Raw genomic sequence first — 112,637 nt, 5'->3', positions numbered from 1 at the left:
GAGACATGGCTGATGCCGGGAGTGGTTACAAAGACGCGATTTAATGGGAAGCTCAGTGACAATCCTCCATGAATTGCAGGATGAAAATGAACAACTGTTTTGCAGTTACATGAGAATGAACATAAGCAGCTTTTCTTTTCTCCTTTCGAAAGTGGAGCCATATATATAAAGGCAAGAGACAAATATGAGGAAAAGCATAGCACCAATAGCACATCTTGTCGAGACCAGTACACACTAGTACTAGGTGCGGACATGGTAGTAAGGTAACTTCGGTCTGTAATGAGCGGGTTTGCTAACTTTGCTCGCACCTCACCTCATGTGTTTGGCAGCAATGTCAGCCCTCCATCCACTGCCCGCAAATGGCACCAGGAACGGACAGTTTGATGGTTTGTCCGTTGTCGAGCAAAGCCCTCGTGCCCAGCGGACAGTGCTCGACCGTGTGGACGTGGCATAAGGTTGGATAGAATGAGACAAGGGTGGAAAAGGAGATGGCAGATAGGACTGATGAAAGAGTATTGGGTTGGTTTGAACATGTGGAAAAATGGAGGGGGTGAAAGGAAGGCAGGAAATAGGGCTAAGTGGGACTGTGTCAAGATGATATTGTGATGCAAGGAGGGGGTGGTTGAGAGTAGTTATCCATGAATGTTATTTCAACTCTGTCCAGAGGGATTTCTCCGTGTCTTATCTATTTTCTGCATGGGGGATTGCTGATAAGTGAAGCAGCCTTGTTGTGGATATAGTGTCTGCATATCTTCTGACCCATAGTGGGTGGGTGGGAGATGGGGATGACCATTCTCAAGGAGCTAAAATGAGTGTGCAGGGTGGAAGTTAGTACATGCCTTTGGCTTGTGTACCGCCCTTATGAGGGGGGAAAAACCCTTAGAATATTCCTACCATACATGATTATAAATCAGTTTATATGTACATATACCAAGATGAGGAGGGATAACTGATGAGATGACCACACCATCAAAGGTCTGGACACAACCTACCTTCAAGGCATTGCTCTACATCTCCACAAGGTGTGGCCCTAAGGGAATAGTAACTGGTCTCAAAATTGTTCCCAGAAATTGTCCATTCTCCCACTTCCTATCAATGTAACTCCTCTGATCAGTTTTTTCACATGGGTAAGTTCACATTGTCTATTCCCACAAACCAACCCAAACCTATACATATCTTGCATGTACACACAATTCTCATTCACACATACCAAGTATGACTTGTGTATCTTTTACATGACCTAATTGCAATCCAAGCTACCTTGTGATACACTACTGGATTTCACTGCATATTCCATGTATCTATGGACACTCCAATTGGCAGTGGGTTGTGTGAGTGTGTGCAAGTTGATCTTTGTCGTGTCTTTAATGCAAGACTTAATTGATATAGATGACTATGAAGAGAATGTCCTCTACATTGACACTATTGAATGTGAGTACTGATGAAGAAGATGCAAGTCAGTCATGGATATTGAACTATTCAACAAGATGATATACATTCCAGGAGGCTGTACAAGAAATAAAACCTCAACAACTTCCCACCAACAAAAATAAAATGAAAAAGTAAACAAAACCTACCAATAAGAAAAAACTGACAATTAAACAGACATAACAAAAAAGAAAACATACAGTACAAGATGGGAAAACCAATGTGGACAGCCATAAAAATTTGAAGTTGAACCTATGCCCTACACATGAAGCAGCTGAAGCAACTCCAGGCAAAGGGTTGTGGTACTTGCCCGGGTAGCTGAAGCTGCTCCCTGGAATTGGTGCCACCTGTGTAGAGCCCGTGGCAGGGGATTTTTTGTGGATGGTTGGCTGTGCCCACTTTTAATACAATTATATAAAACACAGGCAAGAAATACATCCTCAGAGGCAACAGGATATCAAACAACCTCAACTTCACAAAGGAAATCCAAGGCCTCATCAGACAGTGCGACACATTTAAACAGAAAACACAAAATTGGCCAAATTTTGTTGACACAATCAAGAAACAAACACCAGTAAACTGTACAAAACACTTGACAGTATTACACTATCCAACAGTAACACAATATGCTCTCGCACAGCAGTAACCACAACAACAATCAATTTACCCTCAAACAGACAAGCAAATATAAATCATTTGGCATAGACAAGCCGTCTCACTATGATGACTGATCATTTGCCAAAAGAATGATTTCCACACAGAATACAGTATACACCCTTCACAGACAGCCATATGAAATACACAATCCATAACCTCAAGCACTTATCCACCTGTGGCCCTGTCAATATAAATAACATCCACCTAGAATACATTGGACCACATGGCATACATGCATTCACCAACATTGCAAACTACAACACTATACCAGACATCTGGAAGCAGGGGAAAATCATCACCATCCTCAAATCCAACAAAGACCCAACAGTTCCAACATCACACCGCCCAGTCATACTTCTCTGCACCTCCTCCAAAGTCATAGAATGCCTCATACTACAACTCATCACACCACATAGCCCCCTTGCAGAATCACAATACAATTTTAGACCATTACACTCCACAAACACTTCTGATAATCCTCATGCAAAGTTTTAGATGGTATCAGTGCTAGATATTAGCAAAGGTCTTGATGCCTTTCCCCGTCATAACCTTGCAAACAAAATATCTAACACAAACATGCACAATAATACCAAAAGATGGCTGGCCAATTATCTAACAGGTAGAAATGCCTATGTGTCATATAATGGCCAATCATTGCACAACAAATCTCTTTCCATGCAGATGCCATAACAATTACATGTACACATTGTAGCTGCAGAAATACTACAACCATACATAAACACTCGACACCAGGTTCACTACAAATAGACTCAAAATTTACAACCGCACTTTTCAACACTGGACAACAGAACACAAATACATACCACACCCTTATATCAACAATACTCATACCACACCCACCCAAGATTCTTGGTATAATATATGATAATCCATGTGCTGTTTGAAACAACACATCACAAACATAGAGACTAAATGCACACCTAGACTTAATGCAATGAAATCAGTTACAGGTACAACATTTGGAAAAAATATATATATACAGTATATATATATGTTATATATGTTACATCCTATCCAAGAGTTGACACCTTGACATTGAGAATCTTAATGATTACAAAAGCTATATCAATAGAGAGGAAATATCTGCAGGGTCACCCATATTGATGGGTTTTGTAAAAAAGATCAAAGAGCAGCTCACACAGTCGTAGGACCCACTGGTAACTGGCACATCCCTCCTGGCGAACAGGGAAATTCCTCATAGATAAATGGGGTATCGTTATAATGACAGCATGGACCATTGGGCACCCTATAGATATGGGGCTTCACTGAATATGATAAGGTGACACCAGAGAAATATCTCGCCAGAAACCAGTTGGCAGGGAAGTGAGATTACTACCAAAAACTGCTTCATAGTAACCATGAATAGTGCAACCAAAACAAAACTGGGTATTCTTTTTGGATCATCATCTAAAGGTTCAACCGTATTGCCTCGTGTGCTTATGGGCAGTGTGTCACCAAATGTGAGTAAGCACTATCCAAACAGATCCAAGTCTTGGACATTAAACAACATGAAGAAAACGAAAATATATATTTACAATGTAAGAACTCTCAGAAGACCACAGGCTGTAGAGTTTAATGGAAGAACTAGACAAGATCAAGTGGGACATCGTAGGACTGAGCGAAGTCCGAAAAGCTGATACAATTACAAAATAGAGGTAATGACAAAGAAAGATCTAGTGGAGTAGGATTCTTGATAAACTGAGAGGTTGCTGGTAATGTAGTCAAGTTCAGTAGTTTATCAGACAGGGTAGCTTGGATTGTGATTAGGCTGTATAAAAGGCACAGTAAAATTAGTTCAGGTTTATGCACCAACTTCACAGAGTTCAGATGATGAAATTGAGTCCTATGATTTAAGTCAAAAAAGAAGTAAGTACACGTTGGTAATAGGCGACTTTAATACTAAAGTGGGGAAGAAGATGGGAGATGAGTTGTGCATTGGAAAGTTTGGAGTAGGTGAAAGAAATGACAGAGATGAAATGTTGGTCAGTTTTGTGGAGAACTACAATATGAGGATAATGAACACTTTCTTCCAAAAGGGTGTGGGTCAAAAAAGGACCTGGAGAAATCCAAATGGAATAACAAAGAATGAAGTAGACTTCATATTAGGAAATGAGAGCAAGAGCGTTAGCAGTGTTATGGTCATAAATAAAGTCAACATAGGTAGTGACCATAAAATGGGAGGTTCCACAGTTGAATTCAGTTTCAGAGCAGAGAGGAATAAACTAGTTTTAAGAAAGATCAACCTTGCAAAGGTTAAGGATAATAAAAAAATTCAGTTAGAAATTAAAAATAGATTCGAAGCTCTAAAAACTAATGAGAGCACCATCGAAGATATGAATTTGAATTTAGTGAATATCATTAGGGAATCAGCAGAGAAAGTAGGAAGTACAAAAAGTATTAGAGAAAACAAATACTCCAAAGTTACAAATGACCTAATTAAAAAAAGAACCATGCAGATTAAAAGCTGGAGAGATGAAATAGAGTAGATCTAAGCAAGCTTGTCAACAAAAGGCTGAAATCAGAGAAAAGAAAGAGAAACATGGATGAAATAGAGGAAATTATTCAGAAAGGTAAAATTACTAAAGCGACCGAGCACAGACATGCTTTAGGAAGACGGCAAATGATATGTTTGAAGGATAGAAATGGAGAAATCATTAAATGCAGAGACAGAATGGTAAAAAGAGTAGAAGAATTTTACCAAGAGTTTTACTCGCAGGTAAATTCATCTGTAGATGTTAGTAGTGTACCAAAGATTACAAAGGAAAAAGTAGAATTTGCTCTAAAAATATGAAATGAGGAAAAGCACTTGGGGAAGATGATATATATATCGATAGATCTCTTGAAAGACACAGGGAAAAAAGTTGATATTAAGTTAGCTCAGTTGTACACCCAGTGCTTATGTCAAAAAAGCATTCCTGAATCATGGTGGTGCAATGCTATAGTGATTTTGCTTCATAAAAAAAGGAGACCAGAAGGACCTTAGTAACTATCGACTGATTAGCTTGCTATCAAATGTATATGAAGTATTCTCCAAGATCCTTACAAATAGACTAAGTCAAGTTTTAGATGGAAACCAACCAAGAGAACAAGCAGGCTTTAGAAGCAGATATTTGACTCTAGACCATTTGCAGGTGATGAACCAACTAAATGATAAAACAACAGAATACAATATACCTTTCTGTTTAGCTTTTGTAGATTATGAGGAGCCCTTTGACTTGGTAGAACAAATAGCAATACTGAACTCGCTACGCAACCAGGGTACAGACAAACAGATCATAAGGGTTTTAGAAAAGATTATGGCAAAGGTGCTGCTATAACTCGACTACATAAAGATACAGAAAAGATCAAGATGGAGAAAGGAGTATGGCAAGGCAATACAATTTCACCCAAATTATTTACAGCTTGCTCAGAAGAGATTTTCAGAAGACTGAGTTGGGAAGAGAAAGGTTTGAAGATCAATGGCGAATATTTGAACCACCTATAAGATTTGCGGATGACATTATTCTTCTTTCAGAAAGAGAAGACTTGCAAGATGTGCTGAGTGGTCTGAACAAGGAAAGTCTCAAAGTAGGTTTAAAAATGAATAAGAGTAAAACCAAAGTAATGTTCAACATGAAGGTTCTAAGTAGAAAGATTATAATTGATGGTGAGGGTCTTGAAGAAGTTGAAGAGTATAATTATTTATGCCAGATAGTGAAAGTGACAAAAGATCATGATAACGAAATAAAAAGGCGTATTACAATTGGTAAGTGTTTGGTAAGCATAATAAATCCTTAGAGGCTCTCTACTTTTATGTTTGAAATGTAAAGTTTACAATCAATGCATTCTGCCAGCAATAATATATGGGTGTAAGACTTGGAAACTGACAAAGGCGATGGAAACAAAGCTAAGGACTGCACAGAGGAGAATGGAGAGATCAGTGATGGGAATAACGCTGAGAGACCGAAAGAGAGTAAGTTGCGTGAGAGAGCAGACTAGAGTGAAAGATATTGTGGAGGCGGTGAAAGAGAGGAAGTGGAATTGAGCAGGAAAATTAGTGCGAACGACTGATGAGCGATGGAGCAAGTGTGTTACTGAGTGGACGACACGAGATGGGAAGCATAGAAGATGGAGACCAAACAGGAGGTGGAGAGACGAGATTGAGAAGTTTGCAGGAGTGACATGGCAGAGGTTGGCGCGGTCGTGTGAATCATGGAATGCTATGAAAGACTGGACCATAACATTGCTAACGCTCTTGCTCTTGTAGTGACGTGATGCATCCTACGACCCGTCACACACTCATCAAAGAAATCTTAGGAGCTAGCCTTTCGAAGTTCCCGTAGTTCGCAAGGGTGTTCCTGCCAGCCAGCGGTCAGCCAATCAGGGACTTGGAAAACTCCTCACGTTCCCGCCAGCCTCCTTTAAAAGGTCGGCGTTTCGCCGAGATGGGCAGAACAGTACCGACCAGCGCACAAACTACATCTCGTCCAGTCTTCTAGCCGCCCCATCGAGCCTCGCCGTCATCTGCTACCGCCTCGCTGACGTTAGGTTCCACGTCCAGCTACAACCATAAGCTCCACTAAGCTGTGGCCTTAGTCTGAGCTTCACCTATATTTCTCATGTGACACTTCTAGTGTTGCACCTTGTGGCTAATTACCAAAAGAAAGAGATTAGATATTTTGTGTTGATTTTCAGTTGTCCTGCCGTTGTTCCGAACTAAAACTACTACAAAGTGGTGACCCCGGTGAAGGACAACCAGGATTATGGAAAACACACAAGTGAAACTTCCCAGTTTCTCCCGTGACTTGGAAAGCTGGCTAGTTCACACAGAGGCCTATTTAGCCACTCAAGGTAACGTGCCGGACCTCCAAGCCTTCGGCGCGTACATCGCCGCTCTACCAACGGACGTCATCGCCCTTGTCCGTAACGTCGTCTCCTCTCCTCCGCAAGAAGGCAAGTGTTCTGCCCTCAAGACTGCCGTATGGAAGCTTTACACCAAGCCCGACGACCAGCTCTACCGAGATATCCAGCATAGTGAACTCTGCGACACCACCCCGTCACAATTATACACCCGTATGGTCGCCCTCAACACCCGGGCAAAGGTGTCATTGCCCAAAGAACTTCTCCGTTACATTCACCTCTCCAAGATGCCGGACGCCCTCCTCTTACACCTGGAAGCTCTAGCCGGCGATATGGACGACGAAAAATATTGCGAAATAGCAGATAGATTGTTCCAACGTCATATATCGGTACAAGTCCGGTCAGCCAGCAGCTTCCACCCCAGTGACAAACCAGTGCATAGTGTTCAGTGTAGTGACGACCCAGGTGTTAGTGACAATAGTGCTGTGAGTGAAAACATTCCCGTGCCATGTAGTGCCAGTGACCAAAGTGTGCAGCAGCTACGACAGGAAGTGGCCGACATGAAGACTTTGCTCAACCAGTTTTTAGCTGAGAAGGGAAGCCATCAACCACCACGTAGCCCCGCTCCAGGATAGGATACTACCTCCTGCTGGTACCATACCGCTTCGGAGCCAAGGCGCTCAGATGCACACAACCGCAGCTGGTCGCAGGGAAACGCCAAACGCGGGGGTCGGTAACCACCCCTACCCCCGCTAACCATACCCACACCCTCCTCTCAGTGCATGATCGCCATTCTGGCCTATCCTTCCTGGTAGACACAGGTTCAGCCGTCAGCATCATACCCCCGACGGAAGAACCCAACCACGATACACGTTGGCCATCCAACGACCTGCTTGCAGCCAACGTTACGCCCATCGCAACGTACGGCAGCCACCATAGCGTCCTGGAACTCCACGATGTCAAGTTGCCTTGGACATTCGTCATAGCAGCGGTACAGCAACCCATTCTTGGCTACGACTTCCAGCACTACAATATGGTAGTTAGCGCCAAGGATAACTGTTTGTACCACGGCACAACAAGCATACCAGGAACCACCACTAACGCAACTTCCCACCAGATATCGTCCGATGGCGATTATGCACGCATCCTGCAGGAGTTTCCCCAGCTAACATCGCCAGACAAGACCAACACCATTACCACCTCTCACAACATCTTGCACCACATCCAGACATCTGGACCGCCAGTATACAGCAAGCCTCGACGACTTTCCCCAGAAAAGTTGGCCGCTGCCAAACAGGAGTTCGAAGAACTCCTAGACCAGGACATCATCCAACCATCGGAGAGTGCTTGGGCATCACCACTCCACATGGTTCCCAAGCCACCCCCACCGCCCAACCAATGGCGGGCTTGCGGTGACTACCGTCAACTTAACCGCATCACGAAGCCCGACCGCTACCCCATCCCTCACGCTCAGGACTTCCACTTCAAGCTTCACGGGAAACAGGTCTTCTCCAAGATCGACCTGGTCAGGGCGTTTCATCAAATCCCTGTAGCGCCGGAAGACGTCCAGAAGACCGCCATAGCCACTCCGTTCGGCCTCTTTGAATGGAAGATGATGGCCTTTGGCCTCCGGAATGCCGCCCAGACGTTCCAGAGGTTCATAGACCATGCCCTGAGAGACTTCGACTTCATCACCGTTTACATCTACGACATCCTCGTAGCCTCCGATACTCACGACCAGCACCGCCAACGCCTCCGCCTCCTCTTCCGCCGCCTCCAAGAGTATGGCCTCCGGGTACACCAGTCCAAGTGTCTCCTCGGAGTTTCATCTCTCGACTTCCTCGGACACCGTATCTCAACGGCAGGCCTGTATCCTCTCCCTCAAAAAATCGACACCATAAAAGACTTCCCACAGCCAACATCCATCAAAATGCTCCGACGATTCCTAGGAATCGTCAATTATTACCATAGATTTTTCATTTGTCCTGCCGTTGTTCCGAACTAAAACTACTACACTCTCATCTCTTAATATGAAGTCTACTTCGTTCTTTGATCTTCCATTTGGACTTCCCCAGGTCCATTTACGACCTGCACGCTTTTGGAAAAATATTATCATTTTCCTCATGGTGTAGTTCTCCGCAAAATTGATTAACATCTCGCCTCTCATTTCTTTCACCTACTCCAAACTTTCCAATGCACGACTCATCTCCCATTTCCCCCCCCCCCACTTTAGCATTAAAGGCGCCTATTACCAACGTGTACTTACTTTTTTTCTTGATCTATTACTTGACTTAAATCATCTAACGACAATTTCTGATCCCTACGGGTTTCTGTCACTATGTAGGGCTCTGAAAAAAAAAATGTTTTGGCAGGTGTGGGGTTTGAGAATGGCATCTTCCTCACTGATCCCCCCGTAAGAACGGAGCGTATGAAAACGGTGGGATCAATAGTAGAAAAAGTTCGAATGATCACGGAAGCGGACGGACCTGCCCGAACAAGTGCATGGCAGGGACGGAGGAGGGAGGGGGAAATGGTAGCAGAGCGGTCAAGGTCACTGGTGGGTGAATCAGCTGTGTATTTACCTAGTTGTATTTTACGGGAGGGGGATCTATGCTCGTGGTGTCCCATCTTCATGTCTCGTTTTATCTAGACTGTTTATAAATTCGTGTATGTGTGACAATGTACGTGAACTATAGCAGTGTCAGCCGTGCTCGAAGTGGGTGAAGCAGTGACGTCAGTCATGGGAGGTGGAGGTATGTTCTTTTGTGATGACAGCGAAAGAACATAACATATGAGCGCCAGTAAGTGCGGTAAATGAGGGAAAATTTAGTGACGTGAGGCGTCAAGCGGTAACCAAGGGGGACTATGAGTAAGGAATAGAACCAGTTACCCTGTCTAGCGCGAAGGGCAGATTTCAGAGAGCGATGATAACGTTCAATTATTCCGTTAGCTTGGGTGTGATGGCTAGTAGTACGCATATGGTGGAAACCAACGATAGACGGAAGCTCAGAAAAAAGTTCACTTTCGAATTGATGACGTGTAGTGGAATACTGAAACGGCATATCAAGCTACTCACGAAAGAGATTGCGACTGAAGTGGCAGTGGTATCAATGAGGGGAATCGCTTCAGCCCAACGAGTCGCTCGGTCGATGCAAGTCAACAAGTAATTGTTTGGAAGAGGATAACGATAGTTAGGAAGGGTAGCAGGTGGCAATGGTCCAATGATATCATTGTGCACTGGTTGGAAACGGTCAGTAGGAGTAGATATAGGGGAAACAGGTGAGGAGGTGTGGCGCGTAGTCTTAGCCTGTTGACGTTTAAGGCATTCTCTGACAAAGTTCTTCAAATCTTTGTCTATATATAGCCAGAAGTAGCGTAGTTTCACTAACTTAGAGGTGGACTGAACACCAGGATGGGAAAGGTTATCCAAAGAAGAGACTATGTTATCACGTAAGGATAACGGAACAAAGGTCGAGGAGTCTTAGTAGAGTTATCACACCAAAGTTTCAAGTTAGCGGGTAAGGTAAACGTAGATAGTCTAGGTTTAAAGTCTCCAATTCATCATCTGTTTCCTGACTTTGAGCGCGATACCACTCAAATCGAAGACATCGAGTGATACAGCGCATGTCGGGAGTGATAAGCAATCGGCAACGACATTGTTGCCACCGCGGATATACTCAACTGAGGAAACATATTCAGAGATGACAGAGAGTTGTCGTTGTTGTCTGTCAGATTTAGCAAAACTTGGAGTGAAATGCACCAATTAGAGGTTTGTGGTCAAGAAACAGGGAAACTGTATGTCTATCAATGAGGGATTTAAAATGCAAAACTGCGATATAAGCAGCCAATAGTTCGCGGTCGTAGGTAGAGTAAATATGTTGAATGCCCGAGAGTTTCTTTGAGTAAAAACCCAGGGGCGTTGGCTCGTCGTCTATAACTTGACAAAGGGCGGCGCCAACGGCTGGGCTTGAACTGTCAGTCACGAGTGATAGTCTGTCGGTATGAGTGAAGGATAAGCTAAGGTTAGACAGTCCAGTAAGGCCTGTTTCAAATCATTGAAGGAGTCCATTGCTGCGTCTGTCCAAGTGAGACACTTTGAAAATGGATACTGTCTAAGAAGCTCAGTTAGAGCATAGGCTACAGTTGCAAAGTTAGGGATCACGGGCCGGAAGAAATTGATCATGCCCATGAAACGGCGCAAAGCCAGTGAAGTCTGGGGCAAAGTCTGAAATGGCTGTGGTAGGGTCCTTAGGCGGCTTAATCCCTTTTGAGCTGATCTCATAACCAAGAAGAGTAAGTTCTGATTTGCAGAATTCACATTTGTTGAGGGAAAGTCTCATGTTGTTCTTAGCCAATATGGAAAGAACAGTTTGAATATCGGAAATATGCTCCTCAAGGGTCTCACTAGCAGCTAGTATGTAACCAAGGTACGTAAATGTATTGCTTACATTAGCCAGTGTCGTATCAATAAAGCCCTGAAAGGTGGCCCCGGCATTCTTCAAGCCAAAGGGCATTTATAGAAATTCAAACAAACCAAAAGGGGTGAACATCGTAGTCTCAGGGATATCCTGCGCTGCTGCTGTTGTCGGTGAAGTGAGCGTGGCGACTGGCTGCTGCGTAGGGGCTGGATGCGTATGCAGGGTAATCGTTGCGTCGTTACCAGACATGGTTCTTGGATGGTTCGGTAGGCATCCAGCTGTGTATAGATCCATGTACAGAAAGGCGTCAATGATATCGCGTACTTCGAAGTCACTTAGAATATGAATTTGCTCGGGTATTTTGAAGTCACGCAGAATGTGTATTTACTCGCAGGAGTCGAAGTTACTTGGAGTGCACAGTTTACTAAAATGTATATACAATTAACCACGTCAAAATGGTCACTCTTGTCACTCCAGGGTCACCAGTGTGGTTAAGTGAAACGCTATTTGTTGAGACATTCACAGACTTTATTTCGTGGTCTACATGCTACTAGAGTTGAATGCCTAACGCCTTGAGGCGTAGGTCTGGGCATAGGGAAATGGCACACTTCTGGCACCCAATTGCCATATGGGATTTGTAGGTAAAATAACATAGGTATATACACAGTGCGTATAACATAAATGCATAATAAGATAAGGGAAGCACTTGCATATAAATGAGGAACTTGCATGCAAAAGGATTAGAGGTAACGTCATACAAAATATATGAATGCTCATGGAATATAGATATGACAATTGACAACAGCGCCACAGGTCAGTGTGTATATGAGGCACTACTAAGCTACGTAGGTCTAACGACGCACGTAGAGCGATTACGCAATGACTACGCATACTACATACATAAAACAATTACTATATAGGGATTAAGTACTACATATACAATATAGGGAATAATTCCTACTTATGCTATAAAGAGAAGAATGACTATACTATAACACGTGTACTAACTATACTACAAGTAAAGAGAAGAATTACTACATATATTTCTTGTCCTCATTCATTCTTCAACTTCCAACACCTGCCTACCTAAATGTTTTAATTAATTTTCGCAACTATACTTTCATATACCTGGTAAAGGTATATAACAGTCTAATCTCCTCTACATGATACAGTTGTCTTTCATCCATTGAGACTGGCGTACCTGCAGATTTTGTGCTATCCCATATACCTTTGTTACCTCTAATTGTCTTACTTGAGTAAACGGGGTAGTTAAACAGGTGAGTCTAGCCATATCGTCTTTCTATCATTAATGTTGCGCGTAAAAGAATTATTTCCCGTGCATGCACCACTGATCTATATAACACCTGGATAGCGTATACGGGCCGTGGGCTGCCCCAGGAGTGAGGCCGGCAGGCGGGACATGGCCGCCATAATGGAAGTACCAAAACAGCTAGTGTGAACCGCTCCGCCGGTCATTATAACACCATTTTTAGATCAGTGTCATGGGAGCTGTCGTGTTACTCTCGTGGCCTGTGATCCAAGCATGATTGGGTATATAATGGCCACACAATTCGTCGCTGCTGGGCCCTCCATATACATACATACATACATACATACGTACGTACATATATATACAAGGTGTATATCAAAATAGCATCATCACAATAAAACAATATATTGATATTTATTACCTCTAGCAGAAATAACCATTTATATACATAAACTTGTGCATGTATATGGATGAGTTGGCACTGACAAATTATAATTCCAGTATATATTATAACTTCAAGGGAATGTTACACAGACAACAAATGGGATAATGATATATAGTCAAAATATTATAGGGATAATAATAGATCTATACTAGCATTTAACGGAATAAATATCCCTATAACATTTGATTACTGTACTGCTTATCGTTATTGGTCCTTGAATAAAACAAGTTTTGATAACTCCTTCCTCACTTTGACACCGGTTACTTTTTGAGAATATAATTTGGAGATATGATGGAGCCTGATTTTGCAGAAGCACGTGACGATACACTTGATCAAATTGACGATGTGGTTAGAATCCGAGGTTGTGTCGAACATGTGGAAAGATAGAGAAATTGTCATATCTATGATCTAAATTGTTTCAAATAGTAAAATATCGCATTAAAGTGGTGAACATGTAAGGGGCCATTCAAAGAGTATGTAACGCTGGGGGGGGGTGCATGGTAGATGCGATGCGTTACGAGGATGTGGGGGTGTTTTCAACAGCGCTACGCAACGCTAATAATGGTTATTTATATTCATTTATTAATTTATGTCATAAATTATGCACTGAAATAGCATATCCTTAACAGATCGAGCAAAAAAATCCAAAAACATCATACCATGTTTCATTCTTTGATGCAATCGTAAACAATTTCACACAGGACAAATAAAAATGAGTATGTTTTGGTGAGAAGTCAATGGGGAGGGGTGTTTGGCGGATCTGGCCAACACTTGAGGGGGGTGCCGAGTTGTAATTAGTTGTAATCAGTGTTATGTAATACAGGGAGATGTAACACCCAGTGTTACGCAATGTTACATGAGGTGGGGGGTGTCGAATTTCACCAGAAAAAACGTTACATAATTTTTGAACGGGCCCCGAATAGTAATTCAGCCCATCTAATATGAATTCCTCACACTTCACAATATAGAAAAAGCCTACACATGTAATCAGGAAGAACAACTGGTTCTATACAGCTACACAGCTCTGGACAGCGTTTGAGCCTTATAAGATATTTTTAAATGATAAATATCTATCCTGCTATTGCCACGATTACATTCGTGACAAATGGGTTGCTGCTAGATCTCTATTTCTTACGATAATAAATACAAAGCATTAACATGACAACACTTAACAAAACAGTTGGTGGGCAACATTTTATGGCTCCTGATGGCCGCATCATTTGTTGATGGGTATCGGGATGTTTTGGGTAATAAAACTTTAATTTACTTACGAGTGGAAGGACTGCTCACATCCACCTTTTCTCCGGTTGGTGCAGTTGAATGCAGCACAAGTTGGCATTGTAAAATGATCGTTGAATATGTATATGGGAGCGAAAGCTGCCGAGAACTGTAATTGTATCAGATCAGTGATCGCGTGGCTCGACTTTGTTTTGGTACTAACATCATGGCTGCCGCCGACCTCATAATCTCGACAGCGATCCGTGATCCAGTTATATCTAGATCAGTGGCATGCACACGTGATGGTGAGACCATCTCGCGGGATTGTATTAGGTGTGTATGTATATGCAACACATACAGTATATGTACATATTCCTTACATGGATACACATGTAAAGACAATTCTCATTTCGTCTCCCACTCATAAATACCCCTATTTAACACAATTTACCAGTTTATTTCAAGTGGTTATAACTAAGTATTCTTATTAAAATCTGAAGTGTATCGCCAGAAATTTTCTTACCGTGAGCAGTTCTTACTGAGCACGCTGAGATGACAGAAAACCACTTTTGAGTGATCAATATGCATACAGAACGTGGTGTGCACAGGAAAAAAAAAGACCCGTACAATATTGACCTCACCAGTTTGACTATCCAATACCGAGATACTATATTGGCAAGAAGTAGGTTGAGTAAAAGAGGGGGTAACTAAAGGTAAGACAGTCCAAGTAGGTTGTTTGTCAATAGTGTGATTTGATGAACTGGTTGAAATAATACAGAAAACAAACCAATGTATATAGTAATTTATGTTTTCTAATAACCATTGGTTTTTGTAATTAATTTGAAGTAATTTTGTGTTATTTCATAAAAAACAATATTAATAAAAAGTGAAAATACCTATATATATATATCCTATAAAAATAATACCTATTAATTATATGTGTTTTATTGTTGAATAAACTACCTACAACATTCACACAACTTCGATTTCGTTGTTTCATGAATAATTAAATTGTTTCCATATATAGTTCTCCATGAGTTTTTCAGATGCGCGTCTGGCGGCAATATTTGTAAACATAAGTGTTTGAAGATAGTCTCGTCTAAAAAGTCATAAGTACCGTAAATAACCAAACAACCGTCTGTTGTGGCATAACACATATTTGGATTACGTTTATTCGTCGCAGACATTCGTATTTCATACACTGTCATGGGTAAGTGTTTCGACGATATTTTTCTTAATTAACTGTTACTGTTGCCACTGCACCTCTTTCAAATCGTAAATACAACCTGTATGATTTTATCCTTGTTTGCATAAACATTTTCAATTTAGATATTCAACATCCGCTCTTAGTGCAGCCCCTCCTTTATTATATATATGTTCAATTAGTGATTTTTCTTTCGCTGCGATGCTTTGCTATGCATGCCTATGCATAAGCCATAAGATGATAAGGGCTAGAAGAATTCAATTGGTAATAATTGAATTACATGGATGGAAGAGGCTTTCATGCCTGTGACTCCATGGATGCTATATAATCGTACTTTAATTCTTGATTAAACCAGAATTTACCAAGTTTGATCTTAAACTAAAACTGGTTAACTGATGTAGCTGTGATCACCCACTCAGACAACCGATTCTAATTATTTGTCATCCTACATGGGAAAGTGTACTTCCTTATATCTAATCATGACCTTCAACCTTGTCTTAAAAAGTTTCAGTGAATTCCCCCTATAGATGCTTTCTTCTCAAAGTTTCAATATGCCTTGACGGGTCTCACTAATTGCCGAACAAATTGAACAAGACTGATAAAAGCCGAACATACCAACAAAACCCAAACAAGGACGGTTTTTGCTCAAATGCACACTTCTATATATATATATGGTTGCATTATTTGAACTACTTACTTTAAAATGTGTGATTTCCTTGTAATATGATCAATGAGAAGTTACGTTTTTATCCTCTGCAAAATTACCGAACACAGCTACGATTCGACCCAGCCCGCCGTCTATGATCACTGGTGGTATGGATCAAACTAAACTCTTTTAAGTTTCTTACTATTGTGATATTAGTGTAATAGACTGCATATAGTTGAATTATTTAAACTATTTTCTTTAAAATGTGTTACGTCATACTGCAGAGGCTAAAACCTAACTTCTCTTTGGTCAAATTACATGAAAATCACACATCACCGGTCTCACTAATTGTCGAACAAACCGAACAAAACCGAGAAAAGCCGAACAAAACAACAAAACCCAAACAAGGACGGGTTTTGCTGAAATGCATACTTCTATATATATATGATTGCATTATTTGAACTATTTTCTTTAAAATGTGTGATTTCCATGTAATATTATCAAAGAGAACTTACGTTTTTATCCTCTGCAAAAATACCGAACACAGCTACGATTCGTCCATCCCGCCGTCTATGATCACTGGTGGTATGGATCAAACTACACTCTTAAGTTTCTTACTGTTGTGTTAAATTACATGAAAATCGCACATTTTAAAGAAAAGAGTTTACATAATTCAACTATATGCAGTCTATTACACTAATAACACAACAGTAAGAATCTTAAAAGAGTGTAGTTTGATCCATACCACCAGTGATCATAGACGGCGGGCTGGACGAATCGTAGCTGGGGTCGGTAAAATTGCAGAGGATAAAAACGTAAGTTCTCTTTGATCATATTACATGGAAATCACACATTTTAAAGAAAATAGTTCAAATAATGCAACCATATATATATAGAAGTGTGCATTTGAGCAAAACCCATCCTTGTTTGGGTTTTGTTGTTTTGTTCAGCTTTTCTCGGTTTGTTCGGTTTGTTCGGCAATTAGTGAGACCCCACATCACTAACTTTCTTAATCCCTCTGATCCTACAAGTGCAGTGTTGTCAGCAAACAACAACTGGCCTATCTCTTATTCTTCATTTTCTTTAAGTACCTCCAATCTCTGGCCCGATACCCATGCAGTTACCTCTTGCACCACCCCATCCATGTATAAATTGAACAAATATTTTCTCTCATTTTAACAAATATTTCCTCTTGGTGTTTACAAAGAAGAAGTTAGATATGGTACCTGACCGATCTTATTTTCAGTGAAGATGAAGAAAGTAGACTATCTAACATCAGCATAAGGTAGAAGTTGTCAAACATATTGAAAGACTTAAAGCTACAATATCTCCAGGTCCAGATGAAATTTTTCCAAGAGTGCTTAAGAAGTGTAAATTTGAAATCTGTGACCAGTTAACAGAAATATTTAGAAAGTCGGTAGACACTGGTTTTGTGCCTATTTCTTGGGGGGGCAGGCAAACATTATTCCTGTTTTCAAAAAGAGAGATAAAGCCTTAATATGCAACTACAGGCCAATCAGTTTGATGTCAGTTATAGGTAAAATGCTTGAATAAATAATAGCTAATAGAATCAGAGATCACATCGAGAGACATAATTTGATTCTTGACTCGTAGCATGGTTTCTTCAAGGTAACTTGTGTGACTAATCTTCTATCTTTTTAATAATAATAATAATATTTTGCTGTTTTATATTACTGAGCACCAGTTCTTCATTTGAATTTATGAGCACTCATATTACAATAAGAATGAATATTGGATCATGCTAAAAATATCATATTTTATATACCTCATTTAAAACCTTTTGTGTGGTATCATATGCTTGAGAAAATAAAAACTTGTAAGGTGGGTCTTAAAACTAGCAAGTGTTGACTGCTGCTTTACCCTAACTGGCAGGTTGTTGTAAAGGCAAGGAGCAGCGTAAGCAAAAGATCTCTTGGCAAAAGCTCTCTCATTTACTGCCCTTGGTTCATAAAGACTGTAAGTGTCTTCACTGCTTCGCAGAGACATCTGTGTTTCAGTCTCAGGTCTGGATATCATGTCAACAATATACTTGGGTTGCTTGAACATTATGGCCTTATAAACTAACAAGCAGACTTTAAACTCTACGAGAGCCGTTACAGGGAGCCAGTGCAACTCAATCAGGTAACGTGTGGTTGCAGTTCTTGGAGGAAGTGAAAATATCAATCTGGCACACCTATCTAGAATGGTCTGGATTTTCTTCAGTAAGTAGTTGGGCAGTCCCAAAAATAAAGAATTGCAATAGTCAACATGAGACATAATAAATAAGAGAATGCACAAGTCCAATGAGAGTATATTTAGATACTTCCTCACAGTGTAAAGATTCCTTATATGGTAATTACAAGTTTTAACTAGATTATTCATGTGATGTTTAGAATTCAGGCTGGTATCAGATGTTATCCCCAGGTTTTTTACTGATAGAATGGGATACAATCCTAGATCTCCAAGATCCAAGACACTGATCTCAGTCTCAGTGTCAACTCTAAAACCACCTTTGACAAGAAGAATGTCTGTCTTGCTCTCATTTAACTTGAGTTTTCTCATAAGTATCCAGACTTTTATATCATGCAGAAGGGCTACTATTTTTTCCTTAATGTCAGCTACATCATTGATCTTAATGTATATCTGTGTGTCAGATAACAGTGATAGTTACAATGTTATTTACCTTGACTTTAGCAAGGCATTTGACAAGGTGCCCCACCAGAGACTACTAAATAAACTCAAAGCCCATTACATAGAAGGAAAAGTGTTTGAATGAATTAGAGCTTGGATTAGTGACAGAAAACAGCTGGTCACTAAAAATGGTGTAAAATCCAAATGGAGGCGTGTTTCTAATTTATTTCCCCAGGGCTCGGTTTTGGGTCCCTTATTGTTCATTATGTATACAAACAACATGGACAATGGGATTAATAGTGATGTTAGTAAGTTTGTGGATGACACTAAAATAGGACACCTAATTAGGTCAGGAGAAGATGCTGAGATTCTGCAGGATGATCTTATTAAATTGTTCACACGGTCAGTGAAATATTTGCTTCATCATCCCACCACTCACTACCCTTCCTTCTATATCCTCCCATCCTTGTTCCACACACCATCTTTGCACACTGTGACTCTCTCCTTGAAACGTCCCCATTCCTCCTCCATTCCTAGTTCTACTCTATCCTTCACTCCCTCCCAATCATCTCTCAGCTTCTTCATGTACTCCTTCTCCTTTTCTTTCTTATATATGCAGTTTACTCTAAGCACCTCCCCACCTTCTGTCCTTTTCCTCTTTCTCCATCTATCCTTCATTCTAAACTTACCTCCCACCAAAAAATGATCTGATATTCCCCCACTCTGTCCCCTAAGAACACATACATCCAAAACTCTTCCTACACATCTCCTAGTTACTGCTATAGGTAAAGTTACCACTATATGTAAGGTAGTATAAGCAGTAAATATGTATAGAAATATGATTAAAAACAAATGAAATGAATAGGTAAGAAAAATACTTTAATCTTTATCAAAAAGGACACCAGCTCAGATTTAAAAGATGGTACAAATATTAACTTTCATTTCCTTTTCAGGATCTGGAAAAAACAAGTCAAAACTTAAATTAAACTCCTTAGATTGGTTCTTTTCATCAAAGCTTGATTTAGAAGATGTGCCTTTTGTCTCAGCTTTAGACATTGACAAGGTTCTCGAATGTCATGATAAAAGAACAAATAGAAAGGGAACAGCACTCAATACCCTTGTAATAAAGGAAACAATAATAGGAGAGGAAAATAAAGATGACTCTACTAAAGAGAATAGTGAATTGAGAGCAAAAGTTCTTAAAAAAGAGAAAAGAGTAACCACAGTGTCAAAAGATGTTACACACCTTAGAGCAAAAGTATTCAGAAATGTCACCGTGGCAGAGATGCATGGAAATTCTCAAAATAAAACATTAACTGGATTGAACAACAACACACAAAGTGGTAATAGCAAAGAACATAAGAAAAAGAAAGGAAGAAAACGGGCAGCAAGTGCAGAAACAATGTGCAAGAGGCAGTCTTCAGAAGGGCCATCAAGAAAATATACTTGTAAGAGGAGGACAAAATCTGCTGAAAATCAAGTGCTAAAAGAAAATCTTGATCCCAAATATTGTGATAAAACGAATAAGGGGATTATGGTTAGAAGATCCAAGAATGATATTTGTAATGATAATGCAACACCAAGAAAAAGAAGTAGGAATATACATCAATCTGATAAGGTACATTCTTGCAGTGAAACTAAAAATACATCCCAGAATGATCGGATGAATGAGACACAACCACTGGATTTAGAAAGTAAGTAATATTTGGTTTTGAAATATAGTTTAATTTATTTGTTATTTTGGAATGATGTATTGTTTATATATGTCATTAACAAGGAAATTATCATGTATCATTTCACCTTTAGAGTGACTAATAAGATTAAAATAATTCAAACGTCACTGTTAGCTCTGACAAGTTGACAATTTTCTATATAGTATCTTACCAAAAGGCTTCTTCCCCATCATAAAGGAGATAACCATCCAAGGCATGCACCCATCCCCACCCATCCTACCTTCAATGAAAACATTGTATAAGGATATATAGAGAGGAGATGGAGTGGTTTAAGTTGTCTTTGTAGAGTATTCAACCCCAGGCCATTGGACTAGAGTTTGTAGTATAGGTGTTTTAACTTCAGCCTTTGGGCACAGCTGGGTGGAACCCCAGGGGTCTGCGTTATTTGCCACCTCACAGAAGGGGGGCTTATTATGGTGGATATGTGAATGACCTGACCCTCCAACTGTGTCCAAGTCAAGGACACCTTGGGCGGCAATGTCACATTAGCCACATTGTCAGATGAAATGGAAATTTTCTGTCATTGCCCTTCCCTCAAATCCCAAGTCATTCCTAACACCATACAGTTATATTATATATATATTAAGCTGGTACATTGTGACAAGTACATATATATATATATATATATATATATATATATATATATATATATATATATATATATATATATATATATATATATATATGCTGGTCCATTGTGACAAGTACACACACACACACACATATATATATATATATATATATATATATATATATATATATATATATATATATATGTATGTATGTATGTATGTATTCCATAAATAAATAACATTTAAAATAGCAGTGAGACAGATTGCCATGTGCAGATCATCACTAGATGTGTCAATAATAGGTTTCACAGGGCCATACCAAAGGACTCAAGTTAGGTCAGATTTACTATAATGAATGTAACATTTTTGCACCATACCTAATAATTTTACTTTCCACAGCCTCATACATAACAGCCAAACCTGGGACTTTGAAATATCTAAAACAGCGACAAAATGTGCTGGAAACACTCACCAGTGAAACAAAAACAGAAGATGATTTTTTCTCAAATCCAGATGCACTTACTTCAGAAAACATGGTAAAAAATATATTACTGTCTGGGCCTAAAGTTCTATTTTTATTTAATTTCTATGTTTGTTTTGTGCATAATTGTGTGTGTGTGTGTATGTGGAGAGGTGGGGATTCTTTGTGTCTGTCCTCTCTGACAGTGTCATGTGACTTCACTTTCTCCAGCTAAAAAAGCCCTTCAAGAAAAGCCAATTAACTCAATACTCCAACAACAACTCCCAGATATCATGTGTGACTTCCAGTCACACACAGAAAACCACCACACTCCTGACAAGAACCACACTAGAGAATAAGTTTGAAAAAGAAGATAAATCTCAAGTTGCATATTTTGCAATGGAGGTGAAATTCTTACAGAGTTGGGAATATTTAGAGCCTTAATTTCCTCAAATGAAGCTAGATTACATGATCTAGAGAAAAAAAAACTTAAGCAGGAAAAGGAAACAAACCTGGCTATTAAAAAAAAAAAAGAAAAAAGAGAGAGATTAATAAATTGAGAAGGGAAAATGAAACTTTGATAAAGGAGAGAGAAAATCTTAAAACCATAGAGGAAAAAGAGGATAGGAGAAAAAGAGTAACCTTTAAAGAGATCATGGAGCAATAATAAAGAGAGCCTGAAAGAAGGAATAGTCAAGGTTATGAAAAGAGAGTGTCTCTCATCAGAGATGTTGTAGATACATCTAGATGCATCTTACACTTTGGATACCAAGAAGAATATAACACATGGTAGTTATGTCAAGAAAAAGAAATGCAAATGATTAGGGAAATTATGTCATCAACTCTACGGAAGGATTTGGATGTAACAAACCAAGTTGATAGCACATATAGGTTAGGTAAGTATAAGAGAAATAACATGTCCAATGAAAATAAAGTTCAAGTCGCAAGCCATGGCAAAAGAAGTAATCAGTAAGTCCTGGAAGTTAGCATGAGAAGAAAGGTTAAAAAATATTTGGATTAGGAAAGATGTTAATGAAGAGGAACAAGCAAAGAAATGAAAGCTCTTTGAGGAAGCCAAAGTCAATCAGGTGAGGAAATGGTTTCTAAGAAAACAAAAAAGCAGTATTGCAAAGTAAGCACTACAAGGAAATATAGAATAGCACATGCTAATGTTGATGGTTTACTATTGGCTAGGTTGGAGATAACTGACTACTTAAGTGAGCTTGATATATTGTGTCTAGTAGAGACCAAAACTCAAAAAATTCATACAGCTGGGGAACAGCAGATACACCTTCTGGAGAAGAGACAGAGAAGATGAAAAGGGTGGATGAGTAATGTTTGTGTTGAGAAGTGACATAAAGGTGGAAGAAACAAATCTGAGTGAAGGCAGGACTGAAGCAATTTGCCTAAAGATCAGTACCAAAGGGCTCAATAAAAGGTATTTCATGGTGGCATAGCCCCCCCCCCAAAAAAAAAAAAAAAAAAAAAAACTTGGGATGAAACTATCAAGAAATGTTCATTGATAAAACTTTTTTCCTAAAGAAAAATATTGAACAGAGTTCAAATCTATATATGATAATTGGAAAGCAAATACAGTGAGTCCTCCTTATATGGCAATTCTTTATCCAGTAAATTCACAGTTACGGTATTTGGTAATTACTACCCTTGATTCTATTTACGGTAAGAAAAAATCACAGATACGGTATCTGCTAGATATTTTGAAGAGGAAAGAGCAGGGAGAAGGTACATCTGCCATATCCTATTATTACATGTTGTAATGGGTTTGGTATACGGTAATTTCAATTTGTGGTAAGGTTTTCAGGAACGCATATGTACCGTAGAACGAGGACTTACTGTGTATAGATTAAGTTGGAACCAAACAAGAATTTGAGTCTAGGTATGTTAGATAATTAGAGAATAGGAAATGGTACCCAACAAGTGTTGCTCCTTTCCTGTATACTACAATTAGGTAAATACACTAGCTCACATGTGCTCAGGTCACCATCCATCATTGAGACAGTACCAATACAGAATATACCTAGCCACAGAATTAAACTGCCCTAGATGCAACCACCATACATAAGACATGCAACACCTCATACTACAATGCCCCACACTATCCCTAAACAACAATAAATTACCTCTTCTCTAATTGACTTATGGTCCTGCCCAGAGGTTGTCGCCAGTTTTTTGGAAGATGTAAGTCTTCTGCAAGAGAGACCAGGGGCATTGGATTGAGTGATTGATTGATCTCTTTCTATCAACTTTAATGAATGCCTTGTATTTTCTAACATTTTAGAATGCATGTGTGTATTTACCTATAGTATACAGGAAAAGAGCAATGCTCATTTGGTCCCATCCTACTCTTCAATTTGTCATATCTAACCTTAGATTCATGTGCAGTTCCAACTTAATCTATATCCTTGATTTCCAATTATCATACACTGCTTCTGACCCAGGGCAGTGGACAAGGTGCAGGGATGGCCCGTCATCCAGGAGGTGCTAAGATAAGAGGGAGGGTGGAGGGGTGTGGAGTGTATTCAGGGATGAAATGGGTGGGAATGATTTTATGCCTTTTCCTTTTTGGCTACCTCCCATGTAAGGGGGAAAAAGCCTTGGTATATGTATGTATGTATGTATATATATATAAATTTGAATTTATGTATTGTTCCAGCTTGGGCTATATCATGTTATTCCAAGTATTTATGCATCTATATGGAAAACTGTATTTGTGTATGTGTGTGTATGTTTGGGGTAATGGCTGTCAAGCAGGGAAGAAAGTGCGAATACAAAAGAGAGTAGTGGATAGATGAAAGGATGATCCCAACTGTTTCATATATGAATAGGTATAAAGACAGATAAGTACGTGGATAGATGAAGAGTCAGTAAAGATGCATTGGAACACTTTATTGCTTTAACCTTTTGACCAGTGGGGCCATCTTCAGAAAGCTGAAGATGACCCAATTGGCTGAAATGTTAAAGCAATAATGTGCTCCAACGCATCTTTGCCAACTCTTCCTCTACCCAGGTCCTGCTTCATATGTAATGTTAATGGATGAGGGAGGTCACCATATGATGCAATGGGGATAAACTGGCACTGACTCTTGGGCTCTGCTGTGGAAGGGCTATGCCTTACTGCATTGCTCATAACCCAGATAGTGTGATTAGGAACAGAAATAATCCTTCATTCATGAGGTACTGAATTGTGTATAGTGTAATGTAGGTTTGTGTGTGTGCTTTGATTTGGCCATCTTCCCTATTATATGGGGAAGGGCCATTGGATTTTTGGAGTTCAACTTGCATATTCAGCTCTGGTAATGAGCTAGTACAATGTTACTTGTTGGTTGATGGGTATTTCTTTAATTATTATTTTTATATATATTTTTCTTCACAACCACAAAGGCTCTATATGATGACTCTGATGATTCGCTGACTGTCAAAACTCCAGTTGGCAAAGCAAAACGACGCAACATTCCGCCAAGTATTACTCCTCGAACTGCCTTGATTGGTCAACACTGTGCAATCACTCCCACCACAAGAAAAGGGGATTCACCAAAACCTTTTAAAAAGGACAAAAAGTGAGATTTTATTTTACTTCAGATGCCACAAATTATTCTCTTCAGGTCACTTAGTACATACTCCCTGTTACCCATGTTTAACTTATCAGAAACCTATGGTCCCATGGCACCTCTGAGGGCACTCCCATGTCTCCTAGAGAAATGCTCTTCTGTCTGTTTTGTGAATGTGTGTCTGTGTCACCATTTTATGTAAAGAAAACAGTGGATAAATAGGCTAGTGGAAGATATATTTGCTAGATGTCTGTTGGGTCTTCACCTTTATCTCCAGGTGAAGGGGAGGGTTTTGATGGGCTTTGGAGATGATTAGTCAGTGTTCTTAATGATCATCTATGATGTCTGTCTTGTAGGATTACTAAGTGCAGGTGCCCAAGGTTGGCCCCTTCTTTATAGGTGCAAGGATATCACAGTGAATACTACTGATCCTATGTAATCTTCATTTATGTAGTATCAGTTAATCTGTAGCCTTGAATATCTTGCAAGAGGACTGTGCCCCTCAGAAATTTGGCCATGGTTACTGGGTTGGCCCATGGGTCAGTTAGGGTGAATAGTTTGTAGTGTTACCAAATGAATGAAATTCAAGGTAATAATTATTACTCCAGAGCCTTGCAAGTGTATGCTTATATTTCTGGATTTAATTGTGTTATGTTTCAATTGCCAGTGCATGTACAAGACTTATGGTATCCCTTAAAGGGATATATCCACCATCCCTCCCTCCCTCTTATATTTGAGTATAGAGGAAGACAAATATTTACCAGAAATATGTGCTATTTCCTCCTACAGTTGTGTTCTTCATGAGATATATCATTTACAAGAGTTGAAGAAAAAAAAAAGAAAAGGGAAAAAAGGGAAAAAGGCTGATCCAGAGGAAGTGTCCCTAAAGACCAATATTGATGTGACACCCTTAGAGGTAAGTCATTACAGCATTACAGCATTTGGTGTAGTATTAGTAGTTAGAATAAGTTATACACATTTACCGTAGAGGGGGAACCACAGATAGAGGAACATGTGCCATCCAGTATGGAAAAGGTTAAACATAATGGGCTGTAACCCAGTTGTTATCAATTCAATGCCACAAAGATGAATATAATAACTAGGTGGCAGACATTTAATCCTACACAACCTTGCACTATCTCCAGGCAATTACACAGTATTATTTCCTTGAAAGACATTGGGCATGTGTTGTAGCCATTGATTGTTACTTGGAAGCCATGGGTCTTGTGCACATTCAGATCACAAAACAAGCACTTTAAGACTGACCACCAAACACTCTTCATGAAAGTCTTTCAAACTTTAACATACATATACCAAAGGATCTTCCCCTCTTACCAGGGAGGTAGCCAAAGTCAAAAGTCATAATTCCACTCCCACCCATTTCATCCCCACCCATTCCACTCCCACCCATTTCATCCCCACCCATTCCACTCCCATCTACCATCCCTCCCTCTGTCTCATCTTGGATCCTCATGGATGATGGATCATCCCTGCATCTCGCCCATTCCCCTGGGTCAGAAGCAATGCAGCAAGACACAGCACATCCACAGTAAGGCTGCTTCATTTAAACAGCGAACCCCCTCTCCATCCCCTCATACAGAAACATTGAAGATAGGAAGAAATCCCTTCGGGCTACATCAAAATATTTCACACATAACTGCTCCCCCCTCCATCCCCCACCCACTCCCTTCCATGCATCACAGTATCATCCATACACAACCATTCTCCACTGACCCCTATCTTCTGCCTTCTCCCTTCCTTCCTCAACAGACATCCCCCTCCTGCTCTACGCCCCTTTCACCCCATTCATCCATCTCATCCTCGGTTGCCCCCTCAAGTTCACTCCATCCACCTCTGCCTTCCATACCTGTTTTACTAATCTTTCTTCACTCATTCTTTCCATGTGTCCAAACTGTTTGCTATCCATGTTGCAAGGGGGGCAACAGTGAAACAGGTTGGACGATTCACACATTATTAATCAGTGGGTTATGCATACAGAAGGGTGCATTGTGCACGTATGAAGTCTAACGGGTATCTGCTGCTGTGAACTCCAAAGGGGCACATTTTTCGCTACATGCTTAGTATAGGTATGTTTGCAACTCTACCTAACAGCTACATGCTCTGGGCGTGATCATGTTCGTGTGATATTGGTATGCTTCCGAATGTCTGCACTTCTACCTGTATTCCATCTTATTCCTAATAGGTGCCTGTTTGAGTAGTTGTTCATGTCTGTGTGGCAGCATGGTCACTCCTGGTATGTGTGTCCCTGCTTGACCCTCTCACATAGCTGGCCATATGAGAAGGGGCCTTGTTGGCCGTATGAAAAGGCTATGTACAAGAAGTGTCACTACTGGTCAGGACATCACCATGTCATGCCACAACACTATTGTACAGCACACTATACCCCCCAACTCCCAACACGTTCGTAGAACCATCGAGAGGGGGGGTATCTATTCATGAGCCGGGGTAAGCGGCGGGGAGCCATGGGGGGATTACCGCATGGGGACCACAGATCCTCTACTAAGGGATGGGATATGACGGGGGCAGCGTCTTCAGGAGGGCATGGCACTACTGGGTGGAGAAGGTGGCTGTACAGGATCTGGGCGGGGTTATGGCTGACCAGGGATGGGGTGTTGTGTAATTCTAGGAGACCTTAATCGAACTTCTCACAGTTGATGTTACCAGTGGATGCTGTCTTGAGGATGAGGTGTTTAGCTCCCTTGACCGTGACTTCAGCTTTGGCATGCCCATTGGACCGGGAATAGTATGGTTAGGTGACTATAGGGTGGATGCCCAGCGTTCCGTGAGATGGTTGAATTCTGCGCTGGTAAAAGGGGACCACCATTGGTGCAAAGGCAGAGGGGGATGCCTACCTCCTGGAAGTAGCAGCAGAGCTTCTGGATGACTGATGGACGTCGTGTCCTAGCCGCAGGGCACGATGATGGGCCAGCCTGAGAGCCTGTCTGCTATAACCAGGAATGACTTTCCTGCAACGTCAAAGAAGTCGGCAGACACAGAATCGAAGGGCCAGGTGGGGCAGTCGTCACACAGGAGGGGCTCCTACTGTTGGCTAGGGCGCAGCACTTGGCAGGGGTTGCAGGCCTCCATCGTGCTCCTGATGTCAGAGTCGATGCTGGGCCAGAAGACGGTTTGCCTAGCCCGTCACTTGGTGGCCTTCACACTGCAGTGGCTGTCATGGAAGCAGGCCAGTGTGCGCTTCCGTAGGGAGGTGGGGAAGGTGATGCTCTGGCCGTACAGCACTAGATCCCTATAAGCAGAGAGGGCGTCCCAGAATTTCCAATACGGGAGGACGGGGCTAGGTAGGGAAAAGCAGTTGGACAGGAACCCGGAGGACATGTAGGTAAGCAGGTGGCCATAGGCAGGGTCCATCCATGCTGTGGTCTGGAGTTCCTGGAGTGTTCTGTCAGCATCAGGGCAAGTGCTGGTGTTGCAGGTGACGATGATCCTGACGTGCATGGCATCCTTGTCCCAGTCAGTCTCGTCCTCCAGCATGGGGCAGGAGACCAGGGCTCATGAGAGGATATCCAGGATACAGAGTTGTTTCCCGGTGCACCACTTCACTGTGAAGACAAAGGGCGAGAGCCTCTCCTTAAGCCGCTGCTGGTGGGAGTTCTTGACGGTGTCCAGGGTGTAGGAGTTGAGGGTGTGGGTGACTGGACAATGGTCCATAATCAATGAGATGTGGGACAAACCAAACCTATAGTTTGCATTTGGATGTGGCCCAGATGGTAGTGAGCATCTGTAGTTTAATGGTGGCGTAGTGGGTTTTGGTGTCCATCAGGAACCGCGAGCTACACTGAATGAGACACAAGCGCCCCCAACTGAGGTATTGGAGGAGGGTGTACCCGACACCATAGAGGTGCGATGCATCCGACTGCAATACCACTGGCAGGGTGGGGTTGAAGGGTGCCAGTACAGGCGGTGACACAGTTGACGACGGCTTGCAGAGCCACGTTCTCCATGGAGGCAGTACTAATCACTGGTGGCCACAAAAGCCATCGGTCCACAGCAGTGCTTGTACCATCCATAAGGGGTGATGAATGTAGTGAGGTGCTGATCCTCTTCTGTGAGGTCAATCTGCCAATAACTGTGAAGGGCGTCCGCTGTTGTAAAGAACCTTGTGGAGGTGACGCTGTGGACTGTTGTAAACGGTGTGGGTGAAGTATGGGTGGGGCGTGACATCTGAGAGTTGAGTTTGGTCAGGTCCACCATGATGTGTACACCCTTATTCTTGGCAACAAGGATCATCGGGTGGCACCACTCCGAAGGTTCCTCTCTGACAGGCATGATGATACCTTGGTGCACCATTGAGTCAAGTTCTTCCTTCACTTGAATCTGAAATGCGAATGGTATCAGTCTGGGTGTGTGGATGGCGAAGGGCACCGTGTCGGCTTTCAGGGGGATTCTCATGGGGGACCCACCATCTTTCCTAGGGGGGCTGTGCAGAGGTCATCCTTGGAGGCCAGCATGTTGCTTAATTCGTGTAGAAAGTCGTAAGCAGTGGATGATGAGCTGTCAACAGATAGGTTTAGAGAAATCGGGTGGGACTATGGCCAACTCCCGACAGTGGCTGAAGGAGAGGAAGGGGGATTTGGACCCCCTCGTGAACCCATATGTTGATAGTGCAGTCCCTGTCGCTGAGCGTCAAGATAGCCCTGAAGCGTCCAACTACAAGGGCATTTGGGATCCATCATCCATGTAGGTTGGTGCCAAGTGCCTATCATTGTGAAGCCTGCAACTGTGCCAGGTAACATAAGCAAATTTGAGGGCAGGTTTCCAAAGCAGATGCAGGTGTTGACAGGTGGTGGAGAGCTATTAGAGCTGTCAGACACATGGCAGCAGATTCCAGCCTTCCTGGGAGAAGGGGTAGTGGCGCCATGACTTGACGACTTGTGGTGATTCTTGTCCCAATCCCTGGTTGACTTTGAATACTTCTCCCAGTGACCCTTTTTGTTGCAGGTGTAGCAGCGGGGGTGGGTGGGTACAAGAGCGGTGTCCTTTGTTCCTGCAGCTGTGGCAGGTGCTGTTGGCCGCCCCGCATTTCTCGGGGTTGTGCCAGTGGTTGCAGGATTGGCAGGGGTCTCTGGGTCTTGGGGAAGGTGTGGGGGTGCGTGTGCCTGGCATTGAGCCTTTTTGTATGCTGACACGACATATTGCGTGGGTCATCCAGGACATCTGAAACTGTCACCCTCGCTGCCTTATATGAGCAGCAGTTGGTCACTACCTCCTGCAGTGATTATTTGTAGTGAGGGAGCTGAGGCATTGTACGAGTTCCTTATCCCTGACACCCATGAGTATTACCATTTTCATTTGGGCTTCTGCACAAGTGATGGGGTTTCCAGTGCACAAGTCTTCCTCAGCCTTATCTTTTATGTGGCCATAGAAGTAAGTTGTTGAAGGACTTGCCCTGTGCCTGTCTGCATGGGAGCAGGTTGCGACGGTGGAGGGCCTCGACTCGCGCATCCTGGAGGTGGGCTTGCAGCTGGTCAAGCACCTTGTCAGCTGAGAGCGAGGTGTCATGGTGGATGTCTAGGGAGTTCCGTAGTATCCCTTGAACATCAAGGGACAAGCATGACCGGAGCTGTATGAACTGTATGCCATGTGGCATCCTTTTAACACTGGCCATGGTGCTACAACTGGAACAACTGAATGTGTGCATTGGCCTGCAGTGGCAGAGGACATGGGACTGAGAGATTGCCTGGTGGCGGAGAAGCTGGTGGTACCCCGGTGACAGGCGGGGCCGGGGCAGAAGGAGGAGGAAGAGACAGGGAGGTTGGTGAGAGGCTCAGTGGAGGGGACATTGCATAGGTGACAAAGGCTACAAGAGATTACAGGGTCTGCTATTTTGTCAATTTTCTCATGGTCCTCTCTTCATTCATCTTGTGTCACCGCTACACGCTGTCTGACATAACCCCCACCATCCTGCAAGAATGTCACATTTGGTGTGAGCGTAGGTGGGACGGGTAAGTCGATGTTACTTGTCTCCTAATCCCGTGAATCGTGTCTTTGTTTCATGTTCCTCGGCTAGGTGGGCATGGCCTGTGTGGGTTGTATGGTGTCAGCTTTGCTTTGTGTGTGAGTTGCGGTTGCAGCTGGTAGCGCTCAGCTGAGAGGTATCCAGGGGAGTGGGATGAAAGACCCTTTGTTCGTACCACTATGTGTCTACAAAATTGTGTCACACTGTTGCATGGCAGTGCACTCATGGTCCAACATACATGCTGTCACCTAGTTCTTTCAACACTTCATTCACATATGCACCACTGTTCTGTTCCTTTATTGGCCGTCTCTCTACACATCATCTCAGTTTTCCTTTGATTACATTCCAATCATCTATAAGATTGAAAGAAGATTGGAATGTAATGAGAGGAAAATGGAAATGAAGATGTGTAGGCAGGATGCAGGGCCCTTTATCCATGGGTGGGAGTGAATATGTGCATTTATGACATGGCTACCTCCCATATAAGGAGGAAAAAGCCCATGGTATATAGATAGACATTCCAATTAGATTTGTGACTTATGGGTCACCTGCAAGAGATTTTGGGGCTTCTGATCTTGATAAATCCATTTAAGCATTAAAAGAAATAATCAAATCTAGTATAACACTGGGAAAAAAATGGAAGACAGGGATGTGGTGACTTTGAGGAGACCAATTATGGGATGGATGGGTTGAATGAGATCTTTAGTATAAGGGGAATGTCTGTTGAGGAAAGAAGGAAGGAGGCAAGAGATAGATATGAGTGGAGATTGGTTTCAAATGATAAATTTATGTGGCCTGAAGAGATTTATTCTTGTCTGCTCTGTAAATTCTTGGGTGGATGAGGAAGGAGGGTTGCCATGTAATAAAGCAGTGGAAGTAAACTTGCTCTGTCTCTCTAACCCTATTGTGGAGGTGTTGTGTCTTGCTACATTGCTTTTGACCTGGGCATTGGGCAGGGATAGGGATGACCTTTGATCCACAGGGAGCTAAGATATATTGTATAACAAATGGGTATTGGATAGATGTGGGATGAGTAAAGGATGGGTGTATAATTTGGCTAGGCCACCCTCTTATAAGGGGGAAAAGGGCCTTCTGGTATATATATATACACACATACATATACCAAGGGCTTTTTCCCCCTTACAAGGGAGGTAGCCAAAAAACAAAGGCATAAAAATCATTCCCACCCATTCCATCCCCAATACACTCCACTCCCCTCCACCCTCTACCCTCCCTCTTATCTTGGCACCTCCTAGATGACGGGTCATCCCTGCATCTTGTCGACTGCCCTGGGTCAGAGGCAGTGTCGCAACACACAGCACATCCACAGCAAGGCCGCTTCATTAAATTGGTGATTCCCCCTCTCTGTCCCCTCATGCAGAAAAGGAGAAGACGGAGAAATCCCTTTGGGCTGTGTCAAATTTTTCTCACACATACTACCTCACCCCCCATCCCCCCATGCATCACAACATCATCCATATACAACCATTTTCCATTCACCCCTGTCCTCTGTCCTCTCCTGTCCTTCCTTGACAGACATTCCCTCTTCCCCAAAGCCCCTTTCAACCCATCCGTCCATCTCGTCCTAGGTCGCCACCTCGTGTTCACTCCCTCCACATCTGCCTTCCATACCTCTTTTACTAGTCTTTCTTCATTCATTCTTTCCATGTGTCCAAACCATCCTAATACTCTTTCATCAACCCTATCTCCCAACTCCCTTACCACCCCCGTTCTCCTCCTCACCTTATTTCTCACTCTATCCATCCTAGTAACCCCTATCATACTTCTCAGACACCTCATCTCAAACACATTCAAACTCCTTCTCTCTTCCTCTCTTATGTTCCATGTTTCTGCCCCATACAGTGCTGTTGGCACAATCACTCCTTCATACAATCTCCTCTTAGCATCCATTCCCAAATGTCTATTTCTCATTACACTTTTTAATCCACTAAGGGATTTACTCGCTTCTCTCAATCTACATTCTACCTCCACCTCCACTCCTTCCTTTCCTGCCACATTTGCACCCAAGTATCTAAAACTATCTACTTCCTCCAGTCGCTCTCCCTTAATGCTCACTTCCGGTCTGCTGCCACTTTCTCCCCTTGTACATCTCATCGTCTTTTACCCACATTTATCTTCAACTTTCTTCTATCACACACTCTCCCAAACTCTGTCACTAACTTCCTCAATCCCTCCTCTGATCCTGCTACAAGCGCATTGTCGTCTGCAAACAACAGCTGGTTCACTTTTCACCATTTTCTTTAACCATCTCCAGTCCCTGACCCACCACCCTTGCATTTACCTCTTGCACCACCCCATCCATGTATAAGTTGAACAGCCAGGGCAACATAACACATCCCAGACAAAGTCCCACTTTTACCTCGAACCACTCATTCTCTCCATTTCTAATCCTGACATATGCTCTATTACTCTCGTAAAAACTCCTGACAGCTCCTAAAAGCTTTGCTTCTATCCCATATATCTGCAAAACCTCCCACAGTGCCTTCCTGTCTACCCTGTCATAAGCCTTTTCCAGATCTATAAAAGCCCAAAAAACATCCTTCCCCTTTCCTATAGCTTTCTCACATATCTGTCTTACCACAAAGGTCTGATCTACACAACCTCTACCTGTCCTAAATCCACACTGTTCCTCACCAATTACTCCCTCTGTTCCTCTCCTAATTCTCTCAATCAAGATCCTCCCATAAGCCTTCCCAACTACACTTAACAAGCTAATCCCTCAGAAACTACTAAACTCACACTTGTCCCCTTTTCCCTTGTAGAGTGGAACTATACAGGCACTCCTCCAGTCCTCCGGCACTCTATCCTCTCTCCAACAAACATTAAATAACTTCACCAGCCAGTAATCACTGTACCTCCTTTTTTTAGACATTCTGTATGGCATCCATCCAGACCAGGTGCCTTACCTGCTCTCATCATCTTAACAACTGCCTTCACTTCATCCTTCCTTATTTCTCCTCCATTTTCCTCACTCATCACAGTTATTTTCTTAGCACTTCCCATTGCAACTATCTTTCCCTCCCTATCCTCCCTCACATTTAGCAACTCCCTAAAATACTCTGCCCATCTTCCTCTTACTGCCTCCTCTTCCATTATCATCTCGCCATCAGCACCTTTTACCTTTTCTTCTCTACTTGATTTGCCTCCTCTTCCTCTCATAATTTCTTTTCAAAACATATATATATATGTATGTATGTATGTATATATATATATGGTTACAAAGTAGGACGAGGGAGTCATATGAGACGTACAGGGAAAAGAAAAGAGAAGTAAAGAAAAAGGTAAAGGAGGCAAAGAGGAGAGCAGATGTAAAATGGGGTAAGAGTATGACAGAAAATTTTGAAAGTAATAAAAAGATGTTTTGGAAAGAAATTAAGAGAGGAAGAGGAGGCGAATCAAGTGGGGAAGAAAAGGTAAAAGGTGCAGATGGAGAGATGATAATGGAGGAGAAGGCAGTAAGGAGAAGATGGGCAGAATATTTTAGGGAGTTGCTTAATGTGAAGGAGGATAGGGAGGGAAAGATAGCTGCAGTGGGAAATGCTAAGAAAATGAGAGTGATGAGTGAGGAAAATGGAGGAGAAATAAGGAAGGATGAAGTGAAGGCAGCAGTTAAGATGATGAAAGCAGGTAAGGCACCTGGTCTGGATGGATGCCATGCAGAATGTCTTAAAAAGGAGGTATAGTGATGGTGGACTGGTTGGTGAGGTTATTTAATGTTTGCTGGAGAGAAGGTAGAGTGCCAGAGGACTGGAGGAGTGTGTGTATAGTTCCACTTTATAAGGGAAAGGGGGACAAGTGTGAATGTAGTAGTTTCAGAGGGATTAGCTTGTGAAGTGTAGTTGGGAAGGCTTATGGGAGGATCTTGATTGAGAGGATTAGGAGAGGAACAGAGGGAGTAATTGGTGAGGAACAGTGTGGGTTTAGGACAGGTAGAGGTTGTGTAGATCAGATTTTTGTGGTAAGACAGATATGTGAGAAAGCTATAGGTAAGGGGAAGGATGTTTTCTGGGCCTTTATGGATCTGGAAAAGGCTTACGACAGGGTAGACAGAAAGGCATTGTGGGAGGTTATGCGGATATACGGGATAGGAGGAAAGCTTCTGGGAGCTGTCAAGAGTTTTTATGAGAGTAGTAGAGCTTGTGTCAGGATTAGAAATGGAGAGAGTGAGTGGTTTGAGGTAAAGGTAGGACTTCATCAGGGATGTGTTATGTTGCCCTGGCTGTTCAACTTATACATGGATGGGGTGGTGCGAGAGGTGAATGCAAGGGTAGTGGGTCAGGGATTGGAGATGGTTAAGGAAAATGGAGAAAAGTGGGAGGTGAGCCAGCTGTTGTTTGCGGACGACACTGCGCTTGTGGCAGGATCGGAGGAGGGATTGAGGAAGCTGGTGACAGAGTTTGGGAGAGTGTGTGATAGAAGAAAGCTGAAGATAAATGTGGGTAAAAGTAAGGTGATGAGATGTACAAGGGGTGAAAGTGGCAGTAATCTGGAAGTGAGCATTAAGGGAGAGCAACTGGAGAAAGTGGATAGATTTAGATATTTGGGTGCAAATGTGGCAGGAAAGGGTGGAGTGAAGGTGGAGGTAGAATGTAGATTGAGAGAAGCGAGTAAATGCCTTGGTGGTTTAAAAATTGTAATGAGAAATAGACATTTGGGAATGGATGCTAAGAGGAGACTGTATGAAGGAGTGATTGTGCCAACAGCACTGTATGGGGCAGAAACATGGAACATAAGAGAGGAAGAGAGAAGGAACTTGAATGTGTTTGAGATGAAGTGTCTGAGAAGTATGATGGGGGTTACTAGGCTAGATAGAGTGAGAAATGAGGAAGTGAGGAGGAGAACAGGGATGGAAAGGGAGCTGGGAGATAGGGTGGATGAAAGAGTATTAGGATGGTTTGGACACATGGAAAGAATGAATGAAGAAAGACTAGTAAAGGAGGTATGGAAGGCAGATGTGGAGGGAGTGAACATGAGGGGACGTCCTAGGATGAGATGGATGGATGGGGTGAAGGGGGCTTTGGGGAAGAGGGGAATGTCTGTTGAGGAAGGACGGGAGAGGACAGAAGACGGGTGAATGGAGAATGGTTGTATATGGAAAATGTTGTGATGCATGAGGTGGATTGGACGGGGAAATGGGGGTGAGGTAGTGTGTGTGAGCAAAAATTTTTGACGCAGCCCGAAGGGATTTCTCCCCGTCTTCTCCTTTATATGGGGGGACGGAGAGGGGGGGTCGCCGATTTAATGAAGTGGCCTTGCTGTGGATGTGCTGTGTCCTGCGACACTGCTTCTGACCCAGGGCAGTGGACAGGGTGCAGGGATGACCCGTCATCTAGGAGGTGCTAAGATGGGAGGGAGGGTGGAGGGGTGTGGAGTGTTTTTGGTGATGAAATGGGAATGGGAATGTTTTTGTGCCTTGTCCTTTTTGGCTACCCCCCTGGTAAGGGGAAAAAAAGCCTTGGTATATGTATGTATGTATGTATGTATATATATATATATGTATATATATATATATATATATATATATGTATGTATATATGGTGAGTAACAGTGTGGATTTAGGACAGGTAGAGGTTGTGTAGATCAGATCTTTGTGGTAAGACAGATATGTGAGAAAGCTATAGGAAAGGGGAAGGATGTTTTTTGGGCTTTTATGGATCTGGAAAAGGCATATGATAGGGTAGACAGAAAGGCACTGTGGGAGGTTATGCAGATTTATGGGATAGGAGGAAAGCTTTTGGGAGCTGTCAAGAGTTTTTATGAGAGTAGTAGAGCATGTGTCAGGATTAGAAATGGAGAGAGTGAGTGGTTTGAAGTAAAGGTGGGACTTCGTCAAGGATGCGTTATGTCACCCTGGCTGGTCAACTTATACATGGATGGGGTGGTGCGAGAGGTGAATGCTAGGGTAGTGGGTCAGGGATTGGAGATGGTTAAAGAAAATGGAGAAAAGTGGGAGGTGAGCCAGCTGTTGTTTGCGGACGACACTGCGCTTGTGGCAGGGTCAGAGGAGGGATTGAGGAAGCTGGTGGCAGAGTTTGGGAGAGTATGTGATAGAAGAAAGCTAAAGATAAATGTGGGTAAAAGTAAGGTGATGAGATGTACAAGGGGTGAAAGTGGCAGTAGACTGGAAGTGAACATTAAGGGAGAGCGACTGGAGGAAGTGGATAGTTTTAGATACTTGGGTGCAAGTGTAGCAGGAAAAGGTGGAGTGAAGGTGGAGGTAGAATGTAGATTGAGAGAAGCGAGTAAATGCCTTGGTGGTTTAAAGTGTGTAATGAGGAATAGACATTTGGGAATGGATGCGAAGAGGAGACTGTATGAAGGAGTGATTGTGCCAACAGCACTGTATGGGGCAGAAACGTGAAATATAAGAGAAGAAGAGAGAAGGAGTTTGAATGTGTTTGAGATGAGGTGTCTGAGAAGTATGATGGGGGTTACTAGGATGGATAGAGTGAGAAATGAGGAGGTGAGGAGGAGAACAGGGGTGAAAAAGGATTTGGGAGATAGGGTTGATGAAAGAATATTAGGATGGTTTGGACACATGGAAAGAATGAGTGAAGAAAGACTAGTAAAAGAGGTATGGAAGGCAGATGTGGAGGGAGTGAACATGAGGGGACGTCCTAGGATGAGGTGGATGGATGGGGTGAAGGGGGCTTTGGGGAAGAGGGGAATGTCTGTTGAGGAAGGAAGGGAGAGGACGGAAGACAGAGGTGAGTGGAGAATGGTTGTATATGGATGATGTTGTGACTGCATGAGGAGGAATAGGCGGGGGGGTGGGGGCCGGGGTAGTATGTGTGAGTAAATTTTGACGCAGCCCGAAGGGATTTCTCCCCGTCCTCGCCTTATATGCAGAGGGGGACGGAGAGGGGGGGTCGCCGATTAAATGAACCGGCCTTGCTGTGGATGTACTGTGTCTTGCGACACTGCTTCTGACCCAGGGCGGTGGGCAGGGTGCAGGGATGACCCGTCATCCAGGAGGTGCTCAGATGAGAGGGAGGGTGGGAGGGGTGTGGAGTGTATTTAGGGATGAAATGGGTGGGAGTGTTTTTATGCCTTTCCCTTTTTGGCTACCTCCCTTGTAAGGGGGAAAAATCCTTGGTATATATATGTATGTATGTATGTATGTATTTACCTAGTTGTGTTTTACGGGAAGGGGAGGTATGCTCGTATTGTCCCGTCTTCATATCTCATTTTATCTAAACTATTTTTAAATTCATGTATTGTTTTTGCACACACCACTTTCTCATCTAACTTGTTCCAACTGTCTATTACTCTGTGAGGAAAGCTGTTCTTTTTCAGAACTCTTCTATAGCTGTCTTTCTTGATTTTCTTTCCGTGTCCTCTTTTATTTCTATCATCCCATTTTATTAGATTCTCTCTATCAATAATTTCTATGCCTTTCATAATTTTGTAAATAGCTATCAAATCTCCTCTCTCTCTTCTTTGCTCTAGTGTCTGTTACTCAAGTTTTGGTAGTCTGTCTTCATATGATAGTTTTGAGAGTGTTGGTGCCAATTTTGTAATTGCTCTTTGTATTCTTCCAAGTTTTTTATACATTTTTTTGTACTTGGTGACCACATCGTTGCTGTATATTCCAATCTTGGTCTTATCAGAGTGATTAGTATCTTCTTCACCATTTCTTCATCTAGGTATGTAAATGCCACTTTGATTGTTCTTATTATATTATAAGTTTCTCCAAAAATCTTATTTATATGTTTCTCAGGTGACATTATTCATAACAATGACTCCCAGGTCCTTCTCATTTTCAACTTTTTTTTATTCCTTCTTCTCCCAATTTATATGATCCTGTTATTCTGTTTTTGGTTTTTCCAAATTCCATTATACTACACTTTTTAGTGGTGAACTCCATCTCCCACTTCCAACTCCATTCCCATACTTTATTTAGATCACTCTGTAGTGACTCACAATCTTCTTCCGTGTTCACTTTCTTTTGATAGTTTTGCATCATCTGCAAAGAAGCTCATATAGCTTTCAATTTCTTCATCCATATTAATATATATAGCAAACATTATTGGGGCCAGAACTGTTCCTTGTGGAACACCACTTATTACTTCATCCCAATGAGTGTTTGTCTCTTATCACTACTCTCATTTTTCTTTCTTGCAAAAAGTCTTCCATCCAATTAAGCAGTTTGCCCTATATTCCTCCTTCATTTTCTAATTTCTTAAGCAACTTCTTATGTGGTACTTTGTCAAAAGCTTTTTTTAGGTCTAGAAATGCACAATCAGCCCATCCATCTCTTTCTTGTATTATATCTGTTAGCCTTGAATAGAAACATATTAAATTGGTGATGCATGAGCGTCCTTGTCTGAATCCAAATTGCCTTGGATTTAGCACTTTGTTTTTTTTCTAAATATTTTACCCAACTACTTTTGACAATTGTTTCACAAATTTTTGCTATTGTACTGGTCTATAGTTGGTAGTGGTCTTCTTTATTTCCCCCTTTATATATAGATACTATATTTGCTTTTTTCCAATATTTTGGAACTTTTCCTTCTTTCAAGGAACTGTTTATTATGCTATGTATTTTGTCTGCCAGTTCATTCCTGCATTCTTTCAGTATCCAGTTTGCTATTTCATCTGGTCCATGCGATTTTCTGACATCAAGATTACTCAAGTGTTTCATTATTTCATTCTTTGTTACTTCTATTTCTTTCATAGGGGGGACTTTCTCTTTCGATTCGATTTCTCCAGGTTGTATGTTCGCCCTTGTAAACACTGATTTAAAATGCTTGTTCATAATTTCTGCCATTTCCATTTCCTCTGTGTATTCAACTCCTTGTCTTAATTTCTCTAAATCTTGTTTGTTTTTCTGTTTGTTGTTTACAAATCTGTAAAATAGTTTTGGTTGATCTTTACATTTTTCAGTGACATCTTTTTCATATTTTCTCTTTTCCTCTGCACACTTGTACATATTCATTTCTATAACAAGTGTATATTTTCCATTTTTCAGGTCATTTGTCTTTCTTCCATTTGGTACAAGCTTTATCTCTTTTGTCTTTTAACTCCCTACAACTTTTGTTGTACCAGTGTAACATTACATGAATGTTACTTGTGCTTAGGTGCTGAGGGAGTGAAGGAGACTCAAGTGGGTTGTTGGACTTTATTCTGGTTAGTGCGAGTGTTGACCTAGGCTGGGTCGACGCGGTCAGGGCTTGGAGCCCTGCCCTAAACCACAAAAGTGACCGCGAGCCTTGGGTTGGGCACTGCTGGGTACAAGTTCGGAAAGGAACTGGCTGGGGACACCAAAACCTGGCATCTTTATATAGGCCTCATGCGTACGTTAAAGTAGCACACGACCCATCCTGACCAAAACATGGCTCGGCAGGGCTTAGGTTGTGCTTTCAAGAGGATACAAATGCATGTAGTACAGGCATACTATAGACTTAACCTACACACAATTAATATAAGGCCAAAGGCCAGCTACTTCTACACACTATATCCATTCCTGGTCCATCCCATTTCTGCGGCGGCGATGCTATAAGCCAAAATACAGCGTCGAAGCACAAGTGGGGGACTTGTCCACCACACCAGCACTTTACATATTCTTTTTCTTGTTTTTGTTTTGGGACATACTTTTCCACTTTTTATAACTTTTGTCAAAATATTCCATTTCTCTTCCACTGTTGTTTCCTCTCTGTGTATTCTTTCCCAGTTTTCTTTTTGAAAGAATTCCCTTATTTTATCAAAATTTGTTTTTTTCATACATCATTCTTCCTTTTCTATATTGGTCATTTCTTTTCATGTATTTCTCCTCATTTAGTTCCAGTTCAATCAATATGTAGTCACTTTTACTTATTGGTGTCTTATATTAATTTTTTTTCACAATTTTGGGTTCAGATGTGATTATTAGGTCTAGTCTTGATGGTTCTTCATTTCTATACCTAGTGTTCTCTTGTATCCATTGTGTCATTGTATGGTCAATAATCATCTCGAGTAGAACATTTCCCCATGAGTCGTCTCCACCCTTTACTGTCATCTCTTCCCAGCAGATTTCTTTGCAATTAAAGTCGCCCATTATAACTATTCTTCCTCCATCTTCCATTATCTTATTTAATGTTATCCTTGTGTCTTCTAACATACTTTTATGTTCATTCTCTTCCCACGAGGCTGTTTTTGGAGGCACATAGTTTATTACAAACTTTCTGCTCTTCTTATCTCTGTCTTCCACTTCGATCATAATCATCTCTACTGTATTCTTTCCATATGTGACACACCTCACGTTTATATCCTTCTTAGTCAGGAACATAACCCCATCCCCTTGTTTTGTCTCTCTGTTTCTAATCCAATAATTATATGCATTATGTCCTACACTGTTGGGTGGTTGTGGACCTTATAATTTTGTCTCTACAATTCCCATTATGTCCGGTTCTTTTTCCTTCAGATAATCATTCAGCTCATTCAATCCTATTATTAATCCATGTATATTTGTGTAAGACAATTAATTTTCTGATACCTCCATTGTATTTTCTGTTTCCCTTTTGTTTTTCTCTAGTATGTCCCATTTCCTTTCATATTCACTACTCTCCAATAGAACTTCTCTTTTTCTGACTCCGTTCTGTTCACGTTTTTTCCTTAGCTTCTTGTCTTTTCATTTTTTCCTCCTCTCTTTCCTCTTTATTCATTTATCTTTTTATCCATACCTTTTTATATTGTTCACTTGCTGCTAGTTTCCCTGTTTTTGCTAAGATATTCTCTGCTGTCTTTTCTGACCTGAATTTAATCTTAATTGGTTTGGTCTTATCTGTACTCTACTTTCCGAGTCTATACATCTCTTCAATTTTTTTTCATAATTTCAGGTTCATCTTCCTGAACTAATTCTAGTAAACTGCTTACTTTTTCTTTTTCCTCTTTGATTCTTGTGGTTCTATTTAGGTTATACTTCTCTTCCATTCCTAATATAATTATACATTTCTTTTTGTCTGCTAAGTCTCTTACTATATTCTCCTTCTGTCTCATCACTTTAATAACTGAGTCTTCAGTTTGTTCTTTCATTTATTGTTTCATTATGTCAGTAAATGCAACTTTACTGTTTTCTTGGATTTTTTCCAACCCTGTGCTTCTTTTGCTATGGCCTCTTTATTGTCTTTATTATTCCTCTTTAATTCCTCATTCTCATCTTTTACTTCTTTTAACTGTCTTTTTAATTCTTCTAGTTCTTTAGTTAAGTTTTTGTTCACCTTCTCTAGTTCTTCCAATTTTTCAACTCTGCGCAATCTCGCTATGTTACCAAACCTATTCTCCCAATGTTCGGTCATTTTTTCAAGTTTTTCCTCTATTCTTGCTAATCAGGGGGAGGTTGGTATCCCCCCCCCTTCATTAAATCCCAGGAAATTATTATCTTCACCTTCCATTGTGCTGTTCTTGTCTATATTTCTAATCTTTACATTTTTGTTAATCCCTTCTTCTCCAAAATCATCCTCAGTCCTCCGCTTGTTTACAAGACACCTGGCCTCCTGGACCAAGTCCTCCCCTTCCTCATTTCCTTCCATTTCCCTCAGTAATCCCTCCCCTTCTCCTTTTTTCTCACCCTCCCACTACACCACAAGTTTTCCTCTTCCCTGTAAATACAATAAGGTACTTCCTTGACGTTGAGATCCACGTAAATTTTGATTTTTCTTCGGAACTCCAATCTTCGCTGTCCATCTGACGAAAGTGTGTGTGTGTGTGTGTGTGTGTGTGTAGGGATGATACTAATGTAAAATTTGTATGTCAGTATGTTGCACAAGAAAGGAGAGAAGTTGCCAGTGATCATAATGGCCATGGCTAGTAAATCTCTTTTTATTTTTTTTTCCAGTTTCCGAGGTTTGAAGATAAACAAGTAGATGAAGAGAATGTTGATGATTATTTTGATGAATCTGTATAAGATTTGTTTTCCTCTTCAGAAGGTGGCACTTTGTTAACTTTTTTGCTATATAGGGTGTTTCCACTTGCTGAGTAAATTTGCCAGGCAGCCGCCACAATATATGTACAAGCATGCTGAGTAGTTGCTTTCATACTGCAGTTGTCATTGTATAAGAAATAATCATCAGTGATACTGGGAGCAAAATTCTTAGAAGAATATTGGGATGAGTTGGAGTAACTCAGACCCAAGATGAAGTAGGTAGAATGTATATATTTTTTCACATTAACATGTTGCAGAACAAAGGTAATTTATTAACACGGTAGTAAAATGCTGTATTCATGTCCAAATTTATTTTGTACCTATTTTAATGTGGTATGCTTTATTTTAAGTTCCTATTTAGTTATCCAAGAAAATAAAGTTTCAAGGGTGCTGTATTTATTGTTTTGTTGATATTTTACTTATGTTAACCCATTGACTACCATTTGAAAAGAGGAACTTGCTTTGTTAACAGTTTTAGGAAAGTAAAAGATTTTCCATCTGTCTGTCTTTTTATCTAACCTCACACACACTTAAAACCATTAACAATAATAATAATTGTTGCTTCAAGTTTCATTAACTGAAAACTTGCAACACCACACTAGCTGGTAATGGTCTGTGATCCCTCCTAAAGATATCTTTGGGAGCTAACTCTGGGCACTTGCCTGTGTTATATTTAGCATGAAAGAGTTTCTGTGTCACAAGGTCAGGGTAGTAGAAGGGGAGCTGTCAGCTCTCCATATGTCAAAATGTGTTGGAAATACAGTGGCATCTCCATATATGAATATAATCCATTCCAAAGTCCCATTTTTATCTGAATTGTTTGTTGTGGAATCCATTACAAGCCACACCTAAATATCATATACTCGTATGTGTACATACATCAAAAGGGAATTAAGGTTTTCCTTACCTGTTATGAATCCCATTTCTAGGTCTTGCAACCTTTTCTGTCCTATCTCCTAAGAAGAGGGCAGTGGTTCCCAAACTATCTTACCTGATGCCCCCTTTTTGCTTCCAGTAGACCCACTCGCCCCCATTCCGTCTGTTGTTCATGTGAAATGATTCTTGCATTTATTTCTTAGCATTGTTCAGGAAAACAGATTTCTGATTGTATTAAATTTTAATAATGAAAGGCACTCAAATAAATAATACAGGTTGACGTTCAAAAATCCGGCAACCTCGGGACCTGAGGGCTGCCGGATTTTTGAAAATGCCAGATTTTTGAAGTTTATAATTTTGTATGGTGTACCCCGTATATATTTAAAGAAAATTGCCACTTGTACAGTCCTGTAATGGAAAAAATAAACACTAAGTGAAAAGCAAATGTAATTTTATTTTTCACGAACTAAATAAAATACAGTAAAGATAGTTATACAGAATTTTAATTCAATTCTAATAAAACATATAAAACTGATCCTCCGAAGAATTTTAATGAAACTAAATAAAATACTCCGTACTGTACTTCTTAGGAAAGAAGCTAAATAGCAGATGGGCTTTTTACACATAATGTCGTAAGTTTCACAAATGGTTCGCACAGACACATTATTACCAAGTTTTTTTATATTTCCACTTTGCAATCGATAAAGCATGATGTTTGCGTTTTATGCCACCTTGCTTCTTTGTTGATTACATATTGGGGCTATACAACAAATAAATGCTATAATGAGGAGAATAATGAGAAAAATGAGCAGGATTACTTGTTAGCAGGTGGAAGTGGCAGCTCCAGAAAACAGTGGCGCACCAACGCGGGAAATATGAAAATCAAAATGCTGTCCCAGATTTCTGAAGGTTCCGGATTTTTGAATGTCAACCTGTAGTACATTCTAGAGACATTTTTCAAAGTAACTAAAAAGGAAACATTTGGTTCAAAGGGAGAAAAAAAAAAAGGTTGAACATTAGCAAATTGTGGTTGGTATCAGTGAAGTGTCCAAAATGTGTAAGAACTATCTTAATAGAAAACGGGTTGGAGTGACTGCTCTAATTATATTTTGCATGTATGTAATGGCAGATATTTGTTCTTGAAATGATTTTATTATTTTAATTAAACAAATATTTTTGAGCAGATAACTTCATGCCCCCCATGTATCCTCCTCACGCCTCCCTAGGGGGCTTCCCCCTAGTTTGGAAATCACTGGAAGAGGGAAACAAGATCTTGAAACAGGTTAAAGGGAAATCAACTGATACTCACTACCTCAAAGTAATGCGGCCTCACCTCATTTCTCACTCAATCCATACATGTAACCCCCCACCATACTTCTCAAACCCTTCATCTCGCATTTAAATTTCTTTCTGCCTTCCTTACATTTTTAGCCTGTGTCCTGTAAGTCTTAGGTATAATCACCCCATCTCCAGATACTTATTTCTTATGACACTTTTCATATCCCCAAGACATTTACTTGCTTCTTTCACTGTACAGTTTATTTCCACCCCTACTCCTCCATTCCCTGCTACAACCCCCCAAATACTTAAAACTATCCACTTCCTCCAGCCTCCTTTAAAGGTCAGAGTGCAATAGATGAAGTAATTTTTCAAAACCACCCACTACATTTTAGAAATGGTTTTGTAAACTATCCCAGTCGATTCCACCATCATAATAGTCATATTTTTGTTCAAATACGTGTTTTAAGAGCAGATTTTTGAGGATTTCCAAGAGGCACAACCATTTAGTGGAATGTCATGGGAGTCCACATTGTATATGTCACAAAATTTAATTAAATCTGAAGAAGGTCATTTAGTATTTGAATTATTTTTCTCACCCATCCCATGAGGAACTTGGTATATAATTTTCCAAGAAATAGGAGTTATTCAGATCTTTTCATAATGTACTAATGAAAATTAAAAGGTGAGTTTCCTCCATTTCTATTTATGTCTGATGATGGGAGATATATGGTAAGTCTAATTCATATTTTCTTTTACAATGTTGCGTTAGCATACGACTTCATTCGATTCCGAATTTCTTCCAAAAAGTCCAGTTCCTCAATGACAATTTTTTGGCAAAAATCGTCATTTTGCAAGGATTCGTAGCCCTGCAACTGAAAGAGAAAATACAGGGTTATCAACCATACTAGGCAAAGCTTGATGGTTCATGCAGGGGAGGTAGTTTAAGATCTGCAGAAAGGATATGAAAGTTGCCACAATGTTTTCTTGGTTTATAAAAATGTCTATGTAAACTTGCAACAAAGTTGTCTGGAAAACAAAAGGTTATATGGCATCATATAGCTTTTCTTTCTATTTCTTACTTGGGGTTTTCTTCACCTGTTGTTCCCAGCACGAACAAAACTACTTATGGCTGTTAAATCCATGAATTCTTGAGAGCAATTCTTACCTCAATGTTCAGATAAGAGTGATTGAAAGACCTGGGACGGATTTTGCACTTTTCTATTATCCGTTTGGTTGCCTGTCGAAGGCCTTTGAGTTCTTCCGCCATTCGATCTCTTCCGAACTGTTCAACGAGGTTGTTGAATTTCTTGAGAAAATGGGTGTATACGAGGATATCTGGTTTCAGATAGTATTTCAGTCTTGCAAGATAATTGCCATCCACTTCAATTTTTGTCTGCAACAGACGTACATGTTCTAAAGTTAACATTCTAACTTCAGTGTTTACATAGAAATATTATATTTTTGTTTCAAACCTGCTAACTTTCCTGTGAGTATTTTGGATAATGTCTGTTTTTAGAGTGGAAGGATTATGTGCCTGTTGCTGCCGCTCTTATTAGTATATCATATAATCTTTCTGGAAAGAATTGGCATGAATGTAAAATTTCAACTTGCTGGTTAGAATATATAAATATTATTTCGTTGTGGTTGTGTTTTCTGAAATATTCTCAACTATATGAAAAAAAGACTGGAGAGTGGTGGAGAAAAATTGGTACTGAAGGAGGGAATTAGAGAAAATGAAAGAAACATTTGAAAGTTGCTTCTCCTAATGTAGACTAATATTGGCCAAAGGAGAAATGATCAGATATTTGTTTCATTGAGACCAAGCTGAATGTAAACAATGATGACATAGTGGGAGAAATAAAATATAATATTTGGAGAAGGGATAGATAAGAATAATGGAATGAGTGATAACAGTAGTGAATAGAAACATAAATGTTAAGTGGGAAAAGTCAAGGCTGAAAAAATGGGATCATCTTTTAGATATTTTGCAGCGGGACACTTTTAAACATGAAACTCTGAAAGCTTCCGAGAAGTGCATTGGAGAAAGTCCAAGGTCGAGGAGTGGTGTGGCGTCGCGGGAGACACTGGAAAGTATAGAGCTAGGCCGTGCTGCCTCAGTGGTTGGTGACCTGGACCAATACAAGACTCTGAAATGGCAGACTAGAGCTCTCATGAAATGGATAAGGAGAGGTGTCAAGGGAATCACTAAAGATGTCGAGGGACATTTTAATGCAAATGACCTCAAGCCTGCTAAGCGAGCCCTGAAAAAACTTTGCCCCAAATCTGTGGCTCAGAGGAGCACAATCTGAACAGCTGATGGTGAGCTAGTATTGGGTGAGGAGGGATGTAGCCCCTTTGTCGAGTGCTTTGTGCAGTTGCTCATGGTTGCCCCTCCAAGCGGACAGCTTCCCCTCGATGCTGTTCAGTTGGCAGTCCCTGATTCATTGATAGACAAATCTCTGCCCTCTATGAGAGAGGTGAAAGAGGCTGTAAGTTGAGGGGTGGAAAGGCAGCTGGCATCTGTATTATCAGTGCAGTGTTGCTGAAAGCTGGAGGTGAGGCCATGATCCATGGGTTGTATGCAGTACTGTCTGCTGTCTGATAGTCCATAACCATTCCCTCTGACTGGAAAAAGGGTCTGATTGCCCCTATCTGGAGGGGGAAGGGGGACCGGCAAGACAGGAACAACTACCGCTACATTGCACATCTCAGTATTCCAGGTAAAGTGCTTGCCCATCTATTGCTTTGTTCACATATGGTTAAGGTTCAGTGATCTGAACAGTCTGGGTTCACGCCAGGTAAGTCAATAACTGGTCGGTTCCTTACGCCTCATATTCTTATGGAGCACGGACATGAGTGTCAACAGGGGTTTCTTGCAGCTTATATTGATCTCAAGAAGGCATTTGTCTAAGTGCATCGTGGCGTGCTCTGAAATCTTCTGCGGATCTGTAGGATTCCTGCAAGGATTATTGACTTGATGCCTGGCTTATACTGTGGAACACAGAGTGCTGTAAAACATGGAGGAGGCATATCTAGCTTCTTTCCTGTTAATTCAGGAGTGAGGCAAGGGTGTGTTCTCAGTCCAACACTTTTCAACACCTGCATTGACCTGGTGTTGGACAGAGTTGTCGATCAATGTCGTTGCGGAGCATCTATTGGCAACACCGAGGCCACTTATCTTGTATTTGCTGATGATATTGTCCTTTTGTGGAGTCACTGGAGGTCTTGGTTGCAGCCCTCGAATAACTGCACAGGGAGACGAGACCGCATGGACTTAATGTCTCCCGGACCAAGACAAAGGTTCAGGAGTTTAAGGTCTTAATGGATGACACAATTCAGTCTGCCAGTGCATGTGGTATGGACATTGATGTTTTGGAAAGCTTTAAGGGTAGTGTAGTGCATAATAGTGGTGGGTCATGTCAGAAAATACTTTGAAGGATTGGCATTGTCCATGGTGTTATGGACTCGCTTAACCAGAGTATACGACGATGTCGTTATTTTTGCAGGAGGCCTAAGATTTAAATCTTCAAGTCTCTTGTGCTCCCTGTCATGCTCTGAGACATTATAATGTTGTGAGACATGGACATTAAATGCTGACTTGAAGAGGTGTCTAGATGTCTTTAGTACTAAGAGCCTTTGGAGAATCATGGGGTATCGCCGGAATAGCTTCATATTAAACCAGAGAATGTCCTGTGAGACTCAGTACAGGCCAATTACCAGCATAAATCGTGAACGTCAACTCCGACTATATGGGCATGTGGAACGTTTCCCTGATGTTGGTCCTATTTACGAGGTTGCCTCCACAAGAGACAACCCTTGATGCAGGAGGCGAAAGGGATGACGCCCACAGAATTCATGGCTGGTACAAGTTGATCGAACCTGTTGAGAGTTGGTTGGAGTGGAAACGGTATCTACATGGGAGCTTGCTCAGAGAGACTGTGGGGACTGGTACTGGTGTGTGGGTGAAGCAACGCGCTCCCTGGCATATGCCTCCAATCAATGATGATGCTATGTCCCACTGAACGCAAGAGTGCGGAGTGAGGAGGTGAATCAATAGGGGGAGGAAAAGAAGAATCATATGGGAGGTAATGCACTGTTGAATATAACAATAAACAATTAAATTAACCCCTGGGTTAAAGAAAATCAGGTGTAGGGGTGACAGTACATCAGCAAGATTATATTTAGTATTAACAAAATGGTCCAAGTTTATTAAAGTTTATGCTTTTTTTTCAATTATTTTCTCGAAAATGGTTTCTTTGTTTCTAACTGTTCGCCATTGTGCAGGGTCTAATCTCTTTAGAATTTGTCTGTAGGTGCTCATTATCTCTGATCCAGATTTCGGCTCAACTAAGCCTTCTTCAGGGAGTGTTATTGGTATCTTTGATAGGCAGTATTTAACTACTGATTCAGTAGTAATGGAGGGGAATGCACCATTACTCTGTGTCCTCATGCTGGCTAGTGCTAATAATTCTAGTGCTTGCTCGTTCAAACTTCAATTCCAATCTTTGAGGTATACAGCTTTGAGTATTCTTAATCTTCTTGGGTCCAATGTTAATGAATTTCTAAAATACCAGATTCTTATAGGTACAAGTCCTCGAGTCCCTCATGAAAGTACAGAATACAGAACGATACACACACACGCACACATACATGATCGGCAGAGAGACGGGAACGATTGGAACTCCGGAAAAAACGAAATTTTCGTATATTTAAACTACGAGGGAGTACCTGTGTTGTATTGATAGGGAAGGGGAAAGCTCGTGGTGTAGTGGGAAGGTGAAGAAAAGGGAGAAGGGTAGGGATTACTGAGGAAAATTAAAGAAAATGAGGAAGGGGACGAACGGGCCCCAGAAGTCCGAAGGAATGGCAACAAGAGGTGCGCAGACGATAGAGGTGAAGTCGAAGAGCTTAGTAAAAATGTGGAAATTAGAAATATAGAAAAAAGCAATGCAATGGAAGTTGAAGATAATTATTTCCATGAATTTAACGAGGAAGGAGATGACAACCTCCCTTGATTAGGAAGTCTAAGAGGAAAAACTAGAGAAAATGAACGAACAGTGGGAGGTTAGGTTTAGTCAACTTACATAGATTACACAAAGAGTTGATAAATTGGAAGAACTAAAGGAGAACCAAAACCTAAATAAAGAAGAAATAAGAAGACAGTTAAAAGAAGTAAAGGATGAGAATGAGGAATTAAAGAAAAATAATAAAGAAAATAAAGAGTTCATATCAAAAGATGTACAGCGTTGGAGAAAAGTCCAAGAGAACAACAAAATTGAATTTAGAGATATAGTAAAACAACAGATGAAAGAACAAACTAAGGACACAGTTATTAAAGTGACGAGGGAGAAGGAGAATTTAGTAAGAGACCTAGCGGATAAAAAGAAATGTATAATTATATACAGTCCAAATAGGACTACAAGAGTAAAGGAGGAAAAGGAAAAAGTAAACATATTAGAAGTAGTTCAAGAAGATGAACAAGAAACGGAAAGAAATTGAAGAAATATATAGACTTGGGAAATACAATACAGGTAAGACCAGACCAATTAAGGTTAAATTCAGGTCACAAACAACAGCAGAGAATATTTTAGCAAAAACAGGGAAACTAGCAAAAAGTGATCAGTATAAACTGGTATAGATAAAAAGAGATGAATAAAGAGGATGAGAAAGCAAATAGAATAGAAGCTAAAAAAAAAAAAAAAACGAGAACAGAACAGCGTCAGGCAAAGAGAAATTCTATTGGAGAGTAGTGGATATGAAAGTGAGGAAATGGTTCATAGCAGAGAAGAACGGAAGGGAAACGGAAAACACGATGGAGGTAGAATATTAAAAGTGTCTTACACAACTATAGATGGCTTAATAACAGGCTTAAATGAACTGAATGATTACCTGAAGGAAAAAGAACCGGACATAACGAGAATTGTAGAGACAAAATTGAAAGGTCCACTACCACCCAACAGTGTTGGACATGGTGCATATAATTATTGGATGAGAAACAGAGAGGCAAACCAACGGGGTGAAGTTATGTTCCTGATTAAGAAGGATATAAACGTGAGGAATGTCACATATGGGAAGAATGGAGATGATTATGATGGAAGTTGTGCAGTAGTCGTCACTCAAGTCAAGTCAACCGGGTAGCTGCTTCAATTAGTGATATGGCGAGTGGTTGTGTTACCGTGTTCAGCGCCGATGAGGTACGATCTCTTCATAGTAGAATTGAAGCCTTGGAGGATGCAGTAAAGTGCCTTAGAGAGGAGAATCGAGTTCTCCGCTCGAAGGCCCAAAATACGGAAGACAAAATTAGCTATGAGCTTGGATGGAAAACGACGATAGATAAGATGCGGAATAGTGAAAAAAAGTCCTCACCAGCCCCACTCGTTTGCAAGAACTCGTTTCAAGTTCTAGCGAATCTGCAGGAAGAAGAAACAAATGAAATTCAAAAGAAGGGAAGGGCAGACGCTGGATCCCTGCCCACGGGTAAGATTTTGGTTGTAGGAGACAGTCAAGTGAGGTACATAGACAGGGCTTTCTGCGATAAAGATAGGAAACATAGGACGCAGGTGTGTTTCCCCGGCGCTGGGATAGAAGATGTTAGAAATAGGATTGAAGAGTGTTTAGTAGGGGAAGGTAAGAACCCTTTAGTTTGCTTAAGTGCCAGTGGCAATGATATAGGTAAGTTAGGGAGTGAGGAATTGTTTGCGCGGTTCCGGGATGTGCTAGACAAGATTAGAAATAGGGGAGGTGTTCCTGTTGTATGTGGAATCCTTCCGAGGCGTAGAGTTGGAGGCATGTGGCATTTCAGGGCTATTGCAATGAATTGCAGGCTGGCAAAACATTGTAAGGCCAATGGATGGGCATTTGCCGACAACTGGGACAGCTTTTACGGTAGGAATAATCTATATACAAGGAACGGGGTGCACTTGTCGCCCAGAGGATTTCGGCTCCTTGCTGAATCCCTTGAGAAAGAAGTAGGCACCCTACAGGGTTTTTTCGGGTAGATTACGTGGGAGTAGGGGGGGAAGTATCGGAATATAGTTTAGGCAATAGAAACAACTTAGAGAGGGACTGTGAAAAGAATCACCAAAGTAGGTGGAGGAAAGATAAATTGAAAGTTTACTATACAAATAGCAGAAGCATAATTAACAAAATTGATTTGGTGCGAGGTAAAGCATGCGTAGAAAATTTCGATATTATAGCTATTACTGAGTCCTGGATCAACATGGTTGATAAATATTTCCTTCCGGAAATCGAAATAGAAGGATATAATTTTTTTTCACAAGGATAGGGTTGGCAGGAGTGGGGGAGGTGTAGAACTTTTCGTTAAAAAAAATAAAATAAAATAAACTGTATTATCAACAATTTGATTAAGGAAGAGGACTACGGAATCCATTCGGGTAGAGATTATAGGCAAGAATAAGAAAGTTATTATTGGCGTCTTGTATAGACCTAACCTCAGCATTGAGCAGACTAACCCCCTGATTCATGAAATTCACAGCGTCCCAGTACAAAAACGTTGTGATCATGAGAGATTTTAATTATAGGAACATTGACTGGGAAACTTTAACAGATCTGGAAACAAAGAAATTCCTAGATGTGGTGCATGATAATTTCCCAAAACAAGTGATTACCGATCCTACGAGGGGAGAAAGTACTCTGGACTTAGTTTTAACTAATAATGAGCACCTCATGAGTAACGTAAAAGTGGGAGATAGTCTAGGCTCTAGCGATCATCAAGAAATAAGATTTAATGTTATTTGGAAAGAATTAAAAAGTACGAATAACATCCAAGTACCAGACTTCAGAAGAGCAAAATTTGACAATATAAAAACCTTTTTGAAATTGAATGTGAATTGTCATGCGGACGTTTTGGACATTCTCGAGTCTCGGTGCGTGACCGGGGGTCAGGTCATGGCCAGGGGTCGGGTCACCTTGGGTCAGGTCATTTGGGGACGAGGGCTCAACAGACAGGTCAGCGATTTGGATGAAATGTATAACAATCTGACTGATTTGATTATTAATGCACAAAATAGATTTATCCTCATGAAGTCAATACGGAATAATAGTAATGCTCCCAAATGGATGACGGACAGATTGAAACATGAGATCGGAATGAAAAGAGGACTTTACGTAAAAATAAAAAACGGGGAAACACACCTTAGATGAAGATATAACGAAATGGCAAAGCTGGTTAAAAAGAATACACCTACAGCGAAACGTAATTATGAAATTAAGGTTGCTAGTCAAGCAAAATCCAACCCAAAGAGTTTCTTTCATCTCTATAAAACAAAAAATAAAGAATAGGACCAATTAAAACGATGAAAATGTCATGTTAGAATCACAGGAAAAAATGAGTGGGGAGTTTAACAATTATTTTCTATCGGTGTTTACTAAAGAGAAGGTAAAGTACCTGACTGCGATCCGATTTTCAGAGGGGATGGAGAAAGTAGTCTAATATCAGCATTAGTAAAGTAGTAGTCAAGTAGATTGAAAGACTTAACAAAACACGATGATCGCCACGGAGAGAATAGGGAAACAATATACTAACATTATAAGGAGAAGACTTACGATGTTCAATTTCGGCGTTTTTTTAGTAAGCAAAGTAAATGCAAAATTGTATGCATTTTACAACACAACACAATGTATGCATATATGCTCTACCACGTAGTCTCCTTAGACTGCCTTGCACAAACGATATGACCTCATTGAATAGAACAAGATTGCGGACAGCTCAGGCATCTTTGGCACAAATTGACCCCGTAAGCCCCATAAACAGAATTAAAAAAATACTTATAACTTTTGCTGAAATAAAACATGCAGATTGTGTCACCATAACGAGTCTTTCTACGGGCTATATTAACACACACAATCGTTATTACTACATTCTGCACATCCACACTTACACCGGGAGGGCTTGAATTCAGCTTGAAAATAATGACGTCCTCGAACGACCAGCATAAAAGATTCTTCAGTAGTATAAGGGACTCCTCCATGCGCTCGGCGATCATTACGAGGTCGAACTGCTTGTCTGCTGCCTCCACCTATTTGTAAACAGACAAAACACGATTACTTTTAGTACAGTCGTTTTAACAAATCAATAACAGAGACCATATAGTTCACATTGCTTGGATGTTCACACAAGATTTAACGTACTATGTACGAATCATTCACCCTAGTACCAGCACAACTAGTAAACTCTCACTGCGCATGCGTCGACATTTCATGCATTTTTTTCAATCGTGGTCCAAATGTAGACAAAGCCACAGCGAGGATCTCAATCAGGAATTGGAGAATGGCCGTCACGCACATATTCTATCAATATCTACTTCACACAAATTAATTTACTCTATCTTCACACAATGAAAAATACTAGAACAATAATGAAACAATAATAATGTCATTGTGGTCATTAAGTAAACCTTCTCACTATTTCTTTCCTGTTTTTCCTTATGTTGAGCATTATTTTTAGGCTTCTATTTCGTATGATAGTTTCTCTAATGGTACATTTTACTCGGTGCGGTCATACCACAACCACTGGCGGCTGACGCACATCACATTTGGGTAAAAGCGTTGGTACGTTTGGTTAAAATCACCAAGCTCGTACTTTGTAGCTCAAAGCTAAACACCATTCAAAAACAAAGAATTAGTGATCATCGTTGAGCAATAATCGCACCGAGCAAAAGGTGCCTTATAAGACAGTTATTTGACATAGGATTTTACGTTTAGCAACGCACTGAAATTGTGGAATTATATACTGGCCTTCACCTAAGATCAGTTTATCCTTATTTTCTTCTCTGGATTGCTGCTCGAGGGCCAACATAAACTCACTATGTAGTGAGATCTTCCGTTTTCTGGAAATTTTACAGAATCTACGCCGCCACTACCTAGTAGCAGTCGCAGAGAACGACATAAAGGTACAATGCTTGCTCACGCAACAGTTGGGAATCCGAGGTGGAGTTGGGAAAAGTTCAGCCCTACGGACCAAACACTCCCTCTCAGAGATTCTCATTGTTCGCGCGCACTGGCACTGATGTGACGTCATGGATACGTCACTTCAGCTACCACAATAATTTTGAGTTACAACCTCGTTGTGCCCGAGCCACCTGCCTACTAGCAGCATGGGGCCTTCTGGCCCTATCTCTCTCTAGGCCAGTGATGCCGACCTAGCGTTGAGCGATGAGGATGAGATGAGTGAGGAAAACAGTTACTGGCCATGTCTATATAACCACAGACTCTGTGACCCACTGGCCCTAAGGAGCGGGATTGAGTGTCTGCCCTTAGCATGTCATGCCCCTTATCTACCGTTAAGCGCTATATAACCCACACTTTGGACAGCAGCAGTGCGCCATCTTCCCCTGCTGTCAAATCTTCAAAGCTGTTGAAGACATCTACTGCAGCGATACACGCCCTGTGGCGCAGGAGCCACCCACAAGGAAGGCCTCGTCATTGCGTGCCCCTCCAACCCCAGTATTTACTCCCAGGGCTGACTGCTTAAAGTTCCTGTTTAAGGAGAAACCAGCAGTAGACATAAAGCTTCGTTGGCTGAGTGAGATTAACAGAGATTTCAAGCTTGACCGTAACCTGGGTGAGATGAAGAGGGCAGCGATAAAATATCGGTTTGTTTACATCTCTCGCAACCGCACAGATATCGTTGACAGTGTTACAAAAGGAGAGGTCCTGTCCATCCAACTTGAAGCTCAAGACTCACAGGAAAGGCCTCGTAAATTTCCCACATACCCCCTAACGCGTTACCCTGTCAGCATTGAACCAGCCTTGGCCAAAGAGCTCCCGGGCGTCCACTCAGTCCGACATTTCCACCAGAGTGGTTCACCCATCAACCGCCTTGGTAGTGACTTGGAGCCTTGTACAGTCACCACCACCGAGTGTCTACTTCAGCTTCCTACCATGCCTAGCAGCCGTGGTGATTCCGGTGCTAGGGCACCGGTCATATCTCACGGTATTGCTCCGCAGCCGAACGGTGTGCATGGTGCTCGGGGCCCCATGACTAAATTCTTCCACTGTTCTGAGGAGTTATATCCCTTATTCGTTACCGCCACACAAGCTTTCTACACCCATTACGTCAAAAAGCCATATATTGCGCGTCGTCCGGACACACACACTTAGACAATAGACAATAACAACGTTCAAGCAAAGAGGAAAGCAATGGAGGCCTTGCTTTTCAGAGAAGACCAAGTCCTGAAACTCTACATCAGTATCAACTATCAAGAGATGAACTGGTTGCTCTGCAGCGTTGTGTTTAAACGGATTCCTGGAATAGACTAACGGACAACATTAACCATCAACGAGCGTTGACACCATGTAGCACCTCATTAACAAAATGGTGAAAAAAAAAACTCACAGTACCTTCCATCAGTCTTACAGTTTGCACAGGACCTTTATTGATGGATGGTCAGCAGTCGCAAACCAGCAACCTCCCACCATACACAATGCTCTCACCACCCACTAAAATATCGTGCACTCCGACCAGCACTCTGCCCTACTGAAGAATGATGAAGAAGACGAGGAGGCCATAACCGAACAAGAGCTGCGACTCCTCCTAGTGATGATGGCATCATGTATGCCGTGCTTCTAGTACTCCTGGACATACCTGGAAGCCCTCTCCTCCAACTGTACCTCTGCTACCGCCTGGGATACGTACCACGGGCCTGGACGCACAGCACAATAGTAACGATTCCTAAATCTGGCACTGACAAATTCCGACCTGTATCTCCCACCTCCTGTTTTTGCAAGGTATTGGAACGCATTCTTCTATCACGCCTGACGTTCCGGATACGAGATAAGCACTTGCGTAGACTGTGCGGCTTCCTGCCCCAACGAGGAACGCACCACTACGACATGGAACTCTACACTCGCCTCTGTCCCACTAGTGTAATGGCTTTCATTGATATGAAGAATGCATTCAACATCGCAGACAGAGACATTATCCTAGACCAACTTGTTGACTTTGGTATTAAAGGGAGTTTACTGAGATGGATAAGAGGATACCTGCGGTACAGAAAAGCTCGTGTAGTGTTTAAGGGAGCGTACAGCGATGCTAGGAAGTTTGAACTCGTTACTCCACAAGGTGGTGTACTCAGTCCCTTTTTGTTTAATATCTTTATGCATCACTTTCTCTCCCTTCTTCCTGACATCGATGGAACAATACTCATTTGTTATGCAGACGACATATGCATTCATTCAAGATTTCCGCAAGAAATTCAACACTTCACTTATTCCACTTATCCTACTCCTCATGTGGGTTTGTTATCTCACCAGCAAAGGGCAGATTTTTATCTTTTCGCCCAGCAACAACTCTATCAGATCTCACCACAGGTAACACCATTGTGCCATTGTGCACGCAGTACTTCTACCTGGGGCGCCGGTTCGTATTACATCTTCTATCCCAGCAAGACAACGCGTGTATCCTGTTGTCCAAGACCTTCTAATTAGGCTGCAGAGACGACTGACTCATCTCAGGTGGTTAACCAAAAATGTTGCTAGTATCAACCCCTGTCGCCAGAACTATATACATAGCATTCATTCGATCTGTGGTCGATTACCTTTCGCATTTTGTCAGCTTTCCAGAATTATTTTGCAGCCACTTAAAAAAAAAAAAAAAAAAAAAAAAAAGTCTCATCTTGGGTTGCCCTTCCTCAACCAGGATCGTCAATATACAGTAAGAACATCGTCATCCACCACTTGTAGAAAGAATATACTCAAATATCACCTACTTCACAATCGTGTCTGTATTACTCTCACTTGTCTCCCCACTATTGTCACATAATCCAGACCTCGTTTGATCTGGCGGAGCCTCGCCCTCAACTTCGTCCCGGCGACTGCTCACTGGTCAACTGCATCAGTGCACCCAGAGGCTTAAGATTCACATCTTGGCGGAGAACGAGGTCCCTGGCCTCCCACCTTGGCAGACCCCCATGCCAGCAGTCTCATATACTCCAACTACCAAGTCTGATTTGTCGCAGCACCAAAAACAACTAACCTTGGAAACCATCGCCGGACTATAATCTTCTCTACGCGAGACTCACCATCTTTTCACCGACGGCTTTTTGCAGGGGAAAGACAATGCTGGCTGTGTACTCCCCAGTATGGAACCACCACAAGGGGGCTGGGCAGGCCGTCGACTCCCTAACTTGTCAAGCTCCACGTATTGTTAGTTGTATGGGCTCTTGGATATTGTTACTTTGCTGACACGGACCAAAGACAACAGCTTGATTACCTGCAACTCTCAGTCAACTCTCCGCGCTCTCTCATCTACCAGTCCTGTAAACCAACAAGTGGTAACAAAATTATGCGACAATTGGCCACAACCCGCGAGAATTCACAGGTGGTACATCTCCTGTGGATTCCATCCCATATCGGACTCCTGGCCAGTGACACCGCTGATCGGCTGGCGAGGACTGTCTGTAGTATAGATCCACCAGCTGCTACCTCTACTACTGCCCTCCTACCCTCTTATAACCGGATGGTATGACAAGAACCTTTTTCTCTTCCACATAAGTATAGACGGAGTGGACTTATGGTGAGACGACACAATGTTGTGAGAGCCCGACTCTGGCTTGGCTATAGACAAGTGTGGGAGGTGGATGAGACCGGAAATGTGCCGAGGTACTCATCGTGCAGGCTACGCGACGCCCTTAATGCTAACAGTTTCCAGCACCACTGCATTGAGTGTCCCATGGTAGCCCCTTTGATACCTCACCGACAATCAGTTCTTGATGTTTGTAAATATTTGCTTGAAGGTAATCCTTTGGAAGTAATCCTTTTGCAACACCCGCACTTTGGCGGGTGTTAACATGGCAGCTCCGTATCCATCACCACCTGTCATCCCCATCCATAAAGTTGTCTAATCATTTCTTAAAACAACTGATAGTTTCAGCACTTACTACATGGTTACTAAGTTTATTCCATTCGTCGACCACCCTATTAGTAAACCAATTCTTGCCTATTTCCATTTTAAACCTAAATTTGTCAAGTTTATAAACATAACTGCGAGTCTTGCCTTTGTTTTAATATGATGACCTTGTTTGCATCATCCTTGTTAAAGCCTTTGATCCATTTAAACACCTCTATTAGATCACCCCGCACTCTGCGTCTTTCCAGAGAGTGTAAGTTAAGGTGCCTAAGCCTCTCTTCGTAAGGTAAATTTCTGAGTCCATGTATCATTTTGGTCATTCTTCTCTGTACTGATTCTAGTGAATTGATGTCCATTCTGTAGGACGGAGACCAAAACTATACCGCATAGTCAAGGATGGGTCTAACTCTCGCTAGATAGAGTTTAATCATTACCTCTGCACTTCTATTAGTTACCGTCCAAGCAAAGAAACCTAATGCTCTGTTACCTTTATTGTTGAACGTCTAGATCTCCGAGAAGACTAAATCCACCACCAAAATCTCCTAGATCTTCATCTACCACCTCTACACATACTATCAGCACTGCACATATGCATCTCGGTGCATATAGGAGTCAACGGGTACTTTGATCTCACTTTGTCACGGAAGGGTCATCCCGCGGTCATCTATGGTCAAGTCTCTATTGTTCGGACCAGGGCGTCAACCTTACGACCAACACCTGGACGCCGATATCGACACCTCAGAAACCAAAGCGATATTGCCATTCAATATTGAAATCCTTTTTCCATTGGGATATGTCCATCCTGTCCAAACCTCGGACAACTATAGTACATATGTATATGCAAATTGTAAAGTATTTAAAACCTATACTGATCTCTAATATTTGCTAAAACAGCATCTTGTAAATAAATGATATCTCGTCGGCAACCTAGCGACGAGCCATGTATATAAACACCTCCTGTCACAAAATAAAGAAGAAGACCACAGAGAGAGATAGACGCTGCTCGCCACGTTTATTTTATGCCTCCGAAACACCGCTCAAACTACCAACCACGTTACCACTCCAAACCATATGTTGGACAAGACCATACAACATATCTGGCGGCAGCGTGGGATACAACATATCTGGAGGCAGTGTGGGATACAACATATCTGGAAGCAGCAAGTCGAATCAACAAGCAAAATCAGCAAGCACAAGATCCCAGAGCAGGAGCGCTGTGGAACCTACCCAGCGCCACCAAGCCCATCAACTCAAAACTCGCTGTGAGCCCTACTCATCGAAAGCGGACAAAAGCTCACAAGCCATCAACTTCGCTGTGCGACCAACCCAGCGAAAGCGGACAAAAGCTCACAAGCCATCAACTTCGCTGTGCGACCAACCCAGCGAAAGCGGACAAAAGCTCACAAGCCATCTCCCTCGCTGTGTGAGCCAGCCCAACGCACCGGACAAGTTCATCCCAGCGACCCAGCCCAGCAGCCGGCAACGAGACAAAAGCCCATCTCCCTCGCTGTGAGCCAGCCCAGCAGCATCGGTCAACACCTCAAGGAAGTATCGCTCTCACGTCCGAAAGTCGGGCCGACACCTTTCAAAACTGAACAAATTCCACAAACGAACTAACCCATTTGTCACCCTTCTCATTCTTTTCAATATTTCCAGATCTGCACCATCGCACCAAATTCCATCGAACTATTCAACTTCCACCTCTTGTGAACCCTTCACCATCGCATCATACCCGTCAGCACTGTAAGTAGATGCTTGTACTTTTATTGGGGCTAGGTGTAGCTCTAAATTGTTGTGTGAGTGAGTTCGAGTGAAGGCTATCCAGTGATTTTTTCATGTTTTTTTGCAAAGCCTTAAATTCTTTTAGTGATATTTTTTTTCCTTTTTGTACGAAAGTGTGCATGACCCATTCACAATCCCACGTTTCACACCATTACAACACTCGTTCCAAAATGGCAGCACCAAACGAAAATACCACACAGTCCTCGCCAAATCAAAACACAAACCCAACCATCGCTCAACCACACATGCAACGTTCTGCAACAAATCTACTAACACTCCTTCAGCATGACAACACTCTTCCCAAGTTCAACGGGACAAACATCGCCATCCACACTCTGTTAGATGACGTCCGTTCGGAAATACAGCGCACACAGGTGCAAGACGATATGACTAAAGTCGCGGTCCTTAAAAGTCGCATCGATTTCAACGACACCTTAGCAAGCGACATAATATAATCAGACGCGTTCCAACAGCCACAGACCTTCCAAAATTTCGTTGATGAGTTCAAGAAATCTTTCGCCCCATTTGAACAGTTAGGCTCTCTCTCTCCCTTCTATACACTCGGAACAAACTTTAACACACAACCTTATCTCACCAAAGAAAGAGCAGTCAGAGAGGCGAGTCAGTTCAAGGAAGAACTAAAAGACGCACTCATTTCTTCACCTTGGGTTACAAATAACACAATCAGCCTAGATCACGTACTCTCATTATTTGGCTACATAAAACTGATCTCGCGCCTTCACCCAGAAACACTGAAGAAAATAGAAAACATTCCCTTTGATCCAGACACAACACTCGTTGACTTCTCTAGAAAATTTTCGGACACGTCAACGACAAAAACACAAATTCAACAACAACAAATCCCCCTCACACCCCCACTCACACCCCCACCCACTCCCACAGTAGCAAAAATCTCACAAGAACATCACACTAGAGGTAGACACATGTCACAAGAACATCACACTAGAGGTAGACCCATGTCACATGAACATCACACTAGAGGTAGACAAATATCACGCACACGATCACGACAGCGTTCACAATCTAGGAGACCATTCTTTTGCAAAATCTGCAACATACCAGGACATAGCACAAACAGGTGTTATTACAGACAACCAACTAGCTACTGCTCATATCACGGACCAGCTTTTCACGACACAACATTATTCCTGGCGCTAATGCACTGTTTCCTGGTTTTAATGTCCGAACTCACTAGAATTCCCAATTCTCTCTCGCACTCAGTTTTCTCTAAAAGCATGTTAACTAAGCTGTATCTATTTTCGGGTTTGTGTGGCCCTACGTTTAACACGCTACACTTAGAGATATTGAAGTTCATTTGCCATTTCACCGACCATGTAAACAATTTGTTAAGATCATCCTGCAGAATCTCTGCGTCGTCTCCTGGCCTAATTAGGCGTCCTATTTTAGTGTCGTCCGCAAACTTACTAACATCACTATTTATCTCGTCGTCTAAGTCGTTTATGTACATAATGAACAACAAGGGACCCAAAACCGAGCCCTGGGGGACCCCACTAGTAACATTGCCCCACCTAGATTTTATTCCATTTATTGTGACCCGCTGTATTCTGTTATTAATCCAAGCTCTAATCCATTCTAACACTTCCTCCTATGCCATGGGCTTTGATTTGATTTAGTAGTTTCTGGTGTGGCATCTTGTCGAACGCCTTGCTAAAGTCAAGGTAAATAATATCGTAATTATCATTGTTATCTGACGCCTTATATACTTTAGTGTAAAAGGATAGAAGATTACTCACACATGACTTACCCTTGGAAACACCATGATGTGAATCACGAATGAAATTATGTCTTTCGATGTGTTCTCTGAGTCTATTTACTATTACCGATTCAAGCATTTTTCCTATAACCTATGTCAAACTGATTGGCCTGTAGTTGCATATAGACGATCTGTCTCCCTTCTTAAAAACATGAACAACGTTTGCTTGTCTCCAAGGAGTAGGCACAAAACCAGTATGTACCGATTTATTAAATATTTCAGTTAACTGGTCGCAGATTTCAAATTTACACTCCTTTAGCATTTTCGGAAAAATTTCGTCAGGACCCGGGGATTTTGTAGTTTTAAGTCTTTCAATCTGCTTGACTTCTACTTTACTAATGCTGATATTAGATAGACTACTTTCTTCATTCCCTCTGAAAATCTGATCGCAGTCAGGTACTTTATCTAACCTCTCATTAGTAAACACCGATAGAAAATAATTGTTAAACTCCTCACTCATTTTTTCCTGTGATTCTATCATGACATTTTCATCGTTTATAATTGGTCCTATTCTTTCTTTATTTTTTGTTCTATAGAGATGAAAGAAACCCTTTGGGTTGGATCTTGCTTGACTAGCAACCTTAATTTCATAATTACGTTTCGCTGTAGGTGTATTCTTTTTAACCAGCTTTGCCATTTCGTTATACCTTGATCTAAGGTGTATTTCCCCCCGTTTTTATTTTGTACGTAAATTCCTCTTTTCATTCCGATCTCATGTTTCAATCTGTCCGTCATCCATTTGGGAGTATTACTATTTTTCCGTATTGACTTCATGGGGATAAATATATTTTGTGCATTAATAATTAAATAATTTAGATTGCTATACATTTTATCCAAATCGCTGACCCGTCTGTTGAGCCCTCGTCCCCAAATGACCTGACCCAAGGTATGCATATTACCCTCCGTGACACGACCTCTAGTCATGACCTGACCCCCGGTCACGCACCGAGACTCGACAATGTCCGAAACTGTATATAATTAATTCTGTCAGTTATAGTTCGGAAACATCTTGTATCGTTGATAATCTGTAAATAGCTACCTGTTTTTTTTTTTTTTACTATATTTGGCGCTACTTGAGAGTAATAATGAGGACTGCCTGTTGTACAGGTCGACCAGCTGCTACTACTACTACTACCTTCCTACCCTCTTACTAGGGGATGTTACGACAAGCTGCCAGATTCCCTGCTCGCCAATGTAGCAGTGCTGAGAAGGTTCCAATTATGTCCATCCAACACTACGAGAATTCCTCTTCCGCATACGTTCAGATGCAGTGGACTTATGGTGAGACGGCACAATGTAGTGAGTGGCCTCCTCAGATCCGGCAACCACACAGTGTGACAGGTGGGTGGGACTGGAGACGTGCCGAGGTACCGGACGTGTACTCGTACCTAGGCAGACGTGTTCTCTGCTATATAGGCTCCTAGCCAATCGTGGTCACCACCCCTTGCAGAAAGGAATCAATTGGATTACTCTTATATCGGCTCTTAGCCGATCGTGGTCGACGACCCCTACAGAAAGGAATCATTGGGATTCCTCCTATATCGGCTCCTAGCCGATCGTGGCAGAAAACATCCCCGAAAGTAACGGGAATCTCCGTCATCATCATATATTAACCCTTTCGGTCGGTTCTTTAACACCCCTGACATAAGAATCTCAGAAAGTGATTGTTATTCACAACCACCATCGTAAGTAGGTAATTGCCCTACCTTCTCCAATCTTAACAAAAGTGTATAAAGTTATCCTAAAGTGTATCTACTCATTGTTGATCTTCCGTCATCATCATATATTAACCCTTCCGGTCGATTCTTTAACACCCCTGACATAAGAATCTCAGAAAGTTATTGTTATTCACAACCACCATCGTAAGTAGGTAATTGCCCTACCTTCTCCAATCTTAACAAAAGTGTTATAAAGTTATCCTAAAGTGTATCTGCTCATTGTCGATCTTCGGTTATCACTGTAGTGAATTTTAAATTGAAATAATATCCTCTCCTTAAAGAAGTATTGAACATTCTCCGCTTCTCACACTCACTAGTTAATTGTGTGTAATTAAATTTATTAGTAAAATATTGAATAGTGGTATGGTTATCGCTAGAATTTTTAATACATAAGAAATATTTCATAATAAAATAACGTTTGTTAAATGTACATGATCCTCCTTCCTCTGATTTGATAAAGAACCTAAATCTCAATCCCGTCATTCTCGTTGATTTAGGAAAACATTACTAAAGTAATTAAAGCCTAGGGGAGTGACGTGATAGTGTGTGTCGTATGTGTGTTTATGCCGTGTGTATTTATATATACACCTGTACACACACACACACACACACACACACACACACACACACACACACACACACACACATATATATATATATATATACATATATATATATATATATATATATACTTCATTGAAAGTGGTGGCTAATTGTGCATTTATTATTTTCTTAAATGTACTTTCCATATGTCTTACTATACACTTATATTCCTTTGAAAGGAGGTTTATCACTTCACTGTAGGTGGTCATGTTTGCTAAAGCTTTCTCATTCCTTCATAATTAGCCTTTCTAAAGTCAGGTGCCAATATATATTCTTACGATTCATTTCTTTCCATTTAAGGCTATATCTTATTTCTTGATGAAGGCTACCTAGTCTATCACCCACTAATACGTTACTTAATATATCGTCCTTTTTTCAATAAGTCCAAGGTATTATCCCACCTCATAGGCTCAGCAATCAAGTGGTTTAAGAAATGATCTTGTACCACATCTAAAAATATGTTGCGCCTCCTGATCTACTATCAAACTGTTCCAGTCAATATTCCTAAAATTAAAATCTCCCATGATCACAATATTTTTGTACTACGACGCCCTGCAAAGGTTTTCTCTTCTATATTCAGGTTAGGAGGTCTATAGTGAACCCCAATAATAAGTTTTCCTCCTTGCTTATTATCTCCACCCAAATTGTTTCCGTGCCCACCTCATCCTTAATCGAATTGTTGATAATGCATTTAGCTGTGCTTTGAACGATTATTACTTCGCCTTCCACCTTTTCGTGCCTTGTCTATCCTTGTGAAGTAGCGATTGTCTCTCATTTCCATGATGAAAATAAACTGAGATCGCCATTAGCATTTGTTTCTAGCTTTTTTTTCTAATAATAACAGACAAATGAAAAAGGAAGTTACGAAATCCTATAATGTATAAGAACATAAGAACATGAGAATGAAGGAGACTGCAAGAGACCATAAAGCCTACACATGGCAGCTCCGTATCCATCACCACCTGTCATCCCCATCCATAAAGTTGTCTAATTGTTTCTTAAAACAACTGAAAGTTTCAGCGCTACTACATGGTTACTAAGTTGATTCCATTCGTCGACCACCCTATTAGTAAACCAATTCTTTCCTATTTCCTTTTTAAATCTAAATTTGTCCAGTTTATAACCATTACTGCGAGTCCTGCCCTGTTGTTTTAATATGATGACCTTGTTTGCATCAACCTTGTTAAAGCCTTTAATCCACATATATAATAGATTGTTTGCTTGTTCCACCCAGCAACCACCCTAACTCGTCTGCAACCAACAAGACAACGCACGCTCTTACCATTTCATGTATCTTCATGAGGTTGTTCATATGTTCCCGGTGGATTCCAAGATCAAAGGCCATCTGGTTGAGTCCAAAAGTTTTATTATGTGGAGGTGAAGTCCTGTTATGAGTCCTAAGGAATTCCTTCATTCCGTTTGCGCTTTTCTAAAAGAGACGGCCTCCAATAAGAACAGGCACAAAACTTAAATTCTTTTCAAAATTGCTTAGATAGTGTAGAGAAATAATCGAAAGCAAATGTTAAATCAAACTGGAAAGAGGTTAAAAAATGTCGAAGTGGAGCAATGTTAAAACTAAGGGGGATCTTCATAAAAGACGAAAGATTACTTGGACAAGGCTCCTCATGCCTACGTTAAACACATTCTGCTCAGCAACGTGATCAGTGTCGCCGTGAAAACCATGCCTACACTGTGACGCGACATGAGGTCATCGCGTTTGTGATTTACATCATTATGCATATTATCACGAAGCGTTAGAGAAAAAATAATGTCAACAGATAAGTAGATATAAAGAATAAAAGGGTAACTTTCCACTCTCATTCATTAGTACGTTTATACTTATTTTCCTGAACGATCCATCACACTGAACGACCATGGTGCTATTGCACATCCTTGGCACAACTTTATAAGTATATTACCTCGAACCATTCACTTTGATTACTTATTCTAGATCATACATTTGCTCTCTTACCCTCTGCCCTTCCATTTCGGAAACGTAGGCTTAGCTCAGATCAGGACAACCTTGGTGTAAGTGCTAATGGAGGGGATAGAAATCACAAATGAACTACCTGTAACACACACAAAATATTTTCTACTGACCGGGCCAAGGCCCATGTAGTAGTAGAGAGACTTGAACTGGGACACGGGTTCTCTGACGATGGTGAAAAAGACGGAGTTGTTGGGCAGGATGGACGCAACCTGAAAGCAATATCATGTGTTAATATTTTTCATTTCACCAATTACGTTCCAGAAGTAGTCACATGAATACAGTACCGTCTGGATCAGGGGTCACCAATCTACGGCCCGCTGTCGCACTGTTACAATATATAAAAACTCATAGTTTGTAGATATAATCGAAATCTGAAAATGCTGTTTGGGTGGTGATGACGATGTGGTAACGCACGTTGCGCTAAATCAGAGGAATATATATATATATATATATATATATATATATATATACTTATACATATACATAGGTATACATATATATATATATATATATATGTATATATATATAAACATATATATATATGTATATATATATATAAACATATATATATATATGTATACTTATATATATATATAATACACACACACACATACACGGACACACGCACACACACACACACACACACACACACACACACACACACACACACACACACACACACACACACATATATATATATATATATATATATATATATAATATGTGTGTATATATATATATATATATATATATATATATATATTATATGACCGCTGCCATTGTGCTGATTCCGAGGATGCTGCTTCTATGGTTATTCTTGTTTGTGTAATCCTTAGTGTAATATCGTAGTTTCATCTCATTTTGGAAAAGTGTTGTATTTATCCAAGCGCATTGCTAGCAAATTCTACCACGCTGTGATTTTTGTTTTGTCCTGGTTCTTTGTGTCATTTGCTTTTCTAAGTTTAAAGAAAACAAAAAACTTAAAGAACAAGAGGAAGAAAAAACAAAAATAGAATATTCATTGCTACGACAAACTCATCGAAATCGGAGACATTAGATAGATACTGAGAGAGAAAAAGAAAAAAGAAGAAGAAAAAAAAAACAGGTATGGGAATCGCAAAATCATCTCCCGAAGTGGATGAAAACTACAATATTACACCAAGGACTTCATAATTACTTTGGGAAGACCATAGAAACGGCGCACGTTCTCTTCCTCAATCAATCACACACCACACGCCCATTGGACGAGCCTCGAATGAGATGGAAGATGTGCCAACTTAATTGAAAATGTGATTTTTTTCTTATCGGAACTGGCAGGAAGAAGGGACGGGACCTAAAGGTAGGAAACGAGAATCCCACAGGGGGGGGGGAGCAGCCTTTTGGTGTCCGAAGCACTATCACTGAGAAACTTGTTGTTTTGTTGTTATTGTTGTCGTCGTCACTGCTGCTGTTGTTTTTTATGGTGTGAGCTAGTTTACCATCGACTCTATTCTTAAAGACAATCTGTATACCACCATTAAAAAAAAAAAAAAAAAACACGCACTTCGCCGTTATCATCCATTCTTCAGTCTCTTGCATTGTTCCTTGTACATACACACATCCCTATATACTCTCATCAACACATAACGTATGCAATCGTGGATACATCTACACAAAGACAATGTTTCCCCCATGTACATGTATGTTGACGTGCATGTATATACATATTTTATATTGTGTGTACGTGTATGCGTATGTATATGCATATTTTATATTGTGTGCACGTGTATGCGTATGCATATGCATACGCACATATACTTATTTCATTTATTTAATATGCACATCAATCTCGCGCCGCCTGTATGCTATCGTACAAATACAAACCTATTATAATGTTGATATCTCCAGGTAATTCATTTGTCGTCATACCTCTTTATGGTTCCACATCGTGTGTGTAGCGAAGATGTTATATCCCAGGTGGTTCCATGGTGTGTTTTTCGCCATCGAGGCCATAAAGAGTGTACCACGTCCGAAGTAATTACCTTTCTCAGGGCAGGCGATTTTAAGGTGGTGTTGCCAAGCGTAGCGATACAGCATGTTCTGTGGACCGAGAAAGGAGATGAGGATACAAGTGATGGCGTTAGCTGTTGTAGGATTTGATCCAAATGAATCACGAGAGTATAGGGTTTGGGTCACTTCACTCCTAGTCATTTAATCCAGTATAAAGCATCTGTTTTGATTCCAGAAAGTTTCATTCGGCTTTGAGAACCCCCGTTGTTCTTTTCTTCATGAAAAGATGTAAAAAATGTCTCGATTAACCCCAGAATCTCTCTAAGGATTTTGTTCTGGCGCTTGCAAAGACTGTCACATCAAGCTTTCGTAACATTTCACGATTTTGATGTAGCTCACGCTAGAGCAGGGTTGCCAGACGTACGATAATTATAGTATATATACGATTATTTACCCCTATGTACGATAGTGTTCCTCATTATCGTACATTTTGTACCATAATTTTCTGTATTTCGTATGATTTGTACGATAATTTTCGATGTTTCTTAAATAGTTATATAGAATATTATGAGTTAAGAAAACAGTAACTGTCACTTATTTTCATAAAGTGGAAAAATAAACCGTGGTACTGGGAGGTTTCACACTACCGTTAGACGAGAAATTCAAGCGTTCAGAACGTTGAGAACACGTTCAGTGGTGGAATAGGCCGTAGATAAACTTCTGTTCACTATGGACTCATCTTCAGGATCCAAAAAGAGAAAGGTGAGCTATTTGTGATGATTTGTTAACCTATGTATCTTACAGGCAAGAGTTACAGAATAATTTAATAACTGTACTTCTGTTTCTGTGTAGCTAATGAGAAGAGGCAAGGTTGAGTATGTTTAAATATAACCCATAGGTCGGAGAAACAAAACAAAAGAAACAGACGATCTGTATATTTCGGCCACAACTGTGGTCCTCTTCAGCAGATAAGTACAAAGGTTAGATGACATGAATATATATAATAAGAATAGTAATAATAGGTATATAATAGGTATTGTATATATTCATGTCATCTAATCTTTGTACCTTTCAGTTGAAGAGGACCACAGTTGTGGTCGAAATATACAGGTCGTCTGTTTCTTTTGCTTTGTTTCTCCGACAGCAAGTTATATTTAAACATTTTACAAATGTGCAACCACATTTTGGTTTTGTGAAGGTTGAGTATGTTGTAATATCCACCGCCAAATGTTATATCAGACAGAAATGTTAAATATCGTAATGGCTATTTATGATTGTTAAAGTGAGTGATAACTTAGTGTTCATGTAAAAGAGGCAAATGTGCATCGTGAGTTCAAGCAGTGAAATATGTCATGTGTTTAATACTCTACGTATGCACCTGCTGGCCCTTCTAAACAGGCTGAGGCATCTACTTCAGGCTCTCAGTCTCGTCGTCAGCAACGATATAGGAAGGGATGGGGAAAAGACCCTGCTTTCAAGCCGTGGCTACAGGAAACACCTGTCCACTATAAAGCTAGATGTAAATTTTGTAACGTTACTATAACTGCAGAGCTAACAGTGCTAAAAAATAATACAAAAGGCAAAAAACACTGTTCATATTTTAAGGATACAACGGACAAGCAGGTACCAGTATCAACCTTCTTTTAGAAAAAACAAAACACAAAATATTCTGTGGCTAGGTCAGAAATAAAGCTGGCAAGTGTTCTAGCTGCACGTAATGTGCCTTTTAAGGTAATGGATAACTTGTCAGAGGTCTTGAGAGATATTTTCAGTGACTCCAAGATAACACAGAAATTTGCTATGAAAATAACGAAAGCAACTGCAGTTGTAACTAAAGTCATAGGAAAGTCCTACAAAGAACAACTTGCTCACAAACTAAGAGAAACAAAATTTACCGTTCTTACGGACGTTTGTTCCATAAAAATATATTGTGTTGTAGTAAGATTATTTGATTATAATACTGAGTGTGTTGAAAATAAATTCTGGGAGCTGTGTGAAGTTTACAATACAGCCAACCCTAAAAATGTCGGAAAAGGAGCCTCTGCTAGTAATCTCTATGAGGGTATGATGAAAACATTTGAAAAACATGAAATCCCAGTTACACAAATGATAGGTTTTGGGGCTGATGGGTGTAATGTAATGATGGGAGCTCACAATTGAATTGCAAGTTGCTTCTGTAATGAATGGCCTGGTCTTTTTGTAATCAAATGTGTTTTTCCATTCTGCTCACCTCTGTGCCAGCGAGGCTTGTAACACTTTAATTAGAAGGTGAGAGGATTTTAGCAAGATGAGGTGTACAATTTCTTTAAGTGTAGTAGCAAGCGCCAGAGTGAGTTTGTACAATTTCAGTCTTTCCTTCACTTGAAGCCCTACAAAATGCTACACCCATCACAAACGAGGTGGTTGTCATTGGTTGCTGCTGTTCAGAGGATCTTGAAACAACTAAAAGCTCTTCGGTTGTTTTTCTCAGGCATGTGATTATCTGAGAAGCTAGTTGCTGCTGAGCTAATTTTCAACTGTCTACATGACCCTTTCATAAAGTTGTACTACTACTTCCTAGATTGGATTTTGCCAATGTTCACTACTTAGTACTTTCAGACGGATAAGCCAGTGATAACACTCCATGAAAAAGTAAGTGCGACATAGCAATAGGAAATTAATTATTAATTTTGTAAATTATAATAGATCAACGTAATATGCGATTTTCTTGGCGAAAATCAATAACAAAATGCTGAAACCTATTTACTAACGAAGTCATGGCGGTTAAATGATACGCCATGTTTGTTTTGATAGATGCCGAGGTCGAAGAAATGAAAAGATGATAAACTAGTCTATTAACCTAACCTAACTAACCTACGTAACCTAACCAATATTTAGTAATTCGGTACCTCAAATCCTAAAGATCAACCGGGTCGTCGTCGTCACGGATGCTGACGGGCTTATTATTATTGTACCTCGGCCAATTAGGAGACGACGGCAGAACCCCGTGTTCTCTCATAAAGTCCAAGGAAACAGTATTGTCTTTGTAAAAGCGCTCATTAACGTCACCTGGAGTTGGAGAACAACCAGTCCACAACGTGAATGCCATCGTCTGATAGTGACTGGCCTGGCATGGTGTCTGGACCATATCCTAGCGGCTTCGTTCGTTAGTAAATTTGCTTGCAGCATTTTTTCATATTTTCGCCCAGAAAATCACATGTTACGTTCATGTATTATAATCTACAAAATTAATATTTAATTTTCTAACGCTATGTCGCGTAGGTGGCAACTAAAATAATACTAGAATATGTAATGAAAACAGAACTTTGTTTGATAGATCCAAATAGAAACTATAAGCATCTCAGTGACAGAAATATATCTAGGTGTAAAAGTGTTACAGGAACTGCAAGACTCCCGTGTAACAGCAAGAAAATGTGAGTGAGTTGCAGAATTTTTTCCAACGCTACCGCAATTTTATGTCTGGCTTGCTATGAAATTAAAAAGAAGGAGTGATTGTGCCAACAGCGTATGGGGCAGAAACATTGAACATAAGAGAGGAAGAGAGAAGGAGTTTGAATGTGTTTGAAATAAGGTGTCTGAGAAGTATGATAGGGGTTACTAGGCTGGATAGAGTGAGAAATGAGGTGAGGAGGAAAACAGGGCTGGTAAGGGAGTTGGGAGATAGGGTTGATGAAAGAGTATTAGGATGGTCTGGACACATGGAAAGAATGAATGAAGAAAGACTAGTAAAAGTAGTATGGAAGGCAGATGTGGAGGGAGTAAACATGAGGGGGCGTCTTAAGATGAGATGGATGGATGGGGTGAAGGGGGCTTTAGGGAAGAGGGGAATGTCTGTTGAGGAAGAATGGGAGAGGACAGAAGACAGGGGTGAATGGAGAATGGTTGTATATGGAAAATGTTGTGATGCATGAGGTCGAATGGGTGGGGGATGGGGAGTGAGGTAGTATGTGTGAGAAAAATTTGACGCAGCCCGAAGGGATCTCTCCCCGTCTTCTCCTTTTCTGCGTGGTGGGGCGGAGAGGGGGTCGCCGATTTAATGAAGCGACCTTGCTGTGGATGTGCTGTGACTTGCGACACTGCCTCTGACCTAGGGCAGTGGACAAGGTGCAGGGATGACCCGTCACCCAGGAGGTGCCAAGATAAGAGGGAGGGTGGAGGGGAGGGGAGTGTATTTAGGGATGGAATGGGTGGGAATGGTTTTTATGCCTTTCCCTTTTTGGTTACCCTCCTTGTAAGGGGGGGAAAGCCTTGGTATATGTATGTATGATTTCAGCGACAATGTCATCTCAAAACTGAATTGTCTGACTCCAACTAATGCTTCATCATTGAATTTTAGGAAGTCAGTTCCTTCTTTGGTACCATTAGTAGTATTGCCCCTTCTTGTACCTCCAGAAGACAGCTCATTATTGCAAATACTGGATAATCAATGGCGAAAATTGCCACTGGAGTGTGACAATTCAGCTTTTAATACACAGGACGGTGATAAGTTTTGGGCTGCATTATTAAAAGATAAACCAAATTTAACAGACCTTTCACAGTTTGACCTCTGTTCTTAGCCTACCCCATTCGAATGTAGAATGTGAGAGAGTTTTTAGAAAAATTATCCTTTTCAAAACTAAGGCAAGAAAAAGGTTGAAGACAGCAACTGTATATGGGACACTGTTAGCAACAGAATGTATGAAGTCTACTGGATCATGCTGTAAAAACTACCCGACAAATGATATGTATTCTCTCTTGGCAGCCAAGGAACTATACAGTAACACCTCGCATTCTGACTCTCATTAATGTTATAAGCCATGGGGAGCTTATGTCTAGAATATGAATAGTTATTTTTAATTAGGCCTACATATAAATAAGAAAGTTTTTCTTAAAAATATAATTTCTTTGCAGTGATGATGAGGCCTATTAAATGTAATTTGCTATTGAGGCATGGTATGTGTTAAAATGTGATTATTTGATTATTTCCAATGAAACACTAATTTGTGAAATATCATTGATATGAATTTCTTAATAAAAATTAGAAATGATGTACATTTTACACAAGTGTACATTTTATATATCTCAAGGGATAGTTGAATCTCAAAATATACGATAATTTGCACGATAGTTCTTTAATAACAGTTTGTCGTGAAAACAATAATTTTGAGGTCCCTGTACTAATATTGTGTTCAGAATCTGGCAACCCTAGCTTAGGGAAATGCAGCCGCAGGGTAGTTGGTGTCGAGGCGCCAAAGACATGACGTCAAACAGAAAGTTGCCGGAACTCATTTAAACTATTTTAGTGGAAACCCATTGATAAACTTGACTTGGAATATGGAGGAGAAATTATTGTTTCTACGAAATTTTACCTTGAAGGTGATTTTACTTTATCGTAATTAAATAATTAATAAAAAATTATTCTGTAATAGTTATCTTTCCTTGTCTGTAATTCGGGTACAGGCTTAAAGTTGCATTAAATTATCTCGTTTAGCCTTCCAACCTGGATAAGATATCTAGCCGGTATCACACTACTACCATCAGAAATTCTCCAACGGAATAGATCAGTTCTTTACTACACAGTGGATTTGTAGACATTCTTATTATTTTTTTTTTTAAGTGGTATTCGCCTCATCGTAGTTTGGTAACATACAGGCCTATATTAATGCGCAGATATGTATATATATATATATATATATATATATATATATATATATATATATATATATATATATATATATATTTTTTTTTTTTTGATAGTCTGGTTTTGATAGACTGCACCAGAAATTAGAAGCATAAAAATCGCACTTGCTTTAAATGTCGACCAAGGCAACATGAACCCACACCCCCTTCAAGTCTACAGTTGGGTAAGTGAGACGCCACGTCCTACCCAGGTCGTACGTGCTGTACGAAAGAAAAAGAAATTGTCGTAGATTGTTGAAAGTTACGACATACTTTCCTAATCTGGCTTCATTTTTACATTTTCTTATCTATTTAATTATCTATTAATTCATTTGTTCATTTACCTTATTATTGTATTTATTAATTTATTTACTTGTTTTTGATGCATTAAATTCATTATCCTATAATACAGATTTTCAATAGTAAATCTTTGATTTGAATGATTGATATATAATGGTTTTGGTCAGAACGAATTTCCTTGAAACATATGGCCATGTCTCAGCGATTCGGATCGTAGGTCGTCGACCATTAAGTTTCCACAGTACCACCTGTGCCACGTAGGACATATTTTCATATTTTTCACAAACTGTTTTTCCAAGATTACCTCCAGGGGTGCAAGTCATTGTGATTGTAATCATGGAGTATGTTTGATTCCAGCAAATATATATCATAATTGTGAAATATTGTATGTATTCTCTTTAGTTGATTGATGGAGGCAACACGATAAAACAATGGAAATTTACCTGAATTGTAGAGGAGGCGCATTTGTGTGTTTTAAGGAAGCCGATGTTTATGACGGGAGAACAATGCGTCTCAATGGTTTGCTTGGTGACCTCGGGAAACTGATGTCTGCTGTAAATTAGAAATATATATATATATATATATATATATATATATATATATATATATAAATATATATATATATAATAGTAGTAATAATAATAATAAAAGAAATACCTAGTTAAATAGAATGGAAGGGTAGTATTCCGTTAATATTCATATAGTTTGAAGCATTAAGTTAAGAGATGTTAATTCAGTAGCACTATCATAATAACAAACCATTCTAAACTCACTACGCAAGCAGGGCGTAAACAAACACATTGTAAGGGTTCTAGAAAACATTTTTGCGAAAGGTGCTGCTGTCACTTGACTACATGAAAATACGGAAAATATAAAGATCGAAAAGGAAGTACGTCAAGGTGATACAATTTCACCAAAGCTATTTATAGCTTGCCTGGAAAAGATTTTTATCAAGTTGAGGTGGGAAGAGCAAGGTTTGAAGATTAATGGTGAATATTCTAAGCACCTAACTTTGCGGATGACATTTTTATTATTTCAGATGGAGTAGAAGACTTGCAAGATAAGCTGAGTGATCTGAACAAGTAAAGTCTCAAAGTAGGTTTGAAGATGAATAAGAGTAAAACCATCTTTAACACAAAGTTCAAAGTAAAGAAACTAAGATCGATGGTGGGAGTCTTGAAGAAGTTGTAGGGTATGATTATGTAAACCAGATGTTGAAAGTGACTAAATATTGTGATAATGAGATAAAAGAGCATATTGCAATTAGTTTGAAAACTTCTAGTAAGTACAAGATCATGAGATTTTTTTTTTTATCATCTCTGCAACGCAAAGTTTATGCCAACCATAATCTACGGATGGAAGATTTGGAGATTGACGAATGTGATGAAGACAAGGCTAAAGAGTGCACAGAGGCCAATGGTGGAAATAACGCTGTAAGACATAAAAAGAGCAAGTTGGGTGAGAGAGCAGACTGGAGTGAAAGATACTGTGGAGACGGTAAAAGACAGCAAGTGGACTTGGGCACGTAAATTAGCACGAAATGATGATGGGCAATGGAACAAGTGTGTCACTGAGTGGACGCCGCGAGGTGGGAAGCATGTAAGTTGGAGACCAGACAGCAGGCACAGTCGTGCGAGTCATGGAATGACATGAGGAAGACATTGAATTTTTTTTTTTTTTTTTTTTATAATTACCTGTTGTAAAGCATTAACATATGGGCATCAACCTGGTATTAAAATTTGACTTATACAGTATATTGTCAACCAATAGAATAAGCGTTCGACAAGGTGCCTCACTACTAAATAAAATCAAGGCTCATAGCATAGGAGGAAAATTGTTTGAACGGATTAGAGCATGGATAAGTAACAAAAATAAAAATGGGATAGTGTTACTATTGGAGTTCCCCACGGTTTTGTTTAGGGACCTTGTTCATTATGTATATAAACGATTTGGACAATGGGATTAATAGTGATGTTAGTAAAGTTTGTTGATGACACTGAAATAGGGCGTCTGTTAGGTCGGGGGAAATGCTGGGATACTGCAGGAAAATCTTAAATTGTTTGAATGGTCGGAGAAATAGCAAATGGAGTTCAATATCTCAAAGTGCAGTGTGTTAAACGTAGAATCACACAACCCACCAGGTATAACTTAGATAACGTGATATTAGAAAACAGACTTAGGAGTGTTAGTGAGCCCGGACCTTAAACCCAGGAAACAATGCACAGGAATAAGGCTAATAGGGCATAAGGAATTATTGATAGGGCGGTTAAAAACAAAAAAAATGTAGAGTTCATACTCTATCTGGCAATAGTTAGACCTATCCTTCCCTAAGCGGTACATTTTTGGTTTCCGTCCTATAAAATGGATACACTAGAATCAGTGCAGAGGAGAATAACAAAAATTATACAAGGGTTAGAAAAGGAGAAGACGGGGAGAGATCCCTTCGAGCTGCGTCAATTTACACATACTCCCTCACCCCCCATCCCCCACCCACTCCCCCTCATGCATCACAGCATTATCCATACACAACCATTCTCCATTCACCCCTATCTTCTGCCCTCTCCCGTCTTTCCTCAACAGACATCCCCCTCTTTCCCAATGCCCCTTTTACCCCCATCCATCTCTTCCTTGGTCGCCCCCTCGTGTTCACTCCCTCCACATCTGCCTTCCATACCTCTTTTACTAGTCTTTCTTCACTCATTCTTTCCATGTGTCCAAACCATCCCAATTCTCTTTCATTAACTCTATCTCTCAAATCCCTTTCCACCCCCCGTTCTCCTCCTCACCTCCTTATTTCTCACTATATCCAGCCTAGTAACCCCTATCATACTTTTCAGACATTTCATCTCAAACACATTCAAACTCCTCTCATACATATCATAAGAACATAAGAATGAAGGAGACTGCAAGAGACCATAAGGCCTACACTAGGCAGCTCCGTATCCATCACCACCTGTCATCCCCATCCATAAAGTTGTCTAATCGTTTCTTAAAACAACTGATAGTTTCAGTGCTTACTACATGGTTACTAAGTTTATTCCATTCGTCGACCACCCTATTGGTAAACCAATTCTTGCCTATTTCCTTTTTAAATCTAAATTTGTCCAGTTTATAACCATTACTGCGAGTCCTGCCCTGTTGTTTTAATATGATGACCTTGTTTGCATCACCCTTGTTAAAGCCTTTGATCCACTTGAGCACCTCTATTAGATCACCCCACACTCTGCGTCTTTCCAGAGAGTGTAAGTTAAGGTGCCTAAGCCTCTCTTCGCAAGGCAAATTTCCGTCCCATACAGTACTGTCGAAACAATCACTCCTTCATATAATCTCCTCTTAGTATCCATTCCCAAATGTCTATTTCTCATTATATTTTTTAATCTCCCAAGGCATATACTCGTTTCTCTCAATCTACATTCTACCTCCACTTACACTCCTCCCTTTCCCATCACATTCGCACCCAAGTATCTAAAACTATCCACTTACTCCAGTCTCTCTCTCTTAATACTCACTTCCAGTCTGCTGCCACTTTTTCCCCTTGTATATCTCATCACCTTAGTTTTACCCACGTTTATCTTCAACTTCCTTCTTTCGCACACCTTCCCAAACTCTGTCACTAACTCCCTCAATCCCTCCTCTGATCCTGCTACAAGAGCAATGTCGTCAGCAAACAACAGCTGGTTTATCTCCCACTTCTCCATTTCCTTTAACCATCTCTAATCCCCGACCCACCACCCTTGCATTTACCTCTCACTCCACCTCATCCATGTATAAATTGAACAGCCAAGGCGACATAGCACATCCCTGACGAAGTCCCACCTTTACCCCAAACCACTCACTCTCTCCATTTCTAATCCTAACACAAGCTCTACTACTCTCGTAAAAACTCTTGACTGCTCTTAAAAACTTTCCCCCTTCCCGTATACCTGCAATACTTCCTACAGTGCCTTCCTGTCTACCCTGTCATAAGCCTTTTCCAAATCCACAAAAGCCTAAAAAACATCCTTACCTTTTCCTAAATCTTTCTGACGTACCTGCCTCACCACAAAAATCTGATCCAAGTAACCCCTACCTGTCCTAAACCCACACTTTTCCCCACCAATTATTCCCTCTGCTCCTCTCCTAATCTTATCAATATAGACCCTTCCGTAAGCCTTCCCAACTACACTTAACAAGCTGATTCCTCTGAAACTACTACACTCACACTTGTCCCCTTTTCCCTTGTAGAGTGGAACTATACAGGCACTCCTCCAGTCCTCCGGCACTCTACCCTCTCTTAAACAAACATTAAATAACCTCACCAGCCAGTCCACCATAACTGTACCTACTTTTTCCAGACATTCTGTATGGCATCCATCCAACCCAGGTGCCTTACCTGCTCTCATCATCTTAACAACTGCCTTCACTTCATCTTTCCCTATTTCTCCTCCATTTTCCTCACTCATCACGGTCATTTTCTTAGCGCTTCCCACTGCAACTACCTTTCCCTCCCTATCCTCCTTTACATCTAGCAACTCCCTAAAATACTCTGCCCATCTTCCTCTTACTGCCTTGTCTTCCATTATCATCTTTCCATCTGCACCTTTTACCTTTTCTTCTCTACTTGATTCGCCTCCTCTTTCTCTTTTAATTTCCTTCCAAAACATCTTTTTATTACTTTCAAAATTGTCTCTCTTACTCTTACCCCATTTCACATTTGCTCTCCTTTTTGCCTCCTTTATCTTATGCTTTACTTATCTTCTCTTTTCTTTGTAATAGAAAAAGAGATTCTTGATTTTTTGTTGACCATCGCCAGAAGGTGTGATAATGAAGTGATGAATAATGGGTGTAGCAAAAGAAAGGCAATTAATGGCGCAAAAAGGGAGAGAAGAGTGAAACAGAAAAATACAAATATAATGAGTTGGAGCAAATAATCATTGGAGGCGTAGAAATATTGACTGATTGACTGGACTGAAATAGGAAAACAAAGTTAATCATAAGGTATGAGAAATGTTTATAGATAGATGGAAAACAAGACAAGAATGTGTTAAGAACTAAGAAGTACTAAGGGACATATACAATGTATTCAAAAGAAGTGAAAGTAAAGCGATGAAAAAAAAAAAAAAAAAAAAAAAATATATATATATATATATATATATATATATATATATATATATATATATATATATATATATATATATATATATATTCATTAAATAATGTGGAAATGTTTATGCCATGTCGTTGCATATCAGGAGACGGGGACACTTTTTTTCTGAGAAAGACTGTAAGAGGTAAACAAGAGCACTAGACTTCCAGCGCGGAGTGTGAACGAAATGTACAGGCAGCATTCTTGAACCCGGTGCTAAAGAGGCGCGAAAAAAAAAGTCTGTCTGAAAAAGAATGAAAGATGGATGGGACGCCTCTCACCTTAGCTCCAAGACTGATAATTTTCCTCCTTCAGAGATCGGCGGATTCAGAATCCACATTAAGGAGAGGGAAAGCAAAATGAAGGCAAAGGTGATGCGCAGACACTTAGTCCGGATTACATGTAGGAACATTCTATTCCAGAGGAGTTTCATTTTGGGAAAATCTTCTGTATCTCGACTTCAGTCCGTTGGCTTCTTCTGGGATCAGACACGCTCTACCTCCTCCTCTTCTTCGTTGGGGACATCTACCACGTTAATTTGTTGAGCCTTTGAAATCGATAAATATGTCAGTTCATAATGGTCCTTATTGCCCAAAGTGAAAATGGAGATAAGAGAAAAATGTATATTCATACATATATGTATAAATACATACATATATACTGTACATAAGTACATTCGCACATACATGAAGACATTCATACATACATCACTGACCAACACAATAGTGAAATTATGTGAAAGTATTGTGAAAGATCGATGAACCAAATATCTTGAAAATATGAATATTCTGACAAACAGTCAGTTTGACTTCAGATCTGTAAGGTCATGTGTTTCGAACCTTTTAAGCATTTATTCAAGGTTGATTGATGCAATGCAAGAGAGAGACGGGTGGGGGACTGTGTACCTCGACCTAGAGAAGGCATTTGACAAAGTACCTCACAGTCGACTTATGTAGAAATTGGAGCATGTTGGATGAAATATTTTTTTGAAGGAAAGATACACGAGGACAGTAGTAAAGGATAAGATGTCAAGATGGAGAGCAGTAACGAGCGTAGTACCACAAGGTTTAGTGTTTGCATACATAATGTTTCTTGTCTATGCCAATGACAGGATGAAAGGAACAACAAGCTATGCCAACATGTTTGCAGATGATGCAAAAACCACGAGAAAAGTGAAAAATGAGGAAGACGGTAGACTATTGCAAAAAGAGCTATACACTATTTTTGCACGAAGCTAAGAATGGGAAATGAAGTTTAATAAAAAAAAAAATGCAAAGTAATGGAAATGGATAGTAATGGCAAAAGACCATCCTTATACTACTCCTTGGGAGGTGAACCCATTGCAAAAGCAAGAGAGGTGTTGCTATAAGACAACCTTTTCACTTGACAGGTATATCATCACGATTGTGGGAGAGACATAAGGATTGCTGCAGAAGATTAAAGTGGCGTTTTGCTATATGGATAAAGAGATTATGAAAAAACTCACCGAAACCCTAACCCGTCCAAGACTGGAATATGTAGAATGGCCCCAATACAGTGAAGGATGTAAGCAAGATGGAAAGAATACAAAGGGCATCAATCAAACTGGTCCTCAGCCTGGTAGATAAACCATATGAGGAAAGACTAAAAGCACTGGGTCTGCCAACTTTGAAAGATCGAAAAGAATGAGGTGATATGATTACAGTATTTAGGTCACTAAAGAGGATAGATAGCATTGGGAGAAGAGATCTTATTAAAGACGGGAGGGTTTTAAGAGGTCATAGGAGTAAATTAAGAAAGATCTCATATCTAAAGGATATGAAGAAATACAGTTTTCCATATAGATGCATAAATACATGGAATAACTTAGGAAGTGATATAGCCCAAGCTATAAAAAATACACGAGTATCTAATTATGATAAATAATTGGAAATCAAGGATATAGATAAAGTTGGAACCGTACATGAATTTGAGGCTAGGTAGGATAAATAGTAACAGAATAGGAAACGGGATCCAACGAGCGTTGTTCCTTTTCCTGTATACTACAGTTAGGTAAATACATGCATGCAGACATCTACTGTATGCTGCTCCAACCCCGTTTTTAAGTGACATCCACTACCATTTGTATTAGAACTCGTTCCAGAAATTTACATTGCCTAGACCTTCCTGCAAACAGAGGGTATTAGTGAATTGTTAGTAGTAAACACTTTGATGTACAGTAGAATGAATTGGTCTCTCGTATCCTAAGAAGGATAACTGAAATTGTAAGAAAGTTTTAATTTTGTATTCCTAGATCATTCTGAAGCAACTCTTCCGATTTAGTAAATATCATTCATTTTTTGTTAACTGATCCGTTTGGTACCTTGTCACAAGCAGTTTCTCTGTCGTCAGTTTTCAACCTTGGAAGAGAGAATCTACGTTTAGGGGAACTCGCCCGCAAAACTCCACCAACTGTCCTCGCATTAATGAGTTGTTTCATAGACGACGTCACCCTCATCGGCAAGTATTCTAAAACTGTTAAAGGTTTTCACTAGAATCATTTCTTCCACATTAGATTTCCTGGGTCATATTCTGATTACTCTAAACTGGTTTTTATTGAATTCCTGAGAAAATGGTAAATATTCATTGTTTACAAGTGGATCGCGAACGGGCTCGTGAACTGGAGTGCTTGATGATAGCTCCCGACGATTCCTATAACATGACACTTTTCATCAAATTTGCGACACGAATATTCTTCCTTCTTCGTATCAAAGTCTTCATATCATCTTGTAACCTACAATACCCGCAAGAAGTAGAATGAGAAAGAAGTGTTAAGAAAAGGTCTTACATGAAGAGTTCGCGGACCTTCTGAATAGGTAACAGTAAAATACACGAATATACAAATAAAAATAATAATAATCAACAATGGTAAAACAAGGAACACAAAAAATTATAAACAGAAAGCAATAGAGTGAAAAATTCAAACTTTGATAACAATGCCAAGAATATAAGTTGGAAATTTCAATTAGCCGGTTTAAAACGAAAATAATGAATAAAGATAACCACTCGGAATTATGCGCTGTTTAGTAGTCTAATTTCACCGGCTATTTTAATTTCTAAATCTAAAACACTAATGCACACTGTGTTTTAAAGATGTGTTCCGCCTGATACCAACACACACATGAAAACATTTGCTGTCGAAGACGACACAATACAGATGAGAGATAACAGGTCGGAACAGGTGTGCACCGAGTAAGAGCTGCGGACTGTATAACATTGATCCAGAGCAGGCAAAACCCTCCTCAGTTATCATCAACGACATATAATTCTGGGATCACACATCATAGCTCCCGTCAGCCTCCTGTAGCTAAATTTTGTGGTCGGCAGCCCCTTACGTCAGTATCCTGTGAAAGAGCTGTACACTTCCTGTAGAAAAAAAAATAATAATAATGACGGGAAATATACGGGGGTCGTAGCCTTCCACCCCGTCATGCAGCCGGTTTTGAAATGTTCAAAAGGTACGGGAGTTTTGGGTGCTGTGCGGCCCAACTGTCATTTGAAAGGGGAAGAGCTGTACTACAGAAAATGTACAGGAAATATACGGAAGGCCCTCCTGTCAGACGGGAGTGACGAGTGGAAAGTTCCCATAGTACAGAGAAGTGGCAGACATGCTTCTGAGATGTGGCAACCGGGCCGCACTACATTAGGCGCCGAAAGAAGCGTCCTGTCACGTGTGTTGAGCGGGAGGTGTATAAAAGGAAGACGGCTGGCTGCGCCGTCACAGAGATAAGATAGATTCTGAATGAAGAGGCCCCCGTTCCGTTTTCTCATCACGTGGATCTCGTCGTTTTCAGCCGCAAATATCCTAGTCCAAGGGTTCTCAGCCTTGCTTGGCCCATTCACCCCTTTCACCATTTGTCAGAATGTCATTCCCCCCTCCTTTCCAAGATTGTCTGTTTCAAAAGGTGCATTCTAAATAATATGCAAATATTACTAAAAACCCTTTTATTTTTTCCAAATTAGTATATATTTTTCCCAAATTAGTATAAATCCAGCCCAGGCCAAAACCTATTATTGCTTTCCTCACCCCGTAAGCTGACTGTGGTCACAATGCACCCCCAGAAATCCCAAAATTTCTCCCTGGGGGTGAATTTCACCCCTAATGAGAACCCCTGCCCTAGTCACTAGCTCTGTTTGTCGTGCTGCCGCTGATTTTCCGAAAAGTACTGCTACCCGAGGTAATTCCCCCTTCTCTGTGGAATCTCGCTCTGGCAGGATTATGCCCAGCATAACTCTCCCTGCACGATCGGCGTAGCCCGTGTGGTTCTTTTGAAAATCGCCTTTACGGCGGGAGAGGTGGGACCACTTCCATCAAGACAAGCCCAGTCTCGCACGCTTTAGGTGCACTCGGGCCTCGTGTTCGTTTGACTGCTTGCGAGGTAGACAGGTTAGACTTAGCACCAACGCGCTAGTTAACGCCCGCGAATCCCCGCCCCCTTAGATTTTCGTCTTTTTTTCACGAATTTCTGTTGCGAGTAACTTAGATTCCTCTCGTTATCAGGGCCGCCATGGCGGCTACTGAATCCGTAACTGGCGTGTCGAAGAAGCGTCGATGCGCTCCAGGTTCGGCGGCTCCATCTGACGATGAAGCTGCTGTCGTGATGGCCCCAGTTAGTGCAAAGGGTGGCAAGCTCGGGTACGACACCGCTTTTGAGGTGGTGAGAGCTCTTGAAAAGGGCCCTCTCCGTGGCAAGCTTTTGTCTCTCCGGCCCCTCGGCGATGGTAACGTGCTATTGTTACGAAGCACTTACGAACTCGTCGAGGAGCTGGACGGGATCAAGTCGCTCGATGGTAAGCCGGTGAACCTGGAGCGTCTCAACCCGGAAGACAGGCAGCATCGACTCGTGGTACACGATTACCCGACCACCTACATGACTGAGGCCATCGAGGACCACAGTCAGGTAATCGCGGCCACGAGAATGCGCCGCTGGGACAAGACGCCGACACGCCAGGTCCTCAAAACTATCAAAGGCGAACCCTTCAGCAAGATTGACCTGGGTTGGTATGGCAGGTATGATGTACGAACGCACATCCCTGATCCTCTCCGTTGCTTCAGGTGTCAGCGCTATGGTCATCACCAGGCGAGGTGCACTTCGAAGCATCCCAAGTGCGGCTTTTGCAGCATGCCTCATGCCACTGAGACTTGTCTTAACAAGTTCAAGGCTGGCACTGAGACTGTTGCCAAATGCCCCAACTATAGTAAGAAGCACCACGCCTGGAATACCTCGTGCGCAGTGCGTAAAGTTCAGGCCATTGCCTGTAAGGAGAGGACAGAGAAGCGAAAGGACTTCATACCTGTCCCCCCAGGAACATTTGTATGGGGCAGCAGGAAACACTCTCCTATCACAGCACCACCACCACCTACACACAGTGCTCCTGATCTGAACAATCAGGAGCATACTGATGTGCGCGTGCATGCGCACAATTATAATATCACATCACAATTATAATATACAGAAGTTGAACCTATGGTCGTGAGATCTTGTTTACGTTTCCACTTATCAAACATTGCTATAGATTTCATTTATGTTGTCTTATTGAACTGATTCTTCTGATTTTTCTTCAAGAAAATGCATTTCTTGGTGTACCTCGTTGGAGGTGTGTATATATATATATATATATATATATATATATATATATATATATATATATATATATATATATATATATATATATATTTAACTAGTTTCGCACTGATTTTGTTTTAGTACTCACGACAAAAAGACCAAGACTGGTGTAGTCATGGGATTTTACCTCCGAGCACTCAGGATATGCAGCCCTGAATTCCTCAATGAAGAATTACAACATATAACCAAGACCATCGTAAAACTTAGCTTTCCCGCTGGTCTTCTCTCCGCAACCTTGAAGAAAGCCAGAGCCATAAGAGATAGAAATAGTAACCAAAACCAAAGCAAGAACAATATAATGTTCATAGTAGTCCCCACCTCAGACTTGGCCTGCGCACTCAGTAAAGAACTGAGACATACGGACATCCACATCTATTGTGACGCAGGTAAGAAAATTAGTGATCTTATCAAACCAAAGATAGAAAATAACAATACCGAAAGTTTAGATTATAAAATTCCATGTTCGGGGTGTGACAGTGCATATATAGGAGAAACATACAGGGGATTAATCACAAGATTAAAAGAACACAAAGCCGATGTCAAATACCACCGCAACACCAGTGCACTTGTGAACCACATAGACGAAGAAGGACATCTACCTAAATGGGATCAAGCGAGTATTCTACATAATAATCTCAACAAAAGACATAGGAAAATCGTAGAAGCTCTGTACATAGCCATCAACTAATGTGCAAACAATAGAGTAGGTAATATCAAATCATCGGAAACAACAGCACGGCACGCAGCAAAAGAGTGGAATAAAACGGGACGAATGATCACCAGAGGCATCCCACGGTGTGTCAGTACGACCAACGCACAAGAGTTAGAGCCTCCTTGAACTCAGACCTAACCTAGTTCATTACCCAGACATTTTCTGTATTTATTGCCAGTATTTTCTGATGTGTAACATTCTTTCTGAAGAAGCACCATAGTGCGAAACTAGTTAAAGAATAAACTCTCGTTCTATTTGTGTTTTCCCCTCTGCCCCTCTCTCTCTCTCAAACACACACGCACACACACACACATATATATATAAATAACAAAAACTGGGAAACTTACTCGCACGCGTCAGATTTTATCTGTCAGTATTTCTTCCTTCTTCTGGTGATGAAAATAATAATTTGTCGAACGCAATGCACCAGATGTAGATGAACGATGTCTCCTGGCCGGAGGTTTGTCCGCCTTCTCGCGAGGTGTAAACCATACTGACCATACCTTGGTGCTAGCCAGATGTTGTGACGTAATGTTTCTCCGGTTTGAGTTCTGATTTTTTTTTTTTCAGGATCTCATACCTACTTTGGGTTTGACCGTAGGGTAGTCCAGAGGTGTATGTGTGTGTGTAGGGTGGGGGTTAGACGAAGGTGAAGGTGAAGGAAAAGAGGAGATACCTAAGAAGGGGAAATAACTGGACTTTGTCCACCTCCTTCTCGTTACTACGGGTAACCGGAGTGACAATAGATATCCTCGCAGCTGTAGCCGCTCAAACAAAAGGGAACAGGCATTGTCCGCTGCACCTGGCATCAAGTCCTCACCCCATTATTAGCCATATTCCACGTAGTCTTCGTTCAGTCATTTTCTGCCAAGCCACGTGTACAACCCCCCCCCATCCCTCTCTCTCTCTCTCTCTCTCTCTGTGTGTTTCCCTCCCTCCCATTCTCTCTTATCTCGCATCTCTCCACCTTTTGTCTGGATTCTCCTCCGAGTCAGTGACTTGTTCCATCTCCCTTCCTCCTTTCTAGCTACCTTTCCAGTTCAATTCTATTTCTGCTCCTTTATTGGCTCCATAATATACTTCACTCCAGTCCGCATGTTTACCCAACCTGTCCTCTTCATGCCAGCGCCAATCCCGGCATTGATCTCTCCATTCCTCTGTGCACTCAATTTTGTATCCATCACCTTTATCAGTCTTTAACTTTCACATCCTTTTAGTGAATTCTATATGCTCCACTTAGAAACAAAATCCTTCAAAACCCCGTGTAAAACATTTTAACTATTGTAGGTCCATGGATGACATAAGACTTTCTCCAATTAATCTCTCGTATAAACATCGATCATCTTAGAGTAAAACTTTAACAGAATTAAGGGGCATCTGTTTTTTTCCGTTTCTGAATATGAATTGGTTGTCTGTGAAGATGCCCGTCTCCTCTAGATATTTTTACCTATCTTTCGCATTTATTTCAAATAATAACCTCTGGTTTATGATGATAGGGTTTCTATTTATTCCCTTCCATTGTAAATTGGTACCACATTAGCCCTTTTCCAACCCCGAGATACTGTTCCTTTTTCTAATGAACGTGCAATTAACCTGTTAATATTGGACGCCAATTATCCACTGCATTCCTAAGAACTATCCTTTTAGAGGCCCTGGGTTTTCCTTACATTTACGCTTTCTCGTAGTTCCATCACTTCCATTTAACACACCAAGTAGCTTTCTTTAGTAAATACCGAATGGAAACTTTTGTTAAGTATTTCTCGTCAGGGGGCATAGTCAAACAATTGTTCATTTTGTGATAGAAGCATGAAATTTGGTACATATGTAGAGTTGTATGTTGTGAACATTTTCAGATATTGGGGCACTTGAGATTATGCCTGTGTCAGCCCTGGCAGCAATTTTCCATAATGACTGCCATATACCATTGGCGAGATATGGGGGAATTGGGGTGTGTCAAGACCCACCTATGAGCCAGGTTAGTCGCGACAAAAAAAAAAAAAAATAATAATAAAAAAAATAAATAGATAAAAATAAGGCCGTGTGCATTTCGGACGAGTGAGATTTCAGGCAGGATAATTAAATTTTTCGTTAGAATTAAATATTATTATATGAATAAGAATAACACATACAACATAAATAGACATGGAATAATAAAAATATCAATAAATGTTACATAGAATATAGATAAATAATATTTACCGAGTAGAGTAGCTGGGTGTGCTATTGTATGTAGCACGTAAGATCGGGTGGGTGAAATGAAGTCTTGATTATGGTGTAGACGAATCTTGATACCGGTTGCTAGAAATCGTACAACAAATAGATAGATTTAAGTGAGGTTGATGCACGATAACTTCTAGTGCACTTCGCGTGGAGATGGGCAATTGTTGTAGTCCAAAAGACTTGTTTAGCGGAGTTGTCGTAATCGACGAATGTAGAATAATTTCTACGTAGATTCAGATGGGCCCTGGGCGTCTGCTTCTTTTCTTGTCTTCTCTGTTCTTTTCGCGTTCTGGTTCTCTCTGCTTCTCTTCCCTATTGACTCTGTGTCTCTCCGTGTCTCTCTCTGCTTCTCCTTTTATAGCCCGGGAATGGGAGCTTACGTTTCTCGGGATGCCAAAATGTATGTAAAGCGATAGTTTAAAGTACCTTCAACCAACGAGAAAGCAGAATGAGCTTTCCCGCCAAATTATGTTACGTTTCTTAGCTTGGCATCATCTGACAGATCGTAATAAGGCACGCCCAACAGACGGGTATTGCGCAATGTTTAACAATTAACATATATATTATAAGATACAATACAAATTACAACATCTATTACACATCATATTCACGCAAGGCGTGCCTTAAAAATACAAACAGGAGACTTTATTCACACAAGGAAGTGACACAGTATAACCACAGAATTCTATTCACGCTAAGGATGTGACAGGGTGCATATGTGCAATAGGGCGCTTTTTGGGTAAACGTTCACCCAGAACGTATTAGAGTATTTCATACGTATTTGCAAGTCATAGATAATATATATATATATATATATTTTATAAAGAGCAGGTGATTATAATGGAAGTTTAAATGAACGTAATTGACGTTTTTTAAGTCATACAATGCCCATATGAAGAAATGAAGTTATTTTACAAATTACTCACGAAAATTCACCTCAGGGCATAGAAAACAATATGTGACATGTAATCAGATGCAACAAAACCTTACAATGCAGTTAAGTGACAAAACAACAACAGGTAATATACAAGTGGTTTGTTCACGAGCCAAACTTGCACACATTTTCCTTCACAGAAGCAGAGGGCAGTGCAGTCTAAATATGCTGCCTTGCACTTGCATCGGTTCCTGTAGCCCTTCTTACATCCACATGACACCAGCTCCTTGCATGTTTCTGCAGCTTCAGGGAGAGTGTCCCAGAGTGGCTCAGAGGAGCCATCTTCTTCATCCCTGGTCCAACCCCAGCTTGTTGGTGGAGGTAGCTGTGGCTGTGCAGCCAACATCTGACCCCAGACATGATCACCCTGGAGAGCTGCCCTTGTAGCATGTTCCAGGGCAGCATAGGTGGATGGAATACACTGCACCGAAGTCTTTCTCGCAAACATCCTCTCTATTGCTTGGTTCACTTCGAAGTGTGCGCTGGTGCGATCATAGAGGGGTACCACATATCTCTGGATGACTAGCATTGCCTCTTCTTGAATTTCAGTTAGTGAATCAGCCAGAGTCAGCAGTGCATTGGAGAGCTCTGGGGTAGTGTTCCAGGTTGCCCAGGCACTTCTCGTGCCATGTTCCACAAAATAGGACACAGTGCCAAACCCAGTGAGTGCATGAAACATTCAAAATGCACGTGCTTTGCTTGGACTTAGAGATGAAGCTCTCATGAGTGGCCAAGAAACGGAAGTTTTTGCCTGTCCCGAAGGGTATCCAAAGATTTTTTTTTTTTTTTTTTTTTTTTTTTTTTTTTTTTTTTGACAGTGAGAGAGCTAACTTTACTGCCAGAACTACCACATCTGTATCTATAGTTCGAACAAGAATCTGATGTTGGCCGTGTACATGGAGCAAGTGATTCTCTACTGTCGTGGGCTGGTGCAGAGTACCTGCCATCCATCTGTCACCACTAGCACTTTGCCACTACCATCATCAAAGGAGTGACTGCCTCAGAAATGGAAAAACTCCACTTTGTTGTTGTTTATACGCAAGAAACTCTGCCAATTTCTAGGAATAGTTACTGACTTGTCAACGTGGCTCCTCACACCTTTTCCAGATTTCTCTCTAGCTGTGGATTTCAGCGAGTCAGGGCTGTAGTTGTCTCACACAAGGTCAAGACTTGAGCAATGTTGAAACTGCCCTTGGATGTAAGTTTCAGCACCTGCATGACTACGGCTTCATCAATAACTTTGGTAGTGACAGTGGGTGCATCTGATCGTGTCTCTGAATGGTGTGTGTGCAGATAAATCACAAAACTGGGACGTGATCAAATATGCTACCGAGAGCTCCGGCTCCCCTGGAGTTCAGGACGGAGTTGCCAAAGGTATAAAAAAAAAAATTCTTGACGAAAAAGGGTAAGACAATTGGCCTTAATGTGAAGTGATCCGTTCGCGATTTTTCCCACCACATTTTCCACAAGTGCTTTCCAGTCGGACAATTCGACGCTGTTGTTGTACACGTACTTTCCAGTCGGACCAATCAGCGGCATTGTTTTCATTCTATCTCAATGGAGATTGTTTGAGCGCACTCTTAAAAAACATGGAAGTAAACATCGTCCACGTAGTGGAAGGTCATGTAATGAAAGCTCGAAATCAAGAACAAAAAAGAGTATCCCACTCTGCTCACAAGTAATACCTCGGAGGAAATCTCCGCATAGCTTGTCAAGATTAAAAGAAATGAGGCAAAGGTGAAAGAAATAAGGCCTTAGGAAAGATTCATTCGGTTGTGAGCTGGTCTGTCTCCTGTGTGCATAACCTTCATTATTACAGATTTTGTTAGGATTTATTAGGTCTACCAAGCAAATGAGCGCATTCTGAGAACCCGAAGAAAATGTATGCACATTGTATTTTTAAAAAACGACGAAAAAATATATACATGCTTAACAAAATGAATAATTTTCTGTTAAAGCACTTTGTTCTTTTAACATGGTTAAGCTTTGAAGAGTTAAGGTGTGGTTAAGGGAAACATCATTCGTAGGTCAACGCACTACCAGACCCAAGTACATTCTGCCTACAGGCGTCAGCTGGGAGCCTGGCACAGGGTAGGGGCATGACCTCTGACCTACTTCTGACACCCTGTTGCCAGTTGGAACTAGTAGGTAGAACAATACAAACAGACATATATATGTATAGCATAAGGACATAATAAAGTAAGACAAATACTTGCATATAATATTTCTTTGTCGCGGCTCGTGCCGCTTAAATTCTTCTTATCGGCTTAAGAAACCTGCACAGCGAAGCTATAGCGATAATCCCATACCACACTCCTGGTCATATGGCCATTTCCCGAAGGTTGAGTGTGGTTTGAATTTTCCGCCAAAATCATCGGAAATTTAAAATTCCCGGCTCTGTGCAGGCATGCGCATTGTCGACCCCACCTCCCCCTCCCTATCCCCTCCCTTCTTACCCGGCTAGCTCGAGCCGGACGTCGCGTCACTTCAATGAGAAATGAAGGCTTCGCCTGTGGGAGGAGGGAGGGACCCTAAATCTGTGCAGGTTTCTTAAGCCGATAAGAAGAATTTAAGCGGCACGAGCCGCGACAAAGAAATATTATCGGCTGAAAGAAACCTGCACAGCGAAGCTATGCATGAGACGAGGACAGGTGGGAGGAGAGGTGAAGCCTGAATCAAACCGTTATTACGTGTGTCTTTCCTATGGGAGACTTATTCATTTTATCACTCAGTAGAGGGGAGACAGAAACGTCAAGTACCCACGCCGAAGAATGTGACATGCACAACATTGCACTGTTCACACAATGCGTAAATTATACGAAATTTGTATCCTGTTCAACGGTTCCTGGCCCCTCCCCACTCCTCGGTCGCCCTTTGCCCCCTCCACTTTTTTGAGATGAGAGGGGTGGAGCCGTTTCCATGGCGACACATGGGACAGGGGCGACCGAGTGGTAGAGACACCGTGTCCCCAAGGGAGTCGTCGATGTCCAGTCCCTAGGTCCCGCACCCGCTCCACAGAGTGGGTGCGGAGAAACTCCAGCGACCGGCGTAGGGCCCCCGACCGAAGCCAGGGACGCAACAACCTGTGGAGTGCTGAGGGTATCGGCCCGGGCAGGTCACGCGGGAGAAGCAGTATGCTCCTGTCGACCTCCCGTACCGGCCGTCGGCGCCCCAAGCGGCTCAGTGGAAGGGCCGGGGTCGCGAAGTTGAGCCCCCCCCGCCACCGAAGGAGGGAGGACGTGTGAGAGAAGCACGCTCTTTTGGCGCAGGGGAGCACCCGAAGGACGCTGACTGTGTCCCACTCAATCCCGAGCCAATAAAGTCTCTGTGTGGGAGCAAGGGCAGACCCGTCCCAGTCCACCCCGAACTCCACGTCCGCCAACACACTCAGAGCCACTGAGATGTCGGCCGATGCACCCTCCCCGGTGGGCAAATGCATCAACTAGCCGTCTAGGAACATGAGTGTGGAGACGCTTGCTTCCGTCCAACGTACGCCTACCACTCTCACTAGTTTCGTGAAGATCCTCGGGGTAAGCGAGAAACCGAAAGGGAGTATGCGAGGCCAAGTTCGTTTCCGAGCGACCTCGTCCGTGGGCGTTAGTCAAGAGGCTTCGTCCTGGGTGAAGACGTTCCCTGAGCGTCTCCCACGAAGACGGGCCTGGACCCTCGGTATGTATCCAACTCACCCCAAGTCTTCCCGCGGGAAGTTCTCGAAGCCCGTGGCGAGCGTCTTCATCCAATAGTGTGCTATGGCAATTTGTGACGTCTCATCACCCACAAGCGGACTTCTATATGTTTAATACCTAGTGACATCATGTGATTATACTGTGACGTCACCGGATTGATCATGGCGCCATAGGATCGTCTCGTGACGTCACAGGGACACAAATTGACGTCATAGGACTACATGGTGACGTCAATTTATCACAATGACGTCATCTTATCATACCGTGACATCACTGAGTCACAGTGAGCGTTGAAATAAATTTTGACATGGTAAAATTCTGGACCATCATGACTGTAGATTAAATTAAGTTGAATAGGAAAAGTCATGTTCATTTCGACCTAAGTCACAGTGAGCGTCGAAATTAATTTTAACATGGTAAAATTCTCGACCATCATGACTGTAGATTAAATTAAGTTGAATAGGAAAAGTCATGTTCATGTTGACCTGAGTCACAGTGGGCGTTGAATTAGTTTAACATGGTAAAATTCTTGACCATCATGACTACAGATTAGCTTAAGTTGAATAGGAAAAGTCATGGTCATTTCGACCTAAGTCACAGTGAGCGTCGAAATTAATTTTAACATGGTAAAATTCTCGACCATCATGACTGTAGATTAAATTAAGTTGAATAGGAAAAGTCATGTTCATGTCGACCTGAGTCACAGTGGGCGTTGAATTAGTTTAACATGGTAAAATTCTTGACCATCATGACTACAGATTATCTTAAGTTGAATAGGAGAAGTCGTGTCCATTTCGACCTGTTTTTTTTTTTTCTCTCCAAGGTCAAGGCATTTTATTTATGTAATACCTAGCACTTTGCGCCAACTTAAACTGTACTATTTAAAACTGATTTTCCTCTTCTCATTACACTAAATGATTGTAGTTTCTTTGAACTAATTTATACTCATTTTAACTAACACTAGACTCCCTAAGTCTAAAGTTCTTTTGTGTTTTACTTGGGGGTGGAACATCAGGTAAGTCATCTTTAAACTCAAGCCAAGTGAAGTTGATAAGAGGTTGGCTGTGGCTCATGAGAAGGGCTGGGTGTTTTTTTTTTTTTTTTTTTTTAAGAAACCTGGAAGGAGGGTGGTGCCGTGAGGCGTTAGAAGACCATTGAAGCTCGGAGGTATGGGGCTGCCGAGGCCTGATGATCCTCGGGGAGCCACCCTCCGTATCATAAGACACGTCCCTTTGTCCTCCAAGAGGCCCGGGTTCTTACCACGGACGACTTGAGGACGTATGGGGAACGGAGTACGAGTGGAAAAGGTCAAAGTCTACGCCTAGGGCCTGACAAAGAAAGTTATAAGGCGTTAAAGGACCATTATTGGTCGAAGGTATGGGGCTGCCGAGGCCTGATGACCCTCGGGGCGTCACCCTCCGTATCATAGGACACGTCCCCTTGTCCTCCGAGAGGCCCGGATTCTTACCACGTACGACTCGAAGACGTATGGGGAACGGATTACGAGTGGAAAAGGTCAAAGTCTACGCCTAGGGCCTCACAAAGGGAGCCATTAAGGCGTTAGAGGACCATTATTGGTCGGATGTATGGGGCTGCCGAGAGGCCTGATGACCGTCGGGGGCACCCCCTCCGTACCATAGGACACGTCCCCCTCTCTTCCGAGAGGCCCGGGTTCTTACCGCGGACGACCCGAAGACGTATGGGGAACGGATTACGATCGTATAAGGTCAAAGTCTACGCCTAGGGCCTGACGAAGCAAGCTATGAGGCTGTTAGAGGACCATTGATGACCGGAGGTTTGGGGCTGCCGAGAGGCCTGATGACCCTGGGGGGCGCCACACTCCGTACCATAAGACACGTCCCCCTGTCTTCAAAGAGGCCCGGGTTCTTACCACGGACGGCCTGGAGACGGGGACGTATTGCGATCGTATATGGTCAAAGTCTACGCCTAGGGCCTGATACAAACCGTGAGGCAATAGAGGATCGATGATGGTCAGAGGTATGGCGCTGCCGAGAGGCCTGATGACCCTGGGGGGCGCCACACTCCGTACCATAAGACACGTCCCCCCCCCGTCTTCAAAGAGGCCCGGGTTCTTACCACGGACGGCCTGGAGACGGGGACGTATTGCGATCGTATATGGTCAAAGTCTACGCCTAGGGCCTGAAACAAACCGTGAGGCAATAGAGGACCGATGATGGTCGGAGGTATGGGGCTGCCGAGAGGCCTGGTGACCCTGGGGGGCGCCGTCCTCCGTACCATAAGACACGTCCCCCTGTCTTCCGAGAGGCCCGGGTTCTTACCACGGACGGCCTGAAGACGGGGACGGATTGCGATCGTATATGGTCAAAGTCTACGCCTAGGGCCTGATACAAACCGTGAGGCAATAGAGGACCGATGATGGTCAGAGGTATGGCGCTGCCGAGAGGCCTGATGACCCTGGGGGGCGCCACACTCCGTACCATAAGACACGTCCCCTGTCCTCCGAGAGGACCCGGGTTGTTTACCAGGGACGGCTCGAAGACGGGGACGGATTGTGCTCGTATAAAATCAAAGTCGAAGAATGAGACAAACCAGCAGCCAAGCGGAAAGCGATAAAACTAACAGACGATTAACCAGCAGGAAACGGGACCGCCTGCTCCCATGTGGGCAGCGAGTTAACCACTCGGTTCCGTTTCCGCGATCTAAGTGACGCGACGTCCGGCTCGAGCTAGCCGGGTAAGAAGGGAGGGGATAGGGAGGGGGAGGTGGGGTCGACAATGCGCATGCCTGCACAGAGCCGGGAATTTTAAATTTCCGATGATTTTGGCGGAAAATTCAAACCACACTCAACCTTCGGGAAATGGCCATATGACCAGGAGTGTGGTATGGGATTATCGCTATAGCTTCGCTGTGCAGGTTTCTTTCAGCCGATAATGAGGAGTTTGCATGCAAAACGGTTAGGAACAGCGCGTATGGTTTAACGACGTACGTAGAGCGATTACGTAATGTAATGACTGCATACACTAACATAAAACATTTACTATACAGAGATTAAGCGCTATATACATATTGAGATTAAGTACTACATATATATTGAGATTAAGTACTACATATACAATAAAGGAGTATTACGTATACAATAAGGAGAAAAATGACACACTAACTATAAGTAACTATAAGTAAAAAGAAGAATTACTACAAAGGTGAAGGTAATACTCAAATCATAATAATTTGATCGAACTCTGACCACAATACACAAAATATAGAAAAATATATTGGGGTCTATTGAAAATTAATCAAAGAACCTGTTCCCAAACTTGTTTTAATGTTTTTGTGGATTTGTGGGAGGTTTACATAAATTGATAAATTTTATGTGTAAAGAATAAGACTGCGAAAAGCAAGTCACAGCATACACACTACGTACGTGTAAGACATTTGCGTGCCAAAACCGATTGCACGCGAGTCCGAGAGATTGGCGATACCAACAAATAAGCGTGCATGTTTACAGATGACGATATAAATGTGAAATAACAACAATAGCGCTGATTGGTCCAATTGGAAAGCACGTGTTGTAAATAAGGTACATAAAAATGAATAAATAAATAAAAATGCGACCCGCCCGGCGGTGTTACCTTCCCGGATTTCCTCCCCGAGGACATCTGGATTGTATAAATTGTATTCACGCCTTGCATTATTAGTTTTCTGGAGATGACTCCATTGGTCGAAACGTCAGTGTTCCAACACATCGCTGACTCTTCATCTACCCACGTCCTTATTCATACGTGTGTATGAACAAATGACCACATTTTCCGTATGAACAAATCATCACATTTTCCACATGGTGACCATATACTCCGTACAGTACATGAACACCAGCGCCACATTCCAAGTGATTACTCCAACAATGACTACGATGATGTAACTAAGAGCTAGAACGTAATGCCGCTGGCCTGACTCCGGACCAAACAAATCCCGATTCTACCAGCTCTTACCGGAAAGATGAGAAATGTATTACGGAGATTATAAGAATAGTAAGCCTGTGGGTGAGTTTGGTCAGTTAAGAGTGGTCATATTTGTCAACAGCCCTCGTTTTTTATTTCCTTATCATCAAGAACAGTCTGTCCGCTAGTTGTGGAATTTTGTCCCAATCCAATGTAATTTATGAATACCATTGCACGTCTGGGGACTGCTCATCCCTTAATTCTACTTGCATTGATCATACGACAAGCCATCTCAGCAGGCGATTTGATTTATCTATCAAAAGAAACACCATGTGAAGACGGAGCCTTTAATATTACGACGTTTCGCTTGCTATTATACAAACTAATGAAACATGGGTCGGCAACCTCTGTTTGTATAGTGCAGAAGTGCAATGCCGTTAGACTGAAAGGTAATAGAAATATACATTTCTTTTCACTACCCAAAGATAAAGAACTTAGAAAGAAATGGATTGAATTATGTGGCACACACAAAACTCGGTCATCTGGATATGTATGCAGCCGTCATTTTGAAAGTAACTATTCATCAGCAACATTTCCTGAAATTTTCATTCAATTGCAAATAAACAGACTAAAGAATCCGGTTAAAACATAACTGAGCTTGGTGGAGACAAAGGTCTGCATATAAAATCCACGCTTGAGGAGATATGGAAACCCACGCAAATCCAAAATGTAGTATAATAAAAACCATATGATGCTTTTATGCGTCATTACTACTGGGTTTATATTCAGCTAGTTGGTGTGTATCAACAGTATAATATCTTCCTCATCTACCTGATCAACATATGAATTGACATGTCATCCCATCTAATAACTCATCATATTGATATAATCCACCTAATGTGAAAGCATGGAAAACATTTTTATTACTTTTCTGGCGGTCATATCTCAGATACTGATAATTTGAGGATAAAGTGATACTGAGTAATTTCAGTATTACGTGAACATCATAGTGTAATTTTAAAGTTTACCATACATACAGATGGTTTTCTTTAAAGTTTACATTTTCTTTCACCTCTCACTCTCTCCCCCTCTGGAGGCGCGAGGAGGGGAGGTGCTCAACGTACCTCATAGTATTCGTTTTACCTTGCATGGTACAAAGACGCGATCCACGGGATTCGTAGACGAGTGACGTCGACTTACCTGCCCTGCCTACGCTCACACTAAATTTGACGTTTTCGTGGTATGGTGGCTGTTACGTCGGACAGCGCGTAGAGGTGACACAAGATGAACGGAGAGAGGACCGCGAAAAAAAAAAGTGGAGACCCTACAATCTCTAGTAGCCTTTGTCACCCGCACAACGTCCCCTCCACCGAGCCTCTCACTGACTTCCCCGTCCCTTCCTCCGCCTTCCGCCCCGGCCCCACCTGTCACCGGGGTACCACCCGCTCGCACTCACGTCAAAGATGAGACAAACCCGTGTGCGTTTCTCGCTGTGTAGGTGAACAGTTGCCAGATGTCGCTAGCCATTTATAGAATCGTCCTGTTTTCAAAAAAGGATGTTTTTGTTGGATAATCATTTCACTTTGTGTTAAATTAATAATTAACAATTAGACTCTATAGGTAACGTTTATTCTAGTTCTAGTTAAGTATATAATTTCAAATATGATAATGATGCCATAAGATAGCGCTGTGCAGGAATTTGCAAACAGAAGTACGTGTATCTGCAAACATATAGTCACGTGCTGGGAGGTTGGTACGATGCATTGCATGTAGCTAGATAATGTAGGCCCTTGTGGACACTTAGTTGTAAGCCGAGGTATTTAATATATACTATAATAAGGAGCAATGTGCCTCTGTGTATACTTCTTTCTGTGTGTGGTTATGTACGTAATGTCTGTCAATTAAGATACGCCGGAAAAACGATCTTCTAGAAAAAGTGAAGATGAAAATAGTGTGATTCAAAACTTAAACATTAAAAAAGACTAGGTAATAAAATCTTATATGTCATTTGACAGTGACTTGGATGCGCTTTTGGTTTAAAATATAACAATTGAAAATGTTATATCAAAAGTAATCGCCTAAGCAACGAAATAATAAATCTATTTCGAAAAAATGTGCATTTTAATTTATTAATAAATAGTTAAAGGAGATCGAAATCGAATAACAAGAGAAATCAGAATCCCGTGATTTTCAGGGGCGTTTACACTAATATTTCATAATCTTCCTAAATAATAAATAAAAATGTAACTGTATTCTAAAATAAAGGCAATTACCTAGAGAACATTTATTTGAATGCCTCATGCTAAATTGTTTTCATTGATTATTAGTTAGTATATATTTGTGATTGATTTGAAATAAGTTAGGTATAGGAAATGAAACAGTAATATGGAAACATCAATGTATTTTAGCATTTGGTAGATTTTTTAATATGTTTAAGGCTAAATTCCTTTTCCTTTTTGTTATCTTGCCTTTCAGTAAGGCAGCTTTGCCTCTTGGTTGGCCAAACTGACGCCTAGCAATGGTCGTTGGCTGACAAGGAATTTTTCTCTTTGCCGCCCCCGATGCCTTAAAAATAGTGCAGCCTGCAGTCCGAAGGAAAGTATTAACCTGCGCAGGATTTCTGCAGGATTTCAGCCTCTGTTCAAATACCGCAAAGGAGCTGAGCATGCAGGTGCTTTCAGTTCTTTTTAATTCTCTATTGATCATGCTTGTGAACTCATCAATGCTGGTGTCAATTGATTGATTTTCATTTGTTGTCTGTGCGGAGGTCTCGATAACGACAGCTACATCTCCTTGCTCATCGTCACGTGCAGCTGGTTCTTTATTAACATGAGATACTGCATTAACAGGTGTATCAGCAAATAAGCCATCGAAAAAATTCGATGTCGGCATCGGTTTGTCGCCGTATATCACCTTATACAAGACTTCTTTTTCAGCAACAGTGCAGGCGTATAGTTGTGGAAGGCGAACTGCGCTGTACTGCGACGCTGCTAATTGATGTTTGCAAACGCTTCCTGTGTTTCCACAGAGGCAGCTGCACATGCCGATTGAGAGGTCCACATTGTAACAAATGCCCTCTTGTGAAGCTGACTTAACAGTATAAACTGTTCCTCCAGCATGAGTGACAGCGCACATTGGAATGGTGCTGGTGGAAGGTTTGCAAGAACTGTCCTTTTTGAGGAGGACATCTGACAACCGTAGACGAAGGTAATTGTTGTAAACGTCAGCCATTACCAACAGCAGCTGGGCACCGTTGTGTGCCTTGTTCCTGTACACAATTAGGAAATAATAATTACAATTATGAATTTTTGTTAATTAAAAGAATTCCTATTATTAAAAATTTACATTAAAATTACGCTCAAATCTAAGGCTAAAGTAAGTGGGTTGCATACATCAAACATCTAAAATCAAGTATTTAAAGTTGCTGCAATCCAAAATCAGGAGTAAAATTTAATAGGTATAAAACGCCAAGGCTGCAATATTTTCAGGAATTAATATGTGTTTTTACATTGAAAGTACTATTCTGCAACTTTTTAATTAACTTTTTTATTAATCATCACCATCACACTTTGTTTGCATTGATTTGATAGGTGTTAGTTGATTATGTTTTTTTTCTGTCTATTAGCTCAAAATAAATGTATTATTAATAAATTTCAATATTAATAAATTAAAATTGCGGTAAACTGAGGTAGATGATGACTAGGCTACCATCTCGCTATTTAGCAATTTCCTTCCATAAAAAGCAACTGCTATAAAATGTCTTGGCATTACAATACCTGTTGAGCACGATGTCCTTAATCACCATCATCATGCTTTCACACATATTGTTGGTGTTGTGACCCCGTAGTAGAAAGCCACATCTCCATGGTAGGCTCCACTCTTCCCTGCGTTCTACTGCTGATCTAAAGTACCTGAAACAAGTACAATTCTTAAGATACTACAACTTAATAGTTAATTTATGTTATTATATCACATATTATTGTGTAACCATATTAAATATTTTGTATGTGCATTATAATTTACATGAGTTTGTAAGTAGTTACTAACTCGGTACATTTGACGTTATTTTGCGAGAGTTCCGAGTTTAGGAACTCTAACCATATTTCTTCAAAAGAACATATGGACTCTGCGTACACCAGCTTCTTGAGAACAGAAATCAGGGGTTTTCGATGTTCGTTGGCGACTTTATTTCTGGAATTCCATAACCAGCGCCATGCGGCCTGCAGGACATGGAACACACAGAGGAACAACTTGCTCTGAGGCCACACCTCGTGCAATGCTCCTCGCTCAGCGTCACTGTCATCAGTGATGAAGCACTCAGGGTGCAGCTTGCCGTTGGTAATTGGTAATCTTGCATAATAGCGGCGTCAAGTAATTAGGTAGTTAAGGTAAGGTTAGTTCAAATTAGGTAAGCTTAGATAAAATCAGATACGGTTAGAAACGTTTCGGTAATGTTAGGTAAAGTGTAAAGGCTAGATAATAAATAATTGACGCCGCTCACCTGAAATTATATCGAAGGCGCCGCTATTCTGCAAGTTTACCACTTAATTTCCTACGTTATTTGTGAATTTAATTACCTATCATGCCTTTATACATTCACTGTGGTTTTCATACAAAAATACTTGCGATAAGTACCAAAGTAGATAGTTTATGTAAAGGAGCATTGCACGAGGTGTGGCCTCAGAGCAAGTTGTTCCTCTGTGTGTTCCATGTCCTGCAGGCCGCATGGCGCTGGTTATGGAATTCCAGAAATAAAGTCGCCAACGAACATCGAAAACCCCTGATTTCTGTTCTCAAGAAGCTGGTGTACGCAGAGTCCATATGTTCTTTCGAAGAAATATGGTTAGAGTTCCTAAACTCGGAACTCTCGCAAAATAACGTCAAATGTACCGAGTTAGTAACTACTTACAAACTCATGTAAATTATAATGCACATACAAAATATTTAATATGGTTACACAATAATATGTGATATAATAACATAAATTAACTATTAAGTTGTAGTATCTTAAGAATTGTACTTGTTTCAGGTACTTTAGATCAGCAGTAGAACGCAGGGAAGAGTGGAGCCTACCATGGAGATGTGGCTTTCTACTACGGGGTCACAACACCAACAATACGTGTGAAAGCATGATGATGGTGATTAAGGACATCGTGCTCAACAGGTATTGTAATGCCAAGACATTTTATAGCAGTTGCTTTTTATGGAAGGAAATTGCTAAATAGCGAGATGGTAGCCTAGTCATCATCTACCTCAGTTTACCGCAATTTTAATTTATTAATATTGAAATTTATTAATAATACATTTATTTTGAGCTAATAGACAGAAAAAAAACATAATCAACTAACACCTATCAAATCAATGCAAACAAAGTGTGATGGTGATGATTAATAAAAAAGTTAATTAAAAAGTTGCAGAATAGTACTTTCAATGTAAAAACACATATTAATTCCTGAAAATATTGCAACCTTGGCGTTTTATACCTATTAAATTTTACTCCTGATTTTGGATTGCAGCAACTTTAAATACTTGATTTTAGATGTTTGATGTATGCAACCCACTTACTTTAGCCTTAGATTTGAGCGTAATTTTAATGTAAATTTTTAATAATAGGAATTCTTTTAATTAACAAAAATTCATAATTGTAATTATTATTTCCTAATTGTGTACAGGAACAAGGCCCACAACTATACGCCTGCACTGTTGCTGAAAAAGAAGTCTTGTATAAGGTGATATACGGCGACAAACCGATGCCGACATCGAATTTTTTCGATGGCTTATTTGCTGATACACCTGTTAATGCAGTATCTCATGTTAATAAAGAACCAGCTGCACGTGACGATGAGCAAGGAGATGTAGCTGTCGTTATCGAGACCTCCGCACAGACAACAAATGAAAATCAATCAATTGACACCAGCATTGATGAGTTCACAAGCATGATCAATAGAGAATTAAAAAGAACTGAAAGCACCTGCATGCTCAGCTCCTTTGCGGTATTTGAACAGAGGCTGAAATCCTGCAGAAATCCTGCGCAGGTTAATACTTTCCTTCGGACTGCAGGCTGCACTATTTTTAAGGCATCGGGGGCGGCAAAGAGAAAAATTCCTTGTCAGCCAACGACCATTGCTAGGCGTCAGTTTGGCCAACCAAGAGGCAAAGCTGCCTTACTGAAAGGCAAGATAACAAAAAGGAAAAGGAATTTAGCCTTAAACATATTAAAAAATCTACCAAATGCTAAAATACATTGATGTTTCCATATTACTGTTTCATTTCCTATACCTAACTTATTTCAAATCAATCACAAATATATACTAACTAATAATCAATGAAAACAATTTAGCATGAGGCATTCAAATAAATGTTCTCTAGGTAATTGCCTTTATTTTAGAATACAGTTACATTTTTATTTATTATTTAGGAAGATTATGAAATATTAGTGTAAACGCCCCTGAAAATCACGGGATTCTGATTTCTCTTGTTATTCGATTTCGATCTCCTTTAACTATTTATTAATAAATTAAAATGCACATTTTTTCGAAATAGATTTATTATTTCGTTGCTTAGGCGATTACTTTTGATATAACATTTTCAATTGTTATATTTTAAACCAAAAGCGCATCCAAGTCACTGTCAAATGACATATAAGATTTTATTACCTAGTCTTTTTTAATGTTTAAGTTTTGAATCACACTATTTTCATCTTCACTTTTTCTAGAAGATCGTTTTTCCGGCGTATCTTAATTGACAGACATTACGTACATAACCACACACAGAAAGAAGTATACACAGAGGCACATTGCTCCTTATTATAGTATATATTAAATACTTCGGCTTACAACTAAGTGTCCACAAGGGCCTACATTATCTAGCTACATGCAATGCATCGTACCAACCTCCCAGCACGTGACTATATGTTTGCAGATACACGTACTTCTGTTTGCAAATTCCTGCACAGCGCTATCTTATGGCATCATTATCATATTTGAAATTATATACTTAACTAGAACTAGAATAAACGTTACCTATAGAGTCTAATTGTTAATTATTAATTTAACACAAAGTGAAATGATTATCCAACAAAAACATCCTTTTTTGAAAACAGGACGATTCTATAAATGGCTAGCGACATCTGGCAACTGTTCACCTACACAGCGAGAAACGCACACGGGTTTGTCTCATCTCCTCGGCCCCACGTCCTCCGCCACTTGAAGCCCTCCATCTACAAAGACTATATAGGAAAGACGGGAAAGCTCACGGAGAGCCGCATCGTCCACATACATTTTACTGTGCGGCTCTCTCACTAGATGGCGTGTACGCCAATCACCAGTTTTAACTGCATCGTCTGTTTGTTTACAATTAAGCGGGACATTCAATCATGGAGTGTGGGCGGAGCTATCACCCATGTGTGGTGTGCAAAAAGAAAAAAATGCCTTTCCCCATCTAATACTTCAAGTTTTTCCTAAAGATAGAGAAAGGTAAGAGATTCAACATACACAACACATGGAAACTTTAACAGAAAATGGAGGAATAAAATAGAACATAGTTAAAATCTTCTTTATCTTTATGTCAGACTCAGTGCAGTGTCACTTAGCTTGGAAATAAAAATTATAGATGAATACCTTACAAATATCTAGAAATATGAATTGATCATGTCAAATTCATACTATATCTTTATGGCAGTCCCAGGCAGGCACAGCAACTTTGATATAGTTATGTCATGTTCTTAGCTTATGTGGTAAAGTTATAAACTTTTACCTTAATTTTGAATAAATGGCCAAATACACAGCAAAAAAAAGTTGAATCGCATGTGTTTCTTCTTCTTTTTTTTGTAGGTTGTGACTGCTTCTTTGGTAGTTTTAAAATTTAACGGTTTTTGTTGAATGATTTCTCTGTGTTATGCTTGTTCTTTTACGGTCTCACTAAACGTCGACCAACGCCGACCAAACCCAAATAATGACGGCTTTTGCTCAAATGCATAATTTTATATAGAAATTAGCATGTGGTTGCATTATTTGACCAATTTTCTTTTTAAATGTGTGATTTTCATGTAATTTGATCAAAGAGAAGTTACGTTTTTATCGTCTGCAAAATTACCTAAGTCGACCAACGCCGACCAAACCCAAACAATGACGGCTTTTGCTCAAATGCATAATTTTATATAAAAATTAGCATATGGTTACATTATTTGACCTATTTTCTTTAAAATGTGTGATTTTCATTCAATTTGATCAAAGAAAATTTACGCATTTATCCTCTGCAAAATTACCAACCACAGCTACGAATGCCGTCCGACTCACTAATAGCCGACCAACGCCGAACAAGGACGGTTTATACTCAAATGCACGATTTTGTATATAAAAAAAACAACTAGCATATGGTTGCATTATTTGACTTATTTTCTTTAAAATATGTGATTTCCATGTCATTTGATCAAAGAAATTACGTTTTTATCCTCTGCAAAATTACCAACCGCAGCTACGAATGCCGTCCGACTCATTCATAGGCGACCAAATCTCAAACAAGGACGGTTTTTGCTCAAATGCATAATTTCGTATAAAAAACAAGCATATGGTTGCATTATTTTACCTATTTTCTCTAAAATGTGTGATTTTCATGTAATTTGATCAAAGAAGTTATGTTTTTATCCTCTGCAAAATTATTTTATGTATGATTGCAAATCTTGTTTGTTTGATTTTGTGACATTTCTTGCATGTTCATCCTTTTATTTTTGTCTGTGTTTTTTACAATACAGTACCTGTCTTGCTACATATGTATATATTTTTGTTTGTTTGCTTTTGGGGGTTTTCTTTGTTCTGTTAACATTTTTTGCTTTATTTTTGCTTAATATGCATGTTATGTCTGCTTCTTTGTTTATTTTTGTTTCATATTATTGTTTTTGATTACTGGTTTTCCAATGTTTTGTTTGGTATTTAATATCTGATTGCATGTTTTGGTTGCCTGATGTATAGTTCATTTTTGAAGTTGAATAATGTTATTTCTTTTAGTTTGTTTGGTATATGTTCTTTACAAGACAGTATTGCTTTGTTGCAAATAAAAGAATCTCATGTATACCAAACTTTTACTATCCTTGTTTGTATAATTTGTGTACAGATACTTTAATAAGTATACAAAGTTCAAACATAAGCACAAGCACAAACAAGAAAAACATGATATTACAGAAATAATAAGATAAATATAACTAAAATAACCTTTTAAATTTTAACTGTTTACTCAATTTCAAATATTTAGTAATGAATGATGCATTGTGCAGAAGTATTTTACCAACTTTTGATTTTATAAATATGATCGTGTGTAAAGCATATATTAAATAGTCTTGTTTGCATGCAAAAGTCATAAAATTACTAATTATTTTATAAAGAGAATGTAAAACTTTTTCGAGATGTTGATTATTTTAGCGAAAGGATCAGTTTTAAAATTTCCATAAACACTATATATAATACAAGTTAAGTATGATTTGAAAACCGCGCTACGCCACTTCCGATTTATAGTTTGCGGCTCTGTCGATAGATGGCGCGCATTCACGCTGGATGGATGACGTTTTCTTATTAGTAAAAGATAGAAGCTTTCCCATCTTTCCTATATAGTCTTTGCTCCATCTACGCCCGGTATGTTGACGACATATTTATTAACGCAAAATATTCCCAAACAGTAACTCAACTCTTCCAAACGTTCAAATAACATTCAACCTCCAATGACACCTATGAACACCAACGCAACGACGGCACCCTCCCCTTCCTAGATATACTAGGCACAGCTTCAGATCAATTCACGACTGAAGTCTACATCAAAGACACTAACCTCGGTTTCTGTCTTAACGGCAGTAGCGAATGCCCAGAACGCTACAAACAAAGCGTCATCCGATCACTAGTGAACCGAGCCTTCTTCCACAGCAGTACATGGACAACTACTAATAACGAACTCCAACGCATAACAACACTACTCGTCAACAACGGCTACCCACAACACTCCATTGAATCCATCATCAAAAACAAGATGAACTCCTTTACCGCCCAACCAACACCAACAAACACCAATATAACAACACTGGATTTGTACTACAAAGGACATGTGAACACCGGCTACAAAGAAGACGAAAGAACACTCCGCCATACAATCACACGCAATATTCGACCCATCAACCCAGACATTAAGATACACCTAATCGTATACTACAAAACCTCTAAAATACACACCCTGGTAATGAAGAATAACAGCCAGCCCCCACCCCTCCACTACAAGAAGTCAACGTCGTGTATAAGTTTGATTGGCCCCGTCGGTGAGTGTCAGCACCGCACCTCCTTATATATCGGCATGACCTCTATGACCCCCTCCAAAAGACTCACATACCACTTCCAGAATGGCGCCATCAAGAAACACGTGATAAACGAACACAAAATCACCATCACCAGACAAACACTAAACGAAAACACTAAAATCATCTACAAAGCTCACGATCCTCTTCGCCTTAAAACGGCCGAAGCAGTGAACATTTACATCGGAAAACTTTCCATCAACACACAACTCATGCCCACAACCACACTCCCAAGCAGTAGACGCACATAACACAAGCAATAACACCCCTTTCCACAATCCACAAGAAAGTTGCTACTTCCACGTACGCAGCGCTACGGATCATGGCTACATGAAATTGACCTCTCCTAATGTACGGCCTGTATATAAACCAATGTATTCACCAACCAATGTATATAGCCCATTAATTGTCAGGCTATAATCTTACACGTTGGAGGCATCAACCCTCTATGTGTAGAATACACACACAACCATATCGCAAATAAAACTAACGCAACTACATAAACTTTTTCTTCTACTGAAATTATTTTCATTTCTAACTTTCTCTCCTAGTACATCTTCTCAATTCAGTTTACCTACCACTAAAATTATTTCCAATTTCTCTTATCTTTCCCTAAGACTAAGCCTCCTACTCGTTTTCTAACTTTGTTGGATGAGGATAAGAAGAATAAATACTCCTACGTAACCTCACGGTTACACATCAATCGCAGTCTCCAACCCCAAGTCTCCTGCCATACCTCTAAAGCCACGACACCACGATATAAATATCCCTAATCGCCCGGTGGCAAAAACTCTATTTTATATACTACTATATTTTCATTTTCTTACAGACAATCTTCCCCTCCCACAAAAACCGATTACCTAGTTAATCCATAATCCACTCCCTCCCTGAAGATCACCGAGTAAGGTCGAAATACATATTGGAGAAATTAAAAAAGATAAAACCCAACCAAATGTCTTTTGGACACCTTCCCAGCTATTTGGAACCAGCACAGAAACTTGTCGCATGAGAGAAACTAAAGCTTCAGTATAAACTTAACAACGCCATTGTCGCTGTAGACTTCTTGTAATCATGTATTGCTAAAAAGAGACAGGCTTATAAGAAATATAAGTGCTCGGGTGCATCTAATGACTATGAAAGTTATGTATCAATACAGAAAGATTTAAAAAAGACAATAAGAAAAAGAAAACTACAATACGAAATGAACATCGCTGATAAATCCAAAGAGAATCCCAAAGAATTCTATAGTTACATTAGAGATAAAAAGGTTGTTAGGAATCACATTGGTCCACTATTATCTGCTGACGGTCAACTTGAATATTCAAATGAAGGAATGTGCAATATCTTAAACAATTATTTTAGCTCGGTATTCGTAAACAAATCACCTGAAAGTGAATTCCAAACTGAAACCTGTGAAAAGTCTAGGGTAAACTTACTCACAACGGTAAATATAACAAAAGAAAATATTAAAAGGTGTATAGATAAACTCAAAGTTAATAAAACACCAGGGCCTGACGGTTGGCATCCGAGAATCTCAAAGGAAATGGAAAACGAGATTGTTGTTCCATTAGAAATTATTTTCAAGAAATCCATCATATCCGGAGATGTCCCAAGAGAATGGAAGCTAGCTAACGTTACTCCCATATTCAAAAAAGGTGACAAAAAGAAGCCAAATAACTATAGGCCTATAAGTTTGACTTCAATCGTAGGAAAAATAATGGAAACTATCATCAGAGATGCTATCGAATATCATTTAGAAAGTAACCGTTTGATTAATGATAGCCAGCATGGTTTTAGACGGAAACGTTCTTGCGTGACTAACTTACTCGAATTCTACAACACAGTTATCTCGAATTATGACAAAAGAAACAATATAGATTTAATATATCTAGACTGCAAAAGCTTTTGATACCGTCCCACACGAAAGACTACTTACTAAATTAGCTTTACACGGAATAAGTGGTAGCCTATTAGGTTGGACTAGTAATTGGTTGAATGGTCGAAAACAGAGTTGTTTTAAATGGAAAAACTTCTAGATGGAAAAATGTTACAAGTGGAGTTCCTCAGGGTTCCGTTCTTGGACCACTTCTATTCATAGTATATATAAATGATATAGACCATGGACTAAAATCTTCTGTTTCCAAATTTGCTGATGATACAAAACTGTGCGGAGTGGCAAATGATCACTCAAACCAATTAGATATTCAAGAAGATTTAGATAAATTACAGCAATGGTCTGAAAAATGGCTAATGAAATTAAACACAAGTAAATGCAAGGTAATGCACATAGGTGAAAATAACAGAAAGTACGATTACAAGTTATTTGGAAATTCGTTAACAAAAGTGGATTGTGAAAAAGATCTCGGCGTAATTATCAGTAACGACCTCAAATCATCCAAGCAGTGTATTTCAGCCTCTGAGAAAGCAAATAAGATTCTAGGACTGATTGCGCGATCTTTTGATTTCAAAAGTCCATCACTCATTAACAAGCTATATAAATCGTTAGTTCGTCCACATTTGGAATATGCTGTTTCCGTATGGTCACCCAATCTCATTAAAGACATTGACAGACTGGAAAAAGTACAACGGCGAACCACAAAACTGATTCCAAATATCAAAAATAAATCATACGGAAATCGACTAAAACATATGAATCTGTTTTCCCTGAAAAAGCGTAGACTCAGAGGTGACTTGATACAGGTCTTTAAGATTTGAAAGGGAATTGACAACATCAAAAGTGACCAAATTTTCACATTGAATGAGAATCAGACAAGAAACAATGGTCTCAAACTGTCCGGAAATAGATTCAATTTGGAAGTAGGTAGAAACAACTTTGCCAACCGTGTAGTTAATGAATGGAATAAACTTCCTGCACAGGTAGTGCAATGTAGTTCAGTTCGAAGCTTTAAGAATAATTTAGATAAACACCTAAGCAAGATTCTGTAATGATTATAATTTATTTTATATTATTTGTTTTTGTTTTGTTATCATTTGTCTGTCTGATTTTCATTTATTATTAGTTATATGTCAGTTTATTATTATTTACTATTTACCTGTTTGTTTATTATTTAACTATACCTATGCATTTATTTATGTATTTTATTTGTTATTTACATTATTATAATGTTTATTTATTATCTTATTATTATTATGATTTTTTTCGCATCCGACCTAGATATGGACCAAAAGGTCTCCTGTCGGCATGCTCCGCCTTTGTAATCCTTTGTAATATGTATATATGTATATGTATATATATATGTATATGTATATATATATATATATACACACACACACACACACACACACACACACACACACACACACACACACACACACACACACACACACACACACACACACATATATATATATATATATATATATATATTATATATGTGTGTGTGTGTGTGTATATATATATATGTATATATATATGTATGTGTATATATGTATATACACATACACACACACACACACACATATATATATATATATATATATATATATATATATATATATATATATATGTGTGTGTGTGTGTGTGTGTGTGTGTGTGTGTGTGTGTGTGTGTGTGTGTGTGTGTATGTATATATGTATATATATGTATATGTATATATGTATATATACACACACACACACACACATATATATGTATGTATATGTATATGTATACATATATATATATAAATATATATATATAAATATATACATATATATGTATATATATATACACATATGTATGTAGATATATATGTATATATATACATATATATATTTATATATATATATATATATATATATATATGTATATATATATAACGCTAATGTCAACAAGCTGTATTCAATACGGAAAGATAAAAACGTACTTAGAAAATGCAAGAAAACCAATTTGAAGACGACACTAACATATGCATCTGATTGCTGGGCACTGATTAATAAGACCAAGTCAAAAGTTCAGGCCGCTAAAATGAGAGTCCTAAAACTAATAAGAGGAGTAACAAGAAGAGACAAGATGAGGATTGATCGAATGAGAGTAGAACTTGGGGTCACATCACTGTTGAAAGAAATGGAAAAATCCTAACTAATATGGTATGGATACGTCAAAAGAAAGGAAGGCGAACGTAAACGTTGAAAATACCTTGAGTGGAAGTCGCAAGGGAGAATACATGCTGACAGGCCGCAGATGAAATGGATGGAAGGTGTGTATGATGGACTGAAGAGAAGAGACCTTGAGATGGAACAAATAGAAGAAGAGCAGATGTATGACGATCGTACCAGATGGAAACACATTGTGAGGAGTGACGTCTAGCTGACAGATGATATATTATCTACCAATAAGAGATTCAGGGGTATAAGAATAGACTGAGGTACAAAGAGCATTGAAAATTATCAATATCCTGGTATTTCCTGGTATTTCGACGCACAGGGTATTGCTCAGAAAGCTGACAATAGACACACAGACAATATATACATACTGTACATACATACATATATATATATATATATATATATATATATATATATATATATATACACATACATATATGAGTGGATCACCTCTCAGGGCGTGCCATGATTGTTTTCTTCGTTGATTGCCAGACGTCTTCCATTGGTACAATTGTGGGGTGAATTGGACAATAGAAATTGAAAAATGAAACACAGTAGCTGTTGTATGAATGTGATGAATGTGGTGCAGATAAGGGTGCACAATTGGCACTCCCGACACGGGGTCTAAGGTCACGGTGTAGGAAGGAGGGCGAAGGGGTGCGAGGCCTTGTCCGCGTCAGTGCGTATGTGGAACGAGAAGGTGCAAGTATAACCTTGATAGGATTAGAATTAGTAGAACTAGTGTTTTTAGGTAAGATGGATTGTAGAGTGAGAGAAGTAAGTGCGCCGGGGGATTGAAGACTGAAACAGAAGCAACCGAAGAACCAGGAAATCGGAGAAATTAGGTAAGTGAGCTACAAATCTTACAAGCTATCTAGGGGCTAGAGATGGTCTAGGCGACGAGCACAAAGGAACCATTCAAGATGAACAGTATCACCTTAAAGTCATTTGATGGCAATAGAGATGTCGCCGGGTGGCTCAAAAAGGCAGAATTAGTGGCAAAATTAACCAGAGTCACGGACGTCGCGAACTATATTGTCCTTAACCTGGAGGGCAGCGCTTTG

General features: G+C 40.6%; 4 protein-coding genes across 4 annotated transcripts; 2 read left to right on the top strand and 2 right to left on the bottom strand.

The window, feature by feature from the left end:
- The first annotated feature begins 14,857 nt into the window (after positions 1–14,857).
- Positions 14,858–43,531, top strand: LOC143040931 (uncharacterized). Its single transcript, XM_076212375.1, has 7 exons — positions 14,858–15,009; positions 15,335–15,506; positions 19,731–20,471; positions 21,482–21,618; positions 24,945–25,120; positions 25,901–26,027; positions 42,946–43,531. Exons 2-7 carry the CDS (start codon positions 15,503–15,505, stop codon positions 43,012–43,014), a joined length of 1,254 nt encoding a protein of 417 aa, XP_076068490.1. The 5' UTR covers positions 14,858–15,009; positions 15,335–15,502; the 3' UTR covers positions 43,015–43,531.
- Positions 43,532–43,670: 139 nt separating this feature from the next.
- On the bottom strand, positions 43,671–86,901 carry LOC143040945 (galactosylceramide sulfotransferase-like). The gene is made up of 9 exons (XM_076212381.1): positions 86,721–86,901; positions 80,298–80,563; positions 75,335–75,443; positions 68,853–69,023; positions 67,055–67,153; positions 66,237–66,383; positions 54,090–54,227; positions 46,355–46,582; positions 43,671–46,061 (listed from the first exon to the last, which is right to left on the bottom strand). Exons 2-9 carry the CDS (start codon positions 80,447–80,449, stop codon positions 45,942–45,944), a joined length of 1,164 nt encoding a protein of 387 aa, XP_076068496.1. The 5' UTR covers positions 80,450–80,563; positions 86,721–86,901; the 3' UTR covers positions 43,671–45,941.
- On the top strand, positions 60,041–63,968 carry LOC143040963 (uncharacterized). Its single transcript, XM_076212402.1, has 2 exons — positions 60,041–60,799; positions 63,788–63,968. The coding sequence occupies exon 1, from the start codon at positions 60,076–60,078 to the stop codon at positions 60,481–60,483; it is 408 nt and encodes a 135-aa protein (XP_076068517.1). The 5' UTR covers positions 60,041–60,075; the 3' UTR covers positions 60,484–60,799; positions 63,788–63,968.
- Positions 86,902–90,655: 3,754 nt separating the features above from the next.
- Positions 90,656–101,120, bottom strand: LOC143036557 (uncharacterized). The gene is made up of 4 exons (XM_076204072.1): positions 100,910–101,120; positions 99,783–100,401; positions 98,334–98,382; positions 90,656–90,801 (listed from the first exon to the last, which is right to left on the bottom strand). The coding sequence occupies exons 1-4, from the start codon at positions 100,954–100,956 to the stop codon at positions 90,656–90,658; spliced, it is 861 nt and encodes a 286-aa protein (XP_076060187.1). The 5' UTR covers positions 100,957–101,120.
- Between the last annotated feature and the right edge of the window lie 11,517 nt (positions 101,121–112,637).

This window comes from Oratosquilla oratoria, chromosome 2, assembly GCF_046742065.1.
Source record: "Oratosquilla oratoria isolate Oo_2021 chromosome 2, ASM4674206v1, whole genome shotgun sequence".
Classification (NCBI taxonomy): domain Eukaryota; kingdom Metazoa; phylum Arthropoda; class Malacostraca; order Stomatopoda; family Squillidae; genus Oratosquilla; species Oratosquilla oratoria.
This window is presented reverse-complemented; position numbering and strand designations above follow the sequence as displayed.

Bases quoted from the DNA above. Each gene is read 5' to 3' on its own strand.
- LOC143040963 (XM_076212402.1), top strand. From the start codon at position 60,076: ATGCCTCCGAAACACCGCTCAAACTACCAACCACGTTACCACTCCAAA.
- LOC143040931 (XM_076212375.1), top strand. The intron at 20,472-21,481 runs GTAAGTAATATT...TACTTTCCACAG, and splicing joins ACAACCACTGGATTTAGAAA to CCTCATACATAACAGCCAAA. The intron at 21,619-24,944 runs GTAAAAAATATA...ACAACCACAAAG, and splicing joins CACTTACTTCAGAAAACATG to GCTCTATATGATGACTCTGA.
- LOC143036557 (XM_076204072.1), bottom strand. From the start codon at position 100,956: ATGTGTGAAAGCATGATGATGGTGATTAAGGACATCGTGCTCAACAG. The intron at 100,402-100,909 runs GTATTGTAATGC...AATTGTGTACAG, and splicing joins AAGGACATCGTGCTCAACAG to GAACAAGGCACACAACGGTG. The intron at 90,802-98,333 runs GTAAGTCGACGT...CACACCATTCAG, and splicing joins TGTGAGCGTAGGCAGGGCAG to AGACACGATCAGATGCACCC.
- LOC143040945 (XM_076212381.1), bottom strand. From the start codon at position 80,449: ATGAAACTCCTCTGGAATAGAATGTTCCTACATGTAATCCGGACTAAG. The intron at 69,024-75,334 runs GTAAATTTCCAT...CTCGGTCCACAG, and splicing joins GCGCCTCCTCTACAATTCAG to AACATGCTGTATCGCTACGC. The intron at 67,154-68,852 runs GTATGACGACAA...TATTGCTTTCAG, and splicing joins CGATGTGGAACCATAAAGAG to GTTGCGTCCATCCTGCCCAA.